This window comes from Chiroxiphia lanceolata, chromosome 5 (genome assembly GCF_009829145.1).
Source record: "Chiroxiphia lanceolata isolate bChiLan1 chromosome 5, bChiLan1.pri, whole genome shotgun sequence".
NCBI lineage: Eukaryota > Metazoa > Chordata > Aves > Passeriformes > Pipridae > Chiroxiphia > Chiroxiphia lanceolata.
This window is the reverse complement of record NC_045641.1, coordinates 7711104-7833848: the sequence shown is the minus strand read 5'-3', so window position 1 is coordinate 7833848 and position 122745 is coordinate 7711104. Positions and strand designations below refer to the sequence as shown.

The 122745-nt window shown below is 42.3% G+C and overlaps 1 protein-coding gene across 1 annotated transcript; it reads right to left on the bottom strand.

Moving 5' to 3' along the window:
• Positions 1-1100: 1100 nt before the first annotated feature.
• KIAA1324L (KIAA1324 like) lies at positions 1101-103875 on the bottom strand. Its single transcript, XM_032688898.1, has 22 exons — positions 103543-103875; positions 50991-51111; positions 35291-35486; positions 34446-34593; positions 31953-32039; positions 29487-29592; positions 28696-28848; positions 27372-27460; positions 24098-24278; positions 23211-23339; positions 22161-22251; positions 20456-20558; positions 19042-19179; positions 18501-18764; positions 17430-17603; positions 15793-15982; positions 12757-12853; positions 11420-11521; positions 8971-9097; positions 8062-8240; positions 7176-7341; positions 1101-3953 (listed from the first exon to the last, which is right to left on the bottom strand). The coding sequence occupies exons 1-22, from the start codon at positions 103672-103674 to the stop codon at positions 3894-3896; spliced, it is 3033 nt and encodes a 1010-aa protein (XP_032544789.1). The 5' UTR covers positions 103675-103875; the 3' UTR covers positions 1101-3893.
• Between the last annotated feature and the right edge of the window lie 18870 nt (positions 103876-122745).

Genomic DNA, 122745 nt, shown 5'->3' with positions numbered 1-122745 from the left:
GAAGTACACAAGGGGAAAGACTAAGACAGAACACCACAAAAGATAAGCAGAACTTCACAAGAGTTCTCTTGAGGTTGTCACTGAGAAGAGAAAGCTCTGGAGACACCTCATTGCATCCTTCCAGTACCTAAAGGGGGTTCATAAAAAGGCAACATTTTACATGGGCAGGCAGTAATAGCACAAGGGGGAATGGTTTTAAAGTAAAATAGGACGTATTTAGATTAGATTTTAGGAAGAATACTTCAGTGTGAAGGTAGTGAGGGACTGGGGTAGGTTTCCTGGAGAAGCTGTGGATGCCTCATCCCTGGAAGTGTGCAAGGCCAGGCTGGATGGGACTTTAAGCAACCTGGTCTCATAGAAGGTGTCCTAGCCCATGGCAGGAGGATTGGAACAAGAACACCTTAAAGGTCCCTTCCAACTCAAAACATTCTGTGATTCTGTGATCATTCCCTGTTACATTATCTAGAATTGCTATATTAAGTCATGCTTCATGATATGGACCAACAACCAGCAGCATTCCTTGCTAAGGAAAAAATGTCATCCCCATTGTGTGTCAGCATCAATTGCAGCTGCTTCTACTCTTACACTGAAGCATTTATGTCGACCACTGCTGGACAAAAGTCAACAACCACTGGCTCCTAAATGGCAACACCTGCTGCTATCTGATTATAATTAAGTATCTTGATTTTGTGCATAATACTGGCTCTGACAGGACAAAAACTGTAAACCTTCCCCTTAACTAACAAAGAATCCCTGAACCCATTTTTCAAGACCAAAGAGACAAATCCTTTCTTTGAACAAAGATGACAGATCATTGAAGCTATTCAGTTACTTCCCACTGTGGCTCTAAGACACTTAATTTCCCCCAAACCTTAATCAATCATATAATATATTACAAATGTCAACCAACATAATCAGAGCCAGACTAGAATCCATTATTTGCTCATTTCCCCCCATGCAAGCACTGCCAAATCTGAGACAATAACATTCTGCTAATTTGCCAATAACTTACACAGAGAAAGCACTAAAATTGGCTTAATCCTCAAAGAGATTCAGTTGTTTGACTCCAGATTTCAAAGAAAAGCATGCAAATGCAGCAATAAAATGCATTCCATTTAATCAAGTGAACACTTAACAGACTGATTCACATTGTTTTATGGCATCAAATAACAATTTCTGATGTGATTCCATGTGGGAGAAAAGGGGAAGGTTGCTGTAAGTATATTTTGGCAGAGTAGTAGAAGAGGTCACAGACAACTGATTTCTTAATGAAGTGTTAAAGGCTTCCAAAATTCATTGTTTACAGGAAAATGGGAACTTCTCCTCTCTACTACAATTTTAGCAGAAAGAAAAGAATAGCAGAAGTCAGATAAAATATGTCAGTTTACACCTGCTTAATGATTGGGAAATGCAATTTTCTTATTTAAAGGTAAATAAAGTCTACAGCATCGGTTTGCATCCCACTATGTTAGCACTGCACCAGATACAATATTAGATTGCCTGGGAGAATATTCAATATCATGACAAACCATTTGGAAGCAGAGCTGAGAAGAGTCATACAGCAAAGTCTGTCACATCTGACAAAAAAATCCACTGTATTTTATTTCGAAAATAAAATGGAAAGAAAAGGAAACCAAACTAACACTGTGTGGTATTAAGTCAAATTAAATATAGTTCATAAAAATTAAGGCATTTTTTGCATTACAGGGATATAGGTGCAGTGATGAAAAAGAAGTGGTGTTCTGGAGAATGAATTGTAATTTTGGCTTAGAAAACATAAGGACAGAGAAGGGAAAAAATTAAAGGAGATATAGACAGATGCAATTTGATGGCAGTGAAAAGCTTTACCGATCACTGCAGATCTGCAATGTTCAGGAAAGGCTGCAGTGCCACCAAACATCTCAAGTCCAAAATTTCAAATATATTTTCACTTTATTTTATGAATGTCCATCAGATATATATCTTTGATGCTACAACACACTTGAATAAAAATCAACAACATAAAAACCCTCATCATAAAAGATCCAAGAATTGAAATCCCAAAACCTTAACCATTTACTCTGTGAGCATATCATCTTTGACAACCATACATAAATGACATCATGACAACAAATACAATGTACAATAATAAGTGTGCAATGGTACAAAATATACAAAAAGGAATGTGTATTTAATATACATTCAACAATACCCCATAAAAATCTTTTTTGGGAAAGAGAAGTGCCTTTTCAAGACCAACAAAAAATGTGCACCACTTCATTTAGGATGGTTGAAGTATCTCCCATCAAAAGAGTAAAGCGTGTGTTCTTTGACTGGAACTATAAAATAACTGAGCTGAATTTTTCCTAATGAAAAAAAAAATCTAAACTTCATAAAATTTTTGTCCACATCTATAGTATAATAAAATATTTAGAGTGCAGAAAATTCAGTTTAATTTAAATTTTACTTAAAAGTGGGTCCTTTTTTATTGATAGATCTAGCTCAGTCATATAAAATCAAAAATCTATATTCCTTATAGTAAAAAGACCATTTCTGCCCATGTGTCTTTTCTAGTTTTGATGCATTCCACAATTCACATAAATTTGCTGTAATGGAAATATGAGTCTGACCAGAGGTCAATATAAGAATCGTTCTTCATTTTCTCCTGGCTCTATACAAGTCTTGCATAATTTTACTCAAATATTTTTTTGCCTAAGTTTCAGATTCCTTTGAGTTCAACCTCAATGGGAATTTCAGGAAATTGTTACTGTGGATATCGTGAAGGTCACATGCTTATAATGTGGCTGATTTTATGAAAAAGTCCTCCTAGCCTCCAGTTTTCAAGGCACCCTTTTGTGCCCTTCTTCCAAAGCTGGTACTTTCACTGACAGCAGAAAGAATTTACTCGCTGGGCTGGGCAAGTACAGGACCCGTGCTCAGCTCTGCTGGGCATCCATCCTCCTCCTTACATGGGTCCAGGAGTAAAGGTGGCTGAGTATCTCTACTAAGCCTCCCAGCTGACAAAGCTGATCTCTGATATCTGAAAGTAGAGACCCTTGTTGTACCTCCAGAGTTTAGGATTTGTTGGTTCACAACCCATATGTGCAGCCTGAGGGAGGACACTGAATCTGCCAAAAGGCCAAGCTTTCACAGAGAGGGACAAGTGCAATTTGCACCGTAGGTACCACTTCACTTCTCTTTACAGAGTTTGAACCTGCTACTGCCTGTAAATCCACGGGCCCAGACCTACAGTTCATGCGACAGCAGTTAATACATTTAAATTTAATAGCACTGAGTTTTACCCCAACCCTGATGGCCATACCTTAGGCATCAGAATGGGTTCAACTTGCAGGTGCAACACCATTCCTCTTGTAATAAAGGTCAACACAGATCATCTAGACCTTCAAAGCAACAGACCAAAAGTATTTTCCAAAGTTCAAAACTCACCTGAGGCTCATTCTGAGTACCATTCCCAATTTTGATTTTGAGAGAGACTCATAATTATGCTAGTAAGCAACTAGCAGGAGGTTGCAGGCCTCTCTGAAAATCGTATCTTGGGAATATGCGTAGAAGGAGTGAGAGAAAATGAAAGGTATCTATAAATTATATGGCATGCCTGAGCAATGCCCAGGTGAATGCAAAAAATTCATGTTATTTGCAGTATGTGTATCTCTTCCTGAGTTGAATTTCATTCCCAGTATGGAATCCAAGCATCTACTTTCTTTTTTTGGCAAGGTACTCGATCACATGGTAAGGCAATCCAATTTTCGGGTTTGCTTCCTGTCTTCTTTCTTCCTAAATGGCTAAGCATTTCTCACCAAGATCACCATTACAATGTGTGCCAGAATATGTTTAAAATATGGTCCTGTAAAAATAGAAATTAGGTTTGTTTCTCTGAAGGCAGCATTAACTCTTCATATATTTTGGGATCTTGAAGATTTCAGCTGAACAGATTCAAAATTGTCTTCCTTTTCCTGCAATAGAAAAGACAGGTTCTCATCAACTTGGATTCCTCAAATTCTCACCAGCAGTTACCACAGTCACTTCTCTCAGTATCCTTTGCCAAAAACTTCACTTTATTTTTACCACAGTTATTAAGTGCATAGTTTGATCCTTTAATATTTAATAACACTACTAATTCTATAAAAAACTTGCAAATCTAATAAAATTATGCTATAGATATTGTCCGTGGTACTTATTTTAGAGGGTACAGGGAAAGTTTACATTTCATACTCATAGTATAGGGCAGGTAGTTAGAGTTTGGGAATTGCAAGATAATCATCTCTGTAGTTATTATCACTTATTAATGTGTTTCCTACAATGAATAAAATGTTTGGAACAAAATCTGTGACTGTGAACACCACTGCCTTGCCCTTGGATTCTAACCTTAACTCCTCCTCTGGGAGACCCACAGGACAAAAAGAGTCTACAAATCCTCTGCCCTCTTAAAAATCAGGGTTGAGTTTCCATTTGCTGGGTGACAGCCTAGGCCATCTGGTCAGCAGACATCGGAGTGAGAAATGTGGACATACACGTTACTGCATGTGTGATCAACCCAAGGGTCCAGGCAGAAGCAATGAATGAAAGAGCCCTAATAAAAGTACTCACTAGAAAATGCTGGTTCTTGCTTCGTGTACCTACCTTTTATACATGTTCACGTGCACAAATAGTTTGGAAACTATGCTCAGCTAACTTAATAATCTGATTTTTAAAGCCATCTCAGTCAGATCAGGACAGCCTAGTGCAGAGGTGAGAAAGAAGGGGAGAAATTGTCCTACGCTAGTCTACTGCAGAGAATGTGTTCTGAAGAACTTGGTATTGTTATGCTGGAGGCAACAGATGGAACTAGAACAGCCTCCAGTCTGAAACAGGTTTGTATTTCTTTAGCTTCTATATTCTCATTAAAAATAAGTCATCCCTTTCTATATTACAGGCTGAGTCCTGAATTCCTTGGGTACTCAAAACAACTAATACCTTCATGACATGCTGGCAGAAATGCTGAAGCATGAACACAGAATTAGGATACTGCAGATTTTTCTTTGTCTCTCATTTTACATTTCTCCTTTTTTCTCCTGTTTTCTTCCATATATTTTCCCATATTTGATGTGCATATGTAGCTGGAGATGAATTCCCTCATCTTTTGCATAAATGAAAACTGATGCCTATAATATTTATTTTCAATAAATATATATTAAATTCATGTTATCTGCAGGCATACAGGATACAGAGTTCAGTAACCTAATGAGGTACCGGAAGCTGAGTTTGCCAGCTATGATTATCTAGCAGTAAAAAAGGAACAAGCCTAAAATATTTGACAGGCTTGTTTAAAAAGGAGAGAATACTCAGGAAGACTGCTACAATGGATATAGGAACATTAAGCAACTCCAAATAGGCTTTCAAGTTGTCTGAGTACTGAAATAATAAAGCTTACTTTAAAAAGGAAAAAAACCCACTCCTCATAGAATCACAGAATGGTTTGGGTTGGGAGGGACCTTAAAGATCATCTCGTTCCAACCTTCCTGCCATGGCTGGGACACCTTCCACTGGAACAGATTGCTCATATCTGTATCCAACCTGGTCTTGAACACTTCCAGGGATGGGGCCACATCTTCTCTGGGCCTGCCAGAGCTTCTCTTGGCAACCTGTGCCAGTGTCTCATCACCCTCATAGTGAAGAATTTCTTCGTATTATAATATCCAACAACATCTAATCTAAACCAGGCGTGAGCCAGTCACTGGTGTTGCAAATAGTCAGCAAAGCTTTTGCACTTATCAGGAGCACCACAAAACATGACCCTCACCAGTAGCACTGCTCACTATGCTAAGCCACAGCCAGCTAAGACACTTCATGGACAAAAAACCAACATCAGTATTTCAAAGTTAGTGCCTGTAGGATTCAAAATGGAATCAACTTTTATTTTTGCAACATCACCAGAAAATTTGATGTGATTTGATTTCATTTACATTTTCAATATTCTCAATATTGAATTAAGATTTAATATTGAATTTCTGCCCCTTTCCACAAGGAACAATATTGATTTTGCAAGACAAATAGCCAGACTAGGGTCAAGGGGAAGTTGTGCATATTATCTGTGCAATGGTAACTTCTCCTAGGAGGGATATCTGGGGAGAAGGTAGAATGGGAAGTGGACACAAGTATAATGAAAAAAATAAAAGAATGAAGAGAAGAGAATAAGGGAAAAGAAAGGTAGAACACAAGTTTTAATTACGTTACACTCAATCACAAGAAGAAAACAAGGAATACAAGAAAAGATCTAAAATTCAACATTCCGAAATATTATTTGGACAATAAAAAATGGTGTAATGTTTTAAAATTCATTTTTATGATGATCTTTTAGGAGAACCTTCCTATGAAAGTTTTTCCTTTTAAGAAACTTTCCTAAGAAACTCACTCCAATAAAACTCTTTGAAAGGGAAAATTTCATTCACCTTCATCGTGATTATATCAGATGCCTCAGCTGGACTCCCTTAAAGACAACACTACCCTTCCTATAGCACAGAATTCAAGGCATTTGGAACAAACACCAAAGTGCTGATGGGATCTACCATGATGGTCATCTGTTGCTCTTCTCAGAAATGTTCAAAGGACACCGAAAACTTTTGTGCTATCAATTCAGACATGCAGCAATCCACATCACGTGTGCAATAGAAAAAAAGTGCTTTTTGGTGTTGCTTCCCACTGAACTGGAGGAAGTTGCTGCATTGGGCAACAGTCTGAATCTGATGTCTCCTCTTCAGCTGAATCCCACCCAAAATAATGGCTCTCGAGACAGCTATGAAGGAAACCCAAGTGAGCTGCAAGAGCTGGCTGGTGGCTCTGTTCCCAGTGTTAATTTTTAATATCTCTGATAGCTGTGTTTGCCCCAGCAATGGAGGCGTCTGGTAGGACTCTGGGCAGAGAGGTTCTCTCCACCATTAACTGCTCTTTTCAGGTATCACCTGTACAATAAAAAATGCTACTAAAATCTCTCTATGGAGGAAGGAGCATTTACTCAATACCCTGCAGCATTTCTTAACTTTATCCAGACTGTGGATCTCAGCAGATCATTATGGATTGGATGAAGTGTGTGTGGGAGGCTGCACTGCTGTGCAAATAAATATCACAGACTCATCACATCCAGTAAAAAATATATGTAATAATTATTTTTAGCATTAATATTAGCAAATACTACTCACCTTTGTTGCCAAGGACTTGAGCTTGCCCAGCAGTGACTGCTTATTTGAATATACTATTTCTTCTTCATTATCTTCCCCTTCCATTATAGCACAGCTGTCAGCAGCTGGCAGTTCACACTCTTTTGAGTTTGTTGTCATCACTAATTTGGAATATTTATACTCCAGCCTGAAGATATAAAGCCAGACAGGCATAGATTTTTTTACAAATGTCCCATACTCAAGCTTTTTGTAATTTAGGTTATCTACCAGTCCTCCCACATAGTCATTTCTGAGGTATTTACTGGAAATTAGATCCTTTTCAATTACTAAAAATATATAATAACCAAAATAGTATTAACAATACATCAAGCTCTTGCTCCCCAGATTAGTCCTCCATCCTTAAAAAGAAACATGTTTTCCCAAAAGACCACAAGTAGGTCAAGAGGGCTTCAGGTAGGAAGAGGTGCAACCTGTGTGCTGGTTGGGGCAACAACCAAAGTAGAACTAAGAAATATACAGTCAATAACCTTATTTTAACCCACCTGAAAGGGGCTAATTAGACTAAAGATATCTTGTTGGTATTTAGACCTTGAAAAATCCACATTGCTTCAGAACCTAAGGTCAACTTCAAACTCTCAGAAGTTAAAAATATTTCCTATTGGGAAATTATGTCATAAAAAATTACTGTGACTTTTCTATACTTTCCTCATCAGAATTTTTCACAGACACTGTTGGCAGAAGAAACATCAACTCGATGTATAAACAAGGATCCATGATGTATAAACCCTGAATCAGCAAGGTACTTGTCATCAACACTGTCATAAGGTCAGATCCAGGAAAAGTCTTTCTGTTCACTCCATCAAGCTTTCAGCTTACTTTTATATGGAACAGAATTTGCAGTACTTACTTCTGGTTCTTCTTCCAAAAGTAGCAGGTCAAGGCTATGAGCAGAACAGCTGTGAAAGCACCAACACCAGCTCCAACTTTAAGCCAAAAATCTACTGTTTCACAAGTGCTGGTCTTTTTTTCTGGCAAGGAAACTCCTTTAATGCAATGCTTTGGTTCATTCCATACATACAAGGTTTCCTTTCAAACAGAAAACAAAAAACACCAAAAAGTGAGGTGCTTGTAGGAAAAGAGAGAACTACTTAGAGTTGCAGAAAACAAGCTGTTCTGAAGTAGAAAGGTTAGATAACTTTTCAGTGAAAGCCAGACTCTTGGTGAAGTTTTATTGTCTAATCAGTCATCCCCTTATTTGTGCCTGCAGGTTCAGGCATGGCAAAAGGATTTCCTCTTCTGTATAGTTCTTCATGTGACACAATATGTGTTGGACAGCTATTGGTAACGAGTTATGCCTGCATTGGAGCTGCTGACCAACAGGATAGTTTGAATCTGTGGAGGTACTTCCTAACATTTGACTAGAGAAGGCAGCAGCAAAAATATTGCAAGCAAGGTAGGATGAATTTATAAACTGAAATTCGCAATCCTTTCCGAGCTTGCCCTTGCTGTTTATGGCTACTGAGAACGGGACTCATCTGGGAACTCCATCATTCACAAATAACTTACCTGCATCTATGAATGCATAGAGAGTTCACATCCTTACTCACACAACTGGTCAGGACAAACCAGGTCTACTCCAGGAACCACACTGCCATTGGCACATTCCCGAGTCTCAACACAGCACCCCAGTGTGGTTGCACCCAGATAGCTCAGAGCCTGGACTGTGCCTGCACTTACATGTCAGTCTGCCCACCAAATTTCAACAAGAGTCTGAGTTATACCCAAATGAACCCATCTGGAGATACGAGTCCTGTACCTGAAATCCTTTTTTGCAGGCTCCCTCAATCTCGTGGTAGTCTTGCTCCGTGCAGAGAGGACAAGCTTCTGCACTTTCCCAAACAAAGTAGAAAGTGCATCCATCGCAGGTGCCCGCGGGGCATGAGCTGGGAGGAGAACAAAGCTTAGTGATCAGTTACTAAACACTCTGGGGTTTGCATTGTCACTCCGCATTCTACTGCTGAAGATTGGGAATGGGAAGTACAAGAAATGGATAAACATCCATCAAGTCAGCAGATGAAAAAAATCTGGGGAAGATATTTCCCCAGTTTGTAAAATGCTTTCTCAAGTGACAACAGATGTTGAGCTGTCAAAGCTCTAAAATAACAGTTCAGTTCCCAGCAGGGAGTGGTACTCTTACACAAGGGAGGGGAGGGGAGGGGAGGGGAGGGGAGGGCAGGGGAGGGCAGGGGAGGAGAGGGGAGGGGGAGGAAGAGGAGCAGAACTACACCAGTGTTTCACCAGCACGGGCTAGCCCAGCACACGCCTCTATCACTGTTCTCCTGCACTGGGTGACTGTTCCACACGAATGCTGCTATCTGGTTCCTACCCTTGTTCTAATGATGCCTGGGTGATTTAGTCCATATGGAATGGACTTGTCCTGTCATGCTTAATTACTAGAAGGATGTTCACCAGTTAATAAAGAGATAACAGCTTCTCTTAGTCTAAGGAAAACTAATGGCCTATTTTGTATTCAGCCTGCAGAAGAAAGTTGTACTGGCAATGGTAGGACATTCACATAGCTTTTGTTACTGACAATCACATCAGGTCTAACAGCAGCAATGGCCAAAATTCCATGCAAGAAGTTCAGTTATGTAAATATGAAATTTATTAATACCAAAAATGCATTTAAAATTATGTTGTTCTATATCATTTGGAAACCTGTTATCCTGATCTGAAGCACTGAAAAATCTCCAGCCCTAACAGGCCATTCTGGTTTATCCTGGTTTGAGTACCTGACAACTGTCCTCTCTGGATTATGGAGCATTTTTCAAACTACATGGGAAGAGCACTGACAGACCTTTCTCCTCAACTGCTTTCATCTTATACTGTAGCTTCATGTGATACTAAACACTGTGTCTGGAGGATCAAGGAGTTAGGTGCTGTATTATTTGACATATATCAGGTACCTCACTGTGTGAAAACTGCTGTCTGATTGCTGAGCTAATCAAAGGAGGATAGGAAGGGAGAAGTCAACACAAAATGGGATAAGGTACATATGTCAGCTGTGTGTTATTTCTGCCCATGGTCACACTTTTAAAAGCAAGGTAGGTTGTTCCTCCCTCACTACTGGTGAGGTATCACAGCTCACATTGTGTTTAACCTGTGACATTAGGAGAACAACTGGACAATTTTCACACGGCAGCCGATAGACAGTGGCTTATTGCCCAGCGTAGCTTGTAGTGTGTCAGGTCCCTCAGAAACTGGGGTAAGTATGTCCCAAGGTGTTCAAACATCAATCACTCATCTATCACCTGTGATGTAGATGCTGCTTTGCCTTCATTCAGCTGAGCATGGTTTATCTGTCCCAAAAGGGACAGGGATCAAAGGATCCCACACTTCTCACACTTGGGAAGAGGACTTAGCTTTTGGGAAGGGGGATGAGTGATAGGGCTATCAGCAGATTTATAGTAATATCCAGACACTCTAAGATGGGCCCTGACAGCCCAAGAGGAAGGTCATCAGAGTTGAGGAGAACTTCTGAAAAATGACAGGGTGTTGTTAAAGAGTAACAGAATTAATTCTTTTACTATTTTTTTTCTCTGTAACTTTTTAGTTATGCTTTAAGTTATGTTTATGCAGGCATAAACAGAACTTTGGAAGAAAGATGCTTTTTGAAGTCACTTGAATCAGAGAGAAGGGAAAAGGTCAGGCAAATTAAACTCAGCTGGTACAAGGAGGTTAGGATGCAAACTGGAGTGATGAGACACATAAATAAATACATCTCGGACTTTAAGTAGACAGAGTTCAGGGCTCAGATAAGCATTGCAATAGCAGATTTTATAATTCCTAGGACAGGCTGCTCTTTTCCAAAAAAATAATTTTGTCCATAGCCACTACTGTAGATCAAGGAAGAAAAACCACCTCTCAAACCCCTGACCAGGCAGTTCTAATCAGGAGGCCAAAGATTAAAATAAGGAACTGAAATAAAGGAAAAGTTAAGACAAGAAAACATCACTAAATTTTCTTTTGCCTTTAAGCTCAGAACAAACTGCCTGAGCTCTAATGTCTCTCATCACACAGTCTAAACACAAATGAGTTTGTCTGCTGGAGGTGATGGACACCTAGGAAAAACACATGAGACCTTCTGCATGGCTGATGAGGGCAACAGCATTCCTCATTGCTGTTAAAATTATGAATGAGTTTTGTAAAGATTACCTGAGTAGCAAAGGCTTTTTGGCGCTACTAAGATACAAACACTCAAATACCTGGGCACAGAAAGCTCTCCTTGGCCTGGTTTGTTGGGGTTACATCTCATTGTCACAACAGTTGCACGGCCATTTTCACAGGAGGTTGTCACTGTTGAAGACCTAATGTCAAACAAGAGAAAAGTAACATGTTTCCCTCACAATAAATACATGTTGCTCTTTCATGAGTCTCTACCCATTCATGCCGCTCCAATACCGACAAAATACCCTTTACCACAGCGCTTTTCACTTTGTCAGTTGAAAAAATAAAGGAGCAACAGAAGCAGGGTAGGTTTCACCACTTCATTTAAATCTCAAAGTGCTCTGAGATGCCACTCAGGGAACTACTGTGGTTCTCTAGCTAGTTTGAAATCTGCTGAGTCAAGGAATAAACTTTCCCACAAAGCAGAATAGAACTATTGAAAAAGAGAATTGCAGGTGCTGTTGTTGGTGTGTTACTCTGCTGGAGAGCTCATGATGGCTCACTCCTCAGCTGCTAATCTAAGAACCACACTGTCCCAAACTAACACAAGGAAAAGGGGATTAAAAACATGGACCTTATTCCAGCATGATAGACATTGTAAGCCAAGTTCATAATATGCTCAAAGTGGGGTCATTGGTGTGGAGTTCAGTTTGCAGAATCAGACTCGTAATTTCACACATGCATGAACTGCTGATATCCAAAATCCTACAGTCAATTAAGATCTGTCATTAAAGCCAGAACAATCCAGAGAGCCAATCAGCAGGACAAATACAGGTAAGTGCCTTAAACTGAATAGCCCCAGGGGCTCCAGATTCCCAGCTTAGAAAACTAATTGCCATGTAGACACCAGCATGTAGACATCTGGACTGAGCTGACCTTTGAGCTACTTCTTACCCAAGCTGAGGCTTGGTAAGAAGTACTTCACTCTTCTCCATTCTTTTTATGGAGAAGAGTGAAGAATAGGAAAAGCATACTAGTAACTGTGCGTGTTCAAACAATCGCTGTTAATCTTGATTAGTTCTTTTTTGTAGCATCAAAGAAAATGCAAATGAAAGTGAAAGAAGATATGCAAAGGGTAGTGGACATATCAAAGTGATATGTGAGAAAATATGGAAAGATACAGGACACTGGAAGTGGCATCTGGATGAATCAAAGCTCTGGTATCACTTCCTAGAGATAAAGTGTAATTCAGATTTGAGTAAACAGTGTTTGCTGACTTTATAAGATGTTCTTCAACATGCCAATCAATACCAGACAGATACTGATTCAAGTGGTAAGGATTAAAGCTGAATTACAGATCACTCCCTTACAGTTTGAGTTTCCTTTAAACAAATGAAGAAATCTGACATAGCAATAAGCAGTATTTTTTACCTACTTGTAAAAGAAATGCACATCCGGTATCTTGCTTGCAGAGGGAGGAAACATATCAGCCTTTATGCTGATATTTTCCAGCATTGTTTCAACTGTAGCTCCTAAAATTTTAGGAGGAAAAAAAAAGGAGCAAACTAAGAATGGATCTTTGAGCAGTTAACATGCAATATTTTCTCAGTCTGAAAGGTATATATCTCACTTAATAGCAATTAATGGCATTACTATACATTACATATTTTCTTTTATTCTAACTAAACCTTCCATTCCAGATTTATACGTTCCCCATACAGTCTGATTTGCTCACATAGATATAACAAAACAAAAAAATTAATAAAACACCAGTGTAATAATTTTTACTCTTTTATATTAATTTAAAGCAATCAATATTAAAGAATCATAGAATAATTTAGTCTGGCAAAGGACTGCTGAAGATTCTGATCCAGCCACACAAAGCATATGCCTTGAACTTATAACCCTCACACACCATAACCATGTAATGACCTGAGTAATCTGCAGTACTGTGAGAGATCCTGCAATGTTTCACAAGAGGGAGCTGTACAAATGGGAATGTATCCTTCTAGGGAGGTGAAAAATTGCTCCAACAACAAAAGAAAGCAGTAGAAGTCAGAAACTGGTGGAAAGATGGGAAAGATTGAAGAAGTTTTCTGCTTGTTCTTGGAACAGTTCATAGAATCACAGACTCATGGAATGGTTTGCCAAGGGCAGGGACACCTTCCACTAGGCCACATTGCTCAAAGCCGCATCCAACCTGGCCTTAAACACTTCCAGGGATGGGGCATTCACAGCTTCTCTGGGAAACCTGTGACACTGCCTCACCGTCCTCACAGTAAAGGATTTCTTTCAAATATCCAATCTAAAACTACCCTCTTTCAGTTTAACCCATTACTCCTTGTCCTACCACTCCATGCCCTTGTAAAAAGTCCCTCTCCAGCTCTCTTGTAACCCTTTTAGGTACTGAAAGGCACCCTAAGGTGTCACTGGAGCCTTCTTTTCTTCAGGATTAACAACTCCAGCTCTCTCAGCCTGTCTCCACAGGACGGGTGATCCAGCCCTCTGATCATCTTTGTGGTCTCCTCTGGACTCACTTCAGCAAGTCCACATCCTTCTCATGTTACGAAAGACAAACTTCAACCATTCAAAAATATAGCAACTGATATAAAGAAAGGGCAGCAGAAGAGCTTGATATCTTTTCTCTGTACTAGGAAAAAAATCAGGAGTATCTCCTTGCTTTCCAAGACAATGACTCAAACACCTGACTCCTTCAGTGGCAGGAGAGGATATTGACATCTCCTTGGCATGCCTGCTTATGAACCAGCAAACCCATACCTAAAAGTCACCTTTAATAGAGCTTTTAATTACAGTGAATTGTCAAAAGACTCATGGGGAGGAAATACGGTGACCCAAATTACAATGTGGCTACGATGATGAGGCAAAATAATGGTAAGTGAAAATGGGTTTCAGTCCATGGGTAGATACACAATGAGTGGAAGTCAACAAGAATTTATGGAGAACAGCTCTTGTTGAACAAATCTGATCTCATCCCTTGAGTGTTGATGAATTTCGTTGCTAAAGAAAATTATGTAAATTTATCAAGTATTTCACTAATTACCATATGAGATTCTAATTAAAAAGTTAGCAGTCTAATAACAATTGAGTGCACACTCTGAATTAAAAACTATTTAGCTAACTAATTAAAAAATTATCTGTCCATGGGAAACTCTATTGAAATGTGGTATGTCTCCAGGCTTCTCTAGGCATCGATATTGAAGTGCCAAATTACAAGATTATTGGCAGGCATCTGCAAGTAACTACATAATCACTGTTGGTAAAGTGTGTAGATGAGACAAAGATTAAGAGGAACAGGAATAAAATACAGAGCATTTGGTTCATTTGGTAAGATGGTCCCAAAAAAACTAAATATATTTTAGTGAAGACAAGTGGAGCAAGGCAGGCAGGCCAGTCTTAAACTGTAACTGAAAAAAATCCAGAGTGGACAAGTGGACATCAGAAACAAGAAGGTGTCATGAAATCCCTTGACTCTGGAGAAAGAAGGATTCAGGAATTCCAAAGACGGAAGTGATTTTTATTGCCATTATAGTGAATTAAATACTGGAATAGTGTTCCATTGTGTGCTTTAAGAAAATATTAAAAGTTACAGAGCTGTAGAAAGAGCCTCAAAATTATTCAGATGTTAGAGATAAATACATGATAGTAAGAGACTTAGAAGAACTTGGTCTACTTAGTTTATCAGAAAAGCAGACTGGGGAAGGTGTGATGATTCCAGTACACAAAATATTTCTTAAAAAAAAAAATAATGTGAGTGTGAAATGGAGAAAGAATAACAAGAAACAAGAGCTTAAAAGTGAAGCCAGGGAAATTAAAATAGGAAACAAGTCTGCTTTAAAATCACACACAGAGACAGTCTTTGACTAGTGGAAAAAAATAGCAGTGACTGTGGCAAAGCTTTTATTTCTGGCAGTCTTAAAAGTCCAGGTTGAATGCTCTTCCAAAGGTGTGCTTTTGTCAAACATGAGTTTCTGGGCTCAGTGCCAGGGAGAAAGTACAAGCACTCAGTGCCTGTAATGGATAGGTGAGCAGACTAAACGACTTCATTGTCTAATCTGGCCTCAGACTCTGGGAACTTGTGAGCCAGACCAGTGCAAGCCTTAATGATGTGTGCGGCCCCATGCTGCCCTAAACCTCTTCCTTTCTTGACTAATTATGTCCCAACACCAGTTTCTTCTTCTGAAATTGCCCAAGTGGGGTCTTGGCATGGGTAGAAACACTTAAACTAATGTGACTACCACAGTCATTGGTCTTGCCCTGAGCAAGGCAGGCAGGAAACATGAAAGCAAACCCATGCTTTATAATTACATTATCCAGTATGCTGAATCTTGGGCTGCCCCTTCACTCTTCTCCCAAGGTAATGCAGCTGCTGTGCCCAGAAGGATTTACTCTGCAGCCCTAAATACATAAGAGTACATTCATGATAATAATAAGCAGAAGACAAACTATATACCTAAGAACCTGTCAGCAAGGCTGTTGGACTGCAGAGCCAGGGCTGTTCGGAAACCTTTGCTGTCTGACGGGATGATGGTGGACTGGCAGACAAAAGCTCCCACAAAATTGGAAAAATCTTCTGATTCTGCAACCATGTCCTTCAGAGTAACGTCTGTAATGTTGTCAGTGCAAATTGCCATCTTCTTCCCCTGTGGACAATCAGGAAAAAAAGGGGGAAGCTGTTGATTGTTGATAAGATGTGGAAAAGTTTGGGAAAGGAAAGATTGTAAACTTTCTGATTGCAAACTGGGTGAGATTCATTGCTTTACCTTATAACAACTTGATGTCTCTATGTGTCTGTCATAAGAGGGACAAATTGCAGCAATAAACTGTGCCATTGTGAAAGCTCCAATTGAAGCCTTGTACAGACTCAGAAACACAATGTCACCTCTGGTATGTGTCTTATCAGAAATCTGTGCTGTGGAGCACTCCTCTTAGTTTATCTTGACAGCACAGTGTTTATTTGCAGAGCATAATAAAATGGTTTGCAAAGAAAAACCTTATTTCCCTTCCCTTCAAATAATATAATGTAGAATACCTCATTATTTGGGATTTAATCCAGACAAAATATTTTCAAAGCACAAATACATGAAATCCCTAAACAGATATACAGCCTTCAAGGCTGCCTTAATGTCACAAGTCAAGGCCAGAGCTAGAATCAGAGCAACAGCAATGAAAGACAAATCACCAGACTCAGTTTTCCTGACAAAATGTCAAGCACTCACCACCTAATCATGGTTGGTAGCACTGTAGTACCATCATAGTAATTTGGGAAAATTAAGACCAGATCCACAAGGGAGTCAGCGTATCTGCACTTTTGTCAATCTAGCAGCTCTAATCCAGGTGGTAAACACACATTTAAGCCTAAAAGTATGCAAAATGATGTAAAGAAATGTGACTATTCATCTGTCTCAACTCATGTAAATCCTTTGGTACATGGGCAAAAGACTTCAGAACTTTACAGGGCTGAACATTAATGTAAACTACACGTGCTGGCTTTCATGGGACAATGTACAACACTGGTACTGCTCTGAAAGGTCAGTTTATGTATGTGACAACAAGCTCTGGTACAGTCCAAGCCCCAGAGAAAGGTCTCTTGACTCTGTTTGACTCATCAACCAAACACATTTTTCCACCACTTTCAAAGGCTGCAGTCAAAGTCAGCACTGGGCACCTTGGTCACTGGCAAACAGCAGGGTGACCAGTCAAGTCATAAGGAAAAGATATGGAAAGAAGTTGCCAGGTGATAGACTCAGTCTCTTCACTTGAGCTCCTTGGTGGCAGCACGCAAAGCTGAGGGTTGTGACTCAAGTGACTTGAAGGCACAAGAACTAAGAAAAGGCAGGGATGTGACAGGGGTTTTCTTTCGAGCATTGTTTATGGCCTAAAACTTTGCCATCTCTGCTCTGGAAAATCATCTGGCTGCTCAAAAATCTTCTTACTCTGCTAAACAAGATCCAAAGGGAAGTGTTTGTGCAGTGTTGGTGACAATTCAGATGAAGGGGAGTCCTTGTCCTGCCTCAATGTGACCCCACATCACCAACACAGGCGACAAATTGGTTCATCCCTGCAGCCCTCAACACCAGCTGAGCTCACCTCATTCCCACACAGGCTGATATTAAAGAAGTGGAAGAACTTGGTCCCTCGGGAAGTGAAGCTGGGTCCACTCATCAACGAGCCCACCTGGCTGAGGTTGCTAAAATTGTAATTCAGGCTCTGGTTATCCTTGACATAGGACACCAGGCAGTCACTGAAGCAGGCAGAGTGGTCCTGTAAGGAAGGAGAGGCATCCATTAAAGAGCAGTTATGGAACAGCAGCAAACCATTCCTCTGGGATTTAAAGCAAGCAGGTGCAGACAGGACTGCTTTTCTTGTTAAGGATGAAGGGCAACTCTGTCCTATTCCTCTAATTCATCTTTCTCTTGGGAGAATTCCCATTCCTGTTTCAGTCCCTTGCAATCACATATCAGGACTATGATGTTCCCCAAGCTTGGTTTTTCTGCTGTTCACTGCATTAGGCAAGAAAATGTAGTTTCTTTCTTTGTTTTGTTCTGTGTGCTTTTAGGATCACAGTGTTCCAACTCAAAGCTCTGTAAACAGATCAGAACATGCCCTTGGTTACATTTGTATCTTGCAAAGGAAACACAACAAACAGCCCAAGACACAAGGACTGTATATGAACCCAGCTGAAGTCAGGCAGAATATGAACAAATTGAAGCAGTTTTTCTGATACCTGTGCAGCTCCTTGCATGTAATAAATGCTTACCAAGGCTTAAGGGCAATTTCATGTAAGAGGAACTTGTTACAGGTTTCTAAAGGCACAGACACATCATCCAGCAGAGAAAGTCCCCGAGTTTAAAACAGTAGGTGTCTGGGACAGTTTTAGGTGGAAGCAATATAAATGCTTGCCCTCTTTGTACACTGTCCACAGCTTCTTGAAAAAAATCTTTTTTTGAGCTGATGTTGTCAATTTTGTCTTATTACTGCATATTTACAAACAGAAATTAGGCTAGTGACATCTCTGAAAGAGTGGGTTCACTGGTTATATCTAGACTCCACTGCTCACAGGGCACATGCCAGTAGGGAAGAGCTAAAACTGGCCCTTTGAGAGCTTATAGCCCAAAAACCCCTGTCTGCCCATTGCTCAGAAACACTCAGTTTCTGTACCTTGGTGCTCCTGCTGCCAGGCCCACAGGGGATGCAGGCCTCCCTGCCATAGACCTGGTGGATGGACAGGAAGGTGTTGGCAGGACACTCCTTGCACTGGCTGGTCTCCTTCTCAATGTAGTGTCCTGGCGGGCAGGGCACGCAGGATGAGCCGGACTGCTCCGAGCCCAGAGCACAGGCCCTGCAGGAAGAGGCCACTCCGTCCACTGCGTTGGTCACGGTGATGGAGTAGATCTTGGCCATGTCATTGATGAACTGTCTGCTCTGGAACGAGAGCCAAGGAAACCACCCTGGTGTCGTCGCACCACTGCGTTTGGACACAGATGGACAGATATCTCTATGCATCAGTTCAGAGATCAGCTTATTCATGGCTCTGTCCCTCCTCATGGATCTTTTGTCCACAGTTGCCTCCCCAGGTCTGCTTTATGGTGAGAGCCACTCACCCGTCACAGGAAGCCTGTGAGCTTCAACAGAGGGTAAGAGCTCTAGGTATGAGTGTCCAAGGAAAGCTGTGTTCTAAAGAAAGTAAAGAAGTACTTACATCTTGGCCCTCATTTATTCTCTGAAAGGCCCAGGTGAATGTAAAGGAAGCATTTTTGGAGATGATGTGAGTGTAGGATTGTTTTTCTTTACTTCTTTCCCATGATTCCACCACATTGGTATTTTTTCGATTAACATCCTAAAAAATGGATATATTTAAAAAAAAAACCAAGCAAAACAAGCAAACAAAAAACACACACACACACCCACACACACCCACACACACACACAAAGTGCGGTCATACTACACTAAACACCATCATTTTATGATATAGAGATTAATATATAAAGGACTTTACAATCACATTTAACAATTAATAAAAGAGAGCAAACATACTTATTCTGTTTTCCACAACTGGCAAATTTTTAATTGAGAATGGGTGGCTGTTCCAAAAGATGTTCTAGTTCATATAAGAGCTAAGTTCAAAGTCCTATAGTAGTTTATAACCATTATGAGGACGGATTCAGCACAGCGGTTCTTTCAGATTTGAAATTTTGTTTGTATGTAAAACTTGTGAGTACCAGAGTACAGAAAGAGGAAGGCAAAAATTCAGAGGTAAATTGTAGTTTCTGACATCTTCAGATACCCACTTTGATGGTGTCTCTTGTGAAAGAGAACTGAGGGCAATAATGCAGCACCAAGATTTACATAACAAAACTCCACTCAATCTATGTTTATGTTTCTTATTCTCAATCAGCTGTAAATGTTCCAGTGAAAGATGCTTTTTCTTTAAAACAGATTCCTTTAAATTGCCACTAAAGACAGACTCAAATTACCACCTAATTTTCACTCAATTCTCTTTAAATTAAGAGCAGATTCCCCTAAAGAGCCACTAAACACAAAGAAAGGACCAGCTTCCCCTTTCATTGGAAGGGGTAAGGGAGCTGTCACAGATCCAGTTACTTTCCTCAGCTGATGGACTTCCAATAAGCAGACCATGAAAGTAAGTAAAATGGTACTTTCCTTTCACAAACAAACATCTGCCTGCTACCCTACTGATCCCCCAGGTCACTGACAGAATCAAGTCTAAACTTCCAAATTGTCCACTTCCCATCCCTCTATCCCACATCTTGACTTGTGGCTCTGTTACTAGAGGTCAACTCAACTGCACAAGAGACACTGATAATTTCATCAGTCAGTTTAACAGGGGAAAATTTGGCTCTTTAGCGTCCAACAATTTCTTTTAGAATAAAGAGATAACCAGGAATGGTTCACAACTCATAGGGTGGAGGAATTTCTCTAGGTCATTCATTAAATCCTTCCTGCAAGGGCACTGCAGATACTAAACTAATGTCATGCTTAATCTTAATCATAATAAACCAAGTGCAACTAATCACACCTATGTAGAGGTATTAGAGTGACATGTGGAACATCAGGCTCAGTCCTTAGTCATGGAGAAAGAGGTCTCACTTACTGCCATAAAGTATAGCACACAATCTGCTGAACAGATGGTCTCAAAAATAAAAGTAATCCGTCCTAGTTCTGCCCCAGTTGCTCCTGTCACTGATGTCGGAGGCCTGTTAAACAGAGAAGGGACAAAACATTTCCACAGTGCTCTCCAGACAGGCAGCAGTCAATCCTTCAAATTCCTTTTGGTATGCTGAAACCATCAAAGTCCTGTCACAGAAAATCTGCCCTTGCAGAACAACAGAAACCAGGTTTCACAGTGGCTCTGCACTGGGTGTTGGCTGCAGCAGGGTCATTTCTTAAGTGTCTGAATTCTTTATTGTCTAGTTCTCTCCTTCTAATGAACACCCAAATTTGACTATATTTGTAGGGAATTTCATTATTAAAATGCATTAAATATTTCAAGCAATTTACACCATTTTAGTTGCATCTACCCTCTGCTGATGGGAGATACTTTTCAGGAGTTTCACACAAAGCAGAAGTATTCAGGGTGCTCCCCCTGTGAGGCCACACATCGAATCCTGTGTCCAGTTTTTGGTCCCTCACTACAAGAAGGACACTGAGCTGCTGGAGCATGTCCAGAGAAGGGCAACAGAGCTGGTGAAGGGTATGGAGCACATGTCTTATGAGGGGTGACTGAGGGAGCTGGGGTTGTTCAGCCTGGAGAAAAGGAGGTTCAGGGGTGACCTTATCACTCTCTACAGTTTCCTGAAAGGAGGTTGTAGTCAGGTGGGGGTCGGTTTCTTCTCTCAGGTAACAAACGACAGAACCAGAGGAAATGTCCCCAAATTGTGCCAGGGGAGGTTTAGACTAGATATAAGGGAAAATTTCTTCACTGTAGGGGTGGCCAGACATTTGAACAGGTTGCCCTGTGGTGGAATCACCATTCCTGGAAGTGTTCAAGAGGCATGTGGATGTGGCACTTGGGGACTTGGTGTAGTACTGGGTTAACAGTTGGACTCAATGATCTTGGAGGTCTTTTCCAACCCTTACAATTCACCTTTAATTTAATTGCTGCTTGCCCGTACTGTAAATTAAAAATCAGGGTTTACTCAGTGGGTGTAAGAAGTCACCAACTCCCTCAGCTGAAATACAGCAAAGGAAGGCTGATGCTCCTCTTGCCATACCTTACCTGTCTCATTGTTTTGCACCTGGTCTGAGCTAGGATTCTAAGCTCACTCTTTTGACAGAGAGGCACAACCACCTCAAGCAGATATTTCACTCTGTCCAAGGGTTCAGGAGAGGTGGGATATCCCATTCTCCTGCAGTGCCTTCACCTCCTCACTGGCTGTAGGGGAAGCACAGACTGTGCAGGCTGCCTGGAGCCACAGGGCAAAGTAACTTGGATTTCACTAAAATACTGAAAGGGTAGGCTCCAATATTCACCCTATGGCACATTTAGCTGGTTGCTTTGGAACAATTTAAAACCAGAGGGATAGGAGTATCTCTTCTCAGTTTCCAGACAGCCAAACATCTGGTATCTTGGAATGAAACAAACACTGCTAAAAACTAAGGTCTTACACACTTTTCTGCCTCAATGGACTGACTGGGGAGTGCTTGGAATAAAATCCAAGTTTCCTTTTGTCTCTCATTCATTACATTATTCCATTTCTGAAAAGAAAACCCAGATGATTCCAGGGGTAGTGTGAAATAGGTGTAAGAGACAGAGATATACAAGAAATACGTGGGAAAAAAAAAATCCAGTTCCTTACTTAAATCCCGGGATGTGCAGGTTCAAGATAAGATAGTCATTGTCAGAGCCTCCTGCCCCACTCTGGATGTGATCACCAGCCACCTCCCAACCTTCATAGGACAGAAAAAGAACAAAATTTCAAAAAATAGATGGCAAAAAAAATCTATCTTAGCATAATTTTTTAAGCAATTCAGTACTTCAGTGTATTTTAAAGATACCTGGTATAAATTATAGAGCAATATCATGATACTTTTCGACGAAAAATTTTAGGAATTGTATGAACTGCTGATTTTACAGGCAGTTGTCACCTTTGAAATCAGCAAAGCAATTGAAATTCCCTGACCTGTGCTGTGCAGCTCAGGGGGGATGATCCATCTGATATCTTCCAGCCTTAAAACAGATGAATCAATGAATCCGTGTGTTAAATGTTAAGCATATACTTCAGTTCCCTTCTGCTCAACACACATAATTCAAAGCTTGAGTTACATCAGTCTGACAGGGTGGATCAGACAGAGGAAAATCTGTCAGAGAAGGCTGGAGGTGGGAGAAGTCCCAGATGAGATCATTTTCACCAGTGAGCTGTGACTGCTCTCTGCTGCAATTTTAGCACATGTGCAGAGAGAAAGCTCTGAGTGCTAAATGAACAAAATCACAGACTTTAATTAAGTTTTCCAAAAGAATTATGTATAACCTTGATGGGCATAGTTATAACAAAACACAAAATAAGTGAGGGAGAAGTCAAATAGTGTTTTTTTTTCAGTGGGGATATGAATGCACCTGAAGATGCATTAAAATCTGTGTGGGATAGGTCCTTGGCTGAGGGGACTTCACACAGGCTGCAACTCCTGCCCTCTTCTGGTGTACGAGAGATTTTTCATTTCTTCTTTGTGATACTGTGACAGCGTGATACTGACTACAGGAAATTTCAAGCCTGGTGCAATTAAACAGAAGGGGGAAAACTGTGTTGTGAGTCATGCAGCAAAGAGCACACTCGTTTTGATGGGTGCTCCATTACAGCAGTGATCCATGCAGGAGAAAGGCACACAGCAACACAGGAGGTCGGGCTCACCGTTCATCCCATCGCATTTCGAGTTGCCAACATTAAAGCAAGATGTCTTCATGTTGCCTGGCAGGATGTTCCACCACTTGTACTCAAACCCAAGGGCTGGTTCAGTCCCAGCAGGGCAGGCTTTGCACTCTGAAGGCCAAGAGGGCAGGAAACGGATATGACATGGCCAAAGTGAGTCTCAAACAGGGTTTTAAAGAACATAGTTACTACTTTTTTACTCTCTAGTGCAAGTAATAAGTAAAGAAAATAATTTATTTTTTTGTAATTAAACAGTCAAAGACTTATCAGGACCAGAAGAGTGGAAATGAGACCAGCATTTTATTAATTGTAGATAATAAATTGATTGTAAGTAATCAGCAGCTGGGCCCCAAAGCTACATTTCCTTTTTAATGGATTCAGCTGAAGGTTTGATCATGCTGGTAAACAAGAATTCTCACAAAATGCTATAAGGGCCAACTGAGCTAATACATCTCAGAATCAACAAGCCAGAATTAAGACTAGACAATGTTGGCAGGGTACAGATATGACAGTGCTTAAAATGGGGTTTTCACAGGAAAGAACTTGGCTTGAGCAGAAGAATGGGTAAGGAGGAATTACTGGCTGTAAAAGTTCTGATTCCCCACTCAGAATCCCTTAAAATAACTGTCAGGATGTTTATATCAGCCAAGAAATGAATACAGAACACAGGAGGCCAACTTAGAGCAGCAATCCCTGATAAGAAAGGACTTATGAGAGAAAACAGATATCCAACTCCCTGTCTCAATGTTATTCAACAAGTATTTTATGCAAAATGAACTCTGGCTTCTGATTACATGTCATTTAACTAAATCACATGCAATCAGACAACTGTTTTTGGGGACACACACAATTTTTTTGCAGACTCCTACCCTGCGTCCCATCCGAAAATGTGCCTGGTGGGCAGGGAGTACAAGAAGATGAGGCATTGTTGTAGAAGCCAGGATTGCAGGGTGGACAATCCTGCCTCTCTCCAGAAGGAGGTAGGGTCAATGCATCAGGGAGATCCTCTCTGCAGATCTTGGGTTCAATCCATTTGTACATGATCTGAGTCTGGAATGAGAAGACACTGAGCTCACACGGTGTGCTATGAAGCTTTAGGACTAGATGCACCAATTAAGGTCCCCCCTGTAAATTAAACCAGGGTATTCCCAATGACTGAGGGTAAAACAAGATATTGTACATCCAGGACCATAAAGGGAAGGTTGGATAAAGGAAACAGAAGTAATTGGGTTCACAGGAGTTTCCAAGATATCAGACCTTAAGAACAAAACAAAAATGTGAAGCTTAAAATAATTACTACTGTTCATTCCTATTTAATTAGTAAATATCTCCATGGAGATATTTCTGAGAAAAGTCAGATAAATAATTCTAACAACTGCATAATCAACCTCTGCATTTTTATCACAATAACACAAGATATACCTTCTGCATTATAAATTGGGAAGGCATCTGTTAGAGAACACCACAAGTTCTGCATTTTTTCTCCATACTGACCTGTTCTTTGAAAAGTCCTCAATTTCTCTCCAGCCATTTTTCACCTACTGAGCAAATCCCAAAACCACGTAGGAGCTCTCCCAGTCCCTCTCTAGTCCCTCTGCATCATCTAAGGAGCCATTTATGAACAATTACATGAGTCAAGACATGGTGTTACCATACACAGCAGTATGGTCTGTCTGTCATCAGCTCTCTCTGAGGAGAAGGTTTAGGTGAGATGCATCACCTGCGAAGTTGGGTTTCAGATTTCATCTTACTTTGGGTCTATCTCTGAAAAGGTTTTATATATCAAGATGAAAATTAGTTGAATTCCATAGCTGAGAAACCCAGCTGGCAAGAGTGAAACCTGACCACAGTTCTTGCTCTGGGTAATTTCACCCTTTTGTCCCAGAAGTGCAATCAGGGATCCTTGAGGCCAGAAGCTCAGGTAAGCAAGATTTCACCTTATGAATTTGATCCAGACCCCTTGTCATCCCGGGCGTTGAGCTGCTCGCACTCAAGGTTGGCCCTCTGATAACACAGAGCACTTCAAGTATCGATCCTCTTTGAAACTGTTTCAAAAAATAAGCTGGAAGGAGTTTCAGTTCAGACTCAGGCCTTGGTTCCTGGGAGCTGCAATTAAGCCGAGGTTTTCACACTTCACTGCCTACACTTTTTTGCAGCCCTACCTGTGCCAGGTCAGGTACCCTGGCTGACCCACATCCTGACTGGCCCATGGACACAATGTCTCAGTTTGACATTGGTCGTGTCTCATCACTATGGACTTGTTTGACCACCTTGGCTCAATCCGGCCGCTGGTACTGGGTCTGCTTTGCCCACTTTGCTCAGGCACTGAGGGACTGCTCCTGCTGTCAGAGTGGTGCCTGTTCCTATGGATCGGCCTGCCCTTGGTGCTCCTGAACTTAAAGGATTTTCTGGAGTATTGCTCCAGAAATGCTTCAGTAGCATCACGGTGCCCAACGTTTAAAACGAGAAGGCTCAGAAGCTGGCAAAGCATGGGTGGTTGCCCAGAGCCCAAACACACTGCACACCACAGGAATCCTACTGCGTCTGAGCAGCGAGAACAGGGTCAGAGGGTCCCCACAGCCACGGGCTGAGGGTCTCTGACACTGAGGCTGAAACAGTCAGCCTGGGAGTTTTAAAGCAGCAGGTAGATGAAAAGTCAAGAGGAGTCAAGTGCCTAAATCTCCTGAGTCCCCTTCTACGCATAGAGTAGGACAGGAGGGAGACAACAATCTAATCTAATGTCCAGTGAAAATCCTGGCTTATTTTAGTAAGCCATGGATCAGTAGGCTGGTTCTTTATGGCCACCATTCACCCAAAGATGGCCTGCACAATCAGACCCTCTCATTGAGCTGCATCACACGGAGAGATGGATGGGGAGTACGGCAAACCTGGGCCAATTTTCAGAGCTGCAGAGCACTAAGCGGTGAGAGCCACGAAAAGGGTCAACAGTAGGAGCCTATTCAGTGCCAGGGAGACTCGGATCACACAGAGCAGTGATAGGGTAATCCACAGGAGGTTGCAATTAAAGCAGTACCTGGAGGTGTAGCAGCGAACACCATTGCTAATTTCTCAAGTCATTAGAGGCAGTTAACAGAGCAAGAATCAGTGAGTCAAGACCAGGTTGCAAAGCCTGCCAGCTCTTGGGCTAAACTCACTGATGCTTCCTTATTAAAGCACACAAGATCTCAGCTGAATTTTGGAACTGGCTGATAAGGAGACTCCAAAATACTCCATCCTGCTAGCAAATATTAGGCCAGCAACACGCAAGTGCTAGGGATTTTTACTATTTGCAATCCCATCCAGATCTAAGAGAAACGGGAAAGGAAAGAGACAAACAGGGTTGACCATGAGCTTCTTATACCAGTAAACAGGAGTTTCTTCTCCAAATTCCACAAAAATTCCCACTTGATTACAAGGACAAAGGGCAGGAGAGGTCCAAATCCAGGTTGCTCTGCCAGCAGGTCCCTCTATGAGATGAGATACCCAGTGGACCTAAAATCTCTGAGTGAAACAACCTCCCGAGAGTGCAGGTAATATGAGGCATGGCAAGCACATTACCAGCAGTTAAGCTCTGCTGCTGCACATGAATACTCACAGGCTGTGTATACAACATTATTTCAACAGATCATGGGCCCTTCTTCGATGTTAAAACTAAGGGACATGACACACATTATACCTATGCAGCCAAACACTCTTCTATTTGAAATAGGAATGGTCATATCCAATGATCCTGTGCCTGGGCACTGCTGGGACAGGGCAAATTATCACAAGCCCAAAATATGCCAGGAAAGATTGCTAACAACCATAGAGCCAGGTTTATTCTGGGACAGTACTTCACCCAGTGCTCCAACCAGCATGGAAGCATGGAAGTAGCACCAGTGACCCCAGATTTATCACAAGTGCAAGGAGCTTATTGTCTCACAGCAACAGATCCCTTAAGCAGACCCATGACAGGCAGATTCTTACAGAGAGATAAAGGCTGGAGAGAAGGCAGCTAAAGGACAGACCCTAAGCCTCAGAGAAATTCAATGCTGAAAACAAAACTGGGAAAGTAATTGGGAAAGGGATTCCTACCTTGTTTTCAAATCCAGAAGTAGCAGTAAGCTCAGTGAGCATAAAAATAGTATCATGCCTTCTACTTACTTTTCCTTCTTTATCACATGGGGTATGGATCTGGAAAAAGTCTTTGCTTGTGCATGGAGGACGCTCTATACATGAACTGGATCCCTCATCTGAAAAGAAAAGGTGATTAACAGGATATTAAACTATCAAATGGTCCCTGGAAACAAACATAACAAGCTTAAAATCTGGAGATTAAAGTGAGTCAGTAGAAAAATACAAAACAAGTATGAAAAATCAAGCTCTTAATGGAGTCTGCACGAACATTCCCCTGAACTGAAGTGGCAGAAGAAGGAAAATACCAGCTATGCTTGTGCTGGCACAATGAAATTCATTGATTCAGTATGCCCAGGAGGAAGTTCTTTACTATGAGGATGGTGAGGCACTGGAACAGGTTGCCCAGAGTAGTTTTGGATATCCCATTCCTGGAAACAATCAAAGACAGGTTGAATGGGGCTTGGAGTAACTTGATCTAGTGGAAGATTCCCTACCCATGGCAGGGAGGTTGGAACTAGATGATCTTTAAGGTCTCTTCCAACCTAGACCATTCTATGAGTCACCCAAACCCTCAACCCAACCCTTCACCTTCAAGCAGTAATTTGTGCAGTTTGCCAACCATGGGAATATGTTCTCACTCGATAAGGAACAAAATTACTCCAATCCGTTAGAAACTTCCTTACAACCCTGGCCCAATTCTTCCTCTTCCCGGATATTTTTGCAATATTTCCTTTCCCGCTGTGAGTACAGGCACAGGTCCCAAGCATTTGCCATAATTGGTGATAGCAGGTTCTATGTTTGGTAACATATTCTTCAAGGAAACTACTACAAGGGAGAAAACTGAAGATATTTTGACTGTGAAGAATAGATTAAGATCATGTTATTTGATGATCACCAGCTAACCAGAGCTGGGAATGCAGAGGACTTTGGGACTAGGTTTTGCAACTAGATCACCACATCTTCCAAGAACAGTCAAGGCAGGGACAAGCCAGAGAGAGTATTTAGAAAGGACATTCCTCAAAACGTGTGAATTCTGAAGGAGTGATGAAGCAAATTCATGTCATCACCAACCGATAACACAAGTTACCACAAGAGGGCACAGCACAACTGTTAAATCCTTCAGAAGAACAGTTGCCTTCCAGGTCGCAAAGATCTCCATCCCTTCATGTTAACATGGATGACCAAGTTCGACTGTGGTCCATTATGTATATGTGCCCTCTGCCTACGTTCATTTCCCCCTTGCATATCAACTGGAGACTAAACTTCATTGTTGTATACAATCATTCTCACACCTCAAACATCTGATGACCTCACATACCCAAACCCTCCTGGTTTTGCTTGGTTTATGTACCTGCATAATACATTTCTTCTTTACACTTGGTGCACTCTTTAGCTCCTTTCTCAGAATAAGTATTTCGTGGGCACACTTGGCAGCCAGATGCACCTGGTTTGTCACTGAAGGTACCAGGCTTGCATGAAAAGCATTCAGACGTGTATGCAACTCCTGTAAACAAATTAAAACACTGAAAGAGAGAGGTACACTCCATAACTGCTGCCTACCTGCTTATGGGCGAGAGCAAGCCAGCTGCATAAAACAGCATAAAACCCACAGACTTTTACCACTTGCTTTAGACACTTTGGCTTTGCTGACTCATAATTTACGTCCTTAATCTTTGCTCCTCAATGTAAGTCTGACCCATCTAGGAACCTTATATGACACTCCGAGTTTGATCACACTTAGAACAGGACCATAAAGCAACTTCAGATGAAATAAATAATTTAAATATTAATTTAACTGTCAGTGTTGTGATATATATCCGTTTATCACTGTTGAGAGGCTTATCAATAACCATGGGTCTTTCTATACTACATTAGAGAACCCCTGCTTATTATTTTCTCTCTCTATTTGCTAGGCCAGTCTTCTCCACGAGATGGCATCATTTACCAGATAAATTAATTTTTGAGCCTTTTTCTGACAGTGTGAAGTTTTGCTGTTCTGTTTTTACACTTTAGAGGAGCAGATAGGGGACAAGGGGCTAAAAAAAATTCACTTCAATGTTCTAAGTACATCAGTAGAAATAGCACTTGGCAAACAGTGTGAAGAAAGAGTGAGATAAGACCTAAAAGACAAATAACTCTTACCTTCAATCGTGATGTTTTTCACCAGAACTGGTTTTACTACTTTGGAGCCCATGAGAATCCCTGTTGTTCTCCAGTATAATATATTGCTACCTGATTTCAGAGTTACCTGCAATAACACATGTGACAATTATCAGACATCCCCTCACCAAGGCATTTTTTTTATTTTTCCTACTTCCACTACTCAGATTTCTTGCATCCTAGCAGTGATCCTGGCTTTTCCTAAGCTGCTTAGTGTGTCAAGAGGTAATGGGGAGGGGCTGTACAGACATCTCTGAGGAGAGTCAAAGTGAGCTTTATAAAAAAGTTTCTCAACACCCAGTTTTATGGAAGAACACCAAGAGCTGTTTCTGACCTTGTTGTAAGCAGAATTTGGAAAAAGCTGTTCCTGCCTTTATCTATCTACCCCTGGCACTCAGGAGCTTTTATCTCTAGCTCTGTGTTCAGATATAGTCAATCAGTTTGTTTTTAAAGCCTCGAGATACGCTTTCATAAAGAAACTCAACACGACCCAGAATTCAAAAATCCAGGCTCACAAGTGAGTTTTGTTTAGAGACTTTAAAAATCAAACTCTGCCTACATCTAACACTACAGCATTGTGATCAGTAAGCCAGACACAAACCAGAGCTGGCTCCAGAAGCAGTCCCAACCCTCCTGTTCGTTTCTGACCCCAAACAGCAGATCAGATGCAGAAAACAACATATTTTCCAGCTGCCCTGGTCCACTTGTTTTTGTGGTGTGGTTCAGTAAGTGGCTGCATGCCTGTACTGGCATGGGAAAGGTGGTGGCATCATGGCTGGGATAAGGGGCAAAAGGAAGGCAGGAGCACTTCTTTCAGCAGCAGTGTTGTTGCCTTCTGCCTTCAACTCACTTGTGTAACTACAGTGTCGCTCTCATCAATAAAAACAGCAGGTTTACCAAGCCCCTACCTGTCCTGCAAAGCTGTACCACAACTACTAGGGCAGTACAAGATGCCTATTGCCAACACAGTGATATTGGCCTGAAGGTGCTAATTTTCACACAGGAAGAGGGATAAACTCTACCAGCATAAGAGTCCAGGATAATGTCATGTACAGCAGTGCTGTACAGGTCTGGCATGACCACGATTTTTGTTCACCCAGGATGAAGAGTTCAGAACTTCAGCAAAGTGGAAATACAGCCTATTTTATCTCCCACACCCAAGGAGTTACTACCCAGGGCAGAGGAGATCAGGGTTACCACAGGTAACAGCAGAACTGGGACCATATTGAACCAAACATCCTATTGTGTGTGGTAGAGGCTCCCAACATCAGCTCTGGTATAGCAGGACTTGCATGCTGAGAGCAGAGGCTGCAGCAACCACAAGACTGGGCTCAGGGAAGCCACCGTGACAGGATTTTCAGCACAGAAAAAAACCTTCAGGAGCACCAGAATCATCATCTCACCTAGCTCATGTGTCTACATTTCAGCCAGGCATCTCAACAACCTTCACAGCCAATGAAGACACCTGCACACCTCAGATGATGAGTTCAGATGGCACCATCTCCCATGCACACTCTGTCTACACCCCTCAGCTCACCCAAGTCCATGTCCTGGCTTTGGATCTATGGCTTAACTCATGCCCCTCATCCCTCCTCACCCAGATCTCCAGACTCCCAATGTAATCTTGCATCTGAGCGAAGAGGCACTGCCAACCAGAGCTGGCTCAGGAATCCGTTTTCTCCTCCAGGAGGATAAGCAGACCATGGAAAATGGAAAGCATGCTGCTGCCTATGCCCATAAAAGCCTTTTTCTTCTGGCATAATGTCGCCTATGCTTTACCTTTGCTGATATGGCTCTGGGGACAAGGGTATGATGGTTCAGTGGAAGCCAGGCCTCAGCTAATGAGCTGGTCTATGCATGGTCTGTCACAAAGCAAACTCAGCCAGCTGGGTCACGGGTCAGCCAAAGGGCTCCTGCTGCTGACATGGACAGGCTCATATCTGTGCTGCAGGAGTCACCCTGGTGCTGCCAGCTTGTTTTTCAAACAGGTAAGTCCCTAGAGAGCAGAATCGGGGTACAGTCCAGCTCTTCTGCACACATTTGAGAATAAAATGTCTGTCCTGCTTGTCTCCCCATACACCACGTCCACTGCTCTGCTGAGACACAGGGAATAATCTTGTGTTCTCATGAGCAAACAACCGCTGCAGAAGATTTCAATTACAGCCGTGCAAAGTGATTGTGGCGTGCAGATTTGCATAAATCTATTTAGCCTCATAAAACACTTGATTCAAAGCCCAGGGAAATCAATACAAAGTCTTGCCTCTATATCATTTGCTTTGGGATCAACTCCTTGGGGATCTCTGTGACTTTTCCCCTCAGTACTAGGAAAGCTGTGCTTCTTCAAATGCATTCACAGAAGCTGGCCCGTGTTTGGTGTCTGCCCAGAGGAAATCACAGACATTTATAAATGGAAAAGAAACTTCTTGAAGCAATTTTTCAGACACTTACAGAATGAGAGCCCCATTCTCCGTTATCTGTGAGCTTCACCCACTTGTCTGCTGTGGACTCCATCTCTTTGCACTGGTCATTTTGTATCTGTTAATAAAAACACAAGATCAGTGACCATGATCAGGTGCATCTCTCTGTCAGCATAATGACTGCTGGGAATTAAAAGACAGCTTCGTTCCTCTCATCAACATATTTAGGACACCAGTTGCCTTACCTGTGGCAAAATAAACCCCCAACTTTCAAAATCTGCTAAAGCTTAATAGTGCCTCCAGTGACCACCTCTGACATAGATGGCAAAAAAAGAAGCAAGAGGAGAAGATCTCAGACTTATCCTCTCACTGTCTGGTCAGACAAGAACGCTGAGCATCGTGTCTTGCCTGCTTCCTCCTTCTCCTGAGCCCACCAAGACTTAATTCTCTAAAATCCAGAGGCCATGGAGTTCTAAGTCAGAGGAGAAGTAGGATTGGATGGGCCAAAGCTAGAAGAACTACTTTCTCTGCAGCGAATATCTGCTGTGTCTTTGGCCCGCTGCCGCCTGACCTAGGGATGAGAGTAACATTATCAAGGGAGAGGCAACATGCCATGGAGAGTCTGTCCTGGTAGAAGTGTGAGGTTGATTGTCCCTCACCCAGGTCCAGGGCAGCTCAGAAGCCTTTCCTTACAGCAGCATTTGGGACACTTCTTGGGACATATTTGGGATGCATAACCCTGCATCCTACAAAGCATCTGTGCACTGAATTCCCACCTAGATCAACAGCACTGAGGAAAAGAGGTGAGAAGAAGCACCTGTGTAGAAGGTAGATCCATAATTATTTTGTGGAACGTGAGCTACGGCATCCTTGTGCCATGGTTTCCATCTGCAAAAAGGAGGTAAGAATATATAGTCTCTTCTCACCAGGTGTAAAGGGCTTCAATATGTAAGAAGAGCCAGGGAAGGGCAGATCAAACACTTCACCATTTCCCAGTAACCTGCCACTAAAGCACCACTGTCCAGAGCTAAAGTGCCATTTTTAAATATATTTAAGCACAAAAACATGCTGGAGAAAAAAATTGACTTTTACAGGAGTGTTAAATATGGTTTCCCTGAAATACTAAGACTGACTAGGAATTTATGGGTTTTTCTATAAAGGACTGCACCACTCTGCAGACACTGCTTTTTGAACAAGGAATGATAAATTTAGAGGAGGTGAATGAGTGGGATATGGATAAAAGCAATAATCAAAAAGCCATTTTCAAAGCCAGCCCTCAGAGAAACAATACATTTGCTCCATTGCAGGAGTAGATCTGTCAGTCAGTCAAGCAACTGGAGCTGGGATTCATAATCCTGGCACATTCATGTGACAACAGAGAGCATATTTGCAGCTTTCTCCCTATGAAAGAGGCAGAATAGTCTAGTATAAAGCTGAAATGGCTAACAGCGTTGCCTGCACTATCTGTTATCAAAGTGCAATAGCAATCTGTCACACGTAATTCTGTCCTCCTTTCCCAGCTCTACTAAGAGTAAGGATACTTTGCACTTTTCTCCAGACTTCAAAAAATATTAACCAACATCAGCTAAGACTTCTCACTCCTGTAGGGTACCATGAGCTGTGTTTTTCAGATAAAAAAACAGAGTTTGTCGGACAGATACAGAAGCAGTAACAGAGGAGACTGAAAATTCCAGTCATCTCCCTCTCTGAGTTGCCCTGCCATTACATTTTTTTCTCTCCCAAATGACAGGTACAACATGACAAGGACAGCAATACAGGTGTCAGTGGAACCTTCCAAAGCACCTCAATAATGTGGGACATATACACCACACTGCAGATACTGGTGCTGGGAACCATCTGGCTCTCTGGACCACAACCAGTCCATCCATGTGGGCAGACCAGGATTGCCTTCCCCGTTCTGGTTGCTGCTGATCGGACTGTTTTAGCAATCTGGGTACAGCATGGTGCAAGCCCAGTTGGGCTGCTCCCAATTCAGAGCTGATGATCCCCAGCCCCTTCGTTTCACAGTGTGGATGCATCCTCAAAGCCTAATTCCTACTGAAATTCATCTGAATTTCTCCTGATTTTCTTTTCATCATAATTACTAGGACACAAATTCACCTAAAATCAGAATTAAGGTTTCCACATACTACTACCTCGGAAGAAGTCTTTTTAAACATTAAGTCCCTTTTCAACATCTCAAGTCAAACCACCAAACTTGAAGTGTCTCTCACCAATAACTGTCTTGCAAAAGGCTGGACTAACTGGGGCAGTCATGACCCCTAATGGAAAAATCTCAGCGCGTGGCAGGATAAGATCAGTTCTGCCTGAGTTTTGACGATGAGCTAAATACCACAAGACAGCATAAGTGACAGAAAGAGAAGAAGTTTTTTTTATCTTGTTCAGCAATAACAAGCTGTGGGCACACGGGGAATGTAAAGGCGGGTAAATCTGCTTCTAATGGTCTTTATCTGGGTTGAATTCTTACAATATAAGGTTGGATTCACCATGTAAAGGGCCTTACAAAAAATTCAAAGAAGATGTTGTTGTCAATATACTGGTATTCGAAGAAGACAGAACCGGATTTCTTCAGGTGCACAGCATAGATGAGGGAAACTGTACAATCATCCCTGTTTGACTCGATGTAATTCCCTCGAGGCGTCCATGAAGAGCTGATGAACATAAACAAAACAAGCCTCAACTGAGATCACAGATACTGAGGAAACTATTCTTACACTACCATACAAAAACATGTTACATAATAAAGAACCCAGAATGCCACAACAGATAACTACAGTGAATTTATTAATTCATTACTGGATTACCATTTATTTTTCAACTCTAATAGATATAATAGATATAGTAATTGTATTTTATATCTGGGTTTATGTTTATATGTTACATAAATAATATAAAATATGATACTTTTCATTCAAACTGTGCGTGTGAAAGAATACGGTACGAAAAATTGAGGACCCGGCCTACATAAGAAAGGTTTATTATCCACAAGTTCAATACAGTTTCAATTATACTCAGAAACAGCCTTTTGCAACCACTGTGGGTCTCTAAATAGGCTGTAAAAGTACCTTTTAGCCACAGTTACTATGCCATGACCCTGGAGCTTTACAGTTACAAAAAAGAGCAGCTCCAGGCTGGTCTTAGACTCGCTAGCTGCTGATGAGCCCAAGGAGACCATGTCGACAGCAAAGAGATGGCTACAAAGTTCACCTCCCAGCCGCTCTTGTTTGCCATTAGTAGGGCTGGTTACCCTCTGGGGAGCTTAGATGAGTCATTAAGCAGCTTTGTGCTGCTGAGCTGTCACAGGTTTACCCATGGCTGCATAACCCAGATGCAAACAGAACTTCTTACTTGTTGCAGCTGTCGGCTTTATTCTCAGATGAGCCAACCGCCGTGTCCATGAAAGTCGCCACGTTGGAGAATCCTGCTGGCAACTCATCCCACTCATCAAATTTGATCCCACTGCCCAGTGAGTAGGTCCCCTCTGCACACTTGCTGCACACCTGGTTCTTCATCTCGAGGTACTCACCAGAGGCACAGGAGAAAGCTGGGGAGACAATCATTTACAACACATGAACGGATACATTAATCCTTATTAATTTCCATTATTTTTCTGCCACTTGCTAAATTAAGATTGAACTGCCAATAAAGGGAACCAAACAGAATGCCCCAGTCCCAGGAACACAACAGCTGAACTAGCAACTATCAGCTGCAAAATTGAGATGTTCACCAGTTTTCTGGTGAGATGTTCACATGTTTTTCACTGATGTGGCAGCACTGAAACCAAATCCCAGATGATGGCTCCTGATTTGCAGCTTGTCTCTATTGGCAAAACAGGATTTTAGAAACAAAATCTCTATTGACAGACTGTGTCCAAAAGCACTTTGCAAAAATGAGGACTTATAATACAGTTCTCCTCACCCTTGCTCACTCAACTGTTACATGTTGAGCTTAATTAAAATCACCGGTACCTGAAAGCCAGAACAGACTTGTCTCACCCACTTGTATGGCAGCTAAGAGGGGTGTACAGCAGTACACTGATGGTAATACAACACTACAAACCTTGGCTGAGAGTAACAAGGGTATCTCCATGTTTCTCCTCACATGAACTGTCTACAAAGCCTTGAACATCTTGCCTGATAGATCAGGTGGTCTTGGAAAAGATCACCCATGGGTCTTTGTCTAGCAGATGAGGATCTTTGACTGGGGGGACATTAACATGCTGAGAAAATAACCACTGGCTGTCAGCACAGCAAAGACAGTTCTCAAAACCTGTGTAATTAGAGGAAGTATAATTAAGAGGTATATTCACAAAGTGTCTTTTTTACTGATGTCTCTAAAATTATTTCCTCCAAATGACTGTATGCCCTTTAGCCCCCCGATTACCCCTCTGCCTGCCAAGAGAAGATTGTTCTCATTATGTAGAAGAAACCTGGACAGCAGCTGAAGTCCTGTATGCCCACAGAGTTCCCTGCCTGTGCCAGGAATCGTAACTCCTACCTGGACACTCATTTCACTGGCAGGCCACCCCACTTGCCCCCAGCAAGTCCTCTTTGAGACTCAACATTCTGAATGGAAAACAAATGAGCACTTTCTGCAGCACATAGTACTTCCTACATTGCTTGCAGATTTTTAAACTTATGATGCCAGTCTAGCTGAAGTAGAATTCAGAGCAACACACACAACTCACATCCCAAGAAACAGTGGGTTTTTCTACTGTTTCACACATGCCACGTTGCACAGTGAGAGATATTTCATACACTCTCTTTGACAGATATAAACTCATTAGCCTGAGAAACTGCAGGATGAGACCAGACTGCCAGCCAAAGTGGGGAAACTGGCCCAAAATAACCGACGCCTGCTGCAGTCCCAACAAATGTGGTTCCACAGATGTGCTGATGTTTATGTGCAGAAAAACTTGTTTGATTGTAAGTACTTTGATAAACTCATGGCTGCATAACACCATTTTCCATCTGAATCCAACTAACAGTTCAAGCTCCCGTTTCTGTGCCAGGTCCTGCAGCATTTCCTTGTGTAATTGCCCTTGACAGGTGGCACTGGAAAGCAGATAAAAGGTCCATTTAATGGAAAGATCTGCCAAAGGATCATTTTTCCCTGTTAGTCATACCAGCATACTCTAAACTTGAACCAGTGGACTTTAAGCCAACAGCTTTCTAAGCGTTTTGCTCACTGATGAGTGGACCAAGAGGGAAAGTGGACCAAGAAGGAAAGTGGACCAAGAAAGAATCCAGGCACAGACAGATGTCGGGGTGAGGATACACAAGGAAATACTGTTGCAACGGATTTTGTGAAAGACTGACAGACCAAAAATCCACCCTCAGTGAGGGCAGGTGGTTTTCTGTAGGCAGTGGCACACCACACAGCAGTACAGCTAACATCCCATCTGAGTAACTCCGGGACCTCAATTCAAGCAATAGAATGTATCTGCAGCTGGAGTCAGAAACAGCTTTCTCCGGAGACTCCAAGAAAACCAGTGAGCACTTCCCGCACGTCTGAACTGAGACCACACTTTGTACAGCTTTTCACCTCAAATGGGCAAAGGTGTCCTGTCTCACTGCTTTTGCATTTTAAATAAACCTCACTTTATTTTTTCCTTTTGAAGGATGCAGAGAAAAGCCATTGGGAGGGAAGTAGAAAAGTGAGATCTCTCATGACATATTTTAATTCTTTAACAGTTTCAATATTTTTTTTTTAAAGAAAGCTAAATAGCAAAAATTGAAAGCACTGCTTAACCATTCCAGAGTCGTGAACTTCAACTAAGGAGTCAAGAACCATGAGCAATTGACTGCCATAATGAAGATGCAGAAAGTAGCAGAGCCTTCTCTTCCATTGCAGTGAGGTTGAGCAGAGATTATTACTTTAACTTTCAGATTGATCATTTGAGCGAAATAAAAGGGTATAAGAGATCAGACTGACTGCCACACAGGACACAGTCTCTATCTCCCATCTTCCAGGAAAGAGATGAGCCTTTTTCTTATTCAAGTGGGGAATTACCTTCTTTCCCTCTTCTAAGAATTGTATTTCAAAGGCAGCAGCATTTCCCATTAAAACACATCCAACTGCAAGCAAACTGGCTCTGAGCATGCCAGCTGCTTGCCAGGTTCAATTTGGGGCTGAACGTGGCTAATGGCAACACAAAACACTTTCGACATTGGAACAGATGCAACATTTGGTCTCGTTCCAGGCGGTCGGGAGCAGCTGGAGGGGGATGGGGAGGAGATACAGCATGTGATGAGCATGGAGATGGTCTCACAGTGTCACACAACTTGGTCTCCTAGCAAGGAGACAAAAAGCCAGAGTGAACCGTCTTTAATCTAAGCAGCATCAGTTCAGGTGTTTGTCCAAGCTGGAGACAGGCAGGTTGTGGCCGTGTCCCCACAGAGGGTCAGAGGCACTTGTGGTGGGACAGGGCACAGACAGATGATCCATCTCCAGGCACTGGCACTTCGCCTTGCTCGTGGTTGCTCCATCTCACTAAGACGTAGCCAAGCACAGGTGCAGCCCTGACCAGTGATCACAGAAAACACTTGACATTATTGCAGCACTGCTGTGTATATGGGGGTGACACAAGCAAGGTGCTGCCAACAGGAAGGACAGAATCAAAATATAGGTGGTTAAGGCGTGATGTGAAGTTTCAGGAATCTAAATCCTGTATTTTAGATGTGTGCTTTAATTCATCCTCCACTAAACTCTCCCTCTTGATTCAGACTCCAGAGGAAAAATTAGGTTTCCCATTAGTTTTAGGGCTTTGTGAACAGCCCTAAACCCCGGAGCCCATTTGTTTAGGCATTTGATACTTAATTTTCAGAGAACACAGCTCTGTTGAACAACTGGACATCACTATTCCCCCTCCCTCTATGACTGCAAACTTTATTATTATACCTTTCAAATATCAGTTTGGGTGCTACACATTAAATTACACAGAGCAACACACACTGTGAAGACACAATGTGATCTTCTTTCTTTCTGTGAACAAAACTGTGATTCATGCATTAAAAGGTTTCATGACTTGCCCCATCAATTGGCATTTTTAAAACTGGAAAAACATTTTCAGAAGCAGTTAGGAACAGCACAACACACTGTGGTGTTGGATACACTTATGCCTTCAGTAGATCTTTGGAGCTGATGCAATTATTGGTGATTCATAGCTGTAGCTTTCTTAAGCAAATAGAGAAGAAAAAAAAATGCTGTGGTTTGTACAGGTGATCAGTCTTGCTCACAAAAAAGATGCTGTAGAGTATTGTTACCTAGACACTGCCACAGCAGCCACACACATTCATACACTCATGTGATAAAGCTGACACCAGATTCACGTCATAAAAATCTGTCATGAGCCACAGTACTAATACCCACTGAAACCATTGTATAAGTCTTGTCAAACAGGCCTCATTTCTTTCTTTAAAAGGATTACAAGTTGCTTGATAAAGTTGACAGAGTGGGTGTAATAGGGTTTCTAACACAGTTAGCTTAGTTTTGCATGTCACTCTGATGAAGAAGGGTAGTGTTGCACAATACCAGTAAGGCACATCTTAAAGGGATTAAGAACTGCCTGAATAACAGATCTCAGACAGGGCTGTCAATAGAAAACAGGGAGGAAGGGTGCAGTTCTGCCACTCCAGGACTGAGTCTGATGGTTGCCCACACTTTTATCGACAATCTGCAGGCAAATAGAAAAGAAATGGATTTGAGACTGGCAGATGAGAGGCTTTTGCCAAGACTGAGCCCACTCAAAGTCAGTGTGTTTTAACAGAGTCAAAGGTAAAGACAAGATGCTGAAGGCAAGGAGTGCCAACCGTGCCTGCAGAGGGCTGAAACATGTCCAGGAGAGCACCAAGCCTGAGGATTGAACTGGACCCACTATTCAAGAGCTTCCACTGTCAAGACATCTAAAAAAGGCACTAGTGAGATCTCTGGATATATTTAGAGGTGGAGGTAGAGATGTGTAGGAAGAAACGTGTATTACAGGGAAGAAGATTGTTGTAGTACTGCATATAGTTGTGATTTGGCATTTTTGAGAGGTCAATACAAAGCAAAAGGACTTTCAATGGTTTTTAAATTAGGGATAATGTCTTGCAGTGAGAGATTTGAAGTGCTTAGTCATTTAGTTTATCACAAGAAGACTGAGAGTCAACTTGATTAATATATAAGCACCTCCAAGGGGAAAGAACACAGGATCCCGCTGCACTCTTTGATCAAGCAGAGAACTGCATAAGAAGAGCTACCTTCTGGAAGCTGAACCCAGACAAACTCAAATTGGAAATAATGCACAGATTTTTAATAGGAAGAATGACTGATTGCTGAAGCAATCTGTCATGGCATGTGATGGAGCCTTTGTCTCTCAAGTGCTTCATACCACAACTGGACACCATATGGAAGAAAAGCTCATGGCAAACACAAATTATCAGCCTCAGCATCAGCCTAGCTCAATGCATTTTAATGGCCTTCGAGGTCAAACTAGCAAATCTAATTAAACTCCCTGCTCTTAAACTCTGTGAGTCAAGATCAGCGGTATCTTATCTCCCTGTTGGGACACACCACTGAGGATGTGGGGCATCCTGAAGGAGGAGCCCTGCCCACTGTGTAACCACTTCCAAGGAGTGCTTGCAATACATCACTTTGCAGATCTGACTGCACTTTACAATGGTTTTGCAGACATGGAAACAGCTCCCCAGAGGGCAAAACAGAACATAAACAAGCTTGCCTCATTTGCCCTTTGACTGCAAGGCTCCGGGGTCACATTTCGTCTTTTAGGACAGCTGTAGCCCTCCTGATGATTTAGGTGGACTAGGATCAATATTAGTTGGCACATTTCTTTTCTGGTAACTGACCCAAACAATCTCACATCGTTTAACTTTCTGATGCTGGGGGTCAGGATAGGATTATCATGAGCACAGCTGGATGAACAGAGTAGATCTTCACATGTGTATGACTACTCAGTCCCTCCTGAGGTCTGAAACTTTCCTCTGGAGTATTTTCTCATGTTGATTATCTACCAGATACTGCCATGCTGTAACAGGGATCAGAATATTTAAGATTTCACCAGAAGATTAACCAAATCTCAATATCCTGCATTTTGTCTCAACATCCTGCATCCTACAACACCAATCTATAATGTATTCAATTGCTTTTCTCCCTTGTGCAGCCCTGGCCACCCAGTCTCACCCCTTCCCTCAGCTACCTTCCCATCCCACACCAGTTGGAGCTGCTACTTCTACCTCTATCACTCTTCTCAGAAGACATTTTTCTCCAGACATTTCTTACTTAACAATAACTTAAATTATTTTAGGTCTTCTGTTTATTCTGTTGCCAGTGAACATGTGCACATTCACGTGCATCCTGTGCCTGGTTCTCAATGTATTACAGTTAAAAAAAAAAAAGATGCAGGACTGGATTTTACCAGATTGTAACATTAGAAGGGATAGCAACTGAGCAATCCTACATAAACCAATGAAAATACAAAGCAAAAATAATCTCGAACACTGCTTTTCCATCTCTCACCTCTCCAGTCCTATGTTGTTCATCCAAAGCGTCACCATCTGGGATTCAGGTGAGATGCTGCCATCTCCTGAAGGCAGAGTCTGGGCTGAATTGTCTCAGCCTCCCATGGCACAGGTAAAAATTGTAGCTCAGAAAGGAAATATGAGGTTGGCAGCATCAGGCAATTGTCCCTCTGAACAGCTGTTGTGCGACACATGCCACAAGCCTGGAGGGGAAATTGTGGCCAAGGACAAGTACATAGAGGCTGTTCAGTGACACTCTGGGACATCAGGGTCCACACAACATGGAACCAAGGACCAACCAAAATACAGAATGAGAAAAAAAAAAAAAACGACCCAAAGCCGAAGGATGTGAGGAAATCGTTGCTTCATTATTAATGTTTCCTATAATCTCATCAGCTTCAGAATGTCTTCTGTGAATAATTTATATGAGGCTTCTCCAATAGACTGTGAATAATTGATGTTCGTTTTCTTCACTCATTATATCCCAGTGTGTTACTAGGAACCAGACTGAATCTTAATTTAAGGTAAAAAAAGTCTGTCTAGGCTGTTTGAGCTTGAAATGTGATCACACTGAAGTCTGATATAACTTGAGAAAGAGTACCTTCTGTGGAAGAAATCCTTCATTTCCTTAAGAAGAAATAATGTCTCCTTTTATCCAAAAAATTACGAAATAGAGCAATGCTTTTTCCAGGTCACCTCTTTCCCAGCTGACCTGGTATGTAGGACATTTTTATTATCACTTTACTGCATCATTCAGACACTGAAAGGTGTGGTTTGGAATGGGAATACTCAATCAATTCATGGCAGTGGGGTGTAGAGTGGAGGAAGACAGCCATCACCAAGGGGTTGGAAAGCACATTTATTGACAGGGTTTCAACAACTATCCTATTGGGTCAGCACTGGACATGTGTGGTGGGTTGATCCAATACAACATGGCAGGAAACAGACCTCGAGGTGAGTGAGCAGCTCTCCAGGTCCTACCGACTCCATCAGGCATATTTTGATTGCTCATCAGGCAAAGTCTTTGGTACAAATGGCTTCTAGTGCCATTTGATATGTCCTCTGCACATACACACACACAATCCTCACCTCTCCTCCCTCTACCAAACGATAACAAATCTCAAGGTCTTGCCAGCTGCTTCCCCATTGAAAGAGAAATCAGTGACTCAGAGGAATCTCTCTTTAACTTATTTAATTACATTGTGTACACAAACAAAGTGAAGAATTCATCAAAAGACACTAAGGCCATCCTTTGTCTTGGGAGTCTCAATACACACATCAACTTGCAGTAACTCTTCTCCAGGAATTAAATTCTGTGGGTTCAGTGCAAACTCTTTAGCCTTTTTAACTATTTACCTAAAAGAATCTATGCTTCAAAAAGCCAACAATGGCACTTGTTCTGCAAAGACAGTGTCGTGCTCATGCACAGAGTAGAAATTCTGGAAAAAATACTTGTAAAACCGGGGTATCTCTCAGGGTATCAGTCCACATTAGGAATATATCCACATAGAAATACCATGGCAAAATGTAGCCTCAAGCCTCAGTCCAGGTGAGAAACCTAGTGCCATCAATAAGACTGATCTACCTGGCTTGTTAGGAACATGAATTAGCAAGGACAGGAATAAGAACAGGAATAAACATCTGCTTGAGTGGTTTGCTAAATCACAGCCTTTTAGCAGCGACTCTCAAACTGTGCCATGCACACCACTGCTGGCTGAACAGCTTTGCTACATGGCAGCCCTGCATTAATTCCTCAGCTTCGCAGTGTTCCTCAGAGCAGCCCCTGCTGCTGTGTGCTAGTCCCCTCCATAGTGTGCTCTAGTGGGAAAGCCTTTCCTTTTTCTTTCAGAAAAGACGTAAAAACTTATTCTAAGTATACAAAAAACAGAGGTAAAATTGAGTTGCCCAGTCCTGCAGGCCATGCACACAAAAGCGATCTATAAAAAGTGACCATGACTTTAAAATCTATTTCTTGGACATCCTGCTGTTCATGTGAGAGGTGGCTCCAGAGACAGAGTTATATTGTGTTTTTTCACTATCAGACATCCTTAATAGCTTGGTAATGCATGACAGGCCAAGGGCCAAATCTGTGGCATATCAAGAAATCCTCAGATTTCCTGGATTTCCACTTTTTTGATACTTAGTTCTGAGAGATCAGCCTTCTACATGTGACTCTTAGATGTTGACAGGCAGCTTCATGGAAGCCATATGACTGTTCAAAATAGAGGGGAGAAAGGAAGGTGTAAGTCAAAATGAGAGAGGAGACCAGTATATACCTTTGAGTGAGCAATCTCAAGGGTAGAGGAATGAAAGGGGAGATCTTCCGCACACATTTTTTGAACATTGTCTCAAAATAGTACTTTCGCACAGCTCAGGATACCCAGCAGCATCAGTCACCATACATAAGTTTATCTATGTTTATATGTCACATCTAAATGACACAGTTAAACAGCAGAAGCCATGAATAGCTTGACCTCATTGTTTCTTCCAAGGTGAATACCCAAAGAAGCAATGTCTGAATAACATTAAAAATTAAAAAAATGTTAGTATATCAAGGATGATGAAGAGAAGATCCAGTGCTTTCAAACCATGATTAAAAAAATGAGAATGAACATAGCTCGTCCTCAGAGCTATGCTGATCACCATACTTCCTCTCCTCAGTGCAAACAAAGAAATCCCAACCATTTCAAAGTCCACTAATGAGACCAGAAAATAATCCTCAGTGAACATCAAACAAAAAAGGAGAAAAACCCTCTGACAATATGTTAGGATTCACATTTACTTCAAGAGGCTGTAACTCTGGACTTACTTAAGCCCTATGAAAAATCATTCTGACATGCATTCTTACATAAGCAGAATGACACTTTGGTGATAATAACATATTCTTATTACATAACAAACTCTTTTGAAATATAAACAAATGTGACTGTGTAATAATTAGCACTATTCTCATGGGAGTATTTGTATGTATATTCACATCTACTTGTACAATGATGCAAACATTAAAGAAACTGCTAAAACATATCATTGCTATTTTCTTCAGCAGCCAAATTTCAAAATTCTAAGTAACACTCCAGAAGAGCCAATTCTTTAGCACAAAGCCTACAAAGAGTTTGCGTGAATGCAAATCTAGTTGACAATGAACAGACGTAAACTTTATGTCAGAAGGCTGTAACACAAGTACACAGGTTTTGCCAGATATTTAACATTCATTTTGTATTATACATCCAAACAGATATGTATGTGCTTAGAAAATTTGCAGATGCCCACTGACATCAGGGGAAATAGGAGCAGGCCCACTTCTCACCTGACTGGGATACCCAACCTTACCAGGGACTGAAAGAACATCAAACTCAAAACCTTCTACTGAACTTTTCTGTTATGAAAGAAGAATGTTGAAACTCCTGCAGATTCCTTAAATTGCCTTAAACTGTTATAAAACCTGCAGACTTAAAAAGGTCATTTGCCCTAATTGTGTCTGCAATTAGCAGGAAGATCTGTATCTCCTCCTGTGGTATCCTGGGAGCAGATTACACAAGTCAGAATACACTCAACAAACACAACTCAGTAGCAATAAATCAGGTCAAATTTTGCTCTTAGACCCCAGTAAAGTCCATTGTAATTAAAGACAGTCTATTTTCTGCAGTGGAGCTTTCCACATGCTTGCCATTTGGTACAGGCTCACAAAACTCACTTCTAAACCGAAGCACTCTTCTGATTTCAAAGGAGTTGCTCCCCCCTTAGTGGTACCAGGTAAAGGAGCACTTTACCAAGCAGAACCATTAATAACTCCGTGGCACCATACTTCCAATCATAGAATCTCAGAATCATTAAGGTTGGAAAAGATCTCTAAAATCATTTGAGTCCAACCTTTAACGCAGCACTGCCAAGTCCACCACTAAATCATGACCCCAGGTATCATACTTAGACCTTTTCTGAACACTTCCAGAGATGGTAATTTGATCAAGTTATTTCATATTATCAATATTTTTTTTGTCTCACTTCCTAAAGAATCTCCCTGATTATAATTGGCATTTGGATGCCAACTATAACAGTGACTCTACCTTCACTTTTTCCCTTGAACATTGCAAATTCAACTCCCTTTAAAAATGCTCTATTATTCTCACTATAGTTCCTTTATTATCCACACAGACCACTAAAATGAACAGATATTTATGAAATAAGGTGCAAACTATTCTTGCTTAGGATAACAAAAAATTACTTATATTCTTTGGAATGAGAGTGTAAGCATTCTAAAAGAATTTGAGGTCAAAATGTGAACCCTTTAAGGTCTTTTTGGTCGCAAACTTTGCTGACATGAGCATATCAGTGCCCCTGGGCACATTAAGGGCACAGTCTGAACCAGGTATTTGGGCTGTACTTGAGTGAAGGAAGGTGGAGAGGAAGGAAGGGAGACAGGGAAGGAAGGAAGACTCCAAATACAGACTTTTAATTTGAGTGTAAAACAGGCAGCATATGGTCAGGCTGGCAGAAAAGCCTGATGGTGGCCACCACAACAGATTGCAGTGCAGTGTCAGCAGGAGCATGATGCCAAGTGCTGCTCCCACTGCCAACCCCCGAAAAGTCCCCATTAGACACTGCCTACAGCCCCACACCAAAGCAGTGGATTTCCAGAGATAACCAGCCATAAAGGGGGTGCAGGAAAGGGCTTAGCCCAGAAAGCAAACTGCTCCCTTGGACTGCCATTAATATTTTCCATTTAAAAAGCCAAGCAACTGCCCTGATGGCAGAGATCTTTATCAGTTAAATTCCCTTCCTGTTATCAGACTCATGAGGAGATCAGAGGGAGATCTGTGGTAATTAAAAATGAAGGAGACCAAATTAGTAAAGCACATTCCCGACTGTCAAGAGTGATTCAGAGATCTGGATTCTGCTGAGGGAAGCTCTCTGTCTGCCACCCTCGCCTCCATGTATGTTCCCTACCTTCAGAACAGTACTGGGAAGATGCCTGGAGGGGATATCTTAAATGGGAAGCAGAGGAGAGCCACACAGAGAAGCTCTAGGAGTAATAAATATTGTCTTTTTCGTAGCCAAGATCTCTTCTGCACTTTTAATGTATCTCTTCACAGAAACCCTTGCAACTGTGATGTGGCAGCATCAAAAATATGACCCAGTTCTATACAAACAGAAACCTGAGAGATGTGACCAGGGAGCTTGGTGTGGCTGCACCATGGCATGTCCAGAGAAAGCCTGGTCTCATGGGCACTGAGCACTGAGGGATCACACCACACTGAATGGCAAAATGCAGGCTGACAACCTGATGCAGGGTCTGAAAGCGGTGATGGCTGAAGCCCCACAGGGCAAGGAGATCAGAAAAAAAGAAGGAAGTGAAATATAGAAAGGGGCATGTTGTCCCAGTGCCTTGCAACTGCAGAGCTGCTACTGCAGCTTCCCTCACATATCTGGGTCGCTGCACTGCATGACACAAACGCGTGTCACGTGAGGTTCCTTCTTTCTTGCCACCTACCACCTGGATGGGAGAGATGTGGAGGGCAGGGTAGTAGGAGGGGATGATGGGTGATCACACTGCTCAGTGCTCATGGCAAGATAAAGGCAAAAAAGCCCTTCTTCTAATACCCAGATCACAAAGCAGTTCAGATATGACAGCTCTTTCTACTAAGAACCCCTGACTATTTCTCAGAGGACCCTGTCCCTGCAGGTAAACTTTGGTGGTTAAGTTTTTGAAGGGTCAAAAAAAAAAAGGGCAGAATCCTGCCAGATTTCAGAGACTGCAGCCCTTTCAGGGAGTGTTGGCAATCGTGCTCAGCGGGTCACAGTCAGCTGTGCTTTGCAGGTCGGCGTGCTCTCCAAAATGTAGTGGAGCACAGAAGTATCCAACCTAATTTTAAATAGGTTCATTCAAATGAAATGCAGTAAAACACAGCATCCTGAAAATGAGCACACCTCAAGACACCAAGTGAGCTCTGGTGTCACAGTTCGATTGCTCCAGAAGCACCTGAGCTAAGGTGTTTTTAGCAATCTCAATTGTCTTTCCACTCCACTGGAGACCACAGCCTGGATGTATTTACAGAGATGGAGACATTCAACATATTGTTATACCATCCTTCAAAGGCACAATTTAAAGAGAATGACTGCTGAGCATTTGGAAGAAGGAGAGGTTGGCACAGTATTCTCAGGATTCAAAATTAATGACAGCCTGCACTTCAGTTTTCAGGGAGCAGTAAAGAGCAGTGGCAGATATTCTCAAGTGGCAGGCATTTCTGAGTAGATGAAAACAACTGCAAACATTGTGAAATCCGCAGTGATGGCAGATGTGTTCCCAAAAGAAACACTTTCTCATACAGATTTCCCCAAATATGGTGTGTCCTAACAGCCACCAAGGACCACTGAAGGCTCTGCCAACCTCAAGGAGACAAAAAAAAAACCCTAAGAGCTCTTACTGCTATACAGCTCTAAATGCTGTACAACTGCAACTGCTGTACAACTGCAACTGCAGTACAACTGCAACCCTCTCTTAAGACTAGTGACATAGTTGGCTCTGGTATATCTCAGAACTAATAGATGTTAAACAAAACTTCTGAAGGTAACAGATTTCAAATGCCATAAGTCATCCTACCTGGGATAATTACACTCTGGACCCTGATTCTACAGGCTGAAGGACTGAAAGGGTTTCCTTGGGTATCCAAGAAAACTCCAGAACTCTACCAAATGCCATACGTCCTGGCATAGGGTAGGACTTACAAGATGTAGGAGAATCTGAAAGAAATTGTAGGATGTCCAGAAAGACTCACCTCAGAAGATATGGTATAGTTATGGTATTTCTTGATAGACTTTGGGATAAAATAGCAGCAGACCTATGAGAGAAGGAAAGCATCTCAAGGAGCCATTAATGTGATATGTATGCAACCTCTGGCCAAGTTTGTAGCACAAATCTCACGCTGTACACAGTCTACTGAGAACATGAGTTGTAGCAGCCTCAGATACAGAACTTTTGTATTCCTCAGGCTGCAGAAATTCATGGTTTTAGTATAAGACGCCCTTGATCCAGCTGCTGGGTTGTCAAATGAGCCAGAAGCCACCAGCTTAGAGAATATAACAAGTCAGCACGCCTGTCAGCATTTTCAACACAACTTGTCATCAACAACAGATCCTCCTGTGAAAAATCTAGAGAGCTGTAGGGCAGTCAGTTTTCAAAAGCCACCTCTCCCAGTATATTCCACCCATTGAAGAATGGACTGTCAGCCAAACTCTACACTGGTTCAAATACTTTGCAGTAAAAGTATTCAGCCAAGCTGAATGGGAGAGGTGTTCCCAACACATTCCTGCAGTGATTGACTGCTGTTGACAGATTCATGTTTTCAGGCTGAAAGACTGGTTGTTCTTTAAGCAAAGGGTGAAAGACTAAGCGATGAGAAACCTAAAATTACTTTTGCCATCAGAACATAGCCAGACAACCCCTGAAGCCAGTTAATCTACTACAGACACAGGAAAAACAAAAAGAACTACATTAACACCGCTGCACTCAAAAAAGCCCACAGAGATGAGACCTGAAGGTTTCAGTAAAAAAGTCAAATATCTGATTGCTTCTCAAACAAGCTGAATTCCCATGGGAATTAACAGCAACACCACAAGGAGGAGAAGCATCTACCAAGATGAGTTTTCCAGTGTATTTAACAGAATCCTGTACTTTGGTGCATAATTTCACAGCCCATATACTGGGAAAAGTTTTCACCTGGTCGAGCAGGGTGACAGGTATCAAGAAGCCAGAAATTCATCTATTGTTATAAAACAGCTGAATTCTCTTTGGAATTGATCTAAGACCAGAAAGACACACAAATAAGATGAGATTAAGAGGGAACTGCACCCTCTACAGATTTGTCGAAATCTGTAGCAGAAAGTCCAGGAGAGTGTAATATTGCTGGATCTTAAACCATTTATCACAAGATTTAAGAGGAAGTAATGTACGTCAGAAAAAATGAGTTATACCTATGTCCTCCACGGTACATCAAAAGTGGTTGTGCAGCAGAAGAAATAAAACTATCTGCTCCTTTACAGTGCAGGCAGCAAAAAGTAATAGGCTTGAAGTATAACAAGGGAGAGTCAATAGCAGAAAAATCTTTAACAGGAAGGAAAATGAAAAGAACAAAATAGATGAGCAAATATCTAGAGAGCTTTTGGGCTCTTCATCATGAGAGATCCATGAAAACAGTCCAGCCAAATGTCAGCCATGAGTGACACAGCCATTGCCACTACAGCTATTTGGGCTGGGGGATGAATTATGGGATCACCAGAGGTGATTCTCAGCTCTCTATTTCTGTAATTGAAAAAGCACATCCTAAGGATATACTGAGATTCCACATTTAAAATCTCGGAAACTAAATCCAAATATCAGGAATGACACATTCCCAAATTATGAGAAAATAGGTTGGATATTAGAAAGAAATTTTTTACAGAGAGAGTAATCAGATATTGGAATGGGCTGCCCGGGGAGGTGGTGGATTCACTGTTCCTGCAGGTTTTTAAGGTGAGACTGGATGTGGCACTTAGTGCCATGGTCTAGTAACCACAGCGGTGCTGGATCAAGGATTGGACTTGATGATCTCAGAGGTCTTTTCCAACTCAGTTGATTCTATGATTCTATGATTCTGTGATGTTTGCAAGTAGTCAGAAACCTTCCAGTGATCAACACCGCTACAGAAAAAAATTTATATGCCTCACACCGGAACATATGTCATAAAGAAATGAACAATAAACCTTTAGAGGAGGAGTGGAGCTGAAAGGATGTTGCCGTTGTTCATTCTGTTTGTCAGATATGACAATTTATACCCCCTGGTACATATTACTGCTAGGATCTACTGTGGAGAGAATTAGTAGAGCAAGGGAGTGTGACGGAAAAGAGCATTCAGCCTGGGAAGCTACAAAACAATGAGGGATATGTTTGCAGAGCAGCAATTCACTTATGTTTCCAGATGCAAAGAAGCGTTTCAACATTTTTAATAAAAAAAAAAGCAAAACCAAGTGATATGAAAACACTCCAAGTTGTTAAAAATAAATACATAAATAAATAACATGCAGGAGCTTCATCATGAAAATAACTCAGGCAAATAAGACATTTACCATTTCTTATGCATGCACCTTATTAATTAGCTAAATAAAGGAGGTAACAAGAATGTGGACACTATGCAAATATAATTTGACCACTCCCGGTCACCATTTTTGCCAATACAGCTACAAATGAACTGGAGAGCTACAGAACTTAAGAATGGGGCAGCTCAAGACAAGCAACTACATATCTTCAAGGGGCATTGTTATAGACATGCTTTGTCTGTGAATTAGCATACAAGGGCACCTGTAGCAGACAGGGAGCTGCACAGCTCCACTGCAAAGACAATCCCTGCTCCACAGCCCCAGGAGACAGGAAGAAGGATTGGAGGGGAAGAACTAACTCAGGGACACTCAGGACGTCAGTGACAGAGCTAAGAAACCCTACAAGGGTAAATAGCACAAAAAGCCAGTAACAGTCTGTAAAATGAAAAGGCACAACGTACTGCATTCCTTCCCTTTCACGGGGTCAGGTAGTCCAGAGCACTCCACTGACGGATTCGGGACAGCCACCCTCCATCTGGAGCCACTGCTGTCGCACTCTGTGTACTCGAAGTGGTAATCTGTCTGCAAGCAATTACAAAGAGTTTCAGTTTCATCATAACATTTGCATATTGAGCTCATTAATCAAGACTTGGAGTAGCAAACTCAGTTATAATTAAACCAGAAAGGAAGTAGTTGTTGTAGAACATACTGTGCAGCACTCTTGCTGCTTTGATGATCGCCGTGTATCGTCACAGAGCAAGCACAGAGCACACCAGGTGCTGTGCAGCACACATGCGAAGGCAGAAGGTGGGATTTGCAAAAGCACTTGAGAGGCAGGACACAGATTCCACTCGATTTTTTTTTCCCCCCTGTCTTTTAGAGCAGGATTGATCCCAAATTTCTGTGTCTGATCTACAGCAGCTGACGAGGCTTCTGCTTTGATCAATGGAGCAAGCCATACACAAGTCATCCCGTGATAGGCTGGATGGCCAAAATGGTTGAGATGATTCACCTTCTGAGAGTGCCTTTCCCTCTTCATCAATTTCAGAGGTAGCCCAGGCAAATTAGGGGAGATAAACCCGGTATTGAGATAGCTCTGAAAATGCCATCCAGGGCCAATCTGAGGATTATCTCAAGGCAGAATGGTGGTGTGAGGGGAGATCAGTCCCTCTGACTGAGATAAGCCCTGAGCAGACTAAATGAAAAGCAGTATGAAATTTCCTAGCATTAGCTAGGAAAGAATATTAGTTATTTGTCTTATTAATAGGATTGATTCAGATCCCACATACAATCTAGACTCACATTTAATTACATTTTTAGTTTTGTGTTTATAGTTCTGTTTTCAAATTCATAGCCCAGAATTGTACTATTAAAATAAACCTCAGGAACATCTCATTCTTTAAGCAGTTTGGTATCAAGAAAGAGTTTGGGTGAAGCTGGCAGAAATGGTGATTAACTTTCTCTAGAGGGAACAGATCTATGTTAAAATTACACATACTGGCAAGCTCCATGAGATGTCTTCATGTGGGCAAGGCCACCTCCAGCTCCTTTTGCGGTCAATGAAAGGAAAACATTGTCCCTGTGACTATTTTAGACACCTTCTGCAGAGGGGACAAGGAGATAATACATTCTAGAAACACTTCTTCCTCTCCACAGGCTACAGAGGGAAGCTAGTCACTTAATTTGGATGGAGTCTTCTCTGTTTCCTCAGGGGAACCCCACCTCCAACACTGCACATCCCTTCATGGCCTGCAAAAATAACACACAAAATCATGGGACCGAGGAAAACTTAGCCACAGGCTCGGTGTTTATGAAGCTTTGGGGCAGACTGGTGTGGTGAACCCATAAGCTTTGGTTGGTTCCTTTCAATTTAAGTGTCCTCTCCTGGCAGGGCTGGTCATGAGCCAGGGAGGGGGAGGCAGTGGACATGTCCACAGCCCAAGGCACAAGCAGAAGAGCTCTTTAGCTGGCACAGTTCACTCTCACTACAGTGAACCTCACCTATGAGGCAGTACATGATGGAGCAGAAGAATGGGAATCAGATGGATAAGGGTCTGTCCATGCTGGCTCTGATATAGATGAGTTAATTCCTGCAAATATTCAGCTGACTCACATGGAGAAGACTTGCAATTCTCTTCATTTACTTGTAGAAAAACAAACAACATTGAGTTTAATACTTCTCCTACTGTTACCATAGCTCTCCAGAGATATTCAGATGTTAATAAAGTTCTACCTAAACATCATTAAAGCCTTTTCTATTTTGCATCCCAGTGCAAATAATAATCTGATTTCTCTGGAATTAATATTTTAACGGCTCAATAATTGTCTTTCTAGTACAATCGATAGTTTAGAAACCCAACTCATAGCACAGTGGAAAGGAAAACTATTTGTCTCCAGAAAAAAAGATTAGAAGATACTATCAAACCCAGATCTACAAATGAAATATAACATACTCCCAACTCTACAAATATATTCAATTATAATACATATTTCTTCCACTTTCATCTCATTATGCAATCTTCCAGGAATAGAAAAAAAAAAAACAAAACAGTCCTGAATCACCTTGATATGAAATCTACCTATAAGGCAACCAGAATATATAAATGACACATCTGTAATAGATCCATCTCATAGTTCATATGACATAAGAAAAAAAAATCTCTTAAATATGTAAGACTGAAGCAAAGGAAAGGATATTGAAATGCTCTGAATCTGACTCATGTTCAGATCCATTTTCTATCTAATATCAGGTCAAAAGAATGACAGAGAGCAATTTGGTGTCAACAATCCAGGTTGCTCTCGTAGCCACCCTCTCAAAACACACTTTAGTGATGTCTAGCCAGCATGAAATCCCTCTGCAGCCAGAATGGGTCTCAGAAGGGGTGCTGCTGTGAGGGACACATCATGCAGTGCAGAAACATCCCCTCTACTGGTTGGATATTGGTCAACTATCACCAGAGATTCAAAATTCAGCACAGTAACTAAAATTATGAAGGATAAAAGTGTTCTTCTCTCCTTCTACGTTCAGGCAGATGAGTCAGGTTTCCATCCTTCCATGGAAATCTCTCCAGCTTTGACCAGTCAAATGAGGTTTCTGTAGAGATGGACCCAACAGATGCCCTTCCCTCTGACCACCCCATCACTGTGTGCAGCCATGTCCACAAAGGAGTCACAAGACTCACAAATGTTGTACAGCAGAGTTCTCACACAGTTTCTTTTCATTACCTTTTTCCCTGCTGTGCTCAGTTCTCTTCTGGAAGAGGAGTAGGGGTGGGTTTTTTTGGTTTTTCATTTTCTATGTGACTTTCAACTCAGTTTTATGTCTGATAATGACTCCATGGACTTGGTTGTTCCTGTGGTAATCAACTGTACTAAAGACTCTTCAAATTGATTTTTGCCCTTGGTCACACACACACACACACACACACATAGCTCCAAAAATCTCTGCCAGCTACCAATGCTATCATCTTAGAATCACAGAACCATAGAACCACAGAACAGTTTAGGTTGGACAGGAACTTAAAGATCATCTTCTTCCAACCCCCCTTGCATGGGCAGGGACACCTACTAGACCAGGTTGCTCAAAACCCCATTCAGCCTGGCCTTGAACACTTCCACAGATGATGAACCCACAGTTTCTCTTGGCAACCTGCTCCAGAGCATTGTCACCCTTACAGTAAAGAATTTCTTCCTAATATCCAATCTAAACTAATATCCTTCAGTTTAAAGCCATTCCCCCATGTCCTATCACTACGATCCCTGATAGATTCCCTCCCCATCATTCCTGAGTGGTGTCACTGGAACATTTGTCAGCGATGACTGAAGTCAAAAAATGTGTCGAGTACCTCAGCCTTCTCTATGTTAGTCGCAGCCAGGTCATTTTGCTCATTGGGGCGGTACAGACTTTTGTATCTTCCTTTATTTTCCTCTGTACCTAAAGAAACCCTTGTTATTTTTCATGGCCCTAGCCAAGTTTAGTTCCAGTTGTGCCTCTTCTCTTCTCTTCTCTTCTCTTCTCTTCTCTTCTCTTCTCTTCTCTTCTCTTCTCTTCTCTTCTCTTCTCTTCTCTTCTCTTCTCTTCTCTTCTCTTCTCTTCTCTTCTCTTCTCTTCTCTTCTCTTCTCCTCTCTTCTCTTCTCTTCTCTTCTCTTCTCTTCTCTTCTCTTCTCTTCTCTTCCCTCTCCTCTCCTCTCCTCTCCTCTCCTCTCCTCTCCTCTCCGACCCTCTCCTCTCCTCTCCGACCCTCTCCTCTCCTCTCCGACCCTCTCCTCTCCTCTCCGACCCTCTCCTCTCCGACCCTCTCCTCTCCTCTCCTCTCCGACCCTCTCCTCTCCGACCCTCTCCTCTCCGACCCTCTCCTCTCCTCTCCTCTCCGACCCTCTCCTCTCCGACCCTCTCCTCTCCTCTCCTCTCCTCTCCGACCCTCTCCTCTCCTCTCCTCTCCTCTCCTCTCCTCTCCTCTCCTCTCCTCTCCTCTCCTCTCCTCTCCTCTCCTCTCCTCTCCTCTCCTCTCCTCTCCTCTCCTCTCCTCTCCTCTCCTCTCCTCTCCTCTCCGACCCTCTCCGACCCTCTCCGACCCTCTCCTCTCCTCTCCGACCCTCTCCTCTCCGACCCTCTCCTCTCCTCTCCTCTCCGACCCTCTCCTCTCCTCTCCTCTCCTCTCCTCTCCTCTCCTCTCCTCTCCTCTCCTCTCCTCTCCTCTCCTCTCCTCTCCTCTCCTCTCCTCCTCTCCTCTCCTCTCCGACCCTCTCCGACCCTCTCCGACCCTCTCCGACCCTCTCCGACCCTCTCCTCTCCTCTCCTCTCCGACCCTCTCCGACCCTCTCCGACCCTCTCCGACCCTCTCCTCTCCTCTCCTCTCCTCTCCTCTTCTCTTCTCTCTTCTTCTTCTCCACTAGAAACTCTTTACCTCTTTACCTAGAAACTCTTCATCACAAATTATGATAGGATCAGGAATAATGGGTTCAAATTGAAAGAGGGGAAATTTAGGTTAGACATACAGAAGAAATTCTTTACTGTGACAGTGGGGAGGCATTGGCACAGATTGCCTAAGTTGCCCAGAGAAACTGTGGATGCTCCATCCTGGAAACATTCAAGGCCAGGTTGGATGGGGCTTTGAGCAACCCGATCTAGTGGAAGGTGTCCCTGCCCATGGCACAGGGTTTGGCACAAGATGATCTTTAGAGTCCTTTCCAACCCAAACCATTCTATGGTTCTGTGAAACAAACACTGAGGGCCCAGCTGCATCTATCCTCTATAACCAGAATACATCTGTGCTGGATCACAGGCATGGCAGGAGGTCACAGCTTCAGCTGCTTCACTGGCCAGCTTCAAATTAACCAGCACAGCTTCTTATAGTGCGTGAATATGACTTCATGGAGCTGTGGTTCAGCTGAATGATCCAGCATCTCAAGCTGGTTTAGCAGCCATGGTGACATCCTCAGCACCCAGTGTAGCTCAGGTGCATCCGTACGAGCTGGAAGCACGTCTTGACTGCAGCACCAACACCTTCAAGCACTACATCACTACATGATGAATGCAGGCACTGGAATTGCCCCTTACCTCTGGCTTACTGGGTTAAGTGCTTCTAATCTGCATCAGGAATTTGAATTTCCAAATACAGAAGGTTGGCAGTGAAGCCTTCTCAGCACCGTGGAACACTTACAACACCTCTGCTTCTCATGGAAAAATGCCATTGAATTGTGTTGGGATTTCTTCACAGAATCATGGAATGGTTGGAGTTGAAAGAGACTGTAAAGATTACCTAGTTCCAAACCCCATGACTGATAAATTTCTTCACCCACCAGTTCTCTGAAATTAATTTCATGTCAAATCCATTGCCAGACGTTATCTGTTGCCAGTTACTACTCTGATTTTGTTTTCAATGTTTTTTCCCACTATCATCCAGACATGCAGTATCTATAAATTCGGCCACAGACATGTTTTAATTTTAATTGTAATTCTGATTCTGTTTTAATTACTTTTCTGCACTTAGACTTAATGTTCTAAACGTGTCCCTCCCCCAGTTCAGCTGTTATTTCCTACAGCATTTTCTTTCTTATTTCTCTTAATCCTTAGATTTTGGCAAAACTGGTTTGAATTTCAGACCCAGAAAGTAAGTTTCCATTGGAAAGTGTCTCTCAGGAAAAAATTAACAACATCCCATATAGGGTTAAGCTTGGAAAAAAAGCAGTTTTGTAAATGGAAAATTGATGCTTTTCCAAGAAGCCATTCAGGATCAATATGTAGTCCTCAGCACTAAATTTCAAATGAAAGGTTAATAGTAACCTGAAAAATGCCACCAAAAAAAAGTGAATGTGCGTTTACTTTACCCTGTGCTGAATTTTGCTTTATTGTTCTTGAAGAGTTAGTGAAATCACACCTGCACTACCATGCAAAGCTGTTATGAGAAACTCTCTGACATACACACACTAGCTTTGAAGGACACCGTGTACAAAAGCAATGCCCTTGTGTCAGCACATGACATCAGAGAGATGGTGCACTCGTCACAGCTGTGCCAGGGGTAGGAAAAAGTGACAGAATTTTTCCAGTGTTCTGTGTTCAAAAAGCATCAATATGGGATCGATGGTGTGTGTCTGCCACCCTCGCACGTATCCTGTGCCAACCTCCAGCAGACACCTCCTGGCTCCCTGGGGACACCCACACCTACCCTGCAGCCCTTCTCTAGCTCCCAGCACACCATGAGCTGACTGGGCAGCACCTCAGCAAGGTACGTCCCACCCAGTGTGTCCTCCAGCACCAATGCCCCCCTTCTCATATAATTCTTGTCTTCACTTTAAGTGGCATTGAGTGCTCCTCCTTGCCCAAGTCCCCAGATCCAGTGCATGTAATGCCAGATGATTCCAGTGCAGACCTACATCTGGGCTAGGCATCATATGGTCCTTCACAACAGTTGATTGACTGTTGTCAGCTGTCTGACATTTCCAGGGCACAGATCCTCTGTCTGAAATTAAATACCTATTTCAGGGCATTTCTGAAACTCTAGAAGTATTGTTTTCTTCTCCACTGACTGAAGGGTTTTTTCCCACATAACCCTCTATAGAAATGAGCTTTTTCCATGACAAAGAACAACACCCTCTTCAATGTCTTTCCTATTTTTCTACACCAATTTTTTCATTCCTTCCTTTCACCTACATAGGAGATGCTTTGAACTCCTTACCATTTAATCAGAACCAAAGGGCAGAGAAGGCACAGATCCTTGCAACTGGTTCCCAACGCACTGAACAACTGATCTGAGCAGAAAACATTGGCTGAAGCCCAGGAGCAATAAACATTTACCCTATATGTTGTGAAATACAATAGCAAGACTCTCCTGCCATTTAGCAGCTTGCTCTACTCTTGTTATTTTCCAACCACAAACATCACTGAGCTAAAAAAAAAACCTTCTATGCAACCTTCCCCAATACTGGTAACCAACAACTCTCAAGGGATCTGTCGCTTACTCCTTTCCTGAACTTGGACTCGTTGTTCCACTGATAGTTTTGCTTAACCCGATTAACTGCACACAATGCTATTAAAAGATACTGCTTGCCAAAAGGGGCATCCATAATCATTACAGACCTATGTGCTGTCTATATTTACATGTACAACAGGGATTAGCTGTGCATTTATAAAAAAAAAAAAAACCAAAAAAAAAACAAAAAACCCCAAACTAAACCTCCTCACAAATAACAGTCCCTTTAAGGAGAGAATGAATACAGGAGGAGATAAGAAGGGAATCCAACCTCACTGTGATCCCCCCAGACTAATCACACTGAAAATGAGTCAATATTTTCACTTCTCTGCTACACCAAGACACGTTATCTCAAAAGACTGCAGAGACATGGCAAACTCCCTGCGTGGCTGTTTCCCATGTCTGGCATCCGTAGCACTAGCACACTCAGGGACTACGCTTTCAACACTTTGAGAGTACTCCAGAGCTTTCAAGGGCTGCCTATCAGTCACTTCTACTTCAGGTTCTGAAAGAGGAGATGCAAGTTCCCGTTTCTCATTAGTTTTGGGCTTCTAGCCCTTCCTCCTCTTTTACCACGCTCATTATTTCTAATTATACGCCAAATATCCCTGCTGCCTCTCTGTGCTCCTATCACCCCCAACCCATGAGTGAGCAGCAGATCTGTCTGTCAGCAGGGCTCTGTGACAAGACTCATTCAGACCTAATGCCCAGCTCTACACTTCTGCCCAACAAGAATACAGTCCTCTTTAATCTCCTTTGAAATTATTTATATCAGTGATTTTCAGCTGAAAACTTGAGCCAGGCTTCCTAAATCCCCAAATTCCTAAAGACATTTATATGTATTCTGCCACATTTCTCTTTCTGAGCTCCTAATTCATTTGTGGTTTTTTTGGCAGTGAGAATCCCAGCCCTAATTTCATTACTTAGAACTTCACGAGGCAGCTGCATGTATTCAGACTTTCTGAAAATCAGGCTACTTGCATCTTGAGCCTAATTCAAGCACTAGTTTTCAAGCACCAGAAGCTGAGCTTGGAACATTGCCAAAGCCATCTGCAAATTAAAGATGAACTGAAGAGGTTTCCTGAATGAAAGCCAGAATTCAGCAAAAGTATGTCATCAATATTTGCAAGGAATCAGAATAAATGACATTTTCAGTATATTTTTTATAACCTGTTTAAACATAATTACCAGGATTCTAACCCAAATGTGTTAAAACAAATGTCTAGTCCTACCCAGTGAATGAAGTGACCTGCAGTGGGCAGGTCTCTGCAGAACGATGGGTGAAGTTCAGAGAGCCATGAGCAGCTCTGTCAGCAGGAGGAAGACAGAGACATCCCTTAGAAATGTTTAGAAAAAACAGCCGATGGAAAAGTGTTTGGATGAATATCGTGTCCCACTGGAAATGAGAAAGGTACTGAGCTCTCATACTAGCCAGGTCCAAGGACTTCCTTTGCCCTTGGTCAACAGGCTGCAGCATGGGATGATGGTCATGAGAGAGAAGACCAGGAGGTGGTTCCAGCATGTCTCAGATGTTCAGAGTAGGGCATGTGAGCTGCATCCCTTTCTTCCCTCCACAGTTGCAGGGTTTGTACACACTCATCTCCACACAAACATCTGAGGTTAGGTGGGACAAGTCCTTCGTGTTCTACCTCTTCACCCAGCTGTGGCTTGCTGGGCTGCCATTGTCATTTTGAATACATTGCTGCAGCCTCTGAACAGCTTCCAGTCCACAAGGCTCTCACCTCTCCACTGAGCCTCCCAGAGATGCTTGTCATAGAAATCATGTGCTATTACTATGGCTGGGTTTTAAAGTAAGAGGTAGCAGGGTTAGAGGGGCATTTCAGAAGGCACTTAATCCATCTTCTTGCTCCCCACACCTAAACCATTCCTGGCAGAGGTTTGCCCAACCTCTGGATATTGCACAGCTTTGCAGAGTAAAGCTCTTAGTTATTGGTCAGATAAAATGATGCTAATGTGCACAGACCATTCATCAGACAGCTAATGAAGCATTTATCATCAGCAAGGAAGCTGAGCACAAGAGATAGGAGAAATACATGGGGGTGCAGGGCTTATGTGTTAAAAAGCACAACCCCAAAGATACCATTTCAACATATAAAGAGCTTCAGAGAGCATGGCTGGGACAAAAGGCTGGCTGTGTCCTTCCAAGAAACTGCATTTACTGTGCTATACATCTACTACATATTTATTATATGATTTGTTGAAGACAGTTTGTAAGGACATGTAACATGTAACACAACATCAGCTGCATGAAAGTACACTGCTCTGCTCTGATCAGCGTCTTCTCTTGGCTGTCAGCCACCCTCACTCTGGGTGAAATCAGTGCAGATCTCCCCAGCCTCATGGGGTACTGGACAGGTCAGAGACTGTAATCTTTCAGCAGAGATGGTGTGCTCTCTCACTCTGACATTTCTTCAGTCTTTGCCAAATCCCTTTTAGCAGCAGTCCAGTAATGACTAGGAGAGGTTTTATTATCATTATCTTATTTTTCCTTTCAGGGACCATTTTCAGTCTGAAAAGGTCAGGTCAGCCAGCAGCCCCTTGACTACAAAAAATTTATTTTTCTTTTAAATAAAACTTCACAAACACGGTATGTGCAGCCTTACCCCAGCCATCTTTGAAAATGTCTGGTATTATTTATTTTTACAACCTACGGAAGTAAGTAACCTTTAGTAAAACATTGGCTCTTTCATCCAGGGCCTTATCTGCTGCCCAGTTCAGCCAATAACAGATACCCATTCACTTTGAAAGACAACACGGTCATCCACAGTTAACCAGCCCATGTACTCATCACCCTGAGCATTAAATAACAGGGGATGGGCATTGCTAGCCTTGCAAGTAAAACTCTAGAGAAAGCAAAGACCTTTCTACCTTCTAAGACAATCCCATTGAATTTCATGGAGGGAGGTACCAAATACAAAATTCTACAGGATGGTAGAAAATGGCCCTCAAAAATATTATTTTCAGTCAAACAAACTATATCTGTGGAAGCATCTCCAGTGATGGCTTAATAAGTGAATAAGCGATACTGGGCAGTTTGCCAGACCCAAACCATGTTTTACCTCTTCCCTTGTGTCAGGACTACAGCTAAAAAAAACCTGATCCATCATAAAGTCATTTTCCCCCTAGTTTTCAGCAAAACAACTCCATGATCCAGTTCATTTCACTCTGTGTCAGCACTGCTGTGGACACATGAAAGAGTGGTAATGGGTGGCCGAGATGGAAAGATGGGCAGAGGAAGAAAGTATTTTCAGTAAGGAACAGGACTGACCTAATGGTCATGCAGACTTAGACTGGGTTAAATTGATAGTGAAAGTTCTCCTTGATCCTAATGTCTCCTTTCCCAGCTTTCACAGCTATACTATGCAAGGTTCGGGTCTCTCAGGCACCACAGAACAGCTAAATGAATATGGAAATTAAAGCAGTCTCTAGGGATACACATCTCCACAGCCACTCAACAGAATTTCCAAGTGCTTATTCTGATTCTTAGCAACAAAGCCTTACAAATCTTCATAAAAGAGAGATGTTTTAAAGCCAATCAGACCATAAAGTATTGGGAGTTAGGAGAATAAACTTTGTGCTTTAACTGCATCTTTGGTGAAATGCTGATTCCTGTTTTAGTACTTCTCACCCCTCACTTTACATAAAGCAACTTGCAGCAAGAAATTTAGACATGATGATACAGGCTTGCATGGTATCTTAAAAGCTAAAATATTCTTTCCCTAAAGGAGAAAGTAGGAGTCAAACCCTCCCTCAGGTATCCTATTCTAAACCCGACATACTCCAAAGATATTAACCAGCACAGTTTTTCATAGTCCTGGGCAATGGAGCCCAAAAGCATTGGGAGTAAAGGCTGTAGCATATCTCAGATAAAGTATATGAGACAGAAATAGCAAATGGCACCTTGTAAAAATGGCAGAAGATCTCAAATCTTTTGGCAAACAGGATAGGGGCTCTTTCACAATGCACAGAGGCGTTGGTATCGACCAGAGGCTTAAGTATACTCCTTCACCAACTGCTGGCTTGCTGTAGACCCTCAAACAGGTCTTTACTCACCTGCCCTACAATTATAATCTTGTTTTGCATACCTGGAGATGATACACTTCTCTACAAATTATTTTGGGAGCCAGACCACTTTTTAGTGTCTTACCTAATGTCAAATTATGAGACAAGACAGGAGTGGAATCCGGAAGCTGAGTCCTTAAACAGATAATACTGCTTAACATACATGCAAAGGGCAAAACCACAAAACAGACTAAATTTACTAATGCAATTCCACAGCATCTCACCCACTCTCTTGGGTTCAGAGGAATGAAAGGCTTGGAGCACTTATTTCTTTACATTTAAGACTCTGAAATAGCCTAGTTACAAGTGCAAAAAAGAGGACACTTTTGTCAGGATAGAGCTTGTAAAAACAACAGGATAATAACCTGTTCTATGTCTCCGACAGGTCATTACACACAGGACAGTTGCCAGAAGCACCTACCAGAAAGAGGGCATAAGCTGTCAAATAGTATGGCACAGAAAGCAGCAGAAGTTTCCCACTCTATTTCTCTACCAGCATATCCCTGTCATCATCTGATGCTGACAGATCTCAAGGCTGAAGGGATACTCCCTGCAAGCATTTGCTTTTGGGCTCCATTGCCCAGGACTATGAAAAACAGTGCTGGTTAATATCTTTAGAGTACGTTGGGTTTAGAATAGGATGCCTGAAAAATAAGAGTGGATCAAGGATCAGGAAAAACATTTCAATACAGCTCTCAGGTGGGACCTCCTGCCAGGACTGCATTGAAGAGTTCCACCTCACCAGAAATATCCATCCCCAGTATCTACAGTATCACCAAACTTTTTAGCTGAAAGTTAAAATTTAACTGTCTCAAGGGCGACACAACTTTCTCAGGTCACAAATAAATTTAAATGATGGTATAAAACTACCTGGCATGTTTCCAACAGCCAGGATAGAAGAGAAATGAGAGAGACATGTCCAATATCCAGAGATTCCGCTGGGAGGAAAATCTGCTAGACATGATCAATTAATTCATTGTAATAAAGAGCACTGTAACCTGTTATCAATCATTTTTGTCCTGTGCTTTGTATCACATGGATTTCTAATATATGCACATGTCAGGAACGGGGAGGAATATTACTCAGTGAGTTTTCAATTGGCTTTTTTAACTACAAATTGTGCTATTATTTGTTAACAAGTCAGGGCTGTGTTAATGATCTGGTGACATTTCATTTATGACTCTTGTCTAGGTAGGGCCTCCAAGGTGCACTAAATACAAACAAATGAAAAAGCAGTCACCTTTAACGAGTGTGTGGGCACGTACGCACCTGCCTGTGCATTTCCATACGCACACAGAGCAACTCACACGAGAATAATTCTGTCATCATTTAATCCACAGGCTCTATCTCTCCCTGGCTGACAAAATTTGGTGCAGCTCTGATTTACACCCACGGAGACTCAAGCTTCTTGTTTATCTTTTAACAGGATGACAAAAGGTTGTTAGAGGTAACACACAGGTCTAGGGTGGAGTCTGGGATGTCTCACCAGTACTCCATGAGACACCCCCAACTGTGCAGCCAGAACCACAACTTCTTATCTCTGCTCTCAAACCCTTCCAGCAATGACAGCTAATTAGGTGCCACAGAATTAACTTTCATCTTCCACCTGCGTGCTGGTGGTGACTAATTGCATTCACAGAATGAATCAGTAAGCAATTCCAAGCATGCCAGTAAAACCCACCACAGGCACACGTGAGGAGATGCTATAAGGAGCCAAACAAGATGGTATTGACCTTGTCAGAACAAGGATGGCAAGGCCGACAGAGCAGGGACTTGATGTCTTTCCCTATGTTTGAACTAAAAAATACTCTGGGAAAGAGTTCCTTTCATGACACAACATCTTGCTGCAGCTGGGGCACTGGGCGCAAATGCTGCTCCCTTCCAGGGTCCCATCACTGTCACCCAGGGCATGGGCATGTCAGAGCAATGCTCACAGTGCTCTGAAGGAGGGCTGTACCAAACTTTTGCCTTCTCTGGTCACTAACACCCACTGACACCTTGTGGCTAAATCCATGGATGGATTTCCTCCTGGGATTTGACAAACCCATTTCTCTTATCCCCTCTGTCTCCAGATGCTTTTATGTTGTGTTACATATCACTGAAGTGCTGGTGCTCTGGGAGGAATATTAGCATTAAATACAAATATAGGCATTACAACGAAAGCCATCTGTTCCTTTCTGTTGATTACAAATCTCTTCTCCTTGCCCGGCACTGCTCCAGCCTCATGCTCTCTCCTGCAGCCTCTGTCTCTGTGGCACCCCAACAAACATGCACTTACACAAACTTGACTCCAATTAACCTCTACACAGGGATTCAAACCAACCTGACAAGGGATTGTCAGTAACAAGGAAACAAGTATCTGAGCTCCTATGGTCTGTGAAGATGGATAGAAAATATCCTGATGGACACTGAGAGGAAAACACATCATGGGGGGAGTGCAACTGCCCATTCATAGCACCCTGAGTGCTTCAGCGTGTGCTTCACCTCAGCTACATGGAGACAAACCTGTGGCTCTGGTAAGTTAAAAATCATGATTCAAGAAAAGCACACACTACTCTGATTCAGAGTGGTTTCCAGCAGACTACCCTTGTCTCTTGTCTGAGACAAGAGCTGGATGGGATACAGGTGCTCCAGAAATACAGGAGGGACAACACATAACTCAGGACAAAGCAGAAATGCATTCAGACCTGCACGATAAACTAGATGCAACCAAAGGCCTTTCCTTTACGGACTGTGACCTAAAGCTCCAGCTACAGTAATATTTCCCCACACCCTCCACATAATCACTTTCCCACCTTTTGTTATTTTTATTTCCTATTTCTATGAGAAACTCCCATGGGAAAAGGTAACAAAAAATTTGGACAGAGACATTCTTTAGGAAGTGGAGCAGAAAAAACATTTTACAGCCTTTTCCTGGGACAACCCTCTTCCCTCTCTCATGACATCAGAGATGCCAATGGGAATTTTCTGAGCCCTGTGCCTTTGCCAAGCCAGACCAGTCTCATCCTTCCAGCAAAGAGCAGATGCCAGAATCCCCATCATTTCCCTGTCCCCTTGGCCACCCCTCAGGGTGGCTGCCTGGGGTGGTCAAGCTGTTTGGATCTGCTCCAGGCAGTAACAATAGCTCAGGAAAGCTGTTTGCTCCCTCAGTTCCTTTTCAGGTAGCATGGAGCAACAGAGCCAAGTCCCAACAAACAACAGTTCAATCCCTTGAGGCTCGAAATAGACACGAGACCTCACTGACTGCCACAAAAGAGTGAGCACAGAAAGAGCTGCATGGGCTTGATTGCACACAGAGCTAAAAGAGATGTTATATTTGCTCCTGGGACTGCAGGACTTGCATATGACTCTCTCTGAGTTTATCAGTGTTTTTATTGCACAAGGAAGTAAATAACAAGGAATTTACTGAAGGAAGGCTCAGAATCACTGCACTGCTCCAAGGCAGATCCACAGTCACTCTCCATGTCCTTGCCATGCAGATGGGGAGGGAGCTGCAGCTAACAATCTAGCACTAAAATGTACAGCAATCATCCCAAAAGTGCCAAAGACAAAATTCAAAGCAAGTTTGAAATGATAAGAACAGAATAAACCTACACCTCTCCCCAAAGCTGGAGCATCGCCTGAGGCCTGGGTATGAGGGAAGATCATACTGCCTGCTCAAGTCAGTCCCCATTAAGCAAAAGTTTTCTCAGCATGCTGCAAGTCCAGCACAGGAGCTCTGGACCAGCTCACGACACACACACTGACATTCACCAAGCTTTCTGCAAACTCATGTCCAAAGCAGGATCTGTCTGCAGTGGTTTGTATTCCCACACTAACTGGAAACTTCGAAATTCTGAGATAGGGGTGACACCCAATGAAACGGGTGAGAACAGCCCTGATGTCCATACCTGCTCTGTACTGCTCTTCTCAGCTCTAGATCTAAGATCTGAAATCAGGGTGTATAAAAAAATCCTCTAATTCAGGGTTTAGCTTACATCTGCTTCCTTATGACACAGAACACTGAAGCACAGCTTGGGTGATCTTTATCCTCAGAGCATCTTCCGGTCATAGAATCACAGACTGGTTTGGATTGGAAGTGACCTTAAAGACCACCTAGTTCCAACCTCCCTGATGTGGGCAGGAATGCCACACACTAGACCAGGTTGATCAAAGCCCCATTCAACCTGGCCTTGAACACTCTCAGGGAAGACAAGTGTTGTTATCCCAAATTTAATTCTGCACAGGAGCTCAGAATCAGGACATTTAGGTCCATATTTATAAAAGGTACATAAGAGCTTTGCTCCTATCCAGGCACCTATTACTACAGCAGCTGGGCTCTTGACTAGCTTGGAGTCATGACCCGAGTGCTATGACAAGTGGGACACAAGAAAATCAAATGCATATTACCTGAGAGTCAAAAGACTGGATCAAACCCCTCCTTAAGAGCATTCTAAATCTGTAGTGTTGATCCTTCTAAGGCACTGGTGGAAAGGAGCTGCTTTCACTGCAGGAGGAAATCTTGCAGCAGCCCTCGCCATGGCAATCCCAACCAGCACCTCTGCAGGGCTTCAAAAAGCAGAAAAATAGGAACATATAGCCCCATTTTTGTCATTCTGCAAAGCTTTCTTGGTAATCTATCTGTTTACTTGCCGAGGAAAGCTCATCACATAAAATCAGGGGCATAGGGCTCTCCAGCCAATTAGGTAGGTAGTGCTGCTCAACGTGCCTTTATTGAGCAAATAGGTTTCCCCCTCTGAAGGCAGTGGGTGCCTTTCACAGGCACTTGGCATATGGGCTGCTGCTCCAGGCCACCAACACCATCTATCTTGTGTCAGCCAGCCCGACGGAGCCAGCACAAGGTTAATGTAGTCAAGATACAAAAAAAAAAAAAAAAAAAAAAATTAAAAAAAATAGTAATACACTGGAAGGTAATGTGCATATAAAGCAGCTGATTTCCAAATCCTGTTAACTCTGCATTTCTCAGGCTAGCACTGGCATGGGTTCCCACAGCATCCTCCCACACCACCAACCACTGTGGGCTTTGTAAGCTCTGAAGTTTTAAGCAAGACTCAGTATTTAAGGAGGGACAAGTGGAAATCAATACATGTCATATGGGCATAACATGCTTGTAACTTGAAGCGGGCAACCAAATACATTCTTAATTGGCTCTGAAAATCAGAATTAAGCACAGCCACAGTGTGATTACATTTCCACTTTTCTCCACAAGCGGTACCTATTTCAACAGTATCAAATCTGCCCTGAGTTGGAAGTTTGCTGTCCTCATGTAAACAACCTAAATGTCTCTTTTCACTGTCCAAGGAAAGAGGTAGGGCCTCCAGAGGATAGTACATGTCATCTCAGAGGAGTCCCTGCCTCCTGAGACTCTTTAAGACGAAACTACTCAGGATCTCAAGTTGTTTGCTATGAAGGCTGGAAGGAGAGAGGGGAGAAGGGAGGAGTGTTTGAGTTGCAGGGTTTTCTCAGTTGAAAAGCAAAGGATATTTCATTCTGAAATATCCATGCAATAGGAGATGACTTGCTTTTCAGCTGAAATTGCACTTGTCAAAATGCATTAGAAAACATTCCTTTTTATGTGGAAGACTTCAAATCCCACCCAGCACAATTGCTCCTAAGAAAAAAAGAAAATAAAAACCATAAAACCAACCCAGCAAACATTTTCCCTCATTTAAAATGCAGCAGACTTCAAATTTTGTCAGGACTCAGAATAGAACAACATTGCAATCCACATGGCAGTTCTGCTTGCACGTGAGCTGGAGAAAACCCAGCCAAAGCTTTATCGTGTTAGATGGAGACACCATCAGCACTAATTCATCCTAACACCCAGTGCAGAGATAACCCCGATCAACATGACTTAAGGGTCTCCTGCAGCTCCAGACATGGAGCAGCCCTGACAGAGTCACTCCATGCCTTCCCAATCTATTGCTTTCCACGTGCCTTTCTCTGCACAATATCCTACGATATTTATTCCACAGCATGTCACACACCAAAAAACTGTCTGCCTAATGTTGTAATTCGATGTTCGTAATGAAACATTGTAATTATTTTGTTCATCTTGTCTACAGCAAATCAATATACAACTATGCACCATCAGATACAAAGACAGAGAAATAATTATGAATCCTCCACCACTGGCTGAGCATTTCGCATACATATGGGCAAGCACAGAACCAAAAGCAGCAAATCTCAATTACAGCTTTTCATAGAAACATAGAATCATAGAATCAACCAGGTTGGAAAAGACCTGAGAGATCATCAAGTCCAACCCTTGATCCAACACTGCTGTGGTTACCAGACCATGGCACTAAGTGCCACATCCAGTCTCATCTTAAAAATCTCCAGAAATGGTGAATCCACCACTTCCCTGGGCAGCCCATTCCAATGTCTCATGACTCTCTCCATAAAGAATTTCTTCCTAATATCCAACCTAAACCTCCCCTGGCAGAGCTTAAGACCCTGTCTCTTGTCCTGCTGCTGGTTGCCTGGGAGAAGAGGCAGACCCCCACCTGGCTACAACCTCCTGTCAGGGAGTTGTAGAGAGTGAGGAGGTCTCCCCTGAGCATCCTCTTCTCCAGGCTGAACAACCCCAGCTCCCTCAGCCTCTCCTCATAGGACTTGTGTTAAAGTCCCTTCACCAGCCTTGTTGCTCTTCTCTGGACCTGCTCCAGCACCTCAATATCCTTCCTGAACTGAGGGCCCCAGAACTGGACACACTTTCTACCCAGCTGACACCTCAGGCAGCACTGGAAAATCCAACACAAGAGATGACTAAGTCAGCAAGACCTCTGGGGGGTTTCCTGCAGGAAATAACCTGGGGGTTCTGCAGGAAACCCCAAGTGAAGAATACCGGGGGTTTCCTGCAGAAGAAGTAGCTTTCCATCCATGGGATCCACAAAGAGAAGGAATAAAATGCTAAATCAAATTCTCGATGAGCAACCCCACATTACCTAATTCACTGTTGCCGCTGTGTCAGTCTCTTACGAAGATCTGTGACCATTTGAAGCTGTTTTACTTCTGTAAGCTTTCACCTCCAGTCTCTACAAAAGCCTTCTTATTTAAATATTGAGACATATTTTTAAAAATACAGAAGTGCAGGCATTAAGCAAAAGGCACATGTCATCAGTTTATCTCGATAGGAATGAGGTTGCTTCCCTTTCCAGAAGAGTCATTCACTCTTCTCTATTGTCCTTTTCTATGAGAGATGCTCGAGTGAAGCAAACTGCTACAGCCAAGTTTCATATCCCAGCAAAACTGTTGTCTCTGATGGAAAACCCTTAGAAGCAGTGAGCCACAGCTGCTCTGTCAGGAGCCATTAAGATGAAGGATTATTAGCACAGGCCATCTGCCCGAAATTGGGGGTTTGCTTGGCTTTTTGGTTTTTTTTACTGTATGATGCTGCAGTAAGTCAGGACAAAATTAAACTCAGGACTGACCAATGCCTTTGGGGCTGAGTCGCCTCTGGAGCACCACTATCCCCACTACACCAGACAGGGTGGATAAAATAAAAAGCCACCCTGACCTGGTGATTTATGAATGATGATTCAGTGCAGTACAAACTGAGCAGCCGCTGCAAACTCATTAGAAACATAAACAGTGTCACACCGAAAGGAGGGCTAAATCAATAGCCACGATTCGGGCTGCATTAATTCCAAGTCCCTTTCTCTGTGCAAATACATTACAGTGATTCACGGAGACAGCCTCAAAGAAATAAGTGCCTCTGCGTTAGTACGCAGCAAAATGTTGGGTGCTTGGGAGTCATCTGGGTAGACAGATGATAGCATTAGTGATTTAATTGACCCTTACGGATAAAAATGCACATGAGGAATGGTAGGACTGTCAGCAAGCAGCAGCCTGTGCAGAAACCAGACCAGAGGAGAGCAGAGGAGGAGCTCTAAGATGTTTTCCCTATGCTGGCAGAGCAACAGAGCTGTTTGCTTGGTGTGAAAGCCATGGTCAGGAAGCAGGGATGCAGATGGGTTCAGGCCTGGTAAGGCATGAGCATGCCCTGGGAATGGTCCAGTTCTGTCCATGACAAGGGCCACATCCTCCTTGTGGAGACCACAGGGACATATGACAACAGTGGTGGGTGATGGATGCCCTGTAGAGTGGTTTATCTTTGGGTTTAAAGCTGGGAAGCACTTTAAGATACCTGGTAAAGAGGCAAATAATGGAGGTGCAACTAAAACCCACCCTCTCACGAGTCTGGGAGGTGCCTCACCAAACCTTAGGATTGCAATGGAGTGAACATCCCACTCACAGAAAGGACAGAGAAATGCCTGAAAGGGGTGATAAATGGACATTGGAGGATAACGGTGCACATCCTGACACCTTTTGTTTTCCACCATTCACTACAGCTGTGCAATGAAAGCCAGCACGTTGTAGACAAGCAGACAATTCCCATCCTCATCAAACCTTGCCCACAAGCAACTTATAAGCACCAGTGGTTTGGTCCTGCCTGCAGCCCCAGGGCTGCCAGGAGCCACACACCAGCACGCCAGCTCTCACCGCCAGCGATCCCAAGCGTAGAAACACCCTGAAGAGCCAGGACATAAATTTTGTAGTCAGACAAGAGTATAACCAGACCATTAAACACCATTTTCACATCCTGCACAGAGACTAAGTCTCAATATTTTGAAATGGTAATGATGTAGCTGACTAACAGCTGTTTGCATAGGGCCATTGCACTTACAAACTCAGTGTGGTTTTTAAAGAAGGAAAAATGATGTGGACGATGCTACCAGGCACATAACCAAGTTCTAACTGTGTTTTTCTTCTACAACCACATGTAACCCCAATCCTAAACTATATCATGTTAGATGATGGTAGATAGAAGCAGAAAGCAGCTTTTTGTTTGTTTGTTTTTTTTTTCCCATGGGAAATTCATTGCCAAGCAAGGTCCCACCTTCAGGTTGGTGGTGAAAAACCTGCAGCCTGCAAGGCACAGCTGACCACCCACATGATTTAGAATATTTCCCCTCACAAATATTTCACCCACCTGGGTCCTGGATAGTAACAGAGCTCCCACACTGGTGAATCATCCAAAGACAACCTGTATAGTGCAGAACATGAACTAGCAGCTAAACACCTAAATCTCTACTGCTGTTTGGCAACAAGCAGAGACCAACATGCTTGGCAAAGCCAGGCTTAGCTGATATTACAGGCTGTACCTCAGTGTAAAGGGTAGGATGGTTTGGAGGCTTGGAGATAGATACACATGGGGCTGGGGAAGATGACCTGTGGGGCTATACGCAGACCTGAAAAAGAAGACGTTGCCCACAGAGCTGTATTTCAGATCACAGAGGACTGTAGGACTATACAGGCTCTAGGAGAAGGATGCTTACACAGTCGGGGTGTTTGCAGCGTAATTACTTGTGTCTGGAACTCATGGATTTAATACAACCCTAGCTGGGTGGCTTGGAGAGGAAAATTTCTGGTACAATTCAGTAATCATAAAAGTACAAAGGTTTACTAGTACTCACATCCAAGTAAAGTTTGTACTTTTACCTAAAAGGATCTCACATACAATTCTTTCTGTTACAAACGGCCTCATTATTCAATATTGCAATTCACATAACCATAATCCTTTTATCCCAATGGAAAAGAAAAAGTGCTCTTTCATAAGCATGTTCAGTCACAGGCTCACCTTAAAGTTACAATGAACCAGAGTGAATTCATGAAAATAAATATGAACCTAAACAGCTAAAAAAGTATTTTTCATGAGCAGAATTTATGCAGTAAAGAAAGGGAACCATGGACTTATTGGGATCTGAAACCCTACTAAAATTCAGAGAATACATAACAGTTCTTAACCCCCACAGCTCAGGCTGGAGGGTAGATGCAGGAAGATGGGGTAGGGGAGGGAGTCTGTGCTCCCTGTATCAGAGAGAGAAACAAATTTGCAGCAATTAAACAATTTACTTTTCCAAAGTAAAGGCAGAGATGAGTCTAAATTAAGATTATGATATATGAAGAAAATGTCAAAGAAAGCAGCTTTGGTGTATCTTCCTTAGGTGAATAACGCACTTTTCTTAGCAAAGGCCATGGGTTTCTAGAGAAAACTCTCCTTGATTTAGACCAAGCTCTCATGAATACCCACATATGTGAGAGAGAAAAGGTTTGTCTTAGAAAGGATTAACTCCTCAGGCCAAGAAAGCTTTAACACATGACTAAGGATTCTCTGAAGATTTATGTAGCCAGGAAAGGGAAAATATTAAAAAAAAAAAAACCAACTGGCTTTTGAAGGCCAATAGGCACCACAGCTGAATTAGGTTGCCTAATGCTTGGTTAAGATCTGTACCCTCAGGCAATCATTCTCTATTAAATAGATTATATTCAGTACAAACACAGCACATTTGTAAGCTTAAAGCTAAGAGGTTACACATGAAAAGACAGAAAATAAATTGCTCTGGGAATAGGAGCAGGAGGAAATCTAGAGGAAAAAATAACTGTTTTTAAACTTAGGAAAGAAGGTGCTTAGTATTTGCTAGAGATAAGGATCACCCCTCAAAGAACATTTTCTTACTCCATAAATACATCCAGGATATACAGATTCTCTCCTGTTCTTCTACCAAAGCAGGGAATACAATGATGGCAGGTCTCAGGAAGGTGTTCTCCCAAGGCACCAGGACCCCAAAAAGCCCTGCTGCTCCTGAAATGCTGCAGACCACAGTAGGGCAAATTTCTTATCCAGGAGGGCTTCATCTGGCCTTACACCATGGCAGAAACTCTGGCTCGGAAAGGTCAGTACTTATAGCCAGGAACTGGCTGGGAGTTTCTGGTTGAAAAATTGGAAAAAGTTGGAAAAGCATCAATTTCCTGAAAGGTTTTGCGGGAAGCAACCACATTATTGTAAACTTTTCAAACTGAACCATTTTACAAAATCTTTATTGCCCTCATGTTCTCATTAGTCATTTTACATATAGATTATCCACTTTTTCACTCAAGTGTTACAGAATACTGTAACCTCCAAATAGACAAACTCAACATTTAGCCATTAGTCTTTTTCAGATTTCTTTGTCACTTCTTAGTTAAAAATGAAGCTTGGCTTCCATATTGAACTGGAGCGTGTCTCTTCTGAGCTTTTGCTGAGCAGGAAAAGAGCTGGTTTCAGAGAAGTTCAGCTTTTAACTGACTTAGAAGAGGGCCACCATTCAAATCCACTAAATCAGTAGCTGTCTTTCAATCGATTTCAGGCAGGCCAATCCCAAAAAAAAATAATTCTCCCTCAGGACCAAACCATACAATACATCAAATTCTCTTCACTTCCATGCTATAATAAATCTGCACCCTTTAAAGAATGAAACTCTGAAAGGGTGACTGGGATTTGATCCACAAAGTCCTCCTGCCACCAGGGATTTGGCACTCTTGTCAATTAGTAAGAAAAAAAATGTAATATGATCTGTCAACAGAAAACTTTTTGATAAAACATGTGTTATTTGTTTCTCAAGTGGCTGGAATATTCCTCTGCTTTGCTGGAGAAGCAGCTCACACTTTGCTATTTTCTGTCTGACTGCATTTACCACATTTCTGAAGCCCTAAGTAAGGCAAATTGAGCAGAGCAAAGCTGACAGCAGTACCCTCGCTCTGTGAACCAATAAATCTAGTGTGGATAAAGGAATTAAAAGAGAGAAGGAAAAATCTCTTTTTAAAAGGAAACTTCTCCACATAGAAAAAAAATATTTTAAAAGCAGGTCTGAAGAGGACAAACCACCAAGCTGAGATTTCAGCTGGGCTTTCCACAGAGTTGGAGTCACATAGAAAACAGAGCAGATTGCCCTGAAAAGTGGTGAGTTTTGTCTGCTGATGGGGAAATTGGTAATCAATAGCCACCTGTATCTGTCACTTTGGTGCCCTGTATCCCAGAAACCTGGGGTGGAGGTGGCATTCCACCATCAGAGAGGCTCACACCACATGTGCCCAGCCACATGCCATGAGGATGTCACTTTTTACAAGCCCCTTGGCTGGGATATATTGCTGTTAATGTCAACAGCAGTTTATGTGAACATATGGGGACCAAGATGTAGCTGCAACGACTATCAGGTATAAAGTGACAAGTATGAGCAAGGTTGTCCAAACATTTATAGCAACCCTTCAGAATAAGCATCACAGGGAACTGTGCAAAAACTGGTGCAAAAGGGAAAGAATTGGACCACCTGTAACTCTGTGTGATGTTGAGCGTGCTCTGCACTTACCAAGAAACCACAAGTCCTGCCAAGCCCCAGCCTACTTTCCTTCCTACTGTAACTTCGTGCCCACTGAAACACTGAGCAAATGTGTATCACTGTGGCATTAGTAAGGGACAAGAGGAATATGAGCCCCAGGAGATCAGCATTACAGTGCCTGGGACAGGGATGTCCACACCTGGAGGGCAAAAGAAAAGGGACCAGTGAGACACAGCTCTCCTCACCTTACCCCAGAAGAACCACCTCCAAGGAGAATCACATACCTGAAGCAAGAAGAGGGGAGAACACTCCATTGCCATTCACCATTTCCAAAATGCCCTGGTGAAAAAGTTTAATAACAATGTGATCTTCATTGAGGTCACTGTATTTTTATGCTCAAAATCACAAAAGTCTTCAGGTCTATCATCCCACCTTACTCCTTTGTTTAGCTGTGTGTGTAGTCATACACAGCAAGAGTAGACATCAAGGACATACTGAAGATGAGGTTTAATATAGACTGGAACTGCTTATACATCCTTGTAACTTTACTGTATTTTAGTCTTACAGCATCTTATGACACTGTTGCAAAGCCAGCTATAAAAAGAGCAGCTCTGTGTTTTCACAGTGCAGAAGCTAAAACATAGCTCAGAAATGAGAGCACTGGCTGTAAGTGAGAGAGAGATGGAGAGAAGGGCACAGACCAGTACAAGAAACCCTTGAATTCAGAGGAGAAACTTCACGAGCCTTCAGCATGCTTGGAATCCATCCTCCTTCAGTAGATGCTGAGGGACATTTGCATTTCAGACTTTTTTAAAATAAAAACCAAAAAATATTTGCTTCAGAGCTCAAAACTGTCCTAGAGTTCAGCTGAGGAGAGAAGCTTTCTCATCCCTTATTGACTTCAAGGACAACTTCAATGCTTTTTAGGATTGCCACACTGCAATTTGCAAATATCTATGAATTTCCAGGCTCCTACTCAAACTTGGCTTCACTGGCAGTTTCTTATCAGCTTCCTGTTAGTAGTAAGAGTTTCCTTCCTTGAATTTCCCTAATGTGATTTCTTTTTAACTCCAAAGTAAGATTCAATAACCAAATGATAATTACATTCCTTTAGCTTGACTTCAATAAAGTCTCGTGAAAGAGAGAAAATTATAAATTCAATACAGTTCCTAACTTGTATCATGTCAGACTCCAGACCCTATTTAGACTGGTGAAAATTGTTCTCTAAACCAAGAGCCAACTTTTTACCCAAGGGTATTTATATATAGCACATTTGTACATTAAAAAAAAGTCAATGTTCTGTGAATATAATGCTCCAAGAAAGCAATGAGAGATTCCAATGTATTTCATAGGTTCAATACAAATATGAAGGTTTCAGCCCACATCTAGAAATTTCTTTTTGTTTAAATCTTTCTGATTATCACCAAGTTATCCTTCAGCATAACAGAATTGGTTGCCAGTATTTGTCTTTATCTTTGTTGCCTGTGTTCTCTTTCCTTAAACAAACTACTTGCTTTATTTTGATAACTCCTATCTACGATAACGCTCTGTAAAATGACCCCTCGTGCATTTACATCCAACTTCACAAAACTGAATTTCTGCTCCAGAGAGAAAGCAGTGAAAAATGTTAAATTGCAAAGATTTCTACAGCTCTCTTGATTAAAAGACATTTCTTTGGTCCAAAGTCACCCTGCTCTATCTTTACTGAAGCTACAACTTATCACAGCGCTTTTCTCCTAGAACATGCATTCTTCAAAGGAAACTACCAAGTCAAACTCAGTATCAAAATGTAATTTCATTTGCACCATTGAAGTCAATGGAATTTCTTTACAACTTGATTCAATGGCACATTTCAAAGAGGGGGAAAAAAAATACCATAGGCTTATGAATAGCAAAAATCTTCCCCAGCTTCCGTCAGGATTGATTCTCAAGGTTAATTGGTCTTTTATGTACAGATGACTTGCAGGAGCTGGCTCTTTATCTCTGTAAAGTTCAGTTCATAAAATCATTTCTAAACCCGCCTGTGCTATATCAGGGGAGGAAGCACAGGGCTAGTAGGGAAAGGAGATAAATTAAAGGATTATAGGGAGAAGGAAGAAAAAAAGCTGAGATGGAGACAGAAGGCAAGGTCATTGGTGCCAAACAGGAGGTAGGGGGTTGTTTTAACTGTAGGGGATACACTAGAGATGTATTAGGTACCATGTTATACATTCAGAGAGTAAACTTGGTAAATGTAGATAATATTGCAGCATGGTTACATCAAGTCAGCGGAACATACCACATTCAGGCCTGTTTTCATCTTACAATACTGAACATTAAGCTTTTTTTTTTTCTCCAACACTTTTTTTTTTCCCCTTTTTTTCAGCTTTTTCCACTTTGTCTGAGCAGTGGACAAAGGCAGCAGGTAGAACAGTCTCGTCAGCTGCAAAACACAACATCCTCACAGGAACTAGGCTGCATTTTCCTGATTAATTTAATGATCCTGAAACCTAAACACCGCCTATAATTGGCCCTTCATCTCCACTGCTGTGAGAGGCAGGCTCATTAAAGTGTCTCTGGCTTCAGACACTGCTGGGAGCTGTGTGTCAGGAGGGGACAAAGCTTTCAGCCCTCAAGCAGCCTTAGCAACACGGGGTGCCATCAGAGGTGGACCTAAATGATTCACTCTTCATGCCAGCCACTGCAGGCCGCCTGCTCCCTGGATCAGACAGGTGCTCACACAGGTACTTTGATAAGGCAACGTGAAAAAGAGTCAGAAGCTGTGTCAAGATTGTTTTGGTAATTGTCTTTGCAGGTAACCTGCGTTTGCAAGGGTTTTTCAAAGCCAGTAGTTCCATCAGCACTGTCCCTCAGGATACCTGTATTTGATTTAGAAAGTCTAAATCCATCCCAGTTTCCCAGGAAAATATTTTTATTCCACACCTTTGCTCCCCAGGGAAAAAGAAGCCCCTTGGAAAGCCTCCACTGTTGCTCCCACAGGATGCAGACCCAGGAAACCAGGAGCCAGTCCCAGTCACCCCAGTCATCTCAAATCCATCACCCTGATAGCAGTGAGGTGTCCTCATCTCATCCTGTTGGTATTCCAGACAGCTCAGCTTCAACTCAGCACTCAGGGGGCCATAAACAGCAGAATGAAACTGAAGGCACATTTTCTCTCTCCATTACAACCACTTACAATCTATTTGAATTTGAATTGAATTTTTGAATTTAATTTGAGCTGAGTTGGAATCAAATTTGAATTTTAATTGGATTTTTCCATAAGCTGTTTATTTACACCCTTCATCACTGGTATCTTCTATTATTTCCTCAGGAAAAGCCACCACGAGACAGACTACCACTTTTTGTCACAAAACTGATCTTTTTCAATACACTAAATATCATCTGTTATATGACACCCTTTATCCCTGTATCTCTTTAGACATTCCTTATTTCCAGGTTTCTGCTTTCCAGTGAATATGTATTTTAGATTATTTTATTACAGATATTTGAATTATTCACTGGAAGTAATTTTTACTCCCTTCTCTAAGAAGTCATTAGGAAGTAATTTTTTAATTATTGCTAGATATTAGGTATCATGCAGGCACTGAATCATTTGGGAGATCATTACCACCTGCAGTTAGACAGCAGAGCACTCCAGCATGTGTTGACATTTCTGTACCACTCATTTAAACCCAAAATACAGAGTATTCTTATATCCAGCCCAACCTTAGAACTTAGCATGTATCTGTAGAGGGCTGATGGATCAGAGGCCAGGACCTATATACTCTCTTATCAGCTGCATCTTGATATGTGTTGGATCATTTACAGGAGGGATGTAACTTTTAAAATTTAAATTATCAAACATGCACATGGACAAAAAGCTGTCTAAGTGCCCAGGAACACTCTTTAAAAGACATGTAAGAAAGAATTGGATTTCCATTGCAAATTTGACCAGATTTGGCTCAGTTTCCTCCTGAGCAAAGCACTACAAGTCTGCTGCTAAGACACATTGAATCAATTCACCACATATGGCCAATCCATTCTCTTGCATAGAAACAAGGAAGAGCTTCATGTAATTTTTTTTTGTGTACACCTAAAATACTAAAGAAAAATAAAACAAACACTGAGGATGTAAAAATAATTTATTGGATGCTCTGTCACTAAGTTACGCATTTAGCAATCAAATATCTCCATGCCATGAATTATTCCTTTTTCCTCAGTGTTTCCTATATCTACCAGTTTAGTACAATCTACACGGTTTCTGAGGATAGTTGAAACCTACCCTTATCAAAGGAAATGCTAAATAAAAATGCTTTTTGCTCTGTGAACTGCTATGAATCTCTATCTGGACAGGTCATTGCTTTCTTTATAGTTCCTCAGCCCCTTATCAATCTCTGTGATAGAATTCAAAGCACAGGCTGAATTTGTTTTATGAGGGGGTTGCAATGCAATACGATAGCAAGGGCTCTATCACAGGACAGACATAAATAATGTGAACTGTAGTCACCCTCATCTACTGATTTGTCTCTATCAGAAAAAGCAATGAAATTTGTCTGACATCATTTGTTCCAGTGAAATCCATGATTTTGCTATTTGCCAGATAATGATTTTCTCTCCTCCATTATTTGTTACACTGTTTGAGTCAAGTTTATGGGCCAGTGATAGACAAGGCTGTCTTTCTGTGAAAAACAGTAAGCATTATTTTTTTTACATTTCTCGCAATTTTCCATTACTCCTTATCATACCAAACTCTTCATATTCATTAACTGAATGTTTGTTCTCTAGATTCAAATCATCCTTCCAGTTATTGCACAAGCTCTTGCTACTTTCTAATTATTTTCCATAAAAGGTATTTCATGGGTGAGTATCCTTTCATCATAAAATGCATAAGACATTATCAGTAATGCAGTTCGTGTAAAGCAAACATTATTCTTTCTTCTCTAGGAGTCTAAAAGCCCTCTCCATTTCTTTGATATATTTTGGCCAACAGCACCTATTTTATATAATATATATAATTCCTCATTTTTGTTTGCTATTTTTCCTGCATTAGTCAGAGGGGCTGTCGTCTGGTTGTTTACCTTTCTCAGATCAGACATTTTTATCCCCTCCGTTTTGATGATCCCATCACTTTCATTATGACCAGCATGATTAGTGGATCAGGTTCTGCAGTCTAGTTCTGCTCTGGTCAATCTTTTTTTTTTTTTAAGAAGAAGAAGAATTTCCAAGTCTTGTTGCATACCCAGCTCATAAGGAAGCAGACTTTTGGTGCTATCAGCCGCATGTTGCTACATCCCATATCAAAAGTTCATTGAATTAGATCACCAGATAAAAAACACTAAATGATAAAAGCAGCATCACTCAGGCTGCAAACTCTATTCCAGCCATTCCCACCCTATAGTGCACCATGTAAAATGCATTGCAACTTGAAGAAAATTTATGTGCAGCTTTCTGGGAAAATTTGGAAACATTAGTATTACTTGAACTTGAGTGGCTTTCTTTGTTGTGGCTTTCCTTTTAGACACTTCTAGGAAACAGTTTCACAATATCCCCGTCTGTCTGCATTATTTTATCCTCCTAAAGAAATATGACTACTGAAATTAGCAGACTTGGGCTATCAAATCCATCAAAGTCCTCATCACTGGCTTACAAATGGATACATCAGAGATCGTTATTTACGGCAAGAACGTACACAGCTTCGAGGTTGCTGGAGACTCTTTCTGCTGACCTAATCCAAGTAAAAATATAATGGGAATTTCTGAAGGAAACAATTTCTTGAGTCACGTTTCCTAAAATGATGAAACTGCAGAGCAGGGATGACTGCCCACAACATCATCTACTCGTTAAGTCTGAATCTGTGCCTTCCCCTTAGAAGCAGCATCTTCCCTTTAGCACCACGCGCTTCATTAAGGCCGTACAGAGCCAGACATTATGACTAATGGCCTCTACTCCAGTAAGTCATCCCACTGACTTCAGAGAAATTACCCATGTGAGCCAGAGTTGCCAAAAAACACCATTTGTCATCAACTGGTGCTTTCAAACATATTAATCTTCCTACAGCTGCTCCTTTTTAAAATCGGTTGGAAGATTTACTGCTGGTGAAAAACTGGGTTATCCAGGAAAGCCTGACAATCCAAAGGCTCTGGACTCCCCTTTGGCTGTGTAAAAGAGTGGGAAGCCATGTGGAAAGGTCTGTCTCTAGCACACTGGGTCTGAGCATACCAAGGTTAATATGAATGGACAGATCTTTCCCTGAGTGTTCTGGTCCCCAGGTGACATTTAACACTAGTGCCCTGCTCCAGTGCTTCTGTCCTGGAACTGAAGATACAGCATCTGCAACATCCACCCTCCTAGAGCCATGCTGCCTGGAGATAGGGAATGGAAACCATATCCCAACAAAACAGCTGCCTTTTCCATGAATTCATGAGTGTTTTTGTTAAGGTAAGTAGGATTGGCAGAACTAATCCTCTGTACTTTCCTCCTCAACTCCTCCTATTTAGACAGCTTTTGCATGCTGCCTTGCTTTTCTCTGCAACACCATCCAAGAAAACACAGGAGGAACTTGTTCACCCCCAAAGCCATTCAGAAGATGAATTTGCTGTTGAGAATTTAGTTACAGATAGCAATTGACACAGCAAACTGAGAGGTGACCAAATGTGAAATGGGGGTAAGTGCAAAGCATGGGCATGGTACAGCAGTGCATCTCGTCCTACACATTACATTTCACTTTATAACACACGGGGATGATATTATACCACATAAAAAGAATGTGCTTTAATTAACAATAAATGACTGCTTAGGGTGACAAAATATAATGGGTATTTTAATCAAATTTTATCATCTCCTCCAAAGCATTTTTTCTACAAAGCTCAGTGCACTATGTTAGCTTAAACATGATATTCACTAATTAAAATGTATTAACATTTTCCAAGCACACATTATCCTTTACGTACAAGAGCCATTTCTAGTCCCAGAAAAGATCATTTTACCTTGACATTTCTAATTAAAAGAAAAACATTGCTCGCATATAAATAATAAATGAGAGTGCAGATGCTCTTATCTGCGTGGCAGAAGGGAATAGGGAATTACTCATGAGTATGTATCCAAATGAAACTATTAGACCTGTCCATAACATGCACATCTGGGTACTATAACAACTAGAGTCACTGACTCATTTTCCACCCACTTTTCTCCAGTATTCCATCTAATTAATTGCATAATTTTCTTTTTCTTACTGAGGAGTCCTGTGATGACTAGTACAATGAAAATGTACCTATAAGAATTGATGCCTTAGAGTTTTTTTATTTTTCGATTTTTTAATTTTTATAGATTTTAGAAGTAGTTATGTAGTGGATGCAGGTTTTAATGTACCAGTATTTCTAGTAGAAGTAACTACAGCAGCACATAACTCAGGTGTCATTTCCACACTGAGGTCTCTACCAGCATAATTAACATGCATTCTTTTACTGTCTCACTGCATTATATCTCTTACCAGTATTTTCCAGTAAAAGTAATGGCAGTAGCTTAACGGTTGCACATACCAAACCCCGTCCCATGTCAATCTCTCAAAATTCCATTAGCTGTTCAGTCTTCTTTTCAAGGTGGAATTGCAGAAAGCACCTTAACATCTGCACCAGAAGATGAAAACATGGGCAAAAGTGATCTTCAAACCCAGAACTTTGGAGGGCCTCCAAGGACTCAATGTGCTCCGAGGAGGATGAAGATGATGAAAGAGGGGTCCCAAAGTCCCCCAGACTCAGTTCCCGAGGGGGTGTGCCAGGGGTCAGAACAGGGCAGAACCAGGGGGTGGTTGGGGGATTGGATGACATCATTATAAAATCATAGAACCTGTGTCCGAGTGCACACGCAAACCACAGGTGGTTTGTATTCCTGTGGACCAAGGGCTCATTAAAGCTCTGCTCTTCTTATCTCTACTCTAAATTGGCCTGGAGTCTTTTTTTCTCCTCGGTCTTTTAGGCAACAGAATGAATGCTGTAAGTAGTTTTGGTGGTCACCTTAAGCTGGATATTAGGTGCATGGTTTTCCCTGAACAGGAGAAACTGCTGTAAATAATTGCAATCAGTGATTACCATCATTTCACCAGCTTGATTACTCAAAATGGTATAGAAGAGTGAGTCAGGACTGTGACTCTACATTAAATGCCTGAGAGGGCTGAAGATAACTGGCTTATAAACATCCTAAGTTTCACTCTCCTGGATATTTCACAACACAGACTTTAGGCTTTGGCTTTGCATTAGGAAAGTCATGTTCATTGGTGTTTAGAGCAAACACTGGGAATAAAGCTTATAGCTCCTACCTTCCTTCTGCCACCAGCTTGAGCTGTTATGTGGCTTTGAGAGTACCACTGGGCCACCCACTTAGATTTCTGCATCTCTAATACCTTAAAAGCACAGACTGATAAAGCACTTTTCCACAAGACATGGGTATTACAAGATATGAACATACGTGCACACACAGGCTTGTCAGTGTCCCACTATGCCAGTGATTAAGGGCTGCAGCACATTGTGTGATGCAATGTGGAAAACTTGGAAGGGAGTCACAATTATTTATAGGCTTCTTAACTTCCAGGCAGTAAAGCAGGTTTCATCCCCATCCATCACCCCATACAGTCAGGGAAGACAAATAGCTGCAAAACCTAAGCCATGCACCTAAATAAAAAAATTCAGATGCAGACCCCAACTCTCTTGACTGCATTGAGAGCTTGGTTTCCCCTGGACATCCAATGGTCTGAATTGGTCCTGCTTCACTGTAGACTCACCTAAGTATCTAAAGCACTTCTCATCTGAATGCTCATTCTTGTTTTGGATTGTGGAGTCCAACACTTCTATCAGTAATTCCACCTCCCTCTTAATTTATTCTGACAGGGTTAGCATTTATATCTGACTTTGTGTAAGTCCTTTTCCTCCTCGCAGGCCATGTCAGCATGGGGGAGGGGAGAAAACATTGGTGCATCCTCATACCTCCTCAAAATAATTAGCTCAAAGACCTAGAGATTGATTCAAAAGGCAACATCCAATAATGGAGAGAGAATGAGCCATCATTAAGTCGCCAGTTTCAGTAGCACATCATTTAATCCTAAAGGCAAAATAACAACAGACAAGAAAACAATTTCCTCTATGATTTTATTTTATTACTTCTCCAGCAACAGAAAACACGACCAGATTTTACCACTGCTAACTAACTCTGTTACTCTGGGAATAAAAGGCAAACACTGTGCTACCCTGCGTAGGAGGCTGAGAAACTGAGATGTCAATTTTTCTCTTTTGAAGAATTAGAGGAAGAAATTACATCAGGCCATAACATTGAGTGAAAATAACAGCTTTGACACTAAAATTGCCCAAAGGCAAGAAAATGTTGTCCAATTCTAGAGGTGAAACATTTGAGATAAATCATATCATAATAATTAGAGACAAAGACCTCAAGACTGTCGACATATCTTGAAAAGCACAGTTAATTAATCCCCTAAAGAGGAGGTGAGAGGTATAAAGTTACTACCTATCTTCTAGCTCAGGGAACATTAGGACTGTTTTATGATAGATATTCCAAGAGAAGGCTCTGAGGAGACCTTATAGCACCTTCTACTACCTAAAGGGGATCTACAAGGGAGGAATTGTTCACAAAAGCACATAACGACAGGACAAGGGGGCAATGCCTTTAAACTGAAAGAGGGTAGGTTTAGATTAGATATTACGAAGAAATTCTTTACTGAGTGTGGTGAGACACTGGAACAGGTTGACCAGAGAAACTGATAGAAGTAGTTCAGGGTTTTGTCCAAATGAAAACTAACATCATAATATTTTACCGGGAGTCAAGCATCTCATAAAATTGCAAACTTGCCCCAAGATACTTGGCTTAGACTTGCAAGCCAAAAATAGACATTCACTGCCTGTACCTCTTGGTGTACATGTGGGTTTTGACTGCAGGCAGCTCCAATACATTGAAGGATTCAGCGCTCAGTCACATCACCACTGAGAACCCCATCTCTCAAGCCCAGTTTCATGGCTCCAACCCAGGCCTCAGTGCAGACTTTCACATCACAATCTTGGAAACCATGAGAACAGATGAAAAAAACATGGATAAGACATTCAGAAAACAAAGTCCACTCTCATTTCAATCAGTAGCAGAAATTCCACCTATTTCAATGGAAACTAAACTAGACCAACATCAAATCCTTTGTAAAACCCTTTCCCCTCCTACCTCCATGGGACTCAAGATGTCATTTCTTTCCATCATTAAGAAATCCACCATAATCAAACCAAATAAATGGTCCTGAGGAAACTCCAAACCTTGTTTTGACAACGTGCTGGGAAGATGCAGCTTTGCAGGTGGAGCAGGAGAGAGGCCCAGTGTGGATCCACTCTCACATGGGCAGAGATCTCAGCCACAATCAGGAGCCCTGGAGTGACACATATCACCAGCACAGCCCAGGAGCTTGGTAATATCAATATGCAGAGGGATCAAGTGGCCATTTTCCAGAACCAAATGGGAACAATCCTCTCTGAGCTGCAACTGGTGCATATAAACTTGCAGCCACCATTATTTTTTACCTGTAAAATAAGGCTATACAGTGACTGCAGGAGAATATGTACAGTTTACTGTGAGGCATTGGAATATTGCAAACTGGGGTATGCACCACAGACAACCAAAAACTGGTTTCCCATACAGTCTACAATCGTTTAAGTTTTTTCTTCAATAGCACCAAAATTCATTGATTTTTTTAACTTGATCTTGAATGTAATTCAATGAATATTCATCAGCAGCAATTATATAGATCCGCCTTTTGCAAAAATGGCAAAGACTTTCTGCTCCTAAGCACAGTGTGGTCACACACTATGTTTTGGATGTCACTGAGGTGAATGAACAGGGTTATACTCTCCACTTCTGCTACTCAGCCCAGCTCACTCCCTTTCCTCCCCTCTCCCACCCACAGGATGAGCAGCTCATTTCATGCCTCCTTCCCCTGCACCACTGACAGTAAGCCAGTACAGCTCTCATGTTTTTAAACTCAGACTGGAAGGGGCTGGCAGAGAGATGGAGGTGCCCTTTCTAGTCAGTGCAGCTGCAGCTTGCAAGCCTCACGACCCTTTCTGCGATAACCAGTGCCTTGTAATCCAGCAGCATTTGTTGGATTAATACAGAGAAACTTCATGAACAGGAAAACATAAGGACATGCCTAGTTAGAAGAATATATAATATATAAAGTAATTTAGTTTATAATATAAATTTATATAATTTTGGTGCAAAAAACAGCCCAGCCAATCTCCAGCCAGCCAGTCTCCAAGACAAGGGAGATGTTCAAGTACTGCAATGGGCTGCACTACCCATCCCCACTTCCTCCTTCTCTACAGCCCTTGCACCTGCAAGGACATGATGTATGTTATGTATCCATTTCTTGCTTGTCAGTGTTTCACCACTGACATATTTAGCAATTGTTCTTTCCAATTCCTGGAATACATCTAATGTTTCACTAACCTGGGATGTGTCAATTTGCCTTTCAGGATTCCCAGTACCAACCCTACGTATTTCTGATACACACTCGTTCAGTTATAGTGCTTAAGCCACCCAGGGTCTTGCACCTTCTGATCCAGAGGACCTTTCTCAAAGGGTTTTACTGTCTAAATACCACACTGTATTTGATTATAAGGCCAGATTTTACCATTTCTGGCCTTACATAACAGCTGCTTTGGAGTAGGTCAGCTACTTTGACACTGGCATTGTCTTTGGTGTGGAGAAAAGAATTTGGGTACAATCGTTTTCTCACAAAAGTCTTTAAAGTCTTCAAAACACTTTACCCTTTGTAAAAAGACGTTGAATACAATAAGCCACAGGCAGACCTCACTGGTAATAGACTTGTCAGTGGCTTTCTGTAGGGTAGTGACATGTCATCTGCCATTTCTGTGAACTGTAACACCCAGCACTTACACAGCCTTTCATCCTCACAGGCCTCTACAAACATGAAAAGAGTCCAACAGACAGTTCAGAGCCTTCCCTCTTGAAAGTTTATCTCTGTGAAGATGAATTCACTGTGACTAAATTCCTCTCACTTCTCCATTTTCTTCCCAGGGGTGTGTCGGTGAAAGTCCCTGGCACCATGAAAGCAAATACTGAACCTTTCAACATGGGATGGCAACTCCTGCACCCAGTGAGAGGACAAGACCAGAGGACATGTCCCTTCACACCGCACCAGGTTCAGTTTCAGCTCTCCAAGGGCCAAAGTGTGTTCTTGAAAGCACTCACACAGTGTCCACACATCACACCCTTTATACACCTCCAAACCATGACTTCCCCAGCTCCCTAACACTCACACTGTGCCCCCCGCCATCGTTGCCAGACAAATGGCAGCAGAAGAGGGATGGGTCCATCTCATCCAATTTCAGTCATCTGCATGGTGGGACTTCTTGTGTGGTCAACAAGCACATGCAGAAGGTGGACTAGGACAAGCAGCATAGAGTGAGATGCAGGTTGAAGGTGGCAGTGCTGAATTCCACTTCACACACTGGGAGAAGCCCAACAACTCAGATTCTAAAAAAAAAAATACATGCTGTTGCACATGTGAATTCAGATTAGGGGGTTATTTAACAGAAAACTTGACCATTATATTCTAAACAGGCAGAAGTGGTTGACCCTTTCAAATGCTCCTTTGAAAGCTTGCTTCACACCTTAACTACCCCACAATTAGCCCTTAATTACACTATAACATTGTGGTTTCATCTCAATTGATCAGCCTTTCTTCTTAGGGAGTTCTTCGGTGTCATTTACCCAGACTGGAGTTAACTCCACAACCAAAGCAAAAATCCCAGTTTTTCCTTTTATGACATAAATTTCCCTTCTTCACCACAGCCATCATGGCCCTTTCTTATGAGAGCAGGAGGGATATGACACTGCTGACCAAGGTAATGAAACATGAAACTATCCTGAAGAGCCACTCTGTATAAAGCTTCACAGTTCCCACCAGCAAGTTACAATGGAGCCCAGGAAGTGGGCAAGTTTAACATGATATTACATGTGGAGCTTTTAACCCTTCAGTTTCAAAACCTAATAAATTCACCTGCAAATCCCTACTGCTTCTCAAAAATATTTTAGACAAGGGTGATTGGGAAATCATAATTTTTCAGTGAGCTCCTAAATCTTCTGCAAAAAACAGTCAGGTGAAAGAGAAAACTGAAGTAAAGAACATGGTGGTAAAGAGCGTTTATACATATGTTTATCTTCATTGTCCTAATGTTATTGAGTCATCCAGTCTTTTAGTCACTCAGCAGTAATATTTAATCCCGTTCCATAAATTGAATATTTTCCCATTAACTGCAACGAGATTTCCATTAGGTTTTGTAATTTTTCCTCTTATATTTACAGACAAATAAATGTAGTTTGTCAAACTGAGAATGACTTTTATTACACATGGCAACTGTTCTGTACTATTCATGACATGAAAACCTTACAGTTCAAAATTTATCCACAATGAGTTGGGTTTTTGTTTTGGATTTTTTAATTGCAAAAATTTAAATGCACACATAATAATATTTTAAGTTTAATAACACACACAACTTGCTACTTGGCTAAACTTTTTCAGTGATACTTTACCTATCTGTTGTGATTTTGCACTACTCTACAAATATTGACCCCACTGCCTCATATCACTTTGTTTCCACACTGCAAGAATCAGCTTCTTCAGGAGGTACAAGATCCCAGTGTTTCCAGCCCTTTCAATGATAATCCCTTTTCCTGAGGTTCTCTCTTCCAAAGGAGGAATCCTTACTTTAATACTCAATATAAGTATTTGAAAATAACATTTTTTCACTTGTTCTTGTTTGTGAAAAGAGGTTTTCAGGTCACTGAATGTACAAGTTTGTAGTGGAGAAGAGGGTCACAGTAGCACCTGGCACATCTTTACCTCAACCCCAAAAGACCAATCCCTTAAATGCCTTGCTGAAGTAGGCTCTCAGGGCTTAAATCTCCAATTATTGAAGTCAACTAAAATGAAAGATCCAGCATTAACAGACATGTTAGGCTTAAGAAAAAAATGTCAGGTTTAATGGTAATATTCACAATCTCATGAAGACCCATCAAAGTAGCATTAATGGGCTACAGCTTTTTATCTATCAATGTTTAAGCATCCTATGCATAGCTTAAGTAGCTGTTTCGCTAACTACTAGGAATCCATCCCCTATCCATTCCTTTATGTCAATTAAAAAAAAAGGTAAGATGAAGTGTAGTTTCTCATACTTTTTAATAGTATTTTCCCTCCCACACTGTCATAAATTCCTACCTATAAAACTATAATGGAGAAAACACTCTAAATCCTCATGTTTTGTTGCTTGGTATTCACCAGTGTGAGCACAAAGCAAATAAGTGCCTTGCAGAGGGAACAATGACACACTGACTCCACGCGACACCCGTGGGGACAAGTGAAGGGTCTTCCAAGAGCACCCTCATGATGAGACTCATGTGTGTTCCCTAGGGCCGGGAAAGCTTTGAGTAGCTGTGTTCCCCAAAGTGGTCCAAGACACCGGATGCTCCCACACAGCCTGTGGGCCGTGGTGCCATCCCAACGGACCGTGCCCAGCTGGCTGGGTGCCCCTCGCCTGCCCTCTGCCACGCTAACAGAGCAGCCTCCAGACAGATTGGCAGAGAACTGTTTGCACAAGGTCACTTCCACACGCACAAACCAGCTTCTCTTTTCAGCAAAGTAAATATTAGTGCCTATTATTCACAAACATCAACTATACCGCGCGCCTTGCGCAAACACTGGGTGCATATGGACACTAGATAAGCCACCCACACGCTGCATCTCAGCACAGCATACTCTAATTCACACATCCCGGCACTGTGCAATAAGCCAAAATGTTCTTCTAGAGCAAGATTCATGTTTCACTGCCAATATGGTGAGGCTTTTTATTCAGAGCTACTCAGTTATTACAGTCGAGAAGGCCTGACAGTATCAAAGTTGATCACAGTTCTAATTATAATTTTTAATATGCTGGATTTTATTCATTCCTCCTCCTTTTCAACCTTGATGTTTTATTCCCAGCTATTCGAGGTTTAAGACTCGTAAATGAAAAGAGAAGCTTCTTTTTTTTTTTTTTTTTTTAAATATGGATGTTGCTGAGTGTTGACTTGACTTTCAGAAGAAAAGCTGCACAGAAGGAGTTCAGAGTATAACTAACAGTCTAGAAGCAAATCCCAAGAAGGCAATTACCTAAGGTACCCACAGCATCCCAAGTGGCTTTAATTAAGCCACTGTAAAAATTGTTTAACTTTAGTTTGTGAAGGATTCAAGGCCATCAAGGTCAGGTTAAATGGGGCCCTGAGCAACCTGGTTCAGTGAAAGGTGTCCCTGCTCCTGGCAGGGGGAAACTGGATAATCTTTAAGATCCCTTCCAAACCAAATCATTCTATGATTCTGTGCTCAGGAGGTCCCAGACTTGAGATGGACAGCAAGCAGATGAGCCAATTGCTTCAAGGTGAGTGAGCAGACCCAGGCAGCTTCCACTCAACAGACGTACAAGATTTCCCCAGGTTTCCCTTGGGCACTCAATTTTCCATCTCCCAAGACAACCTTTTCCTTTTTATTTCTGCTCCTTGTCCTCCTTCTGAACCCCAGCAGCAACATTGTGCCAAATTTAAGCAGTTCCTTAAGCACCAAATAAAGCCAAATAAACTCACTTCTTTTCATGCCTTATGTCCTTTCTTTATCAGATACAAGACAAGATGATAAATTTGGGTCCTTTTTTATATTCTCAAAATAAAGGACATGGGAAAAGCCTCACTTTGGGTACTCCTGAGATGTGTAGAATCAAAAAACTAGAACTACATCAGACATAAAACAGCTGAGTGGGGTAAAATAATTTACCTCAGATGAGGACCTGAGTTGATAACTTCAGTGAGGAAAATATATCTTTGTACTTGAGAAAAATGAGCCAAATGAAGCAAATCTTAACCTTCAATATTATAGCATATTTATCTACAAGGCTCCTCCAATCTGAGTGAACAATTTAGCTCAAAATTAATATTTTTGGGCATGTGCAAGTGCATCCAAGAGCTTGTGCATCTCCCTCTGTACAACCACTTCCTCACTGAGCCACTGCTCTGAACCGGGTTTAACTTCTGCAATTACAGTATCCATGGGGAAAATACATCTTCAAGGATTCAGTTCACTAACTATTGCCAAACTGTCTGCCTCACCCTCACAGTGCTCCCAGCAGCTTCATGTAGAGGAATATAAAGGTAATAAAATTTTAGAGGTTGACAACTTTAATCCTGTGAAGACCTGAACTATGGCCAGATTTAATCATCTGAGGAATCAACGTGGCCCATTTCATTGCATTTCCCCTCTAATAGCAGAGCCCTACAGCAGCATCCTGTCCAATCTGCTACGCCAATTCCATTTTAAAAAGCATATAGAAGGATATCATCAGAATAAAAGAACTATTTCCATGAAAACCCACTAAAGACAGCATGAAATGAGCACCAGACTGACTTAACATTTAAATATTCCTGAAGAACACAGGTCAATACATTTTTTCAACATTGCACCTAAAGGAAATCTTCAACTTACTGGAAGCAAAAGATTTAAATTCAATAATATATATCGGTTACGTCAGAGTATTGGCTCTTCAATACACAGAATTCCCGACCTTAATCCACCATGGTATTTAAGAATCAACTTCATCTTAAATAAGGCATTCATTTTCAAACTTCAGAGGAATTATTCATGTGCTTAAAAGCAGGCACATGCACAAGCATTTTACAAAGCTTCTGCTCCTGCCCCTCTGCTGTTGGTTATCAGTTTCCATTAGGTGTAAGAATTTTTCACACCAGACAGCAGAAAAATATTAGAAAAGAAACGCTGTTATTAGAGAGAAGTCTCAGTGATGCTCACTCATCTGATCTTGTATCATTTTTCTGCCCTGTCACCTCCTCTACAATTTCCTATCAAATGCATTTGCTCCACATTTCCCTTCCTCTTGAGAGATGTTACTTTATGAAAAAAAAAACCACCCACTATCTATTTGGTTTGCATAGGGCAGGATGTGAAAAACCCATCCCTCATTTCCTCGTCACTAGTGACCAAGGTCTGTGTCCTTCCAGTGTGTTCCTCACTCACTCCATAGAGACAGATGAGTTTGGCTCAATTCTGAGCTCAGCTTTTCCCCTTCAGACTTTGACTTCCTCAGAGGCTGAGTTTTAGGTACAGCCAGAGAAACACTGAAATAAACTTTCAGTGTGGAAGGGACTGGTACCCCGATACAAAGTCTCCTCCACCAATACATGTAGCCTCCAAAAAAAAGAGAGAGAAGAGCTACAAGGGTTAGTCAATACAAGTGATTTGCACTAGAACTTGAACTCGCAGAATTTGAACCAAAATGGTCACATTGACAGAAAACGAGTTTATAGCCAGGACTTTGTTACATTTATAGATAATATTACTTATTATATTATATTACACTAATGTATAACACTTACATATAATATTACAAAGTACAGATTCTGAAAATGAAGGTGTGCTTCTTTCTCTGAAACTAATAAATAAAAATAATTTTATTGACTTTAGGCTTTGCCAAAGCTGTATTTACTTATATAAAGATTATTGCCAGGTTCTGCATTTTACAAATATGAATTTTACTCAGGATTCTCCTCTGTAGTAAAAAGAAATTGTGAAACCAAAACCCACCAGAAAGACTATAAACTGCTTCCTTCTCCCATTCGTTGTTTTTCAGTGGATGCTTTTCTGCCAATATTATGCAGTATTTTATTTGTTTGCTGACCAGATGGCTGAATATTTTCAAACAGGAAAAAAAAAAAAAAAGCAATTCATAGCAAATAAGACCTTTTCTTTACAATTTTTAGCTGAATCTTCATTGATATTCAACACTGGAAGTGTTACATGGTTTTATGAATATATCATTTTGAAAGAAAAGAAAAAAGACTAAAAAGAGACTGATGACACCTGTAACACCAGAGGGAAATCATGTTTGGGAGGTTTAGCTCTGGAACTTCTGCCTGTCTTGCAACCACTTGTCCCGAGATAGGACCATGCCCTTTGTGAGTACTTAATTGTCTTATGTGTCTGAAATAACCCTGTTCATTGAACAAACCAATATCTTAAATCACAGCCTGACAAGAAAAATATGTAACCCTATATACTTATGAGGAAGCCTCATCCAATATTGCCCTCCTGGGCTGTCTCCAAGCCCACAGAGTCCATTTTCACCACAAGAATAACTAATAAATAAAAGCAAGGAGAAACTAGCAGCCCAAGGCAGCCTGATCTAAGTAAATGATGGAGAAAATACATCTTAGATTTAACTTGGCCGTGAGCTGTATTCAGCTTCTGGACTCTTTTCTGTATTCATGCTAACTCCAGTTAAAATGATCTCCAGCAGCAGGGTCTAGCAAAGCCCTGCTCAGTGCACAATTCTTCTGAAGTCCAGATTTACCCATGGGGTTAAGGCAGCTTCTTAGGCAGCTACAGATCCAAATTTTTTAGCATTTCTAGCAGCCAGATAGTGCCTGGAGCTACAAGCTTCCCTCTTGCATCAAATAAAGCCTAGGCAAGGTATGAGCTGGGGGGTGACAGCACTAGGCAGAGCTTTGTCTGTAGCCCCATTAATCCCTCTACCAGGGGCAGGGTAATTTGTTATTGCAAATTATCCTGAATCAGTCAAATCAATCAGCAGTGACTCATCAGCCCATGGACTGGGGGAAAGGCAGGAGAAGGGTCAGATCAGAGTTTTGCTCAGGTACAGTCCCTCGGCTGTCCCTTGCTATCGACTGCACCCACCACGTATGATCCGGTTTAGGACATGAAGAAAGAAATCCATTCATAGCTGGTTTACCTGCCTGGGCAATGCAGTCAGCCTGTAACCATGTACACTGGAAGCCAACAGGAATTGTGCACCTGCCTTTTTGCCATGGGAAATTAAATCCAAATGCAAGGTCTATCCCATTTGACAAACAGCTGCAATACATGACGAGCTGATCATTATAGGCAAGCTTATACATGAGAGAGTGTGTGTGTATAGACATATATATATCTCCTGCACGTATAATAGACAGAAATTTACCCTGGCATGAGCTTGATTTTATTTATTCCCTGGATAGGAAGGGACTCTGCTGTGTAATAAGGCGCCTTTGGTAGGAAGCTGCTACAAGACAAAACAATTAAACTCTTTATTCACAAACAGCTCACCAGAACTATGGACCAAGACTGTGCTCCTGCTGCATTTCCCTTTTAATTCAGCAGATTCTAGGCAAAGATTTAGGTCCCTTCTCCAGCGTAATTAGGTCATTGCAGAGAGCTACCTGCACTGCTGAGATGTCCCAGCCTTATCAAAGCACCCTCACCCCTGCAGCTTACAGAGTGCTGCAAAGTGACCTTGTAGGTTGTGTAACAGCCAATGTAACTCAGTTACAGTGGAGATTGATTCCACTGAGGGGTCCTTATTTTACTTTAAATTACCAAACGTTGAGCATCGACCTGGCAAAAGCCAGCATCCCCCTGTAGTCAGTGGAAGAAAACGGGCACATTTGGCAGAAAAATCACACCACCCCTTCAGATGATAAAAATTAGTCTTTACAGATTGACATTTAAAGTTATACAGTTAAAAGTGAAGTAAGTCCTCTTCATGGCAGGAAATGCTGGTTCTGCTCTGGGCTCAGCTACATCCACACCATCAGGATCCCATGCTTGGACTGTGCATGGATCACTGGAGCAAGGTTTCTTTTCACACTGATTTTCTGCTGTCCTGAAGCATGAGGGTGCTATGTGCCCTTCTCACACGGTTGATGTTCAAGTAACTGTACCCAGTTACAGTCATGCCATGACAAAACTGCCTTCACTCCACTTTACTTCCTTACTACAGGAATATAGTGGATTTGTCCAGAGCTTCTACTTCAGTGTCCCATACTGTGTCAGCTTCCATGGCCAAATTCATGCCAGGGAGCACACTGACAAACATGGGAGTGATCTGGACAGCTCAAGGACCAGAGTTCTTTAGGTCTGTCCTGTTTAGCAGGCTGGAGACTGCCTGTAAGAGTAGGATATCACCCCAATAATTTACTTTTATTTTTAGCATGTGTGGTGCCCAATGAGGCAGTTCCAGGTCTTCCCATCACACTATCTACAGTGTAAATGCCAAATTTAAATAATGGAAAAGTTTGTTAATCAAATTGTACTTTCAGTAACGGCCACATAAAGCCTCCCAAAACCTTGAGTCAGGCATCATTGCTTCCATCCCATCAAATTCATACGACCTATTTAAGTGCCACAGGACCTTAAAACACTGTGCAACTTAGCTCCACTTCATTTAACTTTACAGATTTTCGAAGTTCACATTTTCCACTCTTCTCTGCAATAGTGAGGATCCAGCTTACCTTTTCTTTTCCCCCACCTTTTACAATCGAGGCTGTGATTCCTCCATAATCACATGATAAGGCTTTAAGGAAATCTCTTCCCTTGTTTAACAAAGCAGTGCAAGAGATTAGCAGGTCAGTATCTCAATGGCAAACGCTGCAAACCAGCTGCTTTTTTTTTTGCTTTTTTTTTGTTATTTAAAACCTGGAACTAAAAAACGATGACTTCTCAGTGAAGCCAGCAAAACATTTAAGTAGGGTTGGTTCTTAGTGCTGTTAAAAATACTGCAAAACTAAAAGATACAGGAATTGATTGGTTTTTACATTATGCCTCCTCTTAGCTGGAGTGAATGGGAATGTGATCATTGATCACAGCTATTTCAGCAGCAGTGCAGGGTTTAGTGTTGAACTATTTGTGAAACCTGGTCTGTGCATCCAAAAAATGATGTCTTGACACTAATAGGACATGTTGCTTTGGTGCAGGCTTGAACAATGCCTCAGGATCCACTGCCTCTCTCTGTGAAGGTGTTAACATAAAGAACAGCGGGCTTCCAGCTAAAAACCAGGAAAATTCAGAGTCCTGGTGTTTCCTACATTCAGCATTAAAGCCAGGCTTTAATTGGCAGTTACTCTATCTGGTCTTCTGGAAGAGGAGAGTGTTGGCCTGGGTTCAGCTGTTACTTGAGCAGCTCTAGGGGAGACAGCCGTTTCCCTACTAATCAGGACACCTGACATTCATCACAAGGAGAGACAACCTGTTCACAGCAGGTCTGCAGGTGAAGAAAGGTGCAGCATGATGAGCTGAATCATTTCTCCACTCCAGTTCCACCGTGCAGCCTTCCCCCAGCATCCCTGAGATGAACATCAGCTCATAGTCCCTCCATGCAAGCATGAATCCTACTTAAAGAAGGTTGGTTAGAGGCCCTCATTCTTTCCTTGCAAGAAAAGTCTGAATTTTTTAAAAATTGGATTAAATAAGACCAAACAAAAGAAAGAAGAAAAGAACTGTCTTGGGAAATCTTCCTTTTCTTCATTTGCTTTAAGGAAACTCAGAGCTGGAGACAAAAAGCAGCTTACCAGAAACAAGCAGCATTTGATCAGCACTGTTGACCTGCCAGCAGGAGGGAGCCATGGATATAAAAGCCTGGGAAAAATCAGCAGTCATCCATTCCTGACGTACATCTCTCAAAAGACACGGCACCACCCCATGTGTGTATAAAACACAACCAGCCTGTGTGAAGATCTTCCTTTGAGAAACTTCAGAGAGTAAATACAAAACCAGAAGGATTCCACACACCACAAGAAACGCTGTGGGCAATTAACACTTTAAGCATCAACAGCTGAGGTCTACACCACCTTTACCCTTCAGTTTGCTGCTAAAAGTCACCATTCCCGTGTGTTTCAGTTTACTGTGACAGTAAGATCAATTTAGACTCTGATTTCTCTGCTATTAAATGTATACTGTATTTTATCAAGCCAGCAGCAACTATGTTAACAGCATCTTCAGGTTTTGCACTCCCCATCACTTCTCCTTCTAGCTTGGTTATCTAATGCAATTCAATTTTCTGACCATATTCATTACACCAAAAACACCTCTAAGCATGATCAAGTCAGTTCCAACCTCAGAGGGAAAGTTCAGCCTTTCCCCAAAGCAGGTTTTCTTCATCAAATTGGATTATAAGATTAGCACTAGTAACCCACATTGGTAATTATCATACAGAAAATAGCTCTTCTGACTGGGTCTACCCTGGTAACTAGAAGAGGGTCAGGGATCTGTCCACACTCATGGACTGTCTCACGTTGTTTACAGGAATATCTTCTCCTGATGCTCTGCTTCTAGGCAGGATGGGCATATCCTTTTAACCAACCCCAAACACCCTGAGCCACTTCCCTGTGGATTATCATTGGAAAATATTTGCACCCCTAACATGGAACAAAATCTAACTAAATGAAAATTGAGCTACCCAGGATTGTCACCACCAAATTATATAGTTCCTCTCACTTTTTGTAGGTACTTTCCAATAGTCTTCATGTATCACCATAAACTATCTCTGTTATGTTCTTGACCATGAAACACTAACAGGGAAGAGAGGTTAATCCCATATCAGCAAGGGAAAATGAGATGAGTAATTTTTCCTCTCTTTCTGGCAGTAAAAATTGACTGTCAAAGAAATTTTCTAGCTGGGAATAGCCCGTCATCTGGAATTATTATTCCTTTTATTGAAAACATATCTTACAGCCAGCAAAGAGACAGCACTTGTGTCTCTGAAGCCAGAGCACAACAGAGACCAACAATCCAGTTCCTTCACACCTTTAACACATATCTCTCATTTTCTTGTTCCTACATCAGGAAATACAATCCCCTTGCCTTTATTTCAGTGTGAATCCAGGCTAGCTCTACCTGACCACAATTTTATGGTCTAGAAATAAAATAAGTGGAGACCAGACTTCTGCCTTTGAGTGGGTCCCAAAGCCTCCTGTACCACTTCTATCCCCCCAGAGACTAAACACTGAGTCATCTCTGCCACTCACCCAGCTAAACACTCTCTCTTTTCTTTTTTCTTTACTTTTTTCTTCTTTTATCTTCCTTTTTCTTTCTTTTTTTTTTTTTGGCAGGTGAATTTTCAGCCGAATCAGCATTTGCTCTGACTCAGCACAGTGACAGGATCGGCAGCACCAACACAGAGGACCCAGCAGCTCAGCTGCACATGTCGTCCTAGATCATCTTAAATCAGCTCTGAGCCTGTGTTCCAAGTGCACAGTGATTACTGTCTGGCACTATTTATCAAAGAGACTATCACAATGTTTGTGAAAGAAGGTCATTATTAGATGTGGCTAATGTTTTCTAATTGAAAGGGGTTTGTTTGCTTGTTTGTTTTAAAATATAGTTTTCAAAAAAAAAAAAAAAAGGTGGGTGTTAACTATTTCTCTCCTTCAAAACCAGAGGTTTTCATTCTCAAAAGACTGAAAACCAAAACGTTTTCACTACCAGCAGTCAAAATCTGAACATATTTTCAAGTCCAGGATAAGCACTAAAATATTACCAAGGGGTGGTGGAGGGACACTCTTTCCTAAGTAGGTGTGAGACTTAGGGAAGAAACAGCCATGCTGGAGAACAGCAAGGGACCTTCACAGAAGCAGCCCCTAGAAAAGCCTTGGCAACCTCTGGGAGACACGAGGGACCTGTTCCCAAACACTATTTCTTTCCTATCTCAAGTATGAGGCATTCAAGGCTACCTTTCTTTTTACCAACCCTTATCTGTTCTTCACTTTCTAATTTTTTTTTTCCACATAGCTGGTGCTTGCCACATCCTTCAGCAGGCGTTGACAGCAACCTCCACATATGACATGGAGAAGCCAGTTGCCCACAGACTGAGCCCTGCAGGCCTGAGAACCCCTGGCTCTGCCTCCCTGGTCCTTGCAGGCAGTGGGAGCCCAGCCAACATCTTCAGTGAACACAGAGTCAGGCTTGCAGCAAAGGTTCCCTTCATGTGATTCCAGCACTTCTGACCCAGGCCATCATCTACCATAAAGCATAAAGCAGTGCACAGTACTGCTAAAGCTTTCCCAACCAAAACCCAGTGGGAAATGTGGCCTGGAGGAGGCAGCTGACAGCCCATATCACTGCATTAACCCATCCTGGTGCCTGGCTCACTGATGGTCCTCACTCCACCATGCATGGATGGGTCAGGAATCCCAGCAGGGCTCCCATCCTCACTCAACCCGAGCTATCTCACACTATGGAGAAAAAAAGGGCTGAAAATAAAAGAAAATAAAAACATGGGCTTCTTTATAGATGATAAATCTCATCCTGAATGATCAAGTGATGTCTGATGGTGGGAGAAATGCAATTTTGTGTTGGTTTAATGGCTACTTCTCTTTTGAGTTTATGGCCTGTTACAGCAGTTCCACCACTACAAATTTTCTTATTCTTGAATCATTACAGCCACGGCTCACTATCCAATTTTTATGCCAGCATCTGTCTTCCTTCTCAGGTTTAAATTTCTGACATCTCACCAGTTTCTCCTGTGCTTCTCCTCCACCCCCCACCTTGGTCTGCCTAAGTGCTTCGGTGGGGATTCTTTCTCCTCTGGTACCTGTGTTTCAGCATCTGTCTCCTCATATTTTGTGCACATGTTTACTCTCCATCAACTTTATTGTCAGTAGTTTTACAGCACGGTTTTTGCTCCTCTTTCCTCATCTTTATGACCCTCCATCACCATGGAAAATGGAAGTTGTACATTTCTCTTTTCCCCACAAAGACACAAATCTGTGTAGCAAGAGGTGACAAAAATAATATGGACTATCTGAGAATCTTTCCACAGCCTTTTCTACTGACTATGAGCTGTTCATAGATTAAGAGTCTAAGCTCTTTCAAGGTGGTTAGAAATCAAGGAATACAATACTAAATCACCCCAGCAGCTGGTATAGATAGTACCTGTTTTTTTGCCAAAATAGCCAGTGCAGATACTTCACAGAAAGGGACAAGGGTACCAATAAGGTTCAGCAAGGCAGCCAGTTTAGGAGAATTTCTTCCTAGATGTTTAACAATGAGCTAATCTCTTCAGAGATTTTAAGGCCAGCAGAGATTAAATGAACCTCAGAGATCAAGAAGTCACAAGAAGTTGTTTACAATTACATAAAAATAAAAAATATTACCTTTTAACAGAAATAACATTTAGCCTTTCATGTGCACAAAAAACCTTTTTATTTCTATCTCATCCTAAAGATTTGCATCTCATTATTTTTCTGTACCCTATGCATTAATGCATATTCTGCTTTCTTTTCCTCCATCAAGCTGTTCCCTGCTTACCTAGACAGCCCCACCCTTTGCTGTGATCACTGTACGCTCATTAACCAGCCATGGAACAAATAAATGTTCACGGTTCCTGAGTACTAACGATAACGCACAAAACCACTCTGACATGTTTGATTCTTTTCTTTCTTTTTAGTCACCCATTCAAATTTTTTTCACCATCAGCACATGGGCTGCTTCTGCAGAGCCATCTGCAATGACCCCAAACCTTTTCCCAAGCAGGTACAGTTCACTTATGACATAAGAGTGTTTCAGACGCTCAGATTCCTTCCAGCAGACGTCCCTGCCATGTATATTTGGAGACAGGCTTGCTGGCTTACTTAACACACTTCCAAGACTGACATGTATCTCCCCTCTATCCATGGAAAGACAGAACTTCACCTTGCTTCCCAGGCTGCTTAGCTCAGTACCTACTATCTTGATTTAATGTACTAATATACTTAAAATACTTCACAGCTAATTTAGACACACCCCATTTTTTAACCTTTTCTCATTACGAAAACTGGCACTATTTCAACACACCTAATCCACCATGCTTGACCTAATTTCAAGTTCATGCTTCCCCTTCCTTATTAAGACTTCCTTGCCTTTGCCTTGCAAACGATTTTCTAAAAGACTGTTTCATTTTACAAGAAAATTTTTTATATAATTTTTGTCTTTTCCAGAAGTATTCTAGCAGACTAGTACAAAAATACTTTCCCTTAAATAAAGCATTTAGCATTACACTTTCATTTACCTGTCTACTGAAACATCAGGTAAACCATGCAATGTATCAGAATCATATTTATTATCAATATCAAAGTCACGTATTTGCTCTCAATCTGCATAGTAATTGAGAGTCAAACAGGGATGTGAAAGAAAACATCTCTGCCAGCAGCTTGGATACTCCATATCTCTCTTTGCAAGCGATTTGGCTGAATGGGAGGTAAGAGAAGGGTCACTAAGTGGTTTTGGTTTTTTGGTTGATTTTTTGGGGGGGCTTTTGGAGGGGGGGTTGGGTTGGGGTGGTTTTTTTTAGTTTTTTATGATTCCAAAAACAACACAGGGAAAGGAAAGAGGAAATGAAGAAAAGACTCGTTTAGGCTGAGTATCAGCTAAAATGTCCTATAAGCAAAATCTGCTCTGATTTGGGTGAATCTCTGGGGGAAAGCTGAAGAAGACTCATTCAACTGGGAAAGTTCAGAAAAAGCACCAAACACGGGAACATAAGATGCAACAAAGATTGTTCCTGCAGCAGCAGGGAGACAGGCATGAATATCTGATTGTTTCCAACATAGCAGCCAAATGTGTATTCAATAGCAGTAAAAAACATGGGTGTCATCAATTCCACTCAAAGTCATAAAAATTTATGCAACACATGAAACCTTTGCATGGGTACCCCAATCATCATTGTCATAGCAAAAAGAATTCACCAAGCAGTTATTTTTCTACCACTGTCCTAATTTGAGTTACCAACTCACCAGAGGCACAGGGTACAGCAGTGGGTCTCCCCAGGGTCTGCACTCAGAGGTACCCTGGTCATCCAAGCTGAACCCACCTCCACCTCTTGGAGATTCACATGGCTCATCTTCAGATTAGCTGCTGGCCCTGGAGAGCTCAGGGAGAGCTCACGATGTGAATGGTCATGACATCCTGGACTGAGCACTGTTACACCAGAAGCTTATGCCTGTATCAATTTACTCCAAAAACTCTTGGGAACATTCATTCCAGCTGCTTGTACATTTGGTTTGCAGCACAAACACACCTTTCCTAAATCCAGTGTGCTGAACTACTACAGTCCCTGATGAACAAAGTCAATGACAAAAAGGTTTCTGGAAAGTGACATTGCCACACATTATTATTTTTACTGTCTATGTAATCGGAGCACCACGGAGCCTCAGGGATAGCCAGAGATCCCAGTGCTCCAAATGCTGTACCAGTGCTGAAATCTCCCAGACTGGCAGATATCTGTATTTCTCATAACAGTGAGGAAACAGAAAAACAAGCTGTCAAGAAAAGAGGGGGAATGTGCCGATAAAGGAAAGATGCCCTACAGATTGAAAATCAACTACCTGCTAGTGCATTAAGCCTTGTGTTTCTCAAACCTTTTGGGTATAAAACAACAAGGCATCTACTAAGTCTTTAAAGGACTGCAATACCCTCTGACAGGCTGTGCTTTCTTATTGCACAACTTCATTCCTGCCTGAGTCTGCCCAGACCAGAGTCAATCACCTTGAGAGCTCCGGTGATTTTAATGACAATACACCCAGGTCACTCAAATTGGGCTGAACTAGGACAAATGGCAAAGTTTGGAGACTAACACATAATAGCCCTATTTTATGTGAAGTATTAACTTCTGTTCTTCCCTTCAGTAATCAGTTGATCTGCTATCCTCTTTCTTTGCAAGCTCTTCTCTTTTTCCTCTCTCTCCATCCGGACATGTTTGTAATTACGTTTCCTTGGACATACAGTTGCATGGCTGCACACACACCAGCACAACTAATGCCCGGCTTTTTAACCATGTGAGTGAGGGCTGTCTCTGTCTCAAAGAGTATTCAAATGAAGTAAAACAACATTGTCCATCTCTCTGAAAGAAAAGCAAAAGCACTCAGGTCCAGATCCAAAGGGATACAGGAGTGGGGCTCACGAGAGAATTTACACATCTAAACCCCAGTATGTGATGCTCAAAATGCCATCTCTCTGCTTTTGGTACCTCTATGTGGATTCAGCTCTCTGTCACCTTTAACCATCTGCAGAGGCTCATTTTTTGAAGCAAAGACTTCAGGATGAGATCTGTTTCCCTTCACTAGCTAAAAAGGGAGAAAGGTAATTTAAAGCAAGTGGCAGCATAAATCCCCCTCTCTGAGGATGACCAACATCTAGGAGAAACATGCCCAAAGCAGACATTGGTTTGATTATCCCACATGTCCCCCTACTGCAAGATTTCCCACGCTAGGCTAGCACTGAGCTCTGTTACCTGTAAGACAAAAAAGTAGATTCCACAGGTAAAGAGGGACCATTCCCCAGGTCAGGGATGCCCTCTTTCGCCATAGATAGGAGACGCGGGCTTCTACACCCTCAGGCAAGGATATCCCATACTGCAATGGCCTCCAAGCATGGATCAGGACCCCTCACCAGCCGAGTGCTCCCCCCTGGCTGCAGTCACCCACCCCCAATCCACTCTGAGAATATACAAAGTAGTTCTTGCTAAACGATGCAACTGCAGTATGAGATGGGGAAGCTCTGTTCCCGGAGCATCCTCAGAATGGGTAGGAGGAAGAGGACTGATTGCTGTTAACCCACTTACAGGTTTCTGCTTGCTAGAGCAGTGCCCCGGCCACACAGACCTGTTCGGTAAGGTGGTACCCAGCACTCACCCCTACCCCTTTTAAAACACAGGAAAGACCCACTTGCTCTTTAAGAACAGCAGAGAGGATTTCCCTGGGTGGAGGAATGAGGATGGAAAACCTGGAACAGAGCTTCATGAAGCCCTGGTCCCCTCCGCCGTGGATTCTCCAGAGACACGCGGGGCTGCGCATCCCAGTCCGTCCGCCTCAGACCCCGCATCCCGCACAGCCGTGAGGAGCGCCCCTGCTCTGAACATGTCGAGTCCATCCTGGTTCGGGCTCTGACAGCAGGAGAGAGGCAGAAAGTTTCTCTCCCCATGTCACACACACGGCTCAGCCCAGGACACCCCGGGCTGACACGGGGAGGGGGGCAGGACAGCTTCACACACCATCCGTCCCTTACTCTCCCCCTCTGCGCTGATATAACATGTTATTTAGAAAAACAGCGAGGCCGGCTGCGTCCCCCTGATTTGGAGAGGGGCTTCTGATATTTCCATGCACCAGAGGGAACGGCGACAACCGCGAGGGGGTTGCGACCGACGGCCAAGGGGGACGCTCTAGCGTGATGAGTGGGGGCTCGGCCGCCCCACAGAGCCCCCGCCTGCACGGCAGTGGAGGGTCCTTCCCCGTAGGTCTGATCCCTCTATCGTCCCACGAACAACCTGGGGGGGGCCAGCAACAACCAGCAACACCCCCTTCCTGGTGTGCCACCCTCTTCCCCAACCGGTACAAACCCCCCCACACACTCCCCCCCCCCCCGCCCTTACGACTGGGGAAAGCCCCAAGAGGAGGAGGAAAATCTCACCTCTTGGCAGGGCGGCAGCTGCAGGGCGGCCGCCTGCCAGCCCAGCAGCCAGCAGCACACCCAGGCGCTGGCCGCGTTACCCCGCTCCGCTCCGGCCCTCCGCATCCTCAGCATCCTCAGCAGCAGCAGCATCCTCCTCCTCCTCCTCCCCCGCCGCGGAGAGCCCGCGCACCCCTTCCCGGGGGCGGGGGGTGGTGGTGGTGGGAATCACCGCGCCCTGCTCCTGCCGGACACGTCGGAGCCCCGGCCGCGGGCTGCCCCTGGCCCTGCGCCCCCCCTGCAGCCGGGCATAACCCCGGCGCTGCACGGACAGAGCGGCCCCGCCGCCCGCCCGCCCCGGCAGCCGGCACCGCCAGAGCCGGGAGGAGGGGCCGGCAGCGGGGGGAGAAGGAGGAGGAGAGCGAGGAAGGCCGGCAGCGCAGGCGCACGCTGCCGAGGCTGGTCCAGCCCCGGCGTGGCGAAGGGAGCGCGAAGCATCCTCCGGCTGCATCTCCCCAGCCCCAAAAGCTCTGAGGTGGGGGCGAAACCCCGCAGGCACCACTGGGAGCCTAGGCCCTGCTGGGGAGCACGGAACCACCTCCCGGCTGGAGCTCCCGGCCCCAAAGGCTGCGGGGTGGGAGCGGCACTGGAGGGTGGAATTCGGCCCTGCATCCCCTGCCGTCCCCTGCCTGGCTACTGGCAGCCCTGCTCCCATCCCTGCCCATGGCAGCGCCAGGCGGTGCGAGCTGTTTGTACCCGTGTCCCTGCTCCTCCGGCGCTAACTAAGGATGTCTATGTCTCCACTTCGAGGAGGGATCCCACCAGGCGAAATGTGCGCTGGACAGTTCAGCCGCTGGCCAGAGCACGGAAGCGAACCTGCTCCGTGAGATGGGGAAGCAGCTTATTCGTGGCCCGACTCAAATCATTATTATTCCCCGAATTATGCACATTTCTCCCTTGGTGGTTACCTTTCAGTTCAGATTTTGTCTCCCCTTCCTCAGCAATATCCAACTACTCATTCCTAATGAAGTGTGTGACTGCCTCAGGCATTGACCGTCCTCTGCCGTCTTGGCATCTCTGCCAAACCTGCTCACTTCCCTGCTCCTTCCTGGGTCTTTCTTCCTTTCTGCCTCCTCTTATCCAACCAGCAAACCCCAGCACAGATACAGGGCTCCTCATGGCTAGCACAGGATGTTCCTGTCCCTATTGATCCACCTTTTCATATTCCGATACAGAGCCTTGTTTTTTTTAGCTCACTGAGTGACTTTTTAAATTTTTTTTGTAATTTTACTGCTGTTCCTGCTCACAGTGATCCAGATTTGACTCAGCCTTTATTCACCTCTTGAAAAGAGATGAGGGGTATAAGGGCAGAGTCAGATCTTTGCCTGCGTCATGTAAGCCCTCTCTCCATCCCTGGCTGGTGTCATTGCTGCGTCTGTATGCTAACACAAAAATGGTTCAGTTTGCTCATTTCATGTCATTTGAGACTCTTGCTGGAGCAGCCAGGAAGGGACTTCTTTGATGCTCTGCTAGTGGAGACAAGTTTGTTCTCATACCAAGCCTTGCTCTGCTTCTAGTTCTAGCTGGAGGAAGGAAAGTGGGTGATAGCCCCCATTGCTCACCAGGGTGCCAAACAAAGCACCTCGTGGTGTAAACTGGTACATGAAAAAGTCAAATTATCTTTCCAGAAAAAATGGAGAACTGGGTAGAAATTGTGCTGCTGCTGCTGTATGTTTTGTGCTCCTGGACCAGGTAGGTCACAAAATTGGTTCCAAGGATTTGTTTCTGACTTTAACTGCAGGATAAAATCCAGTGTCTGAAGAACACTGACTTCAGCTGGAGCAGCGGTTCCCTTTATTTTTGCTGAAATAAAACACACAAAGCTGCAGGCTCTCCAAGGTGTGCAGCAAGGGACTCACTCTGAAAATATATGGGAAAAAAAATATTGGTTGGATTTAGCATGTTTTTCATGCCAGAAAAATGGGTACAAGGTCAACTTGGAGAAAAATGCACTTCTTGCTGCAGGTGCTGGCCTGGAATAAAAACTCAAGGTGGGAAGCAGACATGGGGGGCTGCTTGCACAATTGCCCTCTGCTGTGTGAGGGTTTCTGCCCTCCACATACCACTGATTCCCAGGGACTCTCAAAGTGTCAACAGGGCTGACAGGAGTCAGTTCAGGTGAGTAGACCTCCCATACAGCTGAAGGATGGATGAGGAAAGGGAGTACCAGAGTGTGTTTTGTCACCCTTTTGCTTCACCAAATTATTTAACCTTAAAACTCAGAATGGGAAGAAGATAATTTACAAATAAAAGCCTCACTGTATGTTATTTACTTACTGTCCTCTGTGGGACTTGCTGTCTTCCTAGCAAGAAAAATCTCTAAGATCTGAGATTATTTTTTGTCTTACTTTATGTTTCCAAATGACAGAAGGTCCAGAAATTTCTTGAGCTTTAAAAGCAATATTGTCACTTTGGTTGCTGTGCTATTTGAACAGGATCTGAAATGCCTGTAATATTAAATCCTGCAAATCTTACCTGAAAGCAGGGTGGCAAAAGTTCTACAGTGCATGGTAATCATCTGGCCACCAGGGAAAAAAAATACATATATATATATACTATTTAAAAAGTTTATGATCTTAGACAAGAACAAATGAGGTAGAGGAAAGCAAAGCGGGATTTGAGACATATTTTGTAACTTTAACAACACAGAAAAAGTAGCACCTATATATAAGGCAGCAGAGGTAAAGGAGTTTTAAATCTGACAAAAACAGATAGCAAGCAGTCAAACTGGGAGTTTTAGGATCTGTATCTGAAATCTTGACATAACAGCTTGGGTTAACTGAGAGGATACAAAAGTAATTCGGAAGACGCATGCAATCTGAGTTATAAACAATTACCCTGCTCTGCTACATTAAAGTACACAAAAAAAAAAAAAAGCAAACCAGTAACTAATAATTTATACTGCAATAATCGTGCAATGTGTTTCAAGGTAGATATCCAGAACTGCCTGCATTTTATTATGCCTCTCCATCAGTCTGGCACAAGTTAAAGATGCTCCTAAAAAGTGTACCTTTGCACTCCCGTTGTAAGTTATGTCCAGAAAAACCCTGTATCTTTCAGGCATTTAGGATCCAGATCCGTAAATGGCTCTTCCTGACACCAGTGAAATACTGGAAGTTAATCATGAACTTTTATGTTTGCAAAGCTCAAGCCATAGGTTTCCCCAGTAGCTGCTGAGCCGGGGCAGGGAAACAGCCATATGTCAGTAACTTAATGACACCAAGTGAAAGGGAAAATTAAATGGCTGCCAGCTACTGTTTGGATGACAGCAATTAGTAACTACACTTGGGATTAGTCAGGCCTGTAGGCTGACAGTGGCTTGCGTGGGAATACATCACCCAGTAAATGAAGTTATTAACCCTTTTCTGCTCTGCCTGTTTCTGATGAAATTGCCTTAAAGACCTTGCCTGTACTCCCGTTTCGCTGAGACTTTTCGAAAAGCTAATCAATACAAAGTAATTTCATGGAGTTTCTTCGCTGGAACTCATTTTGTAACATTGTTGACTCTGTATGTGGTTAAATTTTGTCATCGCTCTACGAGGTAACCACTTTTCCCACAGAAGGTAACATGTTCTTTTAACTTGCTAACACATCAGTCTATGAGCTCTACCACAGTGTGTCCCGCTCAGGCATCTCCTTTTTCTTGTAAGCCATATATTTTCCCATATAACCTGGTCATCTGTGCACTCTCCATGAGGGAATGCTTTACCTGAGACAAAAATTAACACTCTTTCAAGACATCATGTCATCCCAACGCTTTATTGCGTGAGGTTCAAGATAGCCTTAAAATACATGCTTGCTCGTACATACATTCTTACTTTTGGATTCCCAAACTCTTCAAGCTCTTTGGAAATTCAAGATACATAGCAATACTAAAAGAATGTTTATACCCATGACTCTGGTTCAGCTCTGACCAACTCAGACATCACTTTTACTTTCAATCATTCAAGGAGTGTGGTGACTCCACCCTAGGACAGTCTGGAGAACCCTGCTGAGAAAGCTGATGTGATGGCTAAGCAGTCACTGCAAAAAATGTGTGGCATTTGCAGTGGGATCTCTCTAAGGTTCTCCTGTAACCCATGGAAGAATCTGAGGCTGAGATTCACCTCACTTAACTTGGTCACCCACAGCTTGAAGTGCTTTGAGAGTACCATTCACCCTCTTCTAAAAAATATGTTATAAAAAAACATCAGAAACCTTTTTTTAAAGAGTACTTGAAAGCATCCAGAGCCGAAAGTGAAGGTAGCACTCACCAGACATGTTTTAATTATCTGTTTGAGGAGAAGATGAATGTCTTTTGTCTGCATTAACTGCATAGGTAGCTCAGATACAGACACCTACATATGGTGAAATGAAGCCCACTGTAGATAATTTTCTGCTCCCGAGTGTCCTCTTTAAATGAGGTTCATGTCCTCCAGCTTTGGGTGTGTATTTCAGTGGTACATGTCTGACTGGTTTATACACTACGCTCTGTAGCCCCATCTGCATCAAAACCAGATTACAGCACAGTGAAACGGACCTGGGACAGTAGTGTCTGGCCTATGTGATGTCATTACGCAGGCTCTGTCATGTAGCCATAGCCTCCTGATGTAAACCCACACCACTAAAAATCCCTGGAAACAAGGCTTTCTGGTTAGAGAAAAGCCAGGATCAGCCTGTACTGCCTTTTCATGATTCTCACTCCTACATGTAACATTCAGCGTTTATCCCTTTCTCTCCTCTCTTAATACCTTCACTCCTGAATGCTGTATTTTCACCTCTTCTCCTGGAGAGGTTTAGAGCACCTGTATTTTGCTTTTCTAGCAGACTTCATCTTTTGGATCCACTTTAAACATCTGGGAGCCTTCCAGTTCTGATTTCTTTGTTCATCTTTTCTCTCATTGTGACTTTCGTTGAATTTTCCTGTAAATCTTGCTCATGACTTGGCACTAGAAGAACTCCTTGAATACACCATTTAGTATTAGCTGTGCAAGTAAAAAACCCAAAGCATTTCTGTACCATTTCTATCTACAAGCCTGGAGAAGAGAGGTTAGAGAGGTAAGCTACCTTGCTTGAATACGACTCACAAGAAATTCAGTTGCAAGAGAAGAATTTCTCTGCTTTTGAGATAGCCACATGATGTGACAGCTCCTTCTTTGCTTTCTAAAGTAAGGGGAAAATATTCATTTCCAATCTTAAAATGTATAGACCATCTGATTCTCCCACCCAGCGCATATAGAATAAAAGGAGGTGATCACTGCATTAAATTCAGTTAGCATGTTTGTTTTGAGTGAGGAGGAACAGAAGTGGTAAATATTTCCAAGGCAGCACATGTCAGAGAGCAGAATCAGCATCCAGAGCCTTTTACTGCTGCCATTAGAATTTCTTAAGCATTTATCCACAGGCACCTTTTCCCAGCAGAGCTATTTATCTGCTGTGGGGTAGCAAGAGGGTGTTGAGTAATGAGAATTCTCTTGACTTTGCGTGCAAAACCAAGCCTCGTTAGATGACTCCCAGGGACCCATAGTGACATGGATATGTCCAAAGAGGACATGCCATCTGGAGGGGCTGGGTGAGCAATCTGAGAAGTAATGTAGTGTACTAGAAAGCTAAAATCTATACGCTCTGGCTGTGTCGATTTGGTGTGTGAACTAAATTGGGAGGAATGACAAAGAATAAATAGCTTTCTGCAGCAAAGAACAGTTATTTGGGCTAATCCTGTATTAATTTCTATTGTGATGCCCGGTATATCGAGGCTGACCTCCCTCCCTCTAGGTTAGCAAGGGCTCTGCAGGTGCATATCCTTGTCTCTAGGAAGGAGTAGAAGGCAGAGCAACCTCCACACAGTGTTATATCCCAGCCCAAAGACTCCCCCTATGTTACACAACTTCTTCAGTCACCATTTGTCCCTTACACTATCACAAAAGTACCAGGGCCCACCACCCCACAGCACAGTGGGGAGAATTCCCTCTCCCATCCACCCTATCTGAAGCATCTTGGTCTCTAGAAAAAATAAAAATCAAAATGTCACAAGGCTTTCACACAGTTGGACCAGATGACCTTTAAAGATCCCTTTCAACCCAAACCATTCTATCATTCTAAGTTACTGTCCCCTGGAAGGAAACTGGGCTCATGTTTTGTATTGACCCACTTGATCTTGATCTCTTAATGAAAGATTTTGTGATTAAAATGCTGAATTTTCAATGGTTTCTCAAAGGTCTTTCTGCTTCCTCCAAATCAATGACAATATTTCCTCACTCTTCAAAAGCTTCAAAGAAAGCAATGCCAGGCCCTCTCAGGGACATTCACCAGAACCATCTTGAGCCAACACCAAAATGCTTTGAAAGTCCCACCTGTTCCATAAACAGGAATTTTTGTAGATAGGCCATATTTTATTACCTTATTGTTGCCATGGTTGGTAGCAAAATGAACTTTGCTGACACTGTCGATGGCATTGACTCACACAATGGCAGCCAAGAACTGTAACTTGGTATTAACAACAGCATTGATTTTCTGCTCCCAGGAGAGCCTTTGTAAACTTTCAAACCCCAGTTTTTCCAAACAAAAAGCACCCAATCAAATGTCAGAGATTGTAACAAAGTCATTTTAGTAGAAGCCAGATATGTAATGCATCATGTGAGAAGACTGACTCTGATCTCACATACGTGGGTGTGAAATTGCGCTGGCCCTACACGAGCACGTGGCTGAAATACGTCTTTTCAAGGTGTCTTCAAGGTGATGCTGTGATCAAGTAGCCTGACCTACCCTGACAGGCTGATTTACAAGTCAGTGTAGAGTCCCATCTATATTTGTGGGGCTTCAGCCCCTATGTAAGGAGACCATAGTCATGCAACATGTGCTTGACTCCTAATCAAGGAATCATAGAATGGCTTGGATTGGAAAGGACCTTAAAGATCAACTAGTTCCAACCCCCCTGCCATAGGCAGCGATGGCACTAGATCAGGCTGCTCCTGTGGGTAAGGATGTCCGTGAGTTAAAGCAGAGCTTTGGATAGTGCTGTTAAATAGTTTTGCAGCTATGACAGGGAAAGCTTAAAACACACGGTGCTGTTGGAAGATTTCTTGGCACCTGGGAGCCTTTTGCCTCCACCATCACCAGTCCCGGAAGCAATAAATATAATCAAATGTGTGTGCTAATGCAAAACCTTCATAATGAGCTCTTCTTCCCTCTCTTGGTTATTCCAATTAGATGAGCACATCTAACTGTCACATGCATCATCTGCTTGAGAAATTATTTTTTCCTAATGCTGCAACAGTCACTGTTCAGGTTCTCTGCAGTTCAGCTCTGTATGAGTCACAGAGTATTTACCCAATGCATCAGGCTTGATTACGATTAATTTCTGAAAACAATTTCTGCAGCCATTCAGGTGCTACAGGCAGATGCCTGCATGCCTAAAAATAAACAACATATAAACTCTTTGCCTGTCTTGATGGGTTTACAGCCTTCCTCTCCTTCTCACACTTTTTCATTCATTAAACCCAGCTCACTCTATTGATCCTCAGGGAAAGAAGGGGGTTTGGAGTCAAATCCAGCAGAGGAGCAGCTCCCCATCTTGGGGGCTTTCACCCCTTGCAAAGAGGGAGGACCACTTGTCTGAGGGAAGGGATGCACAGATCTGGAGAACAGCTGGGCTTTGCATGGTTTTCTGCAGAAGGAGGGAGCAGATATGTACCTACCACATCAGCCCTGTCCCCACCTTCAGATGTCTCAGAGTCAGCCTTGGTTGCCGCCAGCATGGTTTCAGAGTGAATTGTGTCTTAAGAAGATGCTCTTAGTCCTATACATTAAAGAGTATTATGGCATCTTTAGGAGTATAAGCTGCTTCCCTCACAGGGAATATGCCAGTACTCAAACAGGGAATATATTTCGCTGCACATCGTTTACTTCTCCAGCTCCCTCAGGATGACGCTGGTTTGATACAGTCTCAGTTTGATTTGCTCCACAAAAATACTGATTGCTCTGTCAGCACCTTTAAATTTGGTAACACGCCACAGCCTTTAAAATCCACAAAGGTAAATTTGCAATTTAAGGGGTGAGGTGATTTGTTGCACTATAAATAGCCCACTGCATTAACATCCTAGTGCTCAAGTGGCACTAAGCTAAGTAGAATACTTGTAAATGTAATTTTTATGCTTTATTAATTGTTCCCTCATGATTTGTTTTTCTCACTACCACTTATTTTGGTGTCTGATTTTCCTCCCCTCTTAACTTACTATACCCAAAGATGCATTTCCCCCAACATCTTTCCCCTTTCCTTACAAACTCACTTGGAAGAAAAAATATTTAATTAAAAGCCTGTGAGGCACTCTGATTCATTGTAAATCCTGCTTTCCAAACAAAGATTCTGCTCATGTCCCATCCCCACTGATATGAGGATGTAGAACAGCACCGAAAGGATGAGTGCCTGTGAGAGAACTGTGTGTGGTGGTAAAACAAGCACTCCAGGGACGTGTTTTCCACTCATATCATTGCCAGTGACTCATCACGGACTCATCGTAAAATTTATTCTTCTGCAGAACATCAACTCAAAACTTACACCTTACCTAAAGGCTTAAGGTGGGATTTCAACAGACTCGAGAGATGAATGAAGCTTCTATGGGTCTTCCTCACCAGACTGAACTGTGGGGTTTGTTCTCTTAGGCAAGTCACTTAGTATTCCTTTATTTCAGTGTCTTTCTCTGTAAATTAGTATTCACTCAGCCTTTGAGATGTTTGGATGAAATGGACTTAACAGTAGGACAGGAGGGTTTGCCTGCCAGTTGATTGTGGCCAAAAAGTGAAGTATCTGGCAAGTGGAATGCAAGTCTCTTTGATCCAAAGAGACTTGCATCCACAGATGCTCATGCTGGAGCACTTGTCTGCTTGTCCTTGGCACTTGGATGCTCATTCCAACCTAGACCTACCCAGGGACTGATACAGGATGACCATTGAGGAGCCTGGTCCTGGGCACAAACAATTAGAGGGAGGGTCAGCCAGGCCTCCAGGGCCATGAAGAGTATCTCAGGATGGGACCAAAACAGCCACCACATTGCCATCTCAGACCAAGAAGATGACAGAGTTCTGCTTCTGCTTTATCTGCATTTCATCACCTGCTGAGGGATGGAAAGATTTGTTTAAAACCCTCGTGAAACTATGTATTAACTCACCCCTAGATATTACTGAGAAATAGTGAAGGTGAGGGCAAGGTGAAACTTTAGTACCTCTATCTTTAAAAAATACAAACACTAACATCATTAGAAACCCACAGATCTGCAAGAGATCAGAGTGAATGAATTTGAAATTAACTTTGCAAAGTGAATGATGTGTTTGAATTAATCTCTAAAAATGTGCTTTACTGTGTATGTAAGGTAAAATGTCAGCCTAAGGTTAAAAGCTTTGTCGAAGCAATCTCTGTTTTGGACTTAAAGTGACCCTTGATATTTATCAGGGTAATGAAATTACAGACCTTTTCAAAAGCTGATGAGAGGTTGTACTCAGCTCACCCATCGTAACAACAAGGTGGTTTTGCTGTAGCTGCACAACTCACTTCTCTATCACTTTCTCACAAGCAGAGACAAATCCTGCAGACTGAATATTCTTATTTCCCAGCATACCTGTGCTAAACTTCAGTGTTAAATAAAGATAGATATATTTATTTTATATTCATATTTAATTACCATGTGTGCATCTAATATCTAACATATATACCTATATACATTACCGGTGACTGACGTGGTCAAACAGAGGTCACTCAGCTGATCCCTAAATGTTCCAGTTGACCTGACAGGCAAAGATGCTGTAAGCAGCAGGGATAACAGAGGTGACTCAGCCCTCTCCTTGCTGTGTCATTACCAGCTGAACAGAGACAGACGTCACTGGGCACTCGTGGACACAGGCAGTGCTCTGCCCAGCTGAATGTGCAGGCTGCTGCCCTATTGGTAATCCATCAGTGCCTGAGGCCAGTGGTAAACAGGTCTTTAATCTGCTGAACACAAAACAAATACAGAAAGGGAAAACTCATGAAGCCAAACCACAAAGAAGTCCAATGTCAGAAATAGCAAATGAGTAAGCTATAATTTCTTTCCAAGTGCAACACTTCCCTGTCTAGTCAATGCAGGTGGCTTATACTGCCAAGCACTTTCCCTTTTCTCTGCCCAGGAAATCATAGGAAAACATTCATCATTTGGAAGGAAAGGAGAATCAACCACATGCCTGTGTCCCTGATAGTGAGGTAAAATTTAGAGGTTTTGTGGGCACTTGTGCAAGAAGAATCGCGTGTTTCATCCTGCTCCAGTTGCAGTTGTCCTCTTTACACAGGCACCTACGTGAAGATCCAGTTTACATAAAAGCTACTTTCAGTGGGTACCCTTTTGTGTGTCTCCAGCAAACACAGGAAAATGGGATTTCATGAATAAAGTATCAACTAAAAGCAAGTCATCTGGAGGAAGTGGAAGTACATTGGGTCAAAAATCCTCCAAATCATGAAGGTTTAAAGGTAGCACAGACATCTTGAAGTTTGATTTCACTTTTTGTCACCCAACATGCTTGGGATTTTGTACTGATGGATTGTAAGCCTGTCTCAGGCCAGCTGACCAGGGTCTTCTCCATCTGTAATACATTCACCACATAGTTTTCAGACATCCCATTGCCAGCACAAAGGAAACTATAAGGTATATTATCATTTATCTTTTTATACGTCACTCTAAATCTAATAACTGATTTCATATTTTGCATTTGATTAAGTGATACTCATATTACTCTTGCTCTAAAGCTTCTTTGCTCATTTCAGAGATTTAAAAAATTCTTGGCTGAGTGACAGGCAAGGAAGAGCAATATTAAAACAAAGTCAGTGCCAAACATCCCGAAGCGGTGTCAGGAATTCCCAAAGCTGGCAACTACAGAGCTGATGCAAAGCTGGCAGCTGAGTCTATGGAAAAGGGGCTCTCACTAGCAAGAGTCAACGAAAGTTGCTGTGATATCCAGTAAGGCTGTGTGGGGAGAGATCGTGGTGTCTCCACACAATTGTAGCATTGAGTTTATAACACATGCTTAGTCAGTGAGTTAAGAATAAGTGTGATTTGTACAACTGCAGTTTTGATTGAAAAAGATGGTGGGATGATTGTGATGTATTGAATTATTGAAGGATTTTCCCGTTACACTGATCTGCTAAAAATAGCCTAAAGCTTTCTGATTTTTAGGGTGGAGCAGTCAGAGTATCAAACATTTCAGAGCCATCTGTTGTGCATTTGGATTCTCATGGCTTATTTCAGACATCTGCACTAAAATAGGATGAATGACACCAGACGGACACCTATTTCTTTCCACTGGCTAGGACAGTCCTAGGCAGCTTGTGGAAATGCAAGGGTCTGTGCTGTAGATACACCTTTGCTCAGGGGCATCACAAACTAGTTCTGCTTTCAGAAGATAATTAAAAATCACTGATATGGCTAAGAATATTTCCACTGTTCCAATGAAGATTAAACGTGACCCTACAAAGCTCCTACAAGGTATTGAAATTATTTTCCCCCATATCAACACTGTTGTTTTCACTGTTTTCACCATGATTGCATCCAAACATGAGGATATTACTTCAAGCCAGGGTCCACAAGTCACAACAGAGTAACGCTGGTGAAGTGGAACTGTCCTGTTTGGAATTCCTTATCTTCCAAAACCATAAAAACCTGCCGTTTTCTCCACAATGAAACTGAATTTGAAATGCTTTACAAGTTTTAACAGTGCTTTGATATTTGGCCAGGAAAAAGGGTTCGTTTTTTTTGAGCAGAAATGCAAACCTGTCATACACAATTTATATGAAACTAACATGCCTTATTGAAATGATACTATTAGGCAGGATAACCAAAAGCAGAGCCCTCACTAATCTTAGAAACACGGGTCTGGAAGCAATCTCCAGGGCAGTGGACACCTCATCCACATTCCAGGCACTGAAACTCCCAGCCTCGTGCAGAAATTCTGGGAGCTGCTTTTATGAAGACCATTATCTTTCTTAACCTCTATGCAAAATTCATAGTGCTGAGAGCCAGGATTCACTTTACATTAGTCATGTTAATAGTCTGACACTCCTGAAGTCCTCATTATTCCATACGGCTAAGAAATATATATATAATCAGTTTTCCTTTTGATTTAGACCAGACAGGACAAATTCTGGCTTACAGAACTAGTTCTGCCTGCTTAATTCATAAAATCATCTCCTGAAAATCTACTTTTGTCACCCAAAGAAGATCTGCTTTTAGTCATGTCATTAGGAGAATCACCTCTCAGATCTGCTGTAATGCAGAACTGCCCTGGATTGCCTCAGAGAGCAGAAAATAGAATAAACTGCTCTCCTAGTCTTAACTGTAACCTTGGAGCCTGATAACAACATTTCTTCATCAAACAAAGTAGAGGCAAACCTGAAGATTTACAAAGTAAATGAGTTGTAATTCTGGGGCAAGGAATAAATAAATAAAGCAGAAGCAAAGCTGATGGAGAGGAGGGAGCGGTGTCCCACCTGTGTTTGTTTGATAAATGACAGTTTCTTAAGGAGGAAAATACAGAAACATTGACCTGAGGTCCCTTCACATCCGGGTGATTACAAAGACAGAGTTTTATATTAGCGTGGAGCCCCACCACCATTTTCAGGGAAGATTTCAGATTATATGTTACTTCAGGTTATTACTAAAATTATAAGAGAAAGGACTTCAGTGTGACTCTGTTAACTGGGATTTGCTTCCTAGCTAATTCTTGTCAACACTCATTCCTAAGGACAGTCATCGTTTCCTGCTCAAATTTTATTGCCAGGGGAGCATTAATGAACAGAAAGATTTAAACTACACAAAACCTGTTTACGTGCTTATGTTTTAGTCACAGGGAATCCGAGGCTTCCAAGTTCTATTTTGGAAAGCACAATAAAGAGCAACATAGAGATGGACAAGTTGCCTCATTAGGAAGAGTACCGTGAATCGTGCCTTTTATACCTGATCTTTTTTGTTTTTAAGAATTGCATAAGATTTCGTATGAATAGTATTCCCCCTGGATAAAACTGAAAGGAAGGAAATCTCAATGCTTTCACACAGTAAGATACCATATGCTTCTATTTAAGAAATTCATGATAATGGAACTCAAAACACTTTGATCAGATGTTTAATGTGACTTTAAGAGTTTTGCGTTAGTATTCCAGATCAGCCTCACAAAAAGTTGTCAGCTCCAAAATTGCTTCTCAGGTCTTTCTCATGGCAACCAAGAAAGAAAAAAACAGTATTTCATCCTCTGAGAACAATAAAAACAGACTTCCCCACAAATTTCATGAGTTTGTTACAAGCACAGAAGAAAACCCTGACATGTACTCAGACTGTACACAGTTATAAACAGCAGATTTGTGTCAGACCGAATGAAATGGCTCTTACTCTGAATCATCTAATTACAGAGCATTTAAGAGTCTTTTTCTATATATGTAAATGAGACTTTATTATCCCAGCATAGTAAGATTGCAAAGTGAATACCCCATAAAAGGAAGATGGAGTAGAAATTTAAAATGGCAGAAAGATGACTCTCCTACCCTCAAAAAAAAATTAGGAACCACAAATACAATTTCATGCATATTAAAATAAGTGTCTATGCCTGACTGCAGAGGCACCACATGACCATGCAGGGTTTTCTTCAACCATGATGGGATGTAGCCTGGGAATGGAACAAAACTTGGTACTTCTCTAGGCTAGGTCAGGACACTAAACTCAGGATTAACTCAGAAAGCTGAAACTGGACTCGATCAGAGGCGGGAAGGTGAGGCAGGCCCCCATGAAGAAGCTGAATGAGGAGTGAAGCAGCTTCAGAGAACAATGGGCTGAGACAGCTGCAACAAGGAGACAAGGTAAGGTCACACGGCAGGACTGACACTGTTTTGTGGCAAAAGCAGGGAAGAAGAACCATATTAAGAAGACATCATCTGTAGGCGAAGACCCAGCAGGAAGTTGTTTTGCATGAGGGACTCCCCCTCGAGCATCACCAGATAAGGGGTTGCCCTTGGGCTGCCATATAGGATCATAGAGTAGTAGAATGGTTTGGGTTGGAAGAAACCTCTCTCACGGGCAGGGATACCTTTCCCTAGACCAGGTTGCTCAAAGCCCCATGAAAACTAGGTTTGAACATTGCCAGGGCTGGGGCAGCCATGGTGTTTCTGTGCACTTTGGAGGGGAGGAATAGTGTTTCCATAGGAAAAGCACAGATTTTCTTTTCTTTAAATATTCCGTGGTCAGTTCTTCATAGTCATCTCTGGTGGTCACAGAGGTCACAGAGAGTTTTCCTTTGGGAATCACGGGCTGGGTTGGGTAGATGATATTGGTCAATGGCTGTTCTTACCTGGGCAGGGATGGGGAGGGATCCAGGAGAGAGTACCAGAAACTGAGAGCGTAGGGGATCCGCTGCATTTCGAAATGTTGGTTTTTACAGGTTTTCCTGTTAATATGGAAGTATTTGACTGTGGGTCTGCATTATGGCAGAACTGTTTGCTGTTCTCTAGGTTTTATAAGGAAATGAGAAACACAGCAGTGACAAAATACATTACTTGTAACCCAAAATAGAGCAAAAAGAAGAAGAAAAAAAAAAAAAAAAGGAAAAAGCTAACAAGACTGCAAAATACCAAAAAGTATTCCAGAGCAAGTCATGGCACATATCCCTTACAATTTTGTTTATCTCAAATCTACTGACAAGATACATATATGCCCTTAAAATACTTACTAAAAAATACAAGATTTGTATGTATTCATGTGTTTCCCTATATATATAAAAATATTCAAAACTGTAGTGTAACATGCAAGCTGGCAACGTCCCTTTTAATTTTGGTAGAAACCATTCATTTCTCTCTATTATTATTGAAAAAAATTCTTTTTTTCAGTAAACTATGAATTCTGGCTTTATCATTCTTCATTATCTGAAATTCAAAAATACTTCACAAAACATATTCAAATTACTGAAATCCCACATTCTCAAAACATTAATATTTGGATTTCATATATTTTTGCTGTGGTTGTCCAGAAAATTAGAGGTTAAAATCACACATTTGTGCCCTACTCTGGGACAAATAAACTTTTTAAAGGAAAAAAAGCAGTTAATATAATTTATTCCCTCTACCCAGTTAAGGAAAAGCTAAATTAAATTCATTTTCTAGATGAGTTACAGTGAAAAGCAAAAGCCACATGGTTTTTCCTAGGGTTTGTTAACCTATATTAAGCAATAATTGAAATCAGATGACTTTTAGATTATTCAGGCCATGTTATTTTAAAAGCATGTGGATATGAGTACATTTTGATTCTCCAAAGATACAAGCAATCCTGCCCTTTCACCTATGCATGATGTGGATGATGAGGATGGAATAGGTACTCTTTACATTACAATGGAAATGAGATATCCAGCTCCTTCAAATTTCACATCCAGTACCGTTTTCCACCACAAATACAGGCATCTTTGACTTGAGCACAAGTCCTACGAGGAGAGACTGAGGGAGCTGAGGTTGTTTATCCTGGAGATGAGGAGGCTCAAGGGAGATCTCATCACTCTCTACAACTCTCTGAAAGGAGGTTGTAGCCAGGTGGGGGTCAGTATCTTCTCCCTGGAACCAGCAGTAGGACAAGAGGGCACAGTCTTCAGCTGTGCCAGGGGAGGTTTAGGTTGGATATAAGGAAGAAATATTTTACAGAGAGAGTAATAAGACACTGGAATGGGCTGCCCAGGGAGGTGGTGGATTCACCGTCCCTGGAGGTTTTTAAGATGACACTGGATGTGGCACTTAGTGCCATGGTCTGGTAACCATGGCAGTGTTGGATTAAGGGTTGGACTTGATGGTCTCTGAGATCTTTTCCAACCCAGTTGATTCTATGATTCTATGGTCTTCAGCCATAGGGGCTGAGGTCTCTTGGCTTGTTCAGCCTGGTGAAGAGGAGACTGAAGAGAGATTTCACTGTGGTCTACAACTTCCTCAGTTGTCTATCTCTCCGTCGATCTTACCATCTGAGGAGACGAGGCTACCAAGGTAATTAAACTGTTGGACTGATTTGAGCTCTGATTGGCCAATGGTGATGTGGGGATGATGGAAGACTTCCTGAGGTGCAGGTTGATGGAGGACCTCTGTCTTCTTTAAGCTGACTTCCAGCCCAAAGAGCTCAGCAGCATCTGCAAAGTAGGATGTTAAACGCTGCAGAGCTGCTTCTGTGTGGGTAACAAGGGCAGCGTCATCAGCATAAAGCAGCTCCCGGACAAGATGGTTTAAGGTCTTGGTGTGGGCCTTCAGTCGCCTTAGATTGAATAGACTTCCATCAGTACGGTATCGAATGTAGATGCCGTCCTGATCATCGAGGTCTGCTGTGGCCCTTTGGAGCATCATGCTAAAGAAGACGGTGAATAGGGTAGGAGCGAGAACGCAACCTTGTTTCACACCATTCTTAATTAGCTAAGGCATATAATGCTTTTGGAAAACTCCACAAGAGAGTATGGCGTAATAAACACTTAAAGAAAAGCACCAAGATCAGTGTTTACAAAGCCATAGTGTTGGTCTACTCTCCTATACAGCTCCGAATCATGGGTCATCTACCGCCACCACCTGCGTCTCCTAGAACGCTTCCATCAGCGCTGCCTCCGTACAATCCTTAACATCCACTGGTCAGATTTTGTGACCAATACATCTGTACTAGAGCAAGCAGCTGTCACTAGTATTGAGGCCATGTTACCGAGAACGCAGCTGCGATGGGCAGGGCACGTCTCCAGGATGAAGGACCACCGCCTCCCTAAGATCCTGCTCTATGGTGAACTTGCCACTGGCTGCCGCATGAGAGGAGCCCCGAAGAAAAGATTCAAGGACTCCCTGAAACAACATCTCAGCCTTGGCCATATTGATCACCATAACTGGTCTACTCTGGCCTCCAATCGGGAGGCCTGGAGACACACCATCTATAACGCAGCTGTCTCCTTTGAGAACTCACGCAGGATCACTCTCGAGGAAAAAAGGCAACGCAGAAAGAACCATATCTTGCAAAATACACCATCTAAGGAGTCTTTCTGCTGCGCCTTTTGCAACCGGATATGTCTGTCACGTATTGGCCTCATAAGCCACCAGCGTGCCTGCAGCAAATGTGGATAGTGCCTTCCCAAATCTTCGTTCGCGAAGCCTAGCCATGAAAAACAACTTCCTCACGAGGGAAGCAGAGGGTCAGGTACTGATGTCTCCTCTGTGGTGGCCAGTGACAGGACGTGAGGGAGTGGCCTGAAGTGAGGGAATGGCCTGAAGTTGTGTCAGAGGAGGTTTAGGTTGGGTATTAGGAAAGGTTCTTCAGTCCCAGGATGGTTGGGCACTGTAACAGTCTCCCCAGAGAAGTGGTCACAGCACCAAGCCTGGCATTTGGACAATACTCTCAGGCAGATGGTGTGACTCTTGGGGATGGTCCTGTGCAGGGCTAAGAGTTGGACTAAATAATCCTTATAGGTCCCTTCCAACTCAGGATATTCTCTGATTCTGAGCTGCTAATGTGATACTCATAAGCCTGCAGAAGCCAAAAAGCTCTCTCCAGCTGATACAGCATCTAATACTCATATATCAAAATATAACAGATCAGACCAGACTAGGTTTATTCCAATTATTTCTGTCTTTCCTGTTTAATTTGCACATTTGGCACTCTCTCAGTATTGCCCACTTTGCAGCTACTTTGTAGATACTTTGTGCAGGAAAAATTATCCAAGCTGTGTGTATTAGAGAACCGAGGTGCCTGCATTGGAAATGCCTGTACCTTTGCCAAGACAAATAACCTGATCAGATGTAATCATGAGGAAATTTCTAAGAATGTCATATTTACTGTGAAATATACATTTGGGTTCCACGAAACACTGAATGCCTTCCTATAGAAGTCTCAGGGAACAAATAGAAAATGTTGAGGTTATTTCAGTCTGTAAATGACTGCAGCCTCATGAAGACAAACTCACTCTTTTTCTTTGTGCTGGCTGCAGAATTGCTTCCAAATCTGCCTAGAATCTAATAAATCATTCACATCACCTTTTTCTTTTAATAGGTGAATATTCATGATGATATTTTGCAATTATAATTTGTAGGATGCTAAATTTCTGGCAAAATTTGCACAGAAATAACCAGTTTCTTTTTAATTTTAATGATCATACATCTTCAAGGTACTTGTTGAAGCTGCCTATAGGAATTCAGAGGGGTATTGCCAATTAGTGGAACCCAAAGTATGCAGAGTATTGCTAATAAAGACACAGGTGAAAGCTTTGATGAGAGAGTGAGGAAAGGTTAGAGAGGAAGTCCCTCTTGAATTCCTCATTTCTTTTTATCTCTTCTTTCAGGTGTCCACAAAAAATGATGCAAGTGAAGTTTGGAAGGCAGAGCTGAACTGTCATCTCTGGCCTTTCCATGTGTCACTCTGGCACTCTCAGCTGTGCAAGCTCTGCCCCGTTTGGCAAAATGAAGCTCAAGCTGTTTTCTCCTCTGGGAATAAAGCACAAAGGTGAACACCAGGATTGCAATAGCTGCACACCAGGCATGAAATTTCTCCTTGGTATCACAGCTAATTTGTGTAGAGGGAGCATCTGCTCAAAATGCAATTCTGCCCATCTCTGTTCATCGGAGTATGGACAATGTGATTTGGGTGGCTCTGCCCTGTGCAGGTGAGGTCTTCAGTGGCTCTGCAGGTGACCTACAGCTTCCTTGAGGCTCTGCTGCAATCCTGTTAAAGTTTGTGGAGATCCACAACACTGACTGTGACCTTCTGGTGCAACTGTCCTGAAGAACCTCACCTGTTCCCATCTCATTCCTATATACAGACTTATTTAAGTGTAATTAATTGCATTTATTATACTGGAAACTTTCTCGTTAGAAGGTCAAAACAATGCTATGGTAAAACAAGCACAAGTGCTTTTATTTCAGGCTGATTTTTAAATATCAAAACTTCTTTTACAGAGCTGAAGCATCACAGGGATTTTCATGTCAGCGACTTTCCGAAGGCTAGATACTGAGATTTTATTCGTATTTTGACATCATAAAACATCCCAATGGCATTAAAACACCCATGAAACTTAAACACAGGTAGTGAGAGAGTTTTCTTCCATTTATCAAGTATCGTACTTTCAAGTGTGTCAGGGCTCTTGCAGGATCCAGATGGCTTGTACTCAAAAATCAGGTTCAAACACAAA

Excerpts from the sequence above, each read along its gene's own strand:
- KIAA1324L (XM_032688898.1), bottom strand. The coding sequence starts at position 103,674 with ATGCTGCTGCTGCTGAGGATGCTGAGGATGCGGAGGGCCGGAGCGGAG. Across the intron at positions 17,604-18,500 it reads CTGGCAGCAGGAGCACCAAG|GACCACTCTGCCTGCTTCAG; the intron begins GTACAGAAACTG and ends CCTTCCTTACAG. Across the intron at positions 7,342-8,061 it reads TTTTGGAAGAAGAACCAGAA|GCTGGAGTATAAATATTCCA; the intron begins GTAAGTACTGCA and ends TTATATCTTCAG.